We start from the raw sequence: 121,712 nt of genomic DNA, 5'->3' as shown, positions 1-121,712 counted from the left end.
GCATCATTAAATTACAAAGGTGGGCAAGAAATAGCTATTTATATCCAAAAAGGAATCAAGAGTCAAAAATGTATCATGGACAAAGTAGCAAATGTACAGTATCTGCTACATAGATTTCTGTTCTGATTCTTATGGTAAGGAATGCTTCTAAAATATTGAAGCAATTCAGTCTGCTTACTCCTTTGACCAGTTCTCTGATGTGTTTTATAAGCAGTACCACTATAACTGAGAAATACAGTACATATATGTCAGAAAATTGTAATTCATATCTATAGTAATGTACCTTATTGTTAGGATATTAGGTAATTCAAAATCACATGTTAACACAGAACGTAGCTGTGGAAAACAAAGTAGTACAATAAGAAACAGCAAACTTTAATATTATTTGGAATTTATTTTACAAAAAATAAAAAAGGTTTATTTGGAGATACTTATTGCTAGATATTCTTCGAAACAGAATGGCAGATATTTCAAGTAGAAAAACCTGTAACTGTCTCAGTTGGGATGAACATCTTGACAAGGCTGAAGATTTTGTTCAAATATATTCCTACAAGAAACTGGAAAAAAATACTAAATTACTGGCAGAGATGAGCAACTGATTTTATATAATCTGATAATATACTGAGGACTAAAATTAAAAATTTTACAACCTTTGAAATAATGTATTGGATAGGCAGCCAGTTGTGTTACCAGATTAGAAGTTTAACTGGGATGAGATTGATTAGAACACTGTATTGTCAGGTTGAATAGCCTGACAGCTCAGATGAATTAGCCTTTCTTTAAAAGGCTAGGTTGAATAGCCTTCCCTTAAAGGGGATTTTTTTTAGTTGAATAAAAGAAAGGAGACATGTTTTGTGCCTTCAACAGACACATATTGGAAGCATTGATGTCAATCTGTTAAATGTAAATAATCTCTATCAAAAATGTATGGCCTTAAATAGATTGAAAAAAAGTGGAGTAGCTATATGAACTTTTATCATGACTTCTAGAGAAAAAAATCCCAGATCAGGATGGAAAATGCATAATATTAAGCTTTTAGACTGAATCTGGAAAATAACAGTTGTTTTGATTTATGAGCAGAATATCAAAATAAAGTTCTGTGAAATATTTTTATAGTTTTTTTCTACTTCAATTTTTCTTGAAAATGCAAAGGAAAATACAATATCTTAATCATTTTAGATATGATTATGATTGTTCCCTCCCCTCTTATATGGTTAAAATGATTTTATCCCAAAGAAGCTTTGGCAAACTCCTGAAAATGTTTCTGCATATATGTCATTGCTATATCTCTGGGATGTGTCCTACAGAGTGAAGTCAGTTCATAAAACTTATTTAAGGCTAGATACATGTTCAATTTCTACTTTACTGTTAACCAACCTTATAGATGTGGAGGTAGCAGATGGTGCTTATGTGGATAATAACCCAATATTTGTAATGTTTGTCATTTGGAAGAGTCATAGGCAGTGAAAGCAGTTATTGTTGGCCTCATAAGACCAAATGAGAGAGCTTACATTCCCCCCCCCCTGCCCCGTTCAAGGACCAGTCAGATGAAGAGGTGGGTTGAACAAAGGCCTTCAGCAAAATTATTGGTCAGAAAAAATTCCACCCATCAAAGAAAATAATCAGGTTCACACTACCCCTATATAAGGGAAGCTGCATGCCTCACAGATCCTCTGAAGACAAGTCTCCCTTTACTTCACCACCATGTTGTGTTCTGAAAGAAAATGGCTTGGACTGGACTTGTTTTATTAGTATTACTATCCATTCTTTCAGTTATATTCCTTTTCAAAATGGGTAGTTCCCAGAGTAACAGCTCTCAACATCTTCCACCTGGACCCAGAACAATATCCATTTTGGGAAATCTGCACATGATGAATTTGAAAAGGCTTTATAAGGCAATGCTAAAGGTAAAGCCAATAATTAACAACTATGAATGTTCTTTGTCAAAATATATTGATGCTAATATAAATTTTAGCAATTTATCAGGTTATCCAGTTAACTGGAATAAGACTGATATGCTCCTTGCTAGTACTAAGGAATCTATGAAAATCTATAAAATGCCACAAGGATTATTCAAATAAAAATCTTTGTTAGCAGGATGCTCATTTTTCTTTCTCTCAAGCTTGAACAGATGGTTGAAATTGCCTATGTAAAGGAAGAAAATGTAAAAATCACTGCATTTATATATGTATTAAGAAGGATTCCTAGGTTAACATATTTTAAGAAGATATATTTTTAGCATTTAAATCTCTAAGAATGTAATTATTCCTTTGGGACAATGTGACATTGGGAAGCTATACTTTAAAATATTTTAAGAAAGCAATAAACCCAACTATTTTGTCATGTATGTTTTCTTCCAGGTCAGAGAGTACGTGTTAGGGAGAACCTTGCCAAAATGGAGCTCTTCTTCTTTACCAATCTCCTTCAGAGATTTACCTTCCAGCCACCCCCAGGAACATCTAAAGATGATCTGGACTTCATTCCTTGTTTTCGACTCCCCCCCCCCCCAATGCCTTACAAAACCTGTGCTTTGTTACATTGATCTGACAGAAAGAAATCATATGGTGTTTCCTCAGCCTTTGAAATGATTTTATTTTGACAGAGAGGCAAAATCTAACAACAGAATTCCACATTTATTTTTTATTTATTTGTCTTCCATCTTTATTATTTTTACAAACAACCCAAGGTGGTGAACATATCTAACACATCTTCCTCCTATTTTCCTACAACAACCCTGTGAGGTAGTTTGCCTGAGAGTGTGTGACTGGCCCAAGTCACCCATGTGGTATTCAGGGCTAAGATGAAACTTGAACTCATGATATCCAGCTTTCTAGCCTAGTACCTTGATCGCTAGACCAAACTGGGTCTCTATATTATTTAGGTTTCATATGTTGTTTAAAACCTGAATTGTAAAAATCTACACAAAATCTTACCAGACTGAGCACTCTACTACTAAAGAATATACTCTGCAAAGGGAAAAGCTTTCTTCACCCTATTTCTCACACACATAAAATCTGAATTGAATTGCCTTTTACTCTTCTAAAATGCACCTCCCTCTCTCCTTACTATATTCATCACATCTACTGGTATTTCAGGGTAGTAATATGGAAAAGATTAAATGATTTGAGTTGGTAAATTTAAAAAGTCTTTGCATTCTATGAAAACAATTATCCATAAGTGCTTCCAATCAAGCATGAGGACAGCACTACCCCGTGGTGGGATTCAGCCAGTTTGCACCACTTCGGCAGAACAGGTAGCTAATTTTTTGTTGCCTAAGCCCAGAATGGACTTCTGGAAACAGCATCCCCACACACAGAACTGATTCTTCACATATTTGAGTCCCACCACTGACACTACCCTATTATTTGTTAAAGCAGTCAGATCTCTTATCAGGCGTCTGTCTACAGTTGAAAACAACTGTTGTTCCTTTAAAAGTTGTATTAACTTTAAGGTGGAATAGCATTGCCATTTCATAAATGGACTTCAAGGTTTGTCTAAATATATCGTAACATGTTCAGAAATGTATAACATCAAATACAAGGTTTGATTCCCCAAATTAGGTAGCTACATTTTCCAACCATCATAGATTTTTTTAAAAATCCACCAGGTCACTCAGGTTTAGCTAAAAGGCAAAAAGGGGTGTGGATAAGTCTGACAAACTGACAAGGTAAGAATATGGCATTCATGCTTTTTAGCAGAGTTAATGATGCAAGGTTATCCTCCAAAACATTTCCTTGAGCTGGAAACCCCTTGCTGTGTAACATCTTAGCTAGAATAGTTGCAATGAGACGGTTGTACCCTTTCCTACGATGCTCGGGCAATGTATAGCCATGGATCATAGTAGCAAACTGGTCTGTCAGACCCCAGGAGATGGGGCATCTATGTTCATCCAAAATGCATATGCTGGGGAAACAGCAAATGAGGTTGATGAGGTATTTCTGACATTGGTCACTGCCTCCTCTGGACCAGGTGTTATTCAGCAGACTTGCATGAGACGCATCAAGAGAAGTCAGTTTCAATGCAGGAACTAACCTAAAAAAAGAATTATTTGCTTAACATTTACTGTTAATAAATAAATGAATATAGGAGCACAAGGGGAGATTTAATCTTTTTATGTTCACAGAGAAATATCCAAAAGTAGGACTTTTAAGACATACTTTGCTCAATGGGGCAAATAGGGAGAAAAATGTTCAGTTCTGGGGTCTTCCTTCTTCCCCACCCAAATAGATAATTACAACTTTCAGAGTAAGTTTATTAAACTTAAAAATTCTCCTGAGAATTTCAGAAATCACTGGAGTAATAGGAGCAGGAAGCATCAGACTGCTGGGAATGCTTGATTTAACTGAAACTTTTATATCCATTCTCATAAATTAAAATTTTACTATGACATTTACCAAAAAGGACCATTACTATAAAAAAAACCCTGTAATAATAGTTAAACATACAGAAGCTGGACATCTGGAAGTGCATCTGGGTCTGGGTAGATTACCATTTTGAAAGAAGACAGCTTCACCTTTACATGCTTGGCATCAGCAACAATCTTGGAAATTTTGTATAAGCCGTCCTGTAAACCTATGTTCAGAAAAAAGAATTATATTTTAAATAAAACATGTAAACAAAACACCATCTTTAAATCTAACCAAAACTATTAATGATCTATAAAGCTACAAATATTGAAATCTTGCTTAAAATACTTTGATGTTTCTGGAAACCAGTGCTTTTTTTGTAAGAAAAAAGGTGCTGGAACTCACCTTTCGCACGTAGTCAATCACTGTACACACACCCATGCATATCAGTTGTGTAATGAAACATAACAGTTGCGGCCCGCAGTAAGCACTCAGCATGCAACCATATGACCAATCACAAACTGAGCAGTGCCACAAGCCAAGCAGCGCCATCACACGATGTACACATGCATTGGACTCGACACATAAGCATCCCGCATGCACTGTTTTAATGATTTCACCGCCGACCTGCTAAATTCGACAGGACGATTCAAGTCCACATGGACCAAACATCAAATTTTCAAAAGTTACAATGTTTCCCTGAAAATAAGCCCCATCCCTAAACTAAGACCTACCCTGATTTTTTTGGGGGGGTAATATATGCCCTACCCCCAAAATAAGCCCTAGTTAGGACCCTGCCTACTCCAACCCATCTCATTGCCACAATGGGGCAGGTGGCCACGCAGCACATCACACCACTGCCGCCACAATAAGGCGAGGAAGGTGGGTGAGGGGGTGGAGCTGCCCAATGTGCCCCACACCCGCTTACTGGTATTTCAGGCCCCCCCACTAGGCCATTCCTTGATTGGCGACCTTTCACTCCCCTCCTGAGCTGGACTGCCGTGCTACGGCAGATGGGATGGGATGTCTTCCAGAGAACGAAGAATGCAGTGGCTGAAAAGGAGGTTAGCAAAGAAATGCTTTTGGGAAGAGGGAGGAGCTGTGCCAGGAGGAGAAGTGGCAGGAAATAGGGCTACCATTTCCAGAAGGGAGAAGGGAGACATGGGGCAATGCAGGGCAGCAAGCAAGTGCTGTTCTCTGCTCTGCATCCCTGTGCAGAGTCGCTGCATTCTCTGTTCTCCAAGAGACAGGCAACAAATGGCTAGTGGAGGGAGGCAACGGAGGAGGCTTGTGCCGCCCGGTCACAGCACAATCCATGGGAGAGTTGATGGAGGACAAGGAGGAGGCAGCTGTACCCAGGCAGGTGGTCTGCGGGGTGAAGCTTAAAGAAAGCCCCTCCAGCGGTGCACAGCAGCAGTGGAGCCGTTTGCTGTCACTGCCCCCTGGCTCCAAAACAGCAGAGGGAGACCAGGCCTACCCCACCCATGCCATGTATCGTAGCATGGCAGTCCAGCTTGGGAGGGGAATGAAAGGTCACCAATCAAAGAATGGTCTGGCTGGGGGGGGGCTGAAGTACCAGTAAGTGGGTGCAGGGTGCATGGGGCAGCTCCACCCCCTCCCCCACCTGCCTTGCCTCATTGTGGCAGCAGCGGTGTGATGTGCCGCACGGCCTCCTGACGCGAGCGGTCATAGCAGAAATGGGCCGGCAGCCATGCAAGCTGCTGGATGGGGCTGTTAGTGCTGCTGCTGCGAGGTGAGGCAGTTGTCATGAAAAATATCAGACATCCCCCAAAATTAAGACCTAATACCTCTTTTGGAGGCAAAAATAATATACTTAATATTACTTTCAGGGAAACGTGGTACTTTTAAAACTTGGAAATCTGTTGAAAAAAGGTGCCGGATGCCGTTCCGGTGCATTCTATGACCAAAAAAACATTGCTGGAAACTATTTTGAAATGAATAAAAACCAAAAGAACTCAATTTTTAGGTGACATTATGAAACCAAATCTACAATCAAATTGGTATCACATGCTGTGTTACTCAAATAATAAATTCATTCTTATTTGCCAGAAACATCTTAGGGGCACCTAACAGTTGATTAAAAAATATCCAACAAAATAGTCATTCACAAGAACATTTGATTGATTATTTGCCAAGTCAATATCAACTCTTAAAGATCACAGATAGATTTTGTCCATGATAATCTATCCTTAATCTAGTGCTTCAGTCTTCCAACAGTGCGCCCATTATCACAAGTCCATTCATTTTGCTGCTGTTTATTCTTTTTCTCTTTCCTTTGGTATTGCTATGTAGACTTTTTTCAATCTGTTAGCCACCTCCATTATCCTTCTATCTAGCTGCTGCCCAATAAAAGTGCCTGTTTAGCCGGGCAGTTGCAACAACCTTTACACCTGTGGGCACCCTGCTGGGATTAAATGCACTTGGAATACAAATAACTTCATGATCCCTGGAATGTTTGTACTGGAGATAGACTCTCCAGCTAAATAAGAAAACTGCTGTGGAAAACTATCCAGTTGGATTGTTTCACATTTATTTTTTTATCATCATGTGCACCTATCTGCTAACAGAAACAGTCAGATTTGCAAAAGATAACTGGAAGTACAAAAGAGAATATAAGGTGATCGGATCTTAAAGAAAGTAAACTGAATTCTTTAACATTTAGATGGAAGCTAGAATAGCTTGTCAGAAATAGGCAGGACGATATCATATCCCATAACTTGGCCGATCACCGGAAAAGGGACAAACAATGATATTGAAGCCTACCCACAAATACTCCATATATTATTGGGGGGGCGAGTTTCTGAGGAAACTCTTGTTTGATAAAAATGAAGGTATTAGTCTTGATAGTACATGGCATTGTCCAGGAAGTACTGTATAGAAAGATGGTGGTTCAATCAGTCCAGAACAGAACATGCCTTTGATGTCAATGTGTTATATAATTATGAGTGGAAAGATGCTTAAGCTTGTTATTTACACAGGGAATTGAAGTAGAGAAAAGAACTGAATTTCAAACAGGGTCAGAAGGACCTTTCTTTTAATTATTTGTACTCAAAGTTAAATATCAATTAGGAATAAAGGCAATAATAACTGGAAGCAAAGATAAAAAACTACTATATTAATACAAAATTAAATCTATCGATAAAAATAAACACAAACTTATTGGAGCTCAGTTTTCTTTTATCACATTTACTATTGCTTAAAACTAATAACTCACCTAGGTTTAAGGGTTACCTTGTAAATGTATGTTTTGTCACCCTGCGAAGAATTTGTGACATAGGCTACTACCTATTAGTACAAGTTGTTTGTAAACAGCCCAGATATCATGATATTGTTGCCATAATGGACAAAACCCACAAATGGAACACACAGCTAGAGGGATTTAAATTATTTAAAAGAAACAGACCAAATAAAAGAGGAGGTAGAGTTGCTCTCTCTATAAGAAATAATTACATCTCTACAGAAATAGAGCACAACAATGATGAAAACTGTCCTGAATGCATATGGGTCAATATAAAAGGGGGGGGGGAACGACATTGCCATAGGTATATACTATAGGCCACCCAACCAAACACAGGAAATAGATGAACTTTTTGCTAATCAGCTAACTAAGGTATGTAGGAACCATATCACAATAGTAATGGGGGACTTTAACTACCCTGATATCAACTGGGAGACAAACTCTGCACCAAGAGGAAGATCAAACAGATTCCTGACAAACCTAGCAGACAACTTTGTCTCCCAAAAAGTAGAGAAGGGAACTAGGGGATTAGCCATATTGGATCTAATCCTCACTAACAGAGCTGAAATGATAGAAGGTGTTGAAGCCATAGGAACCTTGGGAGGAAGTTATCATGCAATATTGGAATTCAACGTTATGAAAGCACAAGCAATAGAACACAGTCAAACTAGAGTCTTGGACTTCAAGAGAGCTAATTTCAATAAACTTAGAGAGGGTTTGGGAAGGATTCCATGGATGAGAATCCTCCAGGGGAAAACAACTCAAGAGGCTTGGGAAATTTTGAAAAGTGAGATAATAAAGGCCCAGTCTGGCACAATACCAACAAAGAGGAAAAATAACAGCTCTCAAAAGAAACCAGCATGGCTGCATAAAGAATTCTCTGATCAATTGAAAGATAAAAAGGACAAGTATAGAAAGTGGAAAGAGGGACACATAACTAAGTCAGAATATCAGCAAATAGCCCGAGCCTGCAAAGACGAAGTGAGGAAAGCTAAGGCTCAAAATGAACTAAGGCTTGCAACCAAAGTCAAAAATAACAAAAAAAGCTTCTTTCAACATATAAAGAACAAGAAAAAAGTGAAGGAAATGATTGGTCCATTAGTGGGTGAAAGTGGCAAGAAGGTGACAAGCAACAGGGGAAAAGCAGAACTATTTAACTCCTTTTTTGCATCTGTCTTTACACAAAAGGAAAAAACAGACCAACCTATCAAAAATAGTGCCATAAAAAACAAAATAGAAACACAAGTTAAGATAGGCAAGAAAATGGTAAGTGAACACCTGTCCAGCCTAGACGAATTCAAATCACCAGGACCAGATGGATTATACCCCAAGGTTCTTAAGGAACTGGCAGATGCGATCTCAGAACCACTGAACTATATTTTTCAAAGACCCTGGAACACTGGGGAACTACCATAGGACTGGAAAAAAGCTGATGTAGTTCCCATCTTCAAAAAAGGGGAAAAAAAGGACCCAGGAAATTACAGACCTATCAGCCTGACCGCAATACCTGGGAAGATTCTGGAAAAGATAATCAAACAACGAATCAGCGAACACCTACAGGCAAACAAAGTCATTACTAAAAGCCAACACGGGTTTGTCAAAAACAGATCATGCCAGACAAATCTTATTGCATTCTTTGACCAAGTGACAAAATTAGTGGACCAGAGGAATGCTGTGGATATAATTTACTTAGACTTCAGTAAGGCATTTGACAAAGTAGACCATAACCTACTACTTGATAAGATAGAAAAATGTGGGTTAGACAGTGTTAAGTCCTTCGCGAAATGGCAATGACACGAGAAGCAGTTGTAGTTCTCAGGAACCTCTTTATTTCTGTTCAGCATACTGGTTACAAGACGCCGACAACGCCCAAATCTCCCTGCCCCTTTTATAGGTGATTCCCGGGCCAATCTGCAACATTTGGCGCGCTTGCACTCGAGTGCTGGCGACAGCCAGTCTGGTCCCGGGCAGCTTGCACCTGCCCGGGGCCGTTGCAATGCCCCAAGCCTGCTTTCACAAGCTCAGGACATAACACCCCTTCCCCCCGGCTAAGACTATGATCATACAATTAATAATATACAACCCAATACGAGTGTGGTACCCATACTAGCTTTGTACCAGTTATCCCTTTTGCTTCTATGGTTTCCTGGTATTCTATTTCCTATGTGTACAGGAATACTCTCTGTTAACTCTGTTTGCCAGTAGGGTTACAAAATCTTCTAAATACTTAGGAGATCTTTTAGCTCTCTGTGACCTCCTGACTTCTGGGTACCTTCCAAGTACCCCTTGACTGAGGGGTGATGTATGCTTGTCCCCCTTGCTAGGCCCTGGTGATCCCCAAGGACTGTGCTCCAATGCCTGGCCTGCTTGCTTGCCCACCGGGCTCGTCAGGCCAGGGCTTCTTTCTCTGTTTGACCTGGTTGTCCTGCCTGGCTGCAGGCTCTCTGGCCCTCTTAAGTGACTGTCACTATTAGGCAACTCTGTAGAACCTCCCAGGTCTGTCCTAGACCTGTCAAGAGGTTGTCTTTCCCCGTGTTCCCGTTCTGTACCCAGGCTTGCTGGGGTTTCAGTACTGTCCCAAAACTCAGTTGTCCCCTGAGTAATGCCAGAGGTGTTGTAGTTGGGATTCGGTTCCTCGACCACCTCCCTGTGTGCTTGCCCCCTTCTAGGGACAGGGGCAGTGTTGGGCCAACTAGACGGAATGTGTGCCAGCTCTCTTGCAGGGTGTGGGTTGTTTGGACGCTCCCGGATATCCTCCCTGACTGGAGTACTGAGTGATGCGGGTGAGTAGTGATTATGCCCCCGGGGTGACTCCCTGGCTGGAGTAGGCACTGGTGCCTGAGTTCTAGTTGGGCTCCATGAATTCCTGTTTGGAGCACTCGCGGAATCTCGGAATGAGCTGTCTGTAGTTCCCTTGTTAATGATAGGTGGCAGCCCGCACTCTTCCCTTTGCCCAAAGGGGTCCCCCTCCCCCCCGGAAAAGAACCAGGAGTCTCAGTGGGAAGGTCCCGTCTAGGGCGGAGCTGGTCGATATGTCGTCGCAGGACACAACCGTCGTCCAGGGAAACCTCGTAGGACAAAGGACCTGTGACCCTGGACACAGTGGCAGGGACCCATGAATGACCAGGCCCGTAGTTACGAGTCCAAACCGGGGCACCCACAAGCAGTTGTCTAGGTGCCCTGGGGTGTGTGATTGTGGAAGGTAGTCTGTCCGGGTGCAACCAGTCAAGCTTGGTGGTCAGTTTGCGCCCCCAACGAAGTTCAGCTGGGCTCCTCCCAGTAGAAGTGGAAGGTGTAGTGCGATAAGAAAGGAGGAAGTCAGCCAACCTGTGATGCCAGTCTCCATAGGTAATTTTCTTCAAAGCGTCCTTGGTGATGCGAACCATGCGTTCAGCCATACCGTTGGTGGACGGGTGGAAAGGCGCAGAGGTGGCATGAAGAATCATGTTGGCCTGTAAGAAAGCTTGGAATTCGGAAGAAGTGAATTGAGGGCCATTGTCAGATACGAGGACATCAGGAAGCCCGTGTGCAGCAAAAATCCCCCTCAGTACTTGAATAGTCTTTGCAGTGGTGGTGGAAGAGACAGGTACAACCTCAAGCCATTTTGAATGGCTGTCAACCAGGACCAAGAAGAATTGACCCTGAAAGGTCCCAGCGTAGTCAATGTGCACCCTAGACCATGGAGACTGTGTTTCCTCCCATCTATGTACAGGAGCTTGGGGCATTTCAGGGCGTGAGCGCTGACAACGGTGGCATGCATGCACCTTAGCCTCAATGTCTCTGTCTAACCCAGGCCACCACAAGTGGCTGCGCGCAAGCGCCTTCATACATACAATGCCAGGATGACCCTCGTGGAGGGAACCTAAGACCCTAGTCCTCATTGAGGCAGGAATGACAACTCTGCTCCCCCAAAGCAGACAACCCTGGAAAGTGGATAACTCGTTCCTTTTGGACCAGAAACTCTGAAACTCAGTGCCTGGACAGCTCTCTGGCCATCCAGATAAAACCCAAGATAGGACACGAGAAAGTGTGAGATCTATGGCTGATTCAGCAGCCACATCCCTGGCATCTAAAGGGGACTCAGGCAAGGCCTGAATGGAGAGGATATTGATTGTTGGTGCAGGGTCAGCCTCTATTACTGGCAGGGGTAATCTACTGAGGCCGTCAGCATGGCCCATTTCTTTCCCAGGTTTGTGAAATAAGGAAAAATCGTAGGCAGACAGAAAGATAGACCATCTCAGCATTCTGGGGGAGATGATTTGGGGAGTTTGTTTATGTGTGGTAAACAGCCCCAACAAAGGCTTATGGTCAGTGAAGACCGTGAAATGCATGCCATATAGGAAATCATGGAACTTTTTGATTCCAGCGACAACAGCTAAAGCCTCCCTGTCAATTTGAGCATAATTTCGCTCTGCTGAAGACAAGGTTCTGGAGTAATATGCAACAGGAACCTGAGTTCCATCCGGTCTGAGGTGGCTTAGTACAGCTCCCACCCCATAAGAAGAAGCATCACAAGAGATGCACACAGGAAGGGATTCATTGAAATGTGCAAGCACACTGTTAGAAGTGAGTAAGGCCTTAACCTCATTGAAACTTGCTTCATGTGTTTGTGACCACTGCCACACTGCCTGTTTGTCCAGGAGCCTATGAAGAGGCTCGGCTACACTAGCCTTGTTTGGAAGGAAGGAGTTGTAAAAGTTCAGAAGGCCCAGAAAGGCCTGTAGTTCGGCCTTGGACTTTGGCCTAGGAGCATCCATAATAGCTTTCAATTTGGATTCAGCAGGGTGAATCCCGGTAGCATCAATTTTGAATCCCAGAAAATCTGTAGAAGGCACCCCAATTTTACATTTGTCCTTCTTAAGTTTGAGGCCCGTTTTCCTGAACCTCAGCAGGACAGCCCTTAATCTCTCAGCTAAGTTGTGTGTAAAGTCTCCAGCAATTAAGACATCATCAAAATAGGGGCAAACCCCTGGTATACCCTGTAGTGTGTTTTCCATTATGCTTTGGAAAATTCCAGGAGCAACATTAACTCCAAATTGTAACCTCTTTACCTTGAATGCCCCCCTGTGGGTCACAATGGTTTGAGCTACAGCAGCAGCAGCATCAACAGGCAACTGTTGATACGCCTGAGCTAGGTCAAGCTTTGCAAAAACACACCCCCCCCCCTTGAGGGAGGCCAGAATATGACTGACCACGGGAACAGGATAGACATGTTGCTGCAATGCCTTATTCAGAGTGCATTTGTAATCTGCACAGATGCGAATGTCCCCATTTGCCTTAAGAGGCGTGACAATGGGGGTCTCCCAAGGACTGGAGTCGACAGGTTCTAAAACTCCTTGCTGAATCAATTTGTCCAATTTGGTGTCAATTTTACCTTTCAAGGCAAAAGGAACCCTTCTTGCTTTAATTCTAATAGGGGTGACAGTGGGGTCTAATTTCAGTGACACAGGGGGTCCTTTGTACGTGCCCAGCGAAAAGCCTCTGCTGCAATTCTCTATGCCTCAGTCCGCATACAAATCTGTCTCTCAGCCGTTCTTCTAGATCCTTGAACTCGCAGTGTTTAGCGGCTTTTCTCAGCGCAGCAATGTATTCTTTGGGTGATTCTCCGGGTCGCTGATCCCTCTGTTCGAAGGTGTGGCGCCAAGCGATGACGGACAACTTGGGCTGGAAGTGTTCCTTTAGTAGTTTTTTGAGATCTGTGTAGTTAACAGATTCTAGAGGTACAGGTGCTGCTATGTTTTCAGCGATTTCGAATGCGTCTTGACCGCAAACGCACAGCAGGGTGGCGGCTTTTAAACTATCTTCTCTTATTTGATTGACCTTAAGATAGTTTTCCACCCTGGCTACGTAGGACTCCCATTTTTCCGGATGCGAGACGTTGAATTCTGAAAGTCTTCCAACTTTTGCCATTTTTGTAGAAAAGGAAGGGTCTATCAGCCAGCTTACCCCTGATGTTCGCTGGATTGGTGGGCAGCTGCTGAGTTGACGCCGTTCCTACTGCTCAGGACTCTAGGGTAAGCTTACACCTGTCTTCAGTCGATGTAAGGCAATCCCACCTTCGTCGCCAGTGTTAGGTCCTTCGCGAAATGGCAATGACACGAGAAGCAGTTGTAGTTCTCAGGAACCTCTTTATTTCTGTTCAGCATACTGGTTACAAGACGCCGACAACGCCCAAATCTCCCTGCCCCTTTTATAGGCGATTCCCGGGCCAATCTGCAATATTTGGCGCGCTTGCACTCGCGCATGCGCGCGAGTGCTGGCGACAACCAGTCTGGTCCCGGGCAGCTTGCACCTGCCCGGGGCCGTTGCAATGCCCCGAGCCTGCTTTCACAGGCTCAGGACATAACAGACAGCATCACCACCAGATGGATCCATAGCTGGCTGACCGGCCGTACTCAGCATGTGGTCCTCAATGGAGGAAAGTGTGTAGTGGGGTGCCCTAGGGCTCTGTTCTGGGCCCAGTGCTCTTCAACATCTTCATCAACAATCTGGACGAGGAGATAGATGGGGAACTCATCAAATTTGCAAACGCCACCAAGCTGGCAGGAATAGCCAACACTCCAGAAGACAGGCTTAGGATACAGGAGGATCTGGAAATACTTGAACACTGGGCGCTATCTAACAAAATGAAATTCAATGGTGAAAAAAGTAAGGTACTACATTTAGGCAAGAAAAACCAAATGCACAGGTATAGTATGGGGGGTACCTTGCTCAATAGTAGTAACTGTAAAAGGGATCTTGGAGGCCTAGTGGACAATCACTTAAATATGAGCCAGCAGTATGCTGCAGCTGCTAAAAAAGCCAACACAGTTCTAGGTTCCATTAACAGAGGAATTGAATCAAGATCAAATAATAATGATGGCAGTGGAAGACAAGAACAATAAAGGAAAAGATCCTCCATGATAAGGAAGCATACTATTGGCCCTCACAAGCTTCCTTCCTGTTTAGAATCAAAACAATATGAGTTCAAAGTTATGTAAAGTAATTTAAAGAAGAAAATGGTGCTGTTAAGGAGTTCCAATCCACTCACATTATTCTGTTTGCTAAACAAGATTCATATGGGGAATGATATGGCTCCTGCATCTGGAAAATAAAAAAAAAAAGTTGGATTCTGCTTAGTTGTTCCAGTTACCTGGTCAGACCAACTTTTGGGGAAGCTCAGGAGAAACATCCCATCACAAAAAAGTGATGAAAAAAACAGCATCCTGTTAGAGTTTGGTTTACCTGCATTATCATTTTTATTAATCTTTTATTTGAAGCAGCTTTTCTCACTTGGTAAACTCTGGGATAGTCTCTGTTAATAAATGGTATAATTAAGCATATTGGTGTGAAAATTGAGTGGAGAAAGAATTCGACATCATCTATGATTTATGACTCACTGTTGAAATTCTCTGTACCATCAGAATTTTTCAGTCTCTCATTTTAATTTTTTTTTTAAAATTCAGGATAATCAGTAATGTGTGTTTTTTTTTCATAGCAAAGAATAACCTTTACCTTGTATCTGGAAGGCTTGCTCCCAGTTTATAGTTTCTGGGTTCTCCAGCAATGCCTGGTAAGCTTGCAGATTTTTGTAGAAAACAGCACAGGCATTTGTAAAGTAGTCTAGGGCATCACTTTTGGCCTATGTGTGAAAAACATCTTAATTCAATTCATAGTATTAAGTATGCAGATATGCATCTAGTTTGTTGCTATAGGTAAGGGTCATAAAAATGAATGAGGAAGTCGCAGATTAGGGCACCGACTAGCTGCAGATCAGTAGGAGAACCTACAAGGAACTGGAGTTAGGATACCAGTTGGGAATTTTCTTGGCTCAGGAAGCAAGAACAGGCTACTTTCAATCTGGAAACTGAAAGACAGTAGGCTATTTTAAACCTGGGAAATGGTTAAGAAAGCGAGTGCAATCTTTATTCTATGCTGCCTATATATACACACACATATACATACATACATACATACATACATATATATATATTGTTGTTGTTGTTGTTAATTGCGAAGTCGTGTCCGACCCATCGCGACCCCATGGACAATGTTCCTCCAGGTCTTCCTGTCTTCTACCATCTTCTGGAGTCCATTTAAGTTCACACCTACTGCTTCAGTGACTCCATCCAGCCATCTCATTCTCTGTCGTCCCTTTCTTCTATTGCCCTCAATCTTTTCCAGCATTAGGCCCTTCTCCAGTGAGTCCTTCCTTCTCATTAGGTGGCCAAAGTATTTGAGTTTCAACTTCAGGATCTGTCCTTCTAAAGAGCAGTCGGGGTTGATCTCTTCTAGGACTGACCGGTTTGAACGCCTTGCAGTCCAAGGGACTCGCAGGAGTCTTCTCCATCACCATAGTTCAAAGGCCTCAATTCTTTGGTGCTCAGCCTTTCTTATGGTCCAACTTTCGCAGCTGGGAAAACCATGGCCTGAACTATATGCACTTTTGTTGGCAGGGTGATGTCTCTGCTTTTTAGAATGCTGTCTAGATTTGCCATAGCTTTCCTCCCCAGGAGCAAGCGTCTTTTAATTTCTTGGCTGCAGTCCCTGTTGAGTCCTTGGCGGGAAGCAGACACGAGAAGCAGTTGAAGTTCTCAGTTTCCTTTATTCAGCATTCAGCTTACAAGTAGATGGCTTCAGCAACTCCCCAAACCTCCCAGCTTCTTATATAGACGCTTCCCGGGTAAATGTGTTACTTTTCCCGCGCCAGCACCCACGCATGCGCACGGCGCTGGCGACAGCCTGTCTGGTCCCGGGCAGCTTTGCATCTGCCCGGGACTGCCTGCAAACGCCCGAGCCGTTTGCAAGGCTCGGGACATAACAGTCCCCATCTGAGGTGATCTGGGAGCCCAGAAAAATAAAATCTGTCACTACCTCCATTTCCTCCCCATCTATTTGCCAGGAATTGAGAGGGCCGGATGCCATGATTTTGGTTTTCTTAATGTTGAGTTTCAAGCCAACTTTTGCACTCTCCTTCTTCACCCGCATCAAGAGGCTCTTTAGTTCCTCTTCACTTTCTGCCATTAGAGTGATATCATCTGCATATCTTAGGTTGTTGATATTTCTTCCGGCAATCCTAATTCCAACTTTTGATTCATCTAGCCCTGCCTTTCTCATGATGTGCTCTGCATATAAGTTAAATAGGCAGGGTGACAGTATACAGCCTTGCCGGACTCCTTTTCCAATTTTGAACCAATCAGTGGTTCCGTGTCCAGTTCTCACTGTTGCTTCTTGACCCACATATAGGTTTCTCAAGAGACAAATGAGATGGTCTGGTACTCCCATCTCTTTAAGAACTTGCCACAATTTGTTGTGATCCATACAATCAAAGGCTTTTGCATAGTCAATGAAGCAGAAGTAGATGTTTTTCTGGAACTCCCTAGCTTTCTCCATGATCCAGCGTATGTTGGCAATTTGATCTCTAGTTCCTCTGCCTCTTCGAAATCCTGCCTGTACTTCTGGTAGTTCTCGATCCACATACTGCTGAAGTCTAGCTTGTAGGATTTTAAGCATAACTTTACTAGCATGTGAAATGAGTGCAATGGTGCGATAGTTTGAACATTCTTTGGCATTGCCTTTCTTTGGAATTGGAATGTAAACTGACCTTTCCCAATCCTGTGGCCACTGTTGAGTTTTCCAAATTTGCTGGCAAATTGAGTGTAGCACTTCTACTGCATCATCTTTTAAGATTTTGAATAGCTCAGCTGGAATACTGTCACCTCCACTAGCTTTGTTGTTGCTCAGATTTTCTAAGGCCCATTTCACTTCACATTCTAGGATGTCTGGTTCGAGGTCAGTGACCATCTCTTTGTGGTTATCTGGGATGTTAAGCTCATTCTTGTATAGTTCTTCTGTGTAGTTTTGCCATCTCTTCTTTATCTCTTCTGCCTCTGTTAGGTCGCTGCCATTTTGGTCCTTTATCATGCCCATCTTTGCATAAAACGTTCCCTTCATGTCTCCAATTTTCTTGAAGAGATCTCCGGTCCTTCCTATTCTGTTGTTTTCTTCTATTTCTTTGCACTGTTCATTTAAGAAGGCATTCTTATCTCTTCCAGCTACTCTCTGGAATTCTGCATTCAATTGGGTGTATCTTTCTCTTTCTCCTTTGCCTTTCGCTTCCCTTCTTTCCTCAGCTATTTGCAAAGCTTCCTCAGACAGCCATTTTGCTTTCTTGCATTTCTTTTTCTTTGGGATGGTTTTAGTTGCTACCTCTTGTACAATGTTGCGAACTTCCATCCATAGTTCTTCAGGCACTCTGTCTATCAGATCTAATTCCTTAAATCTATTTGTCACCTCTACTGTATATTCATTAGGAATATGATTTAGTTCATACCTGAGTGGCCTAGTGCTTTTCCCTACTTTTTTCAATTTAAGCCTAAATTTTGCAACGAGAAGTTCATGATCTGAGCCACAGTCAGCTCCTGGTCTTGTTTTTACTGACTGTATAGAGCTTCTCCATCTTTGGCTGCAGAGCACATAGTCAATCTGATTTCTATGTTGACCGTCTGGTGATGTCCATGTGTAGAGCCGTCTCTTGGGTTGTTGGAAAAGAGTGTTTGTTATGACCATCGTATTCTCTTGACAAAATTCTATTAGCCTGTGCCCTGCTTCATTTTGTACTCCAAGGCCAAACTTGCCTGTTATTCCAGTTATCTTTTGGCTTCCTACCTTAGCATTCCAATCCCCCATGATGATAAGAACATCATTTTTTGGTGTTAATTCTATAAGGTGCTGTAGGGCTTCATAGACAGAGTGCCTGAAGAACTATGGATGGAAGTTCACAACATTGTACAAGAGGTAGCAACTAAAACCATCCCAAAGAAAAAGAAATGCAAGAAAGCAAAATGGCTGTCTGAGGAAGCTTTGCAAATAGCTGAGGAAAGAAGGGAAGTGAAAGGCAAAGGAGAAAGAGAAAGATACACCCAATTGAATGCAGAAGTCCAGAGAGTAGCTAGAAGAGATAAGAATGCCTTCTTAAATGAACAGTGCAAAGAAATAGAAGAAAACAACAGAATAGGGAGGACCGGAGATCTCTTCAAGAAAATTGGAGATATGAAGGGAACGTTTCATGCAAAGATGGGCATGATAAAGGACCAAAATAGCAGCGACCTAACAGAGGCAGAAGAGATTAAGAAGAGATGGCAAAACTACACATAAGAACTATACAAGAATGAGCTTAACATCCCAGATAACCACAATGAGATGGTCACTGACCTCGAACCAGACATCCTAGAATGTGAAGTGAAATGGGCCTTAGAAAATCTGAGCAACAACAAGCTAGTGGAGGTGACAGTATTCCAGCTGAGCTATTCAAAATCTTAAAAGACGATGCAGTAGAAGTGCTACACTCAATTTGCCAGCAAATTTGGAAAACTCAACAGTGGCCACAGGATTGGGAAAGGTCAGTTTACATTCCAATTCCAAAGAAAGGCAATGCCAAAGAATGTTCAAACTATCGCACCCTTGCACTCATTTCACATGCTAGTAAAGTTATGCTTAAAATCCTACAAGCTAGACTCCAGCAGTATGTGGATCGAGAACTATCAGAAGTACAGGCAGGATTTCGAAGAGGCAGAGGAACTAGAGATCAAATTGCGTACGCTGGATCATGGAGAAAGCTAGGGAGTTCCAGAAAAACATCTACTTCTGCTTCATTGACTATGCTAAAGCCTTTGATTGTATGGATCATAACAAATTGTGGCAAGTTCTTAAAGAGATGGGAATACCAGACCATCTCATTTGTCTCTTGAGAAACCTATATGAGGGTCAAGAAGCAACAGTGAGAACCGAACACGGAACCATTGATTGGTTCAAAATTGGAAAAGGAGTCTGGCAAGGCTGTATACTGTTGCCCTGCATATTTAACTTATATGCAGAGCACATCATGAGAAAAGCAGGGCTAGATGAATCAAAAGTTGGAATTAAGATTGCCGGGAGAAATATCAACAACCTAAGATATGCAGATGATACCACTCTAATGGCAGAAAGTGAAGAGGAACTAAAGAGCCTCTTGCTGCGGGTGAAGAAGGAGAGTGCAAAAGTAGGCTTGAAACTCAACATTAAGAAAACCAAAATCATGGCATCCGGCCCTCTCAATTCCTGGCAAATAGATGGGGAAGAAATGGAGGGAGTGACAGATTTTATTTTTCTGGGCTCAAAGATCACCTCAGATGGGGACTGCAGCCAAGAAATTAAAAGACGCTTGCTCCTGGGGAGGAAAGCTATGGCAAATCTAGACAGCATTCTAAAAAGCAGAGACATCACCCTGCCAACAAAAGTGCATATAGTTCAGGCCATGGTTTTCCCAGTTGCAATGTATGGCTGTGAAAGTTGGACCATAAGAAAGGCTGAGTGCAAAAGAATTGAGGCCTTTGAACTATGGTGGTGGAGAAGACTCCTGCGAGTCCCTTGGCCTGCAAGGCATTCAAACCGGTCAGTCCTAGAAGAGATCAACCTCGACTGCTCTTTAGAAGGCCAGATCCTGAAGTTGAAACTGAAGTACTTTGGCCACCTAATGAGAAGGAAGGATTCACTGGAGAAGAGCCTAATGCTGGGAAAGATTGAGGGCAATAGAAGGACAACAGAGAATGAGGTGGCTGGATGGAGTCACTGAAGCAGTAGGTGTGAATTTAAATGGACTCCAGAAGATGGTAGAGGACAGGAAGACCTGGAGGAACGTTGTCCATGGGGTTGCGATGGGTCGGACACGACTTTGCAGTTAACAACAACAACAACAGGGCTTCATAGAACCGGTCAATTTCAACCTCTTCAGCGCCAGTGGTTGGGGCATAGATTTGGATTATTGTGATATTAAATGGTTTGCCTTGGATTCGAATTGAGATCATTCTGTCATTTTGGGGATTGTATCCCAGTATTGCTTTTCCTATTCTTTTATTGACTATGAAGGCTACTCCATTTCTTCTGAGGGATTCTTGCCCACAGTAGTATATCTGATGGTCATCTGAGTTAAATTCACCCATTCCTGTCCATTTTAGTTCGCTGATTCCTAAGATGTCGATGTTCAGTCTTGTCATCTCTTTTTTGACTACGTCTAGCTTGCCTTGATTCATGGATCTTATATTCCAGGTTCCTATGGAGAAAAAATCTTTACAGCATCGGACTTTCCTTTCACCACCAGATATATCCACAGATGAGCATCCTTTCAGCTTTGGCCCAGTTGCTTCATTCTTTCTGGCGCTACTAGTACTAGCCCTCTGCTCTTCCCCAATATCATATTGGACACCTTCCGACCTGAGGGGCTCATCTTCCAGCGTCATATCTTTTTTCCTTTTAGTACTGTCCATGGGGTTTTCATGGCAAAGATACTGGAGTGGTTTGCCATTTCCTTCTCCAGTGGATCACATTTTGTCAGAACTCTCTGCTATGACCTGTCCGTCTTGAGTGGCCCTACACGGCATAGCTTATAGCTTCATTGAGTTACGCAAGCCCCTTCGCCACGACAAGGCAGTAATCCATAAAGGGGATATACATGAAACCACTTTGCGGGCTGCATCCGGCCCCCGGGCCTTGTGTTTGACATGTCTGGGCTATGGGTTCTTTCAATTCAATTGTTTTGTTTTGTAACATGATATATTATACAAAACAAAACAATTGAATTGGAAGAGCCCATAGCCCAGACATGTCAAACACAAGGCCCGGGGGCCGGATGCAGCCCGCAAAGTGGTTTCATGTGGCCCGCAAAGCCATCCTGGAAACAGTGAGGGAATGGCCCCCTCTGCCTTGGCCCTGGCCCAGGCCAGCCGTGAGCCAATGTACAATTTTGTGGTGGCCATCTTGGCACTTGCCCCGGTGGATCATGCCTTGGCACTTGCCCCAGTCCCACCCCCTTCTGCCAGAGACCCTCAGATCTGTCCCACTCCTGCCCAGGCCCCCACAGGCACCCTTGATGCGAATGATGTAGAACTGGCCATGCCCACCCAGTAGGCCACACCCACTCCATCCACGCCCACCCAGTAGGCTGCACCCATTCCGGCCACACCTACCTGCCCCCCCCAAGGGCAACCTCAATGCTGATGCAGCCCTCAATGAAATTGAGTTTGACACCCCTGCCCTAGCCACTGAGTTCAACCCTACTCTATGTGACATAACAGAATTTTAGAATAAAAATGAAAGCAAGAGTAGCCAGGACATTGAATTTTGGAATTCTACATGTTAATAAAGTACACATCCACATTTTTGGAGGACATCAGCTCAGGAAAATCTGTATAAATTTTAGATTAATGCTCACAACATTCATTGTGCATTTCAGGGTATTTAGGGTAGATCCATTACAAGTACTGTTTTACCTCTTTTTGTCGGCGAGTAATCACAGCTTTAAATTCTGGCCATGAATCCACAACCACTTCCTTTTTGAATGGATTTCCCCTATTTATATTTAACACTGCTCCATAAACCTTCAAAAAAAAGTGGGTTTATAAAGTTTTATTAAACAAAAACACTTTTAAAAATCTATTTCTTTGAATTTTGTTATATTTTCAAAGCATTCACCAATAGACACTATTTGCAGCTTCAATATTTATTGACATTTTTATTCAGACTAGCAGCATTTTCAGCTTTAGATACCTAACTTATTAGAAACAACTATTAAGCGTTACAAGACAAAGATGAATGAATGGGAAAAGGAATTAGAGATTTTCATTTTGTTTAAAATGAATTAATGGAAAATTGTCCTAACATTGATGTCAATAATTTTAATAGATCTTAAATTACGGCTTATTCAACAAAAAAGAATAGTTTATATTTACAGGTCTTAATTGTATTTGTATAGAAAAGGATTAAGTAAATCATTCTGCTGGAGAGGTAACAAAAGCAATATTTCATCAAAACATTGAAACAATGGTCTAAGGCAGTGGTTCTTAATCTGGGCGATATTGTCCCCCAGGGGGCGATTTCATTTTTCAGGGGGGCAATGGAACGAAAAGGGGCGACGCGGGGGTGAAGGAATGAAAAGGGGGTGATATGGGGGTGATGGAGCGAGACTTTTGGGGACACTTTTGAGACTTTTTTGTACAGTGAATCGCCGTATATTTGATGGAGGGGGGAGCACTTCTTTCGAAACATCGCATGCTGAGTGGCTCTGTAAAACATTTTGTATTGTACTTTTTTAGCGTGCACTCCAGTTCGATATTATATTTTCTTTGTGTCTTTTTAATCCGTTTTACAGTGTGCATGACTATATATATATACTTTCCTCGAATCTTAATTTAGTTTCAGAGTTTTCGTCTTGAAATTCTTAGTTCCTGCATTGCGGTTTGCTCTTATGCCCTTTTTATATTTCTTTTTGCATCTTAAATTTCACTTGTAATTCAATCATTAAATGTTACTGTTTTTCTTTTCGGGCATTTCACTTTCTTGCCATTGAATTTTGTTTTCAGTGGTCATTGCATTTAAGTGTCTTGAATAAATAAGATAATAATGAAATACATGGATCACGAAGTTTGGGAATAAAGTGATGGGTGGCACCAAATATTTTTTTCACACAGCTGAGATATGGGGAAAAGACTGGAAATAAAGTATTTGCATCGATATGTCCTGATGACAATTTTAAAGAAAACAAAAAAAGTGTTTCGATAAGTTGAAGAATTATCTCCTATGTTGTGATTGAGAGGTTATGTTGAGAGAGGGGGGCGATGACAACTTCCTCATTGGCTCAAGGGGGGGATTCGTTCAAAAAGGTTAAGAACCACTGGTCTAAGGTTTTATGTTGTAGAAAAACAATACTGACTTTACGATAGTTTAACATTTTCCGACATCCATATTCTTTTTAATTATGTACCTATTGAATGGAAATGGGCAGCCGCACAACAGAAATGAATTCTGAAAGCCATTCTTGCTGTCAAGGGACTAGTCTTTCAACATCAGGAAAATAAATTTATACTCTCCCTCTCCTCAATAGTACTCCCCAAAAAGCATCAGGGAAGCCCCACTGCTATTTGCGACTTATGAATGAATTGCTTACAGACTTATTTAGGGATGTTTGCTATGAAATATAGTCCTTTTACTAGAACTCCTATGTAAAACCTTCTATACATCCAGGTAGTCATCAACTTACAACAGCAACTGGACTGGATTTCCAATTGTAAGTCATTACAATGGTAAGTTGAGGAATCCATGCAAACAGACCCAATTTTACAACATTTTTTGCAGCTGTCATTATGCAAATCACACGGTCATTAAATCTGTGACTGGTAAATGAACGCTGCTGTCGAAAGGGCAAATGTTTGTTGCCAGAAAATGCCAGAAACCGGCAAAAAAAAAATTGCAAATCATGTTCACATGAGCACAGGATATTGCAACTTGTTGTGAAGGTGAGCTGGTTGCCAAGCACCCAAAATGCAGACAGGGGACAATAGGAAAAAGACGGGGAGTGGCACAACATTTTATGACAGCCAGAAGTGCTTTACAAGCAATAAAGTACTCATTCAGGGTTTGTCATAATTTCAAATGGTCATTAAGCAACTGGTCGCAAGTTGAAGACTACCTGTATGTACATGCATCAGAAGGCCTTATATATAGGTAATCCTCACTTAATGAACATTTATTTAGTGACCGAAGTTACAACAGTGCTGAAGAAATGATACTTACACTCAGTCCTTGAAGTTATGGTCATTGTAGCAATTATAGTTACATGATCAAAATTCAAGCACTTAGCAATTGACACATATTTATGACTATATAATATGCTTCGACTTGCTCTGTCTGCCTAGGTTTCCCTGTCTCTATAATTTGCCATCCCCCACTGCGTGCACTGACTCTGCTGCCCTGCAGTCCAACACCACAAAAATTCCTGCTTCTGGCCCCTGCTATGTTAGATGCTGAAGTGTTCCTCTCTATCTCTTATTTAAGATGTACAAGAAGCTGCTGGGTTAAATCATCCTTTGCCATGGGATGTGGTATCACCACACCAACTGCTTATCTTCATCTCCACTGTTAACTGATACTGTTGATGTCCTATTTTGATTTCTGGAAGCTGTTAAGGACTGATGGAGAACAACAGATGTCAATTAAACCCCCAGAAGACTGAGAGACTTTGGGTTTTAGAGCCTTCAACATCTGAGGACTTATCAATTTATCATCTTTAAATGAGCTTGCACAGCCAGTTCTTCTGGATTCATGTGTCCTGCTCAAAGAGCAAGTGGCAGTTATAACCAGAAGAGTTATTGCACAGCTTTGTGTTGCACCCGTTACACTTTCCTGGACTGGGAGATTCTACCGTTATTCATGCCACAGTCTCCTTCCAGATGGGCTACTGTAACATGATGTACATGGGGCTACTCTTGAAGAATATCTGGAAGCTTCTGCTGCTACAAAATGCAACAGCATAGGCAGTTGTGTGTGCTCCAAGAACTGCAAACATCATACCTCTATTTTATAAGCTGTGTTTCTAGGCCCAATTTAAAGCTTTACACTGTGTGTAGCTGAGTTATTTGAGGGACTGCCTGCCCTGTTACATCTATCATCTCATCAGTTCCGGGGATACAGATATATTATGCCCCATCAGCTTGGGTTTTATTGGGCAGACCTAGGAGGAAAGACTTTTCTGTTCTGACCACTGTCCTGTGGATCATTTCTCCTGAGGTAAGCCTGGCCTCAATCATATTGGCCTTCTGGAAGGCCCCCAAAACTTGGTTTTGCCAACAAGCTTGGGGATCCCATGATAGAGCCTTTTGAATGCCTGTATGCTAGGGATGTTTTGTTTATTGTTTTAAATTTAAATTGTGATTTTTAAGGTTATTATGTATGCTGCCCAGAATCACTGTTAGATGAGTGGCTATATAAATATGATAAATAAATAAAGTTTGATTTGCTCTTTCTTCTTTTCATGTATTTTAATAGCTAATCTTAAATTATCTACGTTACCTTGAGGGATTCAGGAAAATTCTTCCTTAACATTTGTTCTAGAGTCTGCAGTTTTGTGGAACAGTTAAGCACCAACATCTTCACTTGCCTATTTAACAGCCACCTAGTACAAAAGGTGATGTCTGGAAACAAAGAGAACTTTGATGGATTGGACAAACGGCATTCTGAAACATGTTCCTAGATTTTACTCAATGCTTTGTAAGATTAGTAATGCCTGTAATAAGATGATGAATTTTATCTTAAATTCTCTGTAAAGATGTTTCTAATTTACTAATATTATAAAGTGGGCTCTGAATATCCAATACCAACTCAAATTGTACCATAGACACAAATTCTCTTATGAAGCTTGGTGGCCTCAAGAATGATTTCTGTAGAATTTGTTACTTTGAAACAGGGTCATATATAATTTTTTTGGGGGGGAGGGGGTATGTTGTAGCTTTGAATGGTCATTAAATAATCTGTCATATCTCAAGGATTGCAAATCAGAATTTTAATTCCCAGGGGACATTACATCATTGGTTTTCTACTAGTACTTATTTATTAGATAATTGCCTTATGTCCTTTTTTCCATCCATTAATCAATTCTGTATAATTCCGAGTTTACGTATTGAATATATTAGTTCCTTCACTAAAGGCAACCCAAAGCAATACACAATGAACAAAAATTAGGCATTATTTCTGAAAAAAAAAATATTACCCGGTACAGTACAGCAAAATGTTAAATCTTATTGCCTTTCAAATTCAATGACATTATATACTAAGAAAATATATAGAAGCTTTGAATTGAGATGGTGGAAAAGTACATGTAAAAACCAGTTCCAAGCTAGCAACAGAGAAATTTTGCTGCCTGGATGCAGAACTTATAGAGGAAAAAGCAATTCATTTGAAGTTTTGCATTTCAAAATTAAGTACTTTTAAAAAGATTTATCCATTTAAATAAATTATTCCTAAATTAGAGAATCCTGAACATTTAAAGCATTCATCTGTTTAGACAACCATTTCAAAGGCCATAATTCTAATCCTTAGATAGCTGGAGCTGATCTCACATACCTGGAGTTGACTCTAGTGTCATTACTCAGATGCAGAACACACCCAAAAGGAAGCTGAACTTTAAATTATATATAAACCTTCTAGGATGAGTCACTAGGTGGATGGAAACAAATTCCACTTGTGGAGGAGGGATTTGAAACCAGATACATTTTGCATGTATTTCATTACACATGTCCTCCTCTGCAAATGCAATTACTCTTGCATTTATTGCAACAAAAGATGTTTTGACTTACTTTCAATTAGAACTGCTATTAAGCAATACAATCAAATCATTCTTAGGTCTAAACATTATTGTAGAATTCTGTAAATTGTGCACAATTGTGAAAAGTAGGCAGCTTCTCTGCCTTCAAAACATTCAGCTTCCGATATTTGACACCCATTTTCTTTTATATGTTTGGCAAGGAAAAGTTCTGTGTCTCTTCACAATCTTATTTGCCTGACTGAATCTTTTGTAGATTGTGGTTTACGAGAGTATTGTCTACAACAAGAATGAGGACATTTTTTTGCAGCTAGTGGTACTTTTACAGGAATGTTTAGGAGGCAGTGTGAGATAGGGATGTCAATGAATGTAAATACATTAAGCCTATCAGAGACTTAAGTGTATTTTATCCCTTAAGCCATGCCCCCCAGCTACAAATTCATTGTGCCCCAGATTTCAGTAGAATGATTCTGAAGGAAAGGACATATGGACTAAAGAAAGGAAACAAGGATCACATAGCTCTCTCTTATAGAGTGATTAAAAAGGAAAAAGAAACTTCAAAGAAAAACTCATAAAACACCTGTAAGAATATATCCCATAGAAATACAGGTAATTGTTTCTAGATTCATTTATTCTGGAATATAGAATTATTGTTGTGGTCTATCTAAAGTAAATTGCATGTCTATAGAAATTTTTTATAGATAAAACATTTATATTTAAACTCAAGCTGAAATTTAAAAAAAAGCAGTACAAGTTTTACAGCGCTTCCTGATTAGGCAATAAACACCTTTTTGATTATTTTAAAGCAATATTACTTTGCTTCTTATAAACAGCTACAACAGCTAAATTGTCCTTCACAATCCCAAGTCTACATACTTCAGTGACTTAAATCTTTATCCCAGAAAGCTACAAAACCATTGCAGAATAAAAAAAAAATCAGATTGAAAAATTAAGATGCAGTATTCTATTATAGAAAATGTAGATTTACAATCTGATGGGTTTACACATTTTAGCTAAAATTTGTCTCTCTCATACTTCCTTTACTTAAGCTTCTGATGTATGGTTCTATAGTAACCATATATCTGGGGATCAGGCTACTGTGTTTTCTTCATAGCAACATGTAAATAAATTATAAAGATATCTCACTGACAACACAATATTCTTTAGGTTTACATCAAAAAGCATGTGTTTATTTTTAAAATATACAACTTTTTCAAAAAAATGGAAAAAAAAGACTTCTAGGCCAAGGTGATAACTACAGTAATTTCTGTCTTATTTTCCAAAAGTGAATATCCCTTGAAAATTAACAGAGAGGAGCATAACCCCGAGAAAGAAAATTATCCTTTATAGTAATTTCTGTCTTATTTTCCAAAAGTGAATATCCCTTGAAAATTAACAGAGAGGAGCATAACCCCGAGAAAGAAAATTATCCTTTAAACTTGTTATTAAATCCAAGGAGAATCAGGTATTATTTTCTTTCAATAGTAATCTGAGTGAAGAATGATATCCTATAATTAAGATAGGGGTTTAGGCTTCTCCTATTTTTAAGTATTAATTTCAATATCCATGAGAACCAATTATACTTGAAGGAACAGGGCAACAGTCAGTAATAGGTCTGTTGCTTGATTACATATAAGATTGGTCTCTTTTTAAATATACAAATAAAATTAACATTCCCATTAGATGTGATTGGACATCTTAATGTTCAGCACTAAACTAGGCTACTTCAAGCAACCATTGATACTGCCTGAGATCTAAAGGGAGAACAAAGATAATTAAGCACAGTCCACTTTAAAAATTTTCTCCCACCCAGCGTTTAGAAGGAGCAGACTTACCATTGGTGGCCAAGTGGAAAGCTCATTCAGCAACAAGTTAGAGAATGGCATAAGGATTAATCTTTCCTGAAATTAATGTCACCTCCCCCCCAAGACCTATTTCTAAAGACAGAAATGGAAGAAGCAATTGCTTCTTTCATTTAAGATCTAGAAATTGAAGGACTATAGGTTCCCTTGTCCAAAACTAATGCTGGTCGAGCTTAGTGTTGTTTTGACACTCATTCTTTCTCTCTCAGATACAATTCAAAGTGAAAAAAGATACCTGAACCTGCTATATAAACACTCTCTAAAGGACCAGAGTAAAAGACAGAAACCATATTTTAGTTTAAGAATCCTGGAGCATTAATCTCCCAAGGAAGCATGTTATATTCTTCACTCAGATCCACAAAAATTTGCAGATGAACAAATATTCAGTTCCAGAAGGAAGGAAAAATAAACTCCTACTCTCTGATTTTTCAGAGCTAGAAACTTGTTGCTCATTAGCTCTAAGTTTAACTGAGTCTCCAGTGAAAACTTGTTTACGCTTAAATCAGCTAGCCAATGAGGTAATTAAATGTTATCTGTATTTGTACAGGTTTCTCAAGCAGCGGGCCTGCTTGCATCTAAATTACAGCAGCATATTCAGAAAAAGACTACAACTCAAAACCAGGAGAAATTTTTTATGATTGGTACTATATAGTAGTAAGTAGCCTAACATGGAATACTGGTCAAAAGGCTTAAAAATCTTGTTTTGTCATCTAATCAACATGAAGAGTTGAATCTTAATGGTAGCAACATTCAAAATAGGACTAGTTTATTACTGAGAAATCTATCTGTTGATATCTTTACTCCAATAAAACCATAATTATATTTTGTTAATGACATCCAAAATTTCCACAATGCCCCTTGCAGAATGCAAATCACATTAGGAAAACTATTGCTTTCAAAGATTTCCTTGGAAGACGAAAGGAACTAAAGGTACAGGCATATTTGTTCTTCTGTACATCTATTGTCTGACTTCACTTGGTCGTCTGCCTTTTCATATAATTGTTCTAGAAATGCCATCATATTCTTCATCTCATCTGATTGCTGAATGATATTCATGTCATCAAGAAGAGCTTGTGGGTTTCCAATCTTCAAAACCTCATTCTATAAAATAGAAAGTGTAACGGTACAAAATGAAATGAAAATGAATGGAATATTGTTTATTCAATCAGTAACATACATTCAAAACAAGCTAAGACTTCTTACTGTCGGGAAGTACTTGAAACATACTGCCGCTATTTCTACTCACCTGAAGAGGAGGTAGTTTAAAATACTCCATTGGAAGACCAGGAAGAGCTAGGTCATCTTTAAAATCCTGATTAATTAACTGGAAAGAATGGAGAAAACAATTAATGCAGACATAGAACATCAAATGTTTAATACTTTGCCCATACAAAGAGTCAATCATTAAGTCAAAGTACCCACATGGCCATACCCAATTTTATAATCAGGTTAATGGCAATCATTAAGTGAATCACATGGTTATCTGAATCCATTCTCCCAAATGGGTGCCGAAAACTAACAAAAAATGCAGATAGTCCTTGGCTTACAACCACAATTGTGCCCAAAATTTCCACTGCTAACCAAGAGGGTTGTTAAGCGACTTTTGCTCCATTTTACACTTCTTGCCAAAGTTGTTAAGTGAATCACTGCAGTTGTTAATTGTTAAGTGAATTTGGCTTCCCCATTTAGTTTTGCTTGTCAGAAGATAACAAAAGATGATCATATGACCCCACGATACTGCAACTGTCATAAATACATGCCAAGCATCCAAATTTTGATTATGTGACTACAGGGATGCTGCAATCGCCATAAGTGTGAAAAACAGTTGTAAGTCATTTTTTTCAGTGGCATTGTAACTTCAAATGGTTACTAAATGTAAGTCGAGGACTACCTGTATTACAAATTGTGGTCATGTGATTGTGGGATGCTGCAATCAGTCATAAATGTGAATTGGTTACTAAGAGCCGTAAAAAACAATTCCAAGCCTGATGTAACATCAAATGGTCACTAAACAAATATTTATAAATTGAAGATAACCTGAATCTGATTCTGAAAAAAAAAGACTAATATTATTTTCACTTCTCAGATTGCTTTGTCAAGGAAAAAGTAGATCTTGTATAATTCTTGCTGCCCAGAAATAAACCCAGTACTGGCTCCAAAATACCGTATCTGCTTTTAATGTTCTCAGTTCATGTTTTAATGCTTTTATTTTCTTCTGAAGTGTTTGCATTTCTTCATCCATTGTATTTAATGTTAATCCATCTTTAGTTATTTCTCCCTATGGTTAAAAAGAAAGAAAATGACAACAAATGTATTTAAAGTAAGGTTGTACTGCATTTGTGTTAGAATTAAGACAAATTTGATGTAGATCACAAAGTTTATGTACTATATTTCTTCTCTCTTTTTAATTATTGTATGGAATCTATTGAAAAAAATATTCCTATTAGTTAAATAGATATTAAAAATATAATATATAATTTGTAATTATATAATTTGTAATTATGCAGTTTGTAAACTGGAATAAAAAAGATCATTTAATATTCACATATGAAGCACCTTGGTTTCAGAATTTAGTTTTCTATTTTACTTTGGGAAGGGGGAGCTATGATGGAACAGTACAAAACTTTTTATATAAACTTTATTAAAAGTTTTAAGAGACCATAAAAACTAGCAGAAACTAATAGAAAGGAAACAAGTGAAACTTCCAATTTGCACCAAATACAATTATGATTACAAAGTTATCTTACTCTGATTACAAAAAGCTCACTTTTTTCTATTATGCAATCATGAGTCAAAATCATAAGTGCATTTTATTTATTTATTTATGAGACTTATATACCGCTTGTTTTATGTAAAAAGCCTACAAGTTTCCAGTTAGCCATAAATGTAGACATTGTCTTTATTCAAGGAAGTGAAATCAGCCATGTCTGCAAGTTTTATCATCTTCACCAACCATTCCTCCATTGGGAGTAGTGTTGAGGCTTGCCCTTGTGAACACATAATAATCATCTCATTGTAATTGTCATATGTAAAAATAAAGTTTCCTGACGTTTTTCCAGTTGCCTGTCCATTAGTCCCAAAAGAGAAGCTTCTGGTTTTAATTATACTTCAGTTTTTAAAAACTTCAGCATTAATGATTGAAGGAGATGCTCCAACATGGGGGAAAGAGGTGGAGCAAGAGAAGAACTGAAGTTCGGGCAAAGTTAGGTGGGGGTTAAAGATGATAAATTTGAAATAAAGGAAGAAGAGGAAGAGGGAGCAGGAAAAGAGGCAGAACAGGAGAAGAAAAGAGGAGGAGGATGGGGGAAGTGACAGCAATGGCAATAAGGCAATCAGTGATGGCCGGCGCAATTATTGAGCAGCCGCAACTGCTGGTGAACTGGCAGGCATTAACCATGAGTTGCACAGCTATGCAACAAAATGCATAGCAGCGGATGCAATTGGTGAGTGCAACCGGCAAGCAGCAGTGCAGGCACAAATGGCAAGTGCAACCAGCGGCAGTGGCAGACGCAAATGACACATGTTTTTCAAGGACAGCAGTAGCGCAGCATTGGGTGCAACAAGGAGCTTAGCTTGGAGAAGGTGAAGAACAAGGAGGAAAAGTAATACTGTATATATGTCTAAAAAAAATTAAAGAAGTTAAAGAAGCAAAAAAAGAGAAAGAGGTGGAAAGGGAGAGGGCATGGTGTCAGAACAGAATGATGTTGGAATGGAAGGGCAGCAGGATGTACAGTGCAACAGATGAGAATGGTAGAAAGACAGCATGCAATATGGAGGTAAAGTGGTGCAACACATAGTATTTCAGCATTAACCGCAAAAGTTCAAACGGATAAATAAATAAAACCTTGCATAAATCCAACCAGGGCACAGAGGATTTAATGGATAGTGCTGTCGAGAGAACTTTGTATTCCTAGACCAGTCTACATTACTTTAACGAGGGCTTTCTGGCAGGGAACAGGCTACACATCACAACAACCAGGAAGAACAGCTGGAAAACAGTTGGCTTGGCTTATCCAAAGGGTTTTAAACTAAAACTGGAAGGGGAGGGAGACAAGGCTTTAGGATCTAATCCCAAGCATTAACCTCAAGACATCCAATCAAATGGTGAAGAAGAAGGGAAACTCAGATACAAAACAGACGATGTAGAAAGCAAAGGCAGAATCAGTCAAAAAGAATCCAGATGCCTATATACCATGTTTCCCCGAAAATAAGACCCAGTCTTATTTTTTGTTGGCCTCCAAAAGAGGCACCAGGTTTTATTTTCGGGGGGGGGGGGATTTTTTCCACTCACCTCCGGCACTGACAGCCCCGCCCAGCTGGCCTACTTCTTCTGTGGCCGAAGGAGCAATTTCATTCTGCAGCTGAGAATGGAGCTCCGGCCTGCATTTCGCAGTCAAAGGCCTTTCTGGAAGGCCACTGCAGCCGAGAACCGAGCTATGGATCAATCCATAGCTCGGTTCTCGGCTGCAGAGGCCTTGCAGAACCAAGCTAGGGATTAAATCCATAGCTCGGTTCTCGGCTGCAGTGTTCTTCCAGAAAGGCCTCTGACTACGAAATGCAGGCCTGGGGACCCCGCAGGATAAATGGGTCAGCAAGGAGAGGCCTGGCTGCAAGGTAAGTGGTGCGTGGGACAACTCCATATCCCCACCCCAGCTTGATTTTTGGCTATGTGCTTCACTCCAAAACTAGGGCTTATCTTTGGGGTAGGACTTATATTAGGCCCACCCCCAAAAATCAAGCTAGGGTGGGAGTGGGGGGGGGTAGAGCTGCCCCATGCACCCTGCACCTGCTTACCATTGCAGCCAGGCCTCCCATGAATTGACACCTGCCTTGCCTCACCAGCCCACTTCTTCTACAGCTGCTTGGAAAGGCCTCTGACGGAGAAATGGAGGCCGGGAGTGACGCATGTGAGTAGCTGCAAAAGTGGGCCTGCTGGGCGCAGTTGTCAGTGCTGTTGCCGCGAGGTGAGACTGTGGAAAAGACACCCCTCCGCCGAAAATAAGAACTGATGCCTCTTTTGGAAGAAAAAAAAAAAAGTCCTGGTCTTATTTTCGGGGAAACATGTTATTCTTATTCAAAATTAGTCTTACATCGTTCAAAGTCATAAAATCTTTTATGCATTTTAAACTTTTCTGATATAAGAAAAACATTGATAAATATATCCTTTACCATCAAATATTTTGATTTTATTTTACTGTTGCTTATTTTGGTTCACATGATTTAGTTATATCTTCACTAACGTTTATTTGTGCCTTTTGAGAAGTATAAATCAATTTCACTCATTTTATAAAATTCTGCCCAAACTTCATGAGTTCCAAAACCTTAAAAAAAAGTCCAGTGCACATTGTCAAAACCTTTTTTGCATCAAAAAAGATCAGTGTGGCTTGCTTTTCTTTATGTTATTCCAAATATTCCAAAATTTCAAACTTAGTTCTAACATCATCCTTCAACAACTGTCTTTTATGAAAAAACCATGAATTCTTACAAAATAATTATCTGTCTTTCAGCTAAAATTGTTGTAAACAATTTGTAGTCATCATTCAATAATATTGGTTTGTAATTTAATTAATAACCCTTTTACATTTTTTTTAAACAAAGTCTCTCTTGTTTTTGTTTGGCAGAGGAAATCTCTCTTCATCTGTATATTATTTCTCAAGGTGATTAAAAGGTGGGGAAGACAAAGCTTAACGTCCATGTTGGCGCCCTTGCAAATAAGAGCACAGAAGGAACCCTAGAACTCTAGAGGCTCAACTCCCAAGCCCACTGCGAAATTTTTTCCATTGTGTTGTAATTTATTCAGAAGAAACCATCAATCAAAATCCACCTCCAGTGTTTCAAACTGTAGTTGTTCTCTGCACCTTTGAAGAGTATCAGCCCACTGTTAGTCCCCACCAGAAGCTTGATTGGCTGTGTAACACTTCTAATTCAATTAAAAAACTTCCCTTTAACAGCTGTCAAGTTTCTGGAGAATACCATGAACCCAAGTCTGAATTGTCAACATTGCTGAATCAGTTGGACTGGAACTGAATCCATCAATGGACTTTATGCATAGTAGCATAAGTCAAAAAAATTAATTGATTTGCCCATTCAAAATGCAAATTTGAATAAAGCTAATTATTTGAATCAAACCACAAGTGATAATCAGAGCTAATCTGCATATTTATATATTGCAACAATAGTATAATGGTTGATTAGCAGCAACTGATTTATTTCATAATTCTTCTTAAAGAAAAATAAAAAATAGGTTAAAAGGGGGAACAATAATGTGATACTCCTTTTTATAAGCATCAGAGTATTTTGGAATGTATGAAAAATTCATAGATTTATTGTGAAATGTTAAAAGATGCTTGGAGTAGTAATAATATATGGATGGACATAATAAACAAAGTCAGGCAAGATTGTTAATTGATGTTGTAGCAACATTCTAATACAGCCATGGGAAAATTTCATTCGTAGAACATTGTTTAGTATATCATATTAATTATTTATTCACACAATGTTACTATATAAATTCTTAAGCTCCATCCTTTCTTCGTTATTTACCTCCAGATACTCCAATTCTTCTTCCATTAAAATATACTTTTTCTCTTCTTCTTTTAAAATCTTTTGCACTCTGGTCAGACAATTCAGCTCATCCACAGGAACTTCCAAAGTTTCAATGCATTTTAGAAACCTTCAGTAAAGTATTAAATAACATTATCATGTTATGCTAATACTATGACGATTATCTGTAATATACAAAATTATGCAATGAACATATCAAACCAGTTAGAAATAATTTGATACTAGTTAGTCTGCTAAAAATGTTTCCCTGTTGAAGATTAATGAAGTTCTTAAATTTGTAATGTATTTGCTCCCCACCATCTCTGCACTGATCTTTGGCATCAACAAAAGAAATGTACCAAGCACTTGGCCCATAATTGAGAAAACTGTTAAAGTTCAAATCTGTCTATATAGTTCAGAGGTCTCCAACCTTTCCAGGCTCGCAGACTGGAGGGAAGGAGAGCAGCTTCAAAATTGGTGCGCACATGCGCACAGGGCCATGCACACTGGCACGGCACTAGCAGCCCCATTCGCACATGCAGCATGTGCTGGTGCCATGTGCATGCGCGAAGGGCTGCACACACCCCACAGTGGCTAGTGGCCTGTTTGTGCATGCACAAACGACTAGCCCCATTTGTGGCCATTTGTAGCCTCCCTCAGTCACGTAACTGCAATTTACTTTTTTTTGCCAAAAAAAAAAAAAAAAACCAGGTATTTCCGCAAAACCCCTAGCAAACAATGAATTTGCTTACCTGCCACAGTGTTTGTCTAATGACTGCTGGAAAAATCGGGGTAGTCATATGATGATCTGACTGTTACAACTTATAACCATAATTACCAGGCTAAATTACAGTTGTAAGTCGAGGACTACCTATATATCATTTAATGCAACATGTCTTTATCTGGATAGTGGTAATGCACAGTTAAATGTTTGAACTCAACACATAACTTAGGCCTTTGTCTTAGTAATATAGCTATATTCTACTAGGGTAAAGCAATGTAACCCTAAGTTATAAACCACAGTTATTTGGTTCAAACATCTACTTAAAGCAAAACTAAAGAAACCACACAGTGGCTTAAGATAACATATGTCGTTTTCCCCTCAAAATGCCTATATGGATCTTGCAAGGTTTAGAATATTCTTATAACTAAGAGTGGTACTATTTAATGAAAGAAATATTTTTAAAAAAAGTAAAGCCACACATATTGGCATCACAGAAGAATATCAAAGAAATAGTGGGGTGGATGCTTTAATACATATTGTATTATATAGAAATAGAAAAGGTTATTTAGCCTGCTGAAGCAATTTGCATAAAATTCAGCAAGCTCTGTAACTTAGCAAATTTAAATATCCATCTTTCTCACAAAAAGCCTCTTTGGGCAGTTTATAATATTCTTTCTCACATATGCTTAGAAGTTTACAAATAATTCAAACAGGAAAAATGTCCAGATGAATTAATTTTTCTTTATTGTAAGGTTACTTTAAAAGAATTTTGCATGTCTGAAAGTATATTTTCCCCCTTTACAGTTCAAGAAACTAGGAAAGGTCCCTTCTGAAGTGTATGACCATATTCCTTCCATGGATTAAATTGCCTCTTATCCAATTTCCCCTGGCAGTGGCTCTTCACCCTGTGAATCATCCAAGGGCATTCACACATACCATTATAGTTACTGAGCAAGGTTTATAGATTGTTGGTGCTGCTAGTTCTTATCTTATAACCATTTGTTTAGCATGGGTTTGAAATTACAACACTGGAAAAAGTAACTTACAAGTCCTCATGCGTACAACCTCACACTTTAAAGTATGCCCAGTCACATGCTCTAAATTCAGGCGCTTGGCAACCAGCATTTATTTATAATGGTTGCAGCGTCCCAGGTCATGTGACCCCCCCCCACTTGCAACCTTCCCAGCTAGCTTCCAACAAGCAAAATCAATGGGGGATGCTGGATTTGCTTAATAACCATATGATTCACTTAGAAACTGCAGTGATTTGGTTAATTTCTGGCATGATTCACTTAACAACTGCCTTGCTTAGCAACAGAAATTCTGGTTGCAACTTGAGACTAACCTGTAAACCATATTTTCCTACATCTGCAAAAGGAAGTAGAGGTGCAGAAGAGAACAGCTGCATACTAGAATGTCATTTCAACACACACATGCACTAACGTGCACTAACATACAACTCAGATAAATATGCTCTTTTTCTTTATCATTTCATCTTTTAATAAGGTGAATGTATTTTATTAGGTTCTAATTGGGCAATAATTCTGACTCTATGGGCAGAAATATTAAAATTCAGGAAAGAAACAAACCAATGCCATTCTAATGTGTTTTTTTCCTTAAAAAAGGAGAAAAAAATAAGAAATGATTTCTAAAAAGCCTAATGCCATTAGGTGCTGTCAGTGACAAGCTAAACGTGACCCACCATATGGTATAGTTGCTCCAAAATAGCTAATACAGTTGCAGACTACATTAGAAGAAGCACTGTATAAATAACACGTGAAGTCCTAATTCTGAGGAGTTTCAGAAACACCGTTTCTTGGCTATTAATTACATAAGGAAAGAAACCCCTTTCTCACTATTATACTATCGTTTGATGTATATAGGTAGTCTTCACTTATTGACCACTTATACAGTGACCGTTTGAAATTGCAATGGCCCTGAACCTTAGAACTTACTAGTTATATTTACAACTAATCCTTAATGTTCCAGATGTCATAGCTCCCATCTAGTCATGTGATTGAGATTCAGGTACTTGGCAACCAACTTACATTTATAATGTGCAACCCACATGGTCACATTATGGAGACTTACAACCCTTCCTGCTGGCTTCTCACAAGCAATGTCAATGAGGAAGCTGACAGGAAGGTCACAAATTGTTCCATCTACTCTCCAACCTTCCTGCACTGCAGCACCTCGATCTCCAAACTTGCATGTTGTACCTAGCCTTCCAAGCCCTCCCCCATTCCTGCATGTTCTTATGCCGCCTCCCAGGGCCTATCCCATGCTCCTTATCTGGGACACCCATCACTTTCTGGTTAATGACCTGCATATCTTGGGATTAAAATGGCAATCATGACTTTCAGGATTGTCTAAGCCAGGGCTTTTCATCCTTTTCACCCATTGTACCACTTTTAGGATAAGGCAATATCCGAGTACCATCAGTTGCCCAACAAGGTGTCAAAAACTTGAGGAAAAAAAAAAAGGAAAAAAATGATAAAGTACAGGTAGTCCTCGACTTACAACAATTTGCTTACTGACTGTTCAAAGTTACAATGGCACTGAAAAAAGTGACTTATGACCATTTTTCACTCTTATGACTGTTGCAGCATCCCCAGGGTCATATGATTTACATTTGGATGCTTAGCAACTGATTCATACTTATGTTCAGTGTCCCAGGTTATGTGGTCAATGGCTGGGGGGGCATGGTCAGCTCATCACTCAAGTTGTGGGGTGCCTGTGGGGGGGAATCTGTGGGTCTCTGGTGGAGGGGGGTGGGACTGGGGTGGGTGCCTTCCTTCCCTTCCTTTGTCCCTTCCTCCTTCTCTCCCTCCCTTTCATTGTCCTTTCCTTCCTTCCCTCTTTGTCCCTTTGTTTTCCGCAAGCAAGCTGGGCAGGAGCCGTTCACTTGCTAGCCCTTCCCCCCCCCAAACACGCCACTTGCTCACTCACCCTTCCTCGCTCGCTGTTCCTCCGAAAACAGGCCAGTCTGCCCCTTTTATACCTTTTCTTCTCTCCGCCCTCCTCATCTCTTCCGAGCGCACCAGAAGCTCCAATTAGTATGTCGCCACAGATCCTGGGGATTCTGGCAAGCTCTGCAGCTCCAGCTGATCTCCTCCAGGTCTGTGTGGCTCCATTTTAATTGGTTCCCTCCCCCACTCCAATTAACTAGGGCTCGCGTACCACCAGCCAGGTGCTCGTGTACCACTGGTAGTATGGGTACCACGGGTTGAAAAGCCCTGGCAATGAAGTCATGTGATGTACTTTCCCACCACATTGCTTAGTGAAGGCAACCCTGGCCCCCGTTGCTGTCGTAATCTGAAGACTAGCTGTCTCTCAATTTCATGGCAGTACATTTCAGTATCTGACTCCTGGTCTAGAAAAAGAGACCCTAGTTGAACTGCAACCACACCCAGCTAGCCAAGGTGCAGCTGATTAATGCAAAAGCAATGGTATTACACTGCTAACAGCAGACAACTTATTTTAAATATCACCTTTCCTTGAGGATATTCAAGAGCTTTTCATTTTCATTGTAATCTTCTGTAACTTCATAGAGAACAGATCTGTAAAGAGAGATGATATATTAACATTTTTCACCCATATACACATTATGTGATATTTTTATGTCCTTGCTTGGAAAAAGTGTTAATACTAGACACAAAATCATTTGCACAACAAGATATCCTCAGTGTAAACAGGTTTGATTTGTACCTTGCTTTCACTTTTTGAACATTTCCTGTGAAATTGTTAGCATTTATATAATGGGATGATGTTATATAACATCAGATGTGTTCGTTTATATACAATTAGTGCAATCAAAACTATTGTGCAAAAATTCAGCTAGCAATCGATATCAATTTCTTTTCATCACAGAAGTATCTGTTTACATGCACACTGTGCAACTGAAATTACTCTGCAAGTGAAGAAATTGTTCGTTATTCCAGATGTGTCCATTTGGGTGAAATCAGTGCAATCAAAATTATTGTGCAATTAAACAATCATTCAAATTGGCAAAAATCCAGCTAGTAATCAAAATCAATATCATTTTTCATTCCCCAAATTATCTTAATTCAAAGTTATCATTATTGATGACAACTGGATTTATTAATATAGGTGAAACATCCCAAATGGGAGGAGATATATGGAGAAAAAATTACTACTTACATCATTGTCCAATGGATGTTGGATTTTAGACTCTTTTTAATGCTCTTTGGGAGTCGTTGATATTTCACTTCTTTTTTTATTTTTTTTCTTTTTGAAGGTTTTGTTTGAACTGCAAAAAATAAGAAATGCTGAAAAACCTCCACCTAAATTTGGTTAGACTGCTGTACTCTATAACACATACTTGTATTATACAATTCAAATGAGATACATGCAGTATCTTCTCAGTAAAATATTTCCTTTATAAACAGTAGAGAAATTACAACAAAAAAAAAATTGAACCAATGTGACAAAATTCTGGACTGATTCTCAAAATCTTAGGGTTAGTTGTTCAATAAAACTGATTTTTATATCAGACTTATTGAAGTATAATTCCACCAAGAAGACAACCAACAAAGGGTAGAATGACATAAAACAAAATCTAAAATATTTCCATGTGATTTTAATTAAGGAATTATAGTTCCATCTGGCATCCAGTTTTAAGTTTTCTGATTTAAAGTTCAATAGTTTGCTTAGACATTCATACAAGCTTCTCAATATGCATCTCAAATAACAGACCTAACTGACCCTTACATATTGAATACATTTAATATTTCATCTATTTCAGGTTCTTTTCTTTGCCTGCTAAATAAGAGCCCAGAAATAATTATAACCTTGTGGGGTTCTTCTATACCTGTCAGTTGCAGTTACATGGTGTCTATCTCAAAAAATCTTGGTACATTCTTGCAGATACCCTCCAGGAGATCTTATTTTTTTAAAAAAAACATTACAAAATAAATAAATGTACAGATTTTATTTCCTTGTTAAGCAAGATCATGCAATTCAATATTTGTCATTTAAAAACTAACTTTGACAAAGGGAGTAGCAGCATTGAAAGATCAGAAATGAGGAGGTGATAAGCCGCCTTGGAAAGCCAAGGGAAATCATCAAAACAATTAAAAAACGAAAATTAGAATATTTCGGACATGTGACGCGACACCCAGAAAAATACGGCATACTCCATTTAATCATCCAGGGAAAGATTGAAGGCAAACGAGGTCCAGGCAGAAGAAGAACATCGTGGCTTCAAAATCTAAGGGATTGGTTTGGACAAAACTCAGCAGCACTTTTTCGTGCGGCTGCTGAGAAAAACAAGATCGCCAATACAATCGCCAACGTCAGATAACGGATATGACACAAGAAGAAGAAGATTGAAATAATTATTTTCTGCATGGAAAATTACTATTAAATGGATTTTTGCTACAATAGTAATAGTTTTATAATCATATTGGGTATACAGTTATATTTCTGATTTATTTCCTATGTGGTGATAAAATAAAAAGCTTCAAAAAATTATCTATGATTAATGAAAACTTCGATAATTGTGGATTACTAAGAAAAGGTCTTGGCTAGTTAATATGTTTGAAAGTTAAATGATTTCTTTTTTGGTCTCCAAAGAATAAAAATAACACAAAACTCTTAAGTTTTGTTAGTTTATGAGATATATATATCTCATAAAGGTAAAAAAGGATATATGCAGTGTTATCTTCATTTTAGATGTCAAAAGGGTCTCTAAGTCTCTCTCTCCCTCCCTCTCTCTTTCTGCCCTTGATCTGCCAGTCCTCTTCCCCCACTCTCTTTCTTTCTTTCTTTCTTTCTCTCTCTTTCCTCTCTTTCTCTCCCTCTTTCTCTCCCCCCCCCCTCTCTCCCTGTCTCCGATCTTCTGCTCACCTGGCAAGTTGGCTTCAAGCTGTTCTCCAACAAGCTCAGGGGTAGACAACCTCAGCTCTTTTATGACTCATGGACTTCAACTCCCAGAATTCCTGAGTCCGCGTAGGTGGGCTAGCTAGCTCTCTCCTGCCCTTCCTGCTTCCTGCAGAGACGCAGCAAAGGGAGGAGCCCCGCCCAAAAAGTTTTTCAGCTTGTTGGAGAACACCATGAGTCTACTTTCTTTTATACACACACACACACAGAGAGAGAGAGAGAGAGAGAGAGAGAGAGAGAGAGAGAGAGGAGAGAGAGAGAGAGAGAGAGAGAGAGAGAGAGAGAGAGAGAGAGAGAGAGAGAGAGAGAGAGGTGCAAGTGCCTCTCTCTGTAAATGGCAGAGGAGGCTGGGAGCCACAGGGGAAAACTCAGAGCCACATGCGGCTCCGGAGCAGCAGGTTGCTGACCTGTGGATTTACTTGTTCTGTCAAATTTGGTGGGATGAACCCACAAATGGAACATACAGCTAGAGGGATTTAAATTGTTTAAAAGAATAGACCAAATAAAAGAGGAAGTGGAGTTGCACTATATATAAGAAATAACTACATCCCAACAGAAATAGAGCTCAATAATGATGGAAACTATCTTGAATGCATTGGGTCAATATAAAAGGGGAAACAAATGACATTTTCATAGGTTTATACGATAAGCCACAAAACCCAGAGAAAATAAACTTGTTGCTAGTCAGTTAACTAAGGTATGTAGGAAGCACATCATAATAGTAATGGGGGACTTTAATTACCCTGACATCAACTGGGAGACAAACTCAGCACCAAGTAGAAGATCAAACAGATTCTTGACAAATCTAGCAGAAAACTTTGTCTCCCAAAAGGTAGAGAAGGGAACTAGGGGATCAGCCATAGTGGACTTAATTCTCACGAGCAGAGATGAAATGATAGGTGTTGAAGCTATAGGAATCGGGGGGGGGGGGGAGGCGATCATGCAATATTGGAATTCAACATTATGAAAACACAAGCAATAGAACATAGTTCAAACTAGAGTCTTGGACTTTAAGAGAGCTAATTTCAATAAACTTAGAGAGAGCTTGGGAAGGATTCCATGGATGATTTGGATGAGGGGATAGATGGGGAACTCATCAAATTTGCAGACAGCACCAAGTTGGCAGGAATAGCCAACACTCCAGAAGATAGGCTTAAGATACAGGATTAACAGAGGGATAGAATCAAGATCACGTGAAATGTTAATACCACAACGCCTTGGTAAGACCACTTGGTAAGAATGCACTTGGAACACTGCATCCAGTTTTGGTCACCACAATATAAAAAAAATGTTGAGATGCAAGAAAGAGTACAGAGAAGAGCAGCAAAGATGATCAGTGGACTGGAGGCTAAAACATAAAGAACAATTGCTGGAATTGGGTATGTCTAGTTTAATGAAGAGAAGGACTAGGGGTGACATGATAGCAGTGTTCCAATATCTCAAGGGTTGCCACAAAGAAGAGGGAGTCAAGCTATTCTCCAAAAGACCTGAAGGTAGTGACAAGAAGCAATGGATGGAAACTAGTCAAGCAACCTAGAACTAAGGAGAAATTTTATGACAGTTAGAACAATTAATCAGTGGAACAACCTGCCTCCAACACTGGAAGCTTTTAAGAAGAGACTGGACAACTATTTTTCTGAAATACTACAGGGTTTCCTGCCTGAGCACGTAGGACTAGAAGACCTCCAAGATCCCTGGGTGTTGTTTTTAATTATTATTGTTGTTGTTAAAATATTTTTACAAAATTAACATTATCTTCTATCATTTGATTTTAAGTTTGAAATGTTTTAAACATTTCTTTTGCTATGTATGATTACACATTTTCATTTTATGTAGTTATTTGATGCAAAGAACCCTGAGATTTTTAAATAACAATATATTTGAATGAGTATTTTCTTTTTATTGTCCAGCCTATGTGTAAGTTGCTTACATTTATAAAATTGTTTATATATGTCCATCCCATCCCACATTCTGAGCTCTGTAAGTATCTGGACTTGAATTATAGTTCAGCAAACAGCTGGAAAACATTGAAATGGAAAGGAAAAATTCATAAAATATGCAAGTATAAATAAGGAAAAAAGGAATCAACATGACAAACATTTTCTTTTGTTGATCACTGCCCAAGTTCTGTCTGAGATAAAGATAATCAAGAGACAAGAGTAATTTCCATTTCCTACCCCAAGTGAATACAGAGTCAAAGGCAAGATTCATAATTCAAAACAACTGCATTACAAATATGTCTTAGTCACTCATTTTCAGGGTTCTCATAAAAAATAAGTGCAAAATACCTTTAGGAAACTGTGTTCCCTCCTCCATCGTCGGAAACACCGGTATTACTAATTCTTGCTGTGGAAAAACATGCAGGAACAGGACATTCATATTTTAAAAATTGGTAACAGATTTTTAAAAATGTATGCTATATACAAGTTGGCTTATCAACCTGCATGTTAACCTTTTTTATGTTAACCTTTTTATGCATTTTATTATATCCATTCACAATCTTTTGTCAATCCTGTGTATATTTCACTGGAATCAAGTCCCATCAAATAGCGGAGCTTGCTTCTGTCTGAACCCTTGTTCCTTAAAATACCCCAAAAGTTTCTTCTTTATAAATAAGCAATATTTTCTGTTGCATTTATGAGATATTTGAATTTTGTATCTTACTTCTAAGATAATCATTGTACTCATCATTCTCATACTGGATCTAAAAATGTTTTTTCTCCCCAATCCTATCTTTATGTTGTCCCACAGAATTTAATTTTATTTCCTTACTGCATGTTATTGCATAATAATGAACAGCTTTAAAGGCAAAGGATAATTCAAGTTACTGAATAGTCCTCACCCTATGGTCTCTAAATGTCATCTAATTCATTGGAATATATTTCTAACTAGATAAGCTTAGAATTATGCAGTATTGTAAATTATTATTAGAGCTTGCAAAGGATCTGAAGGACACTTCTCAAACCATGTGGTACAAGAAAAGCATCCACCCCCAAACAACCATGCCCTCTGAAAAATCTGGTCCAGCTGTTTCCAGTCTTTTTTAGAATAGAATAGAATTCTTTATTGACCAAGTGTGATTGGACACACAAGGAATTTGTCTCTGGTGCATAAGCTCTCAGTGTACATGCAAGCAAGGTGATAAATTATGAACCTAATCATAAAATATCATAACATAATAATAAAATATTTCCTATATCACTTATGTACATATGCTGGACCCAACAGATAACTTTTCCAGCAAAATAAAACAACTCTTCATTTGCAAAACCCTAGAACAGTGATGGCGAAACTTTTAGAGACCGAGTGCCCAAACTGCAACCCAAAACCCACTTATGCATCATCAGGTGCCGGGTGGTACGGGTGGTGTGGCCCATTGGCTGGGTGTGGCCCATTGGGTGGGCATGGCTGTGGTGGTAACGGCAGACTGGGTGGGACTAAAAAGTTCAATCAATCAATTGCAAAATCTTTTTTTCCCTGCGAGAAGTTCAAATTGACTAATTGAACCTTCTTATTTTTTTGCACATGGCGGCAGAGGCCTAAAGAGAAAAGATTTTATAAAACCCAGGTGAAGGCCTAGGACTGGGGCGACGGCTTACGTGCACACAGAGAGGGCTCTGAGTGCCGCCTCTGGCACCCGTGCCATAGGTTTGCCATCACTGCCCTAGAAGGAGCTATGTTGAACATTTGGAAAAAGCATGTGCCTCAAATGACCAAGTGCCACGCTTCCTTTGTGCCAATGCATTGAAAATTTGTTGTAAAGCTCCAGCAATGATCAACAGCATTTACTTTACATTAGGACATATTCCCATGATAGCTGCTGATACAACATACTTTCATCTTTAGAAACTGCTCAGCAACATATAATTTTCTGGAATACAATACAAATTCATTAATTTTTCCTGGACATTTAGCTCCAAAGGACCCATTAAAAGATGAGGTTACTCTACTTCATTGCAACAGTACATAAGATAATTGTTATATTTTTATTTATAAAGACCAGTAACCAGAACTAAAATTCTCATATAAAGTTCATACTCATGCAATGGCTTCAACTTGTGTTTTACCACTTTATGTCCAATAAAAGATTTTAATAGCTTACTAAATGATGTAAAAATAGATACTTACAGGTAGTCTTCATTTTATGACTGGTTGCTTAGCATCTGTGGTGTTTGCTTTACAACCACAGAGTTTTAAAAGGTCAGGGCAGAAAATATTTATGTGTCCACGCCAGAAAAATATACAGACATAGCACCAATCTTTTTACCAACACTTCAAAACTGCTGAACTTTATTCTCCCTTTATATAATAACTATTCAGTCTGCTTATTGCAGAGCATCTATACCTCCTAGTGGCCAATCCACTTTAATTACACATAATAATGTCTAGTGCTTTTCCAATAGATGTATTTATGCAAAAAATTGAAAATCAACGCTTTGCATATATTCACTATATTTTGAAAATATACTTTTTTATCATCAACACGTATGCTATGCTCAGAAATGAATGGTATATTGAAAAAGTAGGATTTTACACCTTTCATTTGATCTTGCTGAAATCAATGGCACTTTCTTCTGAGCAAACACATACAGCAGAACTGGATATTAGAATAAAATTCTAGTCCTTTAGATAAAAATCAACCTATCTAACAACGACATAGAGCTGTATTAGCAAAAAAAGTAGGCAAGAATGTACTCTGCCTTCAGTTATATATAAAAAGGTGACATAAAAATCTAATAATAGTAATATTAGCTCACTTAAAGCATGAGAGCCAGATAGAAGCAAAGCTAAAGATATTGAGCTAGAAATTATGAGTTGCAGTTCAAGTCCTGTCTTAGATAGCTTGGGTTATTTTGTAGCAATTATTCTCAGTCTTAAGAATGGCAAATCAGAAAAAAGCCGCATGGACTTGTCCATGTAGTCACCAGGAGTCAAGACTGACTAAAAGGCATAAAAAATAAAATTCCCAATAAAATCAAACATTCTCAACTGAAGGTGTAAAATTTAAACTAAACTTGTAGCCAATGACATTTTAACTGATACTTGGGGGACAATTTTAGATTGCAACATGAATGGTATGAAATTTTAACAACCTAGATTCCTGTTGTGCAGAAAAGATTTTAGGCTTTGGACATTTGCCCAAATAGTCTCAAAATTAATCTAGATAGAAGTGGCGTTGTCTTTTCTCAGCATGATGATGGATAATCCACGGATTAGGTTTCCTGAAGTCCCTTCTACCCAATAGACTAAGTCTGAGAGTTAGCCACGCCTCCCACTGGGCCGTGCTGCCCCAGTTCCGATGAAGGCGAAGCAGCAGACAAAGTCTGACGCGTTGGTTCCCCTACCCGACACAGGACCTGACAGGCACCAAAGGGAAGGAAGTGGATTATCCATCCTCATGCTGAGAAAAGGCGTTCAAGTAAGACAACGCCTCTTCTCCAGCATGAGGATGGATAATCCACGGATTGGGACATACCAAAGCCTACACTGTCCCTATGGGGGGGAAACAGTCAGGCATGTGTCCCTCCGGACGGCACCATACATTGTAGCACCTTCCAGCCAAAAGAGGCATCAGCGGAGGCAAACTGATTGATCTTGTAATGTCTAATAAACGGGGAGGGAGACGACCAAGTCACTGCCCTACAAATCTCCCCAATGGGCGCTTGAGTCGCCCAAGCCGCTCATGTTGCCGCACTGCGGGTGGAATGAGCAGCGGTATGGCGAGGAATGGACAAGGACTGGGATTGGTAAACCTTGGCTATACAGGCCTTCATCCACCTACCAATGGTTGTCGAAGAGACCTGCCCCAAGGAAGAGGGCTGGAAGGAAATGAAAAGCGTCTCTGATTTGCGGAAGGTAGAAGCCTGCTTGATATATCATCTCAACGCCCTGCGCACATCCAAGGTGTGCCACTGGCGCTCCAGGTCATGAGTTGGACGGGGACAAAAACTCAGTAGTATGAGTTCTTGTGATCGATGGAACAAGGAGTTCACCTTAGGAATGAACATTGGGTCCATTCTAAGAATTACACAGTCGCCACGAAAAACACACAGGTCCTCCCTGAGAGTGCTGCCAGCTCAGAAATGCATCTGGCTGATGTTACTGCCACCAAAAAAAGCTACTTTCATTGACAAAAAAATCATTTCACAAGACTTAAGTGGCTCGAATGGTGACTTGGTAAGAGCCTATAAAACACATGAAAGATCCCACGAGGGGTATCGATGGACCGTGGATGGCTTTGTGTTGGTCGCCCCCTTGATGAAGGAGTGAATCACCGGGTGATGTGCTAGAGAGGAAGAATCGTCAGCATCGTAGCTAGAGCCACTACTTGTCTCTTGATGGTATTTGGCGAAAGACCTTTGTCAAGCCTCTCCAGCAAATATCCCAAAATGTTTGGGACAGTGACCAATGACATGCCAATATTATTCCTGTTACACCAGGCGGAAAAATTCCTCCAAGTAGAATCATAAATTCTGTTGGTAGACTGGCACCCGGAGGCCTCAATCATGGTGATCACCCTCAGTGGGTAAGACAGCTGAGTCAGGCGTTGCTGCTCAAGTGCCAGGCGGCTAGCTGGAGCCATTGCGGATCTGGGTGTTGAAGAGCCCCCTGGCTGAGCACAATGCGATCCGGAGGGATCCTCCACGGGGACGAGATAGAAAGACTCACGAGGTTGGCAAACGACGGACGCCCCGGCCAGTATGGAGCAATGAGGATGACCTCCGCCCTCTCCTGCAATATTATGCGTATTACCGCCGGCATTAGCGGAAGAGGGGGAAAGGCGTATAGTAGACCCCCGGGCCAAGGACTGCAAAGTGCGTCCACTCCTTCCGCCTCTGGAGATGGGAAACGGGAGAAGAACCATGGGAGTTGTGAATTCTCCGGAGACGCGAACAGGTCCAGAGCTGGGTGACCGTACCTCTCCGCTATCTCTGCAAATAAAACTGGAAGCAGACGCCACTCTGAGTGGTCTATCGTTACCCTGCTCAAGGCATCCGCCTGTCTGTTTGTCTCCCCGGAAATGGAAGCTGCCTTGATGGAAGAGAGGTTGGTCTCTGCCCAGGAGCATAGTAGCCTGGCCTCTGTCATGAGCGACTGGGACCGGGTGCCTCCCTGCCAGTTCACGTGGGCTTTTGCTGCTATGTTGTCCGTGAGGACTAGAACGTGCTGCCCCTTCACCCTGTGTCTGAAGTGCCGTAAAGCTAGATGTATGGCTCTGAGCTCCAGCCAGTTTATGCTGTGCTTCAGGTCTCGTGGGGACCACCGTCCCTGAGCCAACTGGGATTGGAGATGAGCCCCCCAGCCAAAGAGGCTGGCATCGGTGGTGAGAGTGAGTCATGCCGGTTCCTTGAAATGCGCACCTCCAGCTATCGTCTGGGAAGTCCACTTGCTGTCTGAACTGACAAAGACTGTATGAGAATGTCGTCCAGATAGCACTGGATCCGTATTGGAACCAGTCTCAGGTGTGCGGCCAGAACCGTCAAGATCTTTGTGAACACCCTCGAAGCGGATGACAGACCAAATGGTAGAGCTCCGTACTGATAATGACAGGAGTTGTAACAAAATCTGAGAAACCTGCAATGTTGGAGAAGGATTGGTACGTATAGGTACGCCTCTGTGAGGTCTATAGATGTCAGGAAGTTATGCCTCCTGATGCTGGCCGGGATGGATTGTAGAATCTGCATCTTGAACTTTTTGTACAGTAGGTAAGTATTTAGCCTTTTTAGATCAAGAATGGCTCTCCATCCTCCCGAGGCCTTCGGCACTACAAAGAGGATGGAGTAAAAACCTTTCCCTATCTGTTCGGTCGGGACTGGCTCTACGGCCTTGATGTCCAAAAGATGAGTTATCGCCTTGTTCATGAGGCTCCTCTTGGTTGGGTTTAAGGAAACTGGGCACTGGGTGAACCGATCTGGTGGTCTGGATAGGAACTCCAATGACAGACCGTGTTCTATGGTGGATAAAATCCAAATATCTGTGGTGGTGGCTTCCCAGCTGTGAATGAAGAGGGAAAGCCTGCCACCTATGGGGGGTGTCCCTCCCTGGAGTCATTTATTCCTCCTAAAGGGACGGAACCCGCGCCTCGAAAGGGCCGCTTTGATTGAACCTGCTGCCTGGGCCTGGCCCCAAAGCGGTTCGATTGATGCTCGCCTCTGGGGGGGGGGGAAAGAGCGGGGTGGTTGTGACCACTCCATCCCTAAAGTAGCGCGAAAGGTTTGCTTCCGATAATACGGAGTAGCTTTCCTGTCCGCCCGTCTAGCCTGGTGTACTAACACCTTCTTCTTGTCCCGATTCTCCACCAAATAGGGATCGAGACTTCCCCAAATAGATGACCCCCAGTGTAAGGTGCAGTGGCCAAACGCCATTTGGACTTTATGTCCGCACGCCATTGTTTCAGCCAGAGCAACCTGCGAGTTGATACGTTTGCGGCAATTGACCTGGCCAAAAATCTGGCTGCGTGAAGGTGGCATCCGCCATGTACTCTGCCTTAGCAAATAACTTACCCAAGGTTTGGTGGGCCCGCACCTGTTCCTGGCGAATCATGGCTTGAAGCTTCCAAAGCCAAATGATAGAAGACCTGGAAAAGAAGGACGCTGAAGTGGAAGCCTTCACTGCCCATCCGGATGCCTGATGTGACCTGCGCAAAGAAAATTCCGATTTCCTTTCCTCCGGCTTCAATGCCTCTGCCATATCACCTGGTATGGTGGAGGGAGAGAAGATAGGGGTCAATGATGTGTCTACCGCCGGTAACTCTAATAAATGCAACAGTGACGGGGCCACATTGAAAAGTTTTTTATCAGTGGCCCCTGGAGCAGGGGGAGCACTAAGACTAGCCCATTGCTTCTTTACCGTATGGATGAAAAAAAGGGACACAGTATATGTTTTTGGGTCACGGTAGGCTCAGGAAACAGTGGGTCAGGTGAATGACTGGTGGAAGGGGTAGATTGTGGTTCTTGCTTGGGCGCAACCTTAGATGCTGCAGAGTCCTTAGCTAGAATGGACTTGAACAATGTGCGATCAAATAATCCCACGAAGGGAGTGGGTTCCTGATGCGTTTCTTCATCCTCCGGCAAAGGCGGATCCCATGTGTCCTCAAGATCTGAATATGACCCTCTGTCCGGAGATGAATGCTAAGAGGCGGTAGAGTAGGCATATTCCAGAGGCTCAGAATAAGACTGGGTGGAGGATAAAGGCTTAGGCCTCTGTAAGGAGGCAATACTCTGTGCCAAGACCTGAGTGAGCATTGATTGAAGCTGTTCTGGCCAGACAGTTTGAGGAATTTTGGGACGGAGACCAGCTGCAGTGGGTGTGAATGTGACAGAGGGCCCTGGTTGAGTACTGGGTGGTGGGGCTGCCCAGCTGACACTTGGATCTGGAATCATAGGACTGATGGACCTCTGCTGGGCCTCCACATCAGGGGAAAATGGTCTGTGGACCTGAACAGCCGTGGTTAGTTGTGGGCCAAACAGGGCGCCCTCAGACGTGGTAGTGGAAACTGGGGGAACCTCCCTCGGAGTCTCCCTCTGGGCCTTTGAGAATTGCCTCTCTAGGGCCAAATGTCTCCTGATGGCTTCCTTTTCAGCTGCTTTGGAAGAGCTTTGCTAGCCAAAGTTTTGTCCCTTGCTCTCAGCTTCCCTGCTGCCTCCAATTTGGAGGATTTACATTTCTTTTTGCTTGGAGAGCTGGTAGGAGACAGGACAACCTGAGGTTGTTTATCTTTTGCCATTACGATGGAGATCCTTCAGTACAGGACTGAGGATGGATCTCAAGGAGAAATAGGAGCAAAGAAAGGTTTGATTGGAGACTGTTGAAACAAGACTGGTAAAAACATTCTCTCCTGAGAATGCTACTGTGAACTACAGTGTAAGGCCTGATTTGATGACTGCTGGAAACTGGTAAAACCAGTGTAAGCTCCTGATAATGCTGTTGCGGGAGGCCAGCAATCCTTTAGAGTATTAATTGTGGAGCAACAATCTCAAGCGAGGAAGTGGTGAAACTTCCAAGGGGCCAAAAATATTGCCAGAGGCAATGTCAATTAGATGCGGCTGGATAAATAATGGGAAGGCCCCAGGGCGCCAGCAGCACAAACGGACTGTTTCCCAAAATGGCGACCGTCCACATGTGAAGTCACTACAATGTAGGCTGAAGGCACACTAGATTGGATCTTGTAAAGAATTATATTCTCTCCCACAGTTACACCACCAGAATACAACTAATCATCTAGGACAGGGGTAGGCAACCTCGGCTCTTTTATGACTCATGGACTTCAACTCCCAGAATTCCTGAGTCAGCTATGCTCAGCTATGCTGGCTCAGGAATTCTGGGAATTGAAGTCCATGAGTCATAAAAGAGCCGAGATTGCCTACCCCTGATCTAGGAGAACAATTCTGGATACAGAGAACCCGTGGAAAATCTATTCAAAATGGCGGCCGCCAGCCACGTGGCAAGCCAGGGAGTCCGGTAACCAGCAGGCCAGAGCCCAGCCAATCAACAGACAATCGCAGCTTTAGCTGCACAATCTAGACAAAAATGTCACAGAGATTTTAGCAAGAGGAAAAACTGCTCGAGAAAGGAAATAAGCCTCTTGAATTACACAGCCGGTTGCCGGCCCCAAAAGAGCGGTCACCGATCGTGCGGCGGACCAGGGAAGCTGTAAATCTTCTGGCTGAATCCCAGCCAACCAGCTGCAATTTTAAGAGGCTCCGGAGGTCCACCGATCATAAATAACGATTGGCGGAGTCGCGCTCGGCTGGCTGCAGGAGAAATGCCTCGTGAGCTCAAAAGCTCAGAAGGCAAGGGGGGGAGGAGAGAAAGAGTTTTGAAAAAGAAAGGACAGAATGAAAGAAATAGCACAAACTCCAACTACTCCAGAAAGAGAAAGGATAATACACGGATTGAAAAGGCAAAACCTGATATGATCTGAGAGGGAACCAACGCGTCCTGCTGGGTATAAGACTAAGTCGGAACTGGGGCAGCACGGCCTAGTGGGAGGCATGGCTAACTCAGACTTAGTCTATTGGGTAGAAGGGACTTCAGGAAACCCAATCCTGAATGGGTTGGATTATGGATTATCCATCCTCATGCTGGAGAAATAGCATCTTCTCTGAACCCTTGAAGATATTCTGTCTCTAGACATAAAACACCAAATTGGATAGTCCATTGCCATTAAAGATATAAAGAGAAAAACACAGCATATTAATAAGCTGGGAGAGGATTGTGGGGATTAATGTTTGAAGCTATTTCTTCAAAAATCTCCTATTTTCCTCTCTCCAAATATGTGAACAGGTATTGATTAATCGAGGATTTGAATGAGCAGCAGTGCACACACAAAGGAAAGTTAGACCAAGTTTGCTCCATGCAGGATTATAAAGTGCCATAAGCAATTAAGCTTTTTGTTATTGTATAACTCAGAAGAATAACAATTTCTGTTGTTGTCTTCTTTCTATTCTAAGACACACTGCTTTATGATTTTAAGTTGTTTGACAGACAATTATATCCAACATGTGTGTTAGGAAACACAAAGTTGATATGCTGCCTATTATATAACTTTCCAAAGCAGTAGAATCCTGTTTGAAGCAACTCTGGAAACTTTTTCAGCATTTCTTGTTCTGTCCCATATAATAAATCCTTTTTCTACTTTTCACAACTGCTTCACTTAACTCATTTTTATTATCCATGGTAAATTGTGAACTATGCTTGCTAATTCAGGATTAATTCCAACAGGATTCTGGGTTTGCATTTTCTTTTATGTTCTTCTTCCACAAAAGTTAAGGAGATAACCTTTTTAATTCTTTGGCTCCTATTCCTGTGACAATGTATGCAACAGAATAAGGTTTGCAGACAATTTTCAAATTCTATCAAGATATAGTATTCAATTACTGTCCCAGAGTTTAAGCAAATATATTCTTTCCTTGGGGTAATCTATTAAAACATCATTGGTCAAAATGGGGATAATAACAACAATAAAGTTGGAAGGGACCTTGGAAGTCATCTAGTCCAGGGGTCCCCAACCCCCAGTCCGTGAACTAGTACTGGATGTGGCATGCCAGCAACCGGTCTGCACAAACAAGCAAAGCCCCATCCGTGGGATACAGGCAGCACACAAAGCCACATATCCTCCAGTCCGCGGAAAAATCTCTCTCCATGAAACCAGTTTCTGGTGCCCAAAAGGTTGGGGACCTCTGATCTAGTCCAACCCCCTGCTCAAGCAGGAAACCCTATACCATTTCAGACAAATGGCTGTCCAGTTTCTTCTTAAAAACTTCCAGTGTTGGAGCATTCACCGCTTCTGGAGGCAGGTTGTTCCACTGCTTAATTGTTCTGTCAAGAAATTTCTCCTTAGTTCTAGGTTGCTTCTCTCTTTGGTTACTTTCCATCCACTGGTTCTTGTCCTGCCTTCAGGTGCTTTGGACAGTAGCTTGACTCCCTCTTCTTTGTGGCAGCCCCTGAGGTATTGGAACATTGCTATCATGTCACCCCTCGTCCTTCTCTTCATTAAACTAGACATACCCAATTCTAGCAACTGTTCCTTATATATTTTAGCCTCCAGTCCCCTAATCATCTTTGTTGCTCTTCTCTGTACTCTTTCTAGAGTCTCAACATCTTTTTTACATCGTGGTGACCAAACTGGATGCAGTATTCCAAGTGTAGTCTTACTAAGGCAGTGGTTCTCAACCTGTCGGTCGGGACCCCATTTGGGGTCGAATGACCATTTCACGGGGGTCGCCAAACAAGGCTGTCCGCCATTTTTTCCCCCTTTTCTTTGGCCACGCCCCTGGCACCCGGTGATGTATAAGTGGTTGGGGGTCACCACAACATGGGGAACTGTATTATGGGGTCGCGGCATTGGAAAGGTTGAGAACCACTGTACTAAGGCATTGTAGAGTGGTATTAATACTTCACGTGATCTTGATTCTATCCCTCTGTTAATGCAGCCTAGCACTGTGTTGGCCTTTCTGGCAGCTGCAGCACACTGCTGGCTCATATTTAAGTGATTGTCCACTAGGACTCCGAGGTCCCTCTCACAGTTACTACTATTGAGCAAGGTACCCCCTATACCATACCTATACATTTGGTTTTTCTTGCCTAAATGTAGAACCTTACTTTTTTCACCATTGAATTTCATTTTGTTAGATAGTGCCCAGTGTTCAAGTCTGTCCAGATCCTCCTGTATCTTAAGCCTGTCTTCTGGAGTGTTGGCTATTCCTGCCAGCTTGGTGTCGTTTGCAAATTTGATAAGTTCCCTATTTATCCCCTTGTCCAAATCGTTCATGAAGATGTTGAAGAGCACTGGGCCCAGAGCAGAGTCCTGGGGCACCCCACTACACACTTCCCTCCATATAGATGTGGTTCTATTGAGGACCACACGCTGAGTACAGCCAGTCAGCCAGCTAGGGATCCATCTGGTGGTGATGCTGTCTAACCCACATTTTTCTATCTTATCAAGTAGTAGGTTGTAATCTACTTTATCAAATGCCTTACTAAAGTCCAAGTAAATTATATTCACAGCATTCCTCTGATCCACTAATTTTGTCACGTGGTCAAAGAATGCAATAAGATTTGTCTGGCATGATCTGTTTTTGACAAACCCATGTTGGTTTTTAGTAATGACTTTGTTTGCCTCTAGGTGCTTGTTGATTCGTTGTTTGATTATCTTTTCCAGAATCTTCCCAGATAGTATAGTATGTAATGTGAATCGCACCCAAATGCCCCTGATTGAAGCAAGTATTACCCTAGGCCAAGGTCCCCAATCTTTTGTTGGACACCAGGGACCAGTTTCACGGATAAAGGTTTTTCCGCAGCCTGGAAGGGGCATGGTTTTGCCTGTTGCCTGCATCCCGCAGATGGGGCTTCGCTTGTTTGTAAGGCTAGTTGCTGGCATGCAGCGGCCCGGTATCAGTCCATGGATAGGGGTTGGGGACCTCTGCCCTAGATTGTATGTTTGGCATTTCACTGCCCTCTGTCCTCACTACTTCTAATGATATTAATGGGGTTGCTAGGAAGGAATAGGATCCCCCCCACTTAGGGGGTCCAGAAACATAGTCAGCTCTATAAAGGAAAGACCCCGGAGTCTTGTGTAGCCTTGTTAACTATGGGTTATCTTTGACAATATTCTGAAAGGGCTTGAAAATCTGGCTGTACCAATTTTGCCCAGGCTACGGTAGGATTGCTGGAGGTGGCTAACAGACTAAAAGATTCTACTTCCATCCAGTGCATACCTTGCTCTCTTTCTCTCTATCTTTGTCATTTTTGAGATTAATTTTAATGTTAATATTTGTTATTTTAATGTTTTATTCTGTTGGCTTTTAATTATTATAAGTCACCTGGAGTCGGCTCTTGGTGAGATGGGCGGTATATATATTTCATAATACAATAAAATATTAGAAACCCTTTTGCTTTATTCAGCCAAACATGGCAAAGCACACTTTGGCTTAACATATCCTGTCCATACGGTCATCCAAGACTAAGATTTCAATGTCCACATAAACCCGTTAGTTTTTCAGACACCACACGACTCTCTTCTCGTGAACGTGTGAAAATGCTAAAGGGAGTACCGTATATTGCAACTCATCCTACAGAAGTAACCCGCGTCGGCTGAAAGCGTGGGCTCTTCTTCCTCCAGAACTCCCTACTGAAATGCCGGTTGTTACAATACAGGCTACCTACGTATTTTGGAACTCACCGTTTTTATTCCTACGATCACTCCCTCTCCAGATTGACCGCTCGTACAAATTCAAAAACCGCGGGCTGAGTTTCCCCGTAGACGTCGTGCGCAGGCGTTAAGGAAGGCAATTGCGCTTGCGTGTTTTCAACGCAAGGGCGCAAGCGCAGAGAAGCCGATCTTCCTGCCCCAGCGGAAGGTGGTGGCGTCGCTTAGTTAGTAGGTATTGTTTGGGAAGCCACAAGTACTGATTGATGTAGCTTAGCCGGTTTGTTGTTTTTTTTAACCTAACACACGGAGTCGCAAACCAGTTAGGCCAATTTGAGTTTTGCGGATTGCGGGAACCCAGCTTGTACGGTGCTTTATTGTATCGCGCTACCCGAGAATAGTAGGTTAATTCTAGAAATTATAGATAGGTTTCTATGGGTCAGTGTGCCGTCTGAATACAGCTTGTGATTTGGTGTTAGTTCACTTTGACGTATCAGTCGGTTCTCCTATCTCGGAGCTACCACCACTCTTGCCCGTCTTCCTCTTTTGCAAGGAAGTGTCTTTGGGCATATATATATAGGTCTGCATCGTATAGTCTGCATCGTTTGATTGTCTACTATTATTTCCAAAACATACATACATACATACATACATACATACATACATACATATGTTTTGGAAATAATAGTAGACAATCAAACGATGCAGACGTGTCTTTGGGCATATATATATATGTATGTATGTATGTATGTATGTATGTATATATGTATGTATGTTTTGGAAATAATAGTAGACAATCAAACGATGCAGACCTATACGTTTGCCCTGTCAGGGATTGGGAGATTACTAATGCAAGTCTCTTAAGCGCCAAAACTCCTCATTTACCTTATAAAATATGAGGTACCCTTTATACTCAAAATTCACACATTCTACTTTTTTTTGATGTTTGTTCAAAAGTTTGATGCCTTTTTTTAAAGTCATCATGAGTTTATTACTGTTTTACTGTTTTATTACTAACTTACTATATATTTCTCTCACCACAGGGAGCCTAAGACAATTCTTTCCTATGGCGTTTTACTGAGGTCACCTGTTAAGGTGAACAGTTTTAAATGAAACCTGACACTTTTTTTCTTTCTTTGTTCCCTCCATATTCTGATAGGCGGAGATAATCAAGTAGCTTGCTTGATCGCTCTGAATGCTTGCTAGTTCCTGGTTCTTCCTGGTCCTTTTGTGCTCACAGTCTGTTAAGATTATTTGTAGCCATGCTACAACTGAATTGCATTTAGGTTCTGAATTGTCAACATGAGAAAACAGACAGTCTGTGCAAAAACAAATTTGAAAGTTGTTTTTTGAAATTAGAATTTCAGAAGCCTGTAAATCACAACTTGTTTTCTTCCCATTAAACAAAATGGATGCATCTAATTTTACATGGGAGTTATAAAAGGAAGAACTATTTCTTTGGGCTTCTTAAAAGTAACTAATTGCGTCATTAATTTTATCCAGTTCTTGGAACACAGGTGCATCTTCACGACCATTTCAGTAGAAAATGTTACGGGTGAAGAATGGACTTCTGCATCATTGGCCCTTATGTTGCAGGAAAGAAGCAAGTTTCCCTCCCCTCCGACCGAATTGGCGTTTGCTACATCAGCATGTATTCCACCCTGAATGGGCTGCTATGGCTAAAAAGCAGCTAAAGGGCAAAAGCCCTGAAGAGTTGATATGGCACACTCCAGAGGGAATTGCCATCAAACCACTGTATTCTACACGTGATACAGCAGGTTTTCCTGAAGAATTACCTGGAGTAAAGCCCTTCACTAGAGGTCCTTATCCTACCATGTATACGTACAGGCCTTGGACCATCCGCCAATATGCTGGCTTCAGTACTGTGGAGGAAAGCAACAAGTTTTATAAAGATAACATCAAGGGTGAGATGTGTTCCTTAGGGATTGGGCATTAAGGACAATGCTGTGATTGTAATCGGATATTTTTGTATCTGTAAGTCAGTCTTAACTTCTAGATGAATCCCTGCAGTTTTTGTGGCCATGTTTTTAGAAGTGAGTTTCTGTACCTTTTTTCTAGAGCTGAAAGTGGCTGGCCCAAAGTCACCTAGCTCTCTTCATGCCTAAGCAGGACTATAACTCATGGTCTCCCAATTGCTAGCCAGATGCCCCTAAACACTAAATCAAATTGGCTTTCAATTGTAATTAGGTTTACTTAATTTGTTTACATATATTTATATGTAATTAATATCAGAAATAAGTTGCTTAGGAATTAATAGCGTCCTGTCAGGATGATCATATACAGCATTCAGTTTACATTTGTTTTGGTAAGTACTTGCTTAGAAGAGGAGGACTGAGAAGTATTGAATATTTTCTCTGCTCAATAATAAGTTGCTCAACTGCAGTCCTGTAAATACATAATATGAAATCTATTTAAATTTTTAGGATAGATTACTTTCATTAATAAAATTGCTTACAAGAATAGAAACAGCAAGAGTAGTTCTGCTACAACACATAGCCCTCTGTGCTTACTCAGAATATGCACTGGAGAATTGGGGATCCTTTGATGAAAATTGAGGGGCTGCAAGGTGAAAGAAAGCCATGTGCAATTGGACCCTTGCTTATGCAACACTGAATTTTTTCCTACATTTTAAGGTGATTCCTTTGTATTGTTTTGAACAACTAATATCCCTTTTTCAGTCAAATTCCATCCAACAAAGATGAAAATACAGTTGTATACGTCATATTTTATATTTTTACTAAATTATTAATTTCATTTTCAAGCTGGTCAGCAGGGTTTATCCGTCGCATTTGATTTAGCAACTCATCGTGGTTATGACTCAGATAATCCTCGAGTTCGGGGTGATGTTGGAATGGCTGGAGTTGCCATTGACACAGTAGAAGATACTAAGATTCTTTTTGATGGAATTCCCTTGGAGAAAATGTCTGTTTCAATGACAATGAACGGGGCGGTAATTCCTATCCTAGCTACGTTCATTGTTACTGGAGAAGAACAAGGAGTACCTCAATCCAAGCTGACAGGGACAATACAAAATGATATACTGAAGGAATTCATGGTTCGAAATACATACATTTTCCCACCAGAACCATCAATGCGAATAATTGCTGACATCTTCCAATACACATCAAAGGTATTGTTTAGTTTTATTTGCTTTAGTTACCACATGGTTATGTGTATAAGAATCAGTGTTTGTTACAGAACAAATTTGTACATATTTTCTTACAGCACATGCCAAAATTTAATTCTATTTCTATCAGTGGATACCATATGCAAGAGGCTGGCGCTGATGCCATTTTGGAGTTAGCATATACAATAGCTGATGGCTTGGAGTACTGCAGAACTGGACTTAAAGCTGGTCTCACCATTGATGAATTTGCACCAAGGTACATGAATTCAGATTGGGGGGAGGAGGGGCAATGGCTTCTTCTCTATCCTCAGGATCAAGGCATATATTGTGAATTGAGCTGTTACATTCCATAGTTTTACAATGGCTTGCTCTTATAGTTGCGGGATTTTCTTGCCTTTTAGATAAGTTAGGTAAATGATCAAGAGTGTTTTTGAATCATTCTTTTTTAGTATTAATACAGTCCAGTCAGTTCTTGAAGGTAGAGTTCTAACAGTTGCATTCAATTTAATTCTAGTTATCATCTTGATTTGTGCCCATTTAGAACAAAAGAATGATGTAACAGAATATTTATTCATCTGGTTTGGAGGTATGCTTGGTTACTAGGTTAGTAAATAGAGGAACAAGAGGTACTTCGGACATTTGAAATTCTAGTGAGTAGTCTTGTGTTTTGAGTGCATTGCTGGATGAGGGAACAGACCTTTGTGAGTTTGAAGCCATTTTATCTGTGTGGAAACATATCACCCTTTTCAATCCATCTTTCTATGAGTAAAAAAGAACCTTGTTTCAAATCTGGTATGTTTATGTAGTTTTGGTTGAGTAGTGGGGGGGGGAGATAAACAAGGTACGTTTTTTCTCTTTTTGCTTATCTGGATTAAAATAAAACAAAACAATCACATTAGAAGGTACTATTTTCTATTCTATTAAGAATGCTATAGGTCACAGGTGTCACGTGACATATTGTGATATATCACGTGACATATTGTGATATATCACGTGACATATTGTGATATATCAACGTTTTTTGCCTTTGCAGAGCCAGGGTGGACATGGCCTGCATATGGCCACCAGTCTTACACCTGCTGTAGGTTGATATTTTTTTTTAATTTGGCATCTTACTAAAATACTTCCTGTCAGGATTCTCAGTGCATGAATAGCCCAATAAGATATAAGTATTAACTTTAAAAGAAAATATATATTTGTTCATGGCTTAATGACATTTGTAGGTGAGAGAGTTTGGAATACTATACTACAAGTTTAAATTAAGACATTAATCAAATCTCTGCTTTCACTATGGACTATATATAATTTCCATCTCTCTGAAAATATAATATTTCTTGTTCTTACATAGAAATTACATAGAAAAAGGCTGGTTTATAGGTCATGATTCAGTGACCTTTTAGTAAATTGTCTGTGGTTTTATTAGCTTAAAGAAATGAGGGTTCTTTTTAAAATTTTAAATTGAACTATGTTGTTTATTTAAAATATAGGTTTTATATTACTATTCTAGATATGATCCTAAGTTATTTTATTGCAGGCTTTCTTTCTTCTGGGGAATTGGTATGAACTTCTATATGGAAATAGCTAAATTAAGAGCTGGGAGACGGCTTTGGGCTCAGTTAATAGAGAAAATGTTTCAGCCCAAGGACACCAAATCACTTCTCCTTCGAGCTCATTGTCAGACTTCAGGATGGTCACTAACTGAGCAGGTAAAAGTCAGAGTATCAGTTATGATGCAGTGCAATTTTTAAAGAAGTAAATTTGTTTGAGTGTGTGTATGTATATGTGTATGTATGTATGTATGTATACATATTTTTAGATTGCTAACAAGGAATAAAGGGAGAACTGGAATAGCTTGGCGCTTTTTAATTAAACTTTTATAGTTTTTACTACCCTGGTGTTCATTTTATTCTTTACCATGAATACCCCCAGGGTTCATATTTTTAACTTTCTTAATCGTGAATACAGTAGAGCAGTTCTGCTCAGAGCCAGAAAGTGGGAGAAGTTTGCACGGCAAGTCTCAGCTAACTACTGCAAACTAGCATTTCTTCATAGTTGTATCAAGGAGAATTTAACGCCGAACTCATTAAGAAGAAAACCAACGGTGGACTCCTTGGAGTGCCGGCAAGCAGTTCGCCAATTCCAACGGCGCACGTTGTATGCGCTGGTCAATGACCAGCATAGGAGAATACGGAACCTAAAGAGGTGGATCCAAGATCATCGGGACTTTTGCAATACAGAACTGAGTAACCAACATTTTAGGAACAAACCAGCTGTATGCAATTGAACCAATTAGGCCCGATGACGAGATCGAGGAGCCGGGCGCAGACTTTGACATACCTATAAAAGACTCTCTCACTCTCTGGCGCACTAGCCCTGAGGATGCCGGCAGGTGACGGCGAAAGCTTGGCGCTTTTTAATTAAACTTTTATAGTTTTTACTACCCTGGTGTTCATTTTATTCTTTACCATATATGTATGTATGTATGTATGTATGTATGTACGTACGTACGTACGTACGTATGTATGTATATGTATATATTTGTTTTCTGAGGTTTTTGTGGGTGTTTGTATGTAGGTCTTTGGTTATTCGGGTTTTCTCCCATGTCAAATTGGAAGTGTCTTGGCGACGTTTCGACGAAGTCTCATTCGTCATCTTCAGGCTGGTGCTTCCTAGAAGCACGAAGCCGAAAGCACCAGCCTGAAGATGACGAATGAGACTTCGTCGAAACGTCGCCAAGACACTTCCAGTTTGACATGGGAGAAAACCCAAATAACCAAAGACCTACATATGTATGTATGTATGTATGTATGTATGTATACACCATAATAATGATATGATTTTTGTGATAGGATCCTTACAATAACATTATCCGCACCACAGTTGAAGCAATGGCAGCTGTGTTTGGTGGTACCCAGTCCTTGCATACAAATTCATTTGATGAAGCTTTAGGACTGCCAACTGTGAAAAGTGCACGAATTGCAAGGAATACACAGATAATAATACAAGAAGAATCCGGCATACCCAAAGTTGCTGATCCGTGGGGTGGTTCATTTTTAATGGAATCTCTTACCAATGATGTTTATGAAGCTGCTTTAAAGGTCAGTTTGTTTAGTATAGAGAATGGGGAATAAAAAGATGCTGGTAATCTTTTATATGAACTCAGAAAAAAAATACTAGGTCGCTTGTATTATAAATACTAGGTCGCTTGTATTATAAATATTGATTTATTGCCTCTTTAACAGCTAAGTAGATTCCTATTTAGCCAACAAAACAAAACAAAAAACTAGTATTACTTTTTCAGTGATGAGTCAGCAGATAGCTATGTACAAATCCACGTAGTTTTCTTGGCAACATTTTCAGGAGTGGTTTGCTATTTTCTTCCTAGAACTGAAAAGGAGTGCAACTGGGCCAAGTTACTCCAACTGGCTTCATGCCTAAGGTGGTACTATAACTCATGGTCTCCCAAGCTTTAGGCCAAATAGAAGACAGGTTTGTGGATTAAGAGAGAAACCAGTTAAGTCAAAGTTAAGAACATAAACTTTATAATAAGGAATACTCAGTATGTTGAATTTGGGAGTTTGTAGCTTAGGTCTAAGGAAAACAATTATATGATGTAAAGGTATTGAAAATAGGTTAGGTGTGTACCATTTGTAGAAAAACTTAAGTTCTTTCATTTTGAGTTTGAGCTAATTTTAAACTATAACATGGGACATCAGTCCTTTTAAAAGTTAGGAAATGCGTTTTCTTATATTAACTACTTGTTTATAAAGAGGGTTCTTATTTATTCCTTTTGGGTAACTAATTTTTCTGTAGTAGGGAGCCTAAATATTTTATTAAATAAATATTATATTAGACAACAAGCACACTCATAGTCATTAACAACTTTTCTTTGTTAGCTCATCAATGAGATTGAGGAGATGGGTGGAATGGCCAAAGCTGTAGCTGAAGGAATACCAAAACTTCACATTGAAGAATGTGCTGCTCGAAGACAAGCCAGGATTGATTCTGGTAAGGAAACCAGAATTATTTATTCTTCAAACCTGTAAGCATTTAAAAAGTCTTCTCTTATCTCACTGAAGTTGAGATATGAATAATAAGTTGTACATAAATAATAAGAATTTGATTCCAATTTTCTGTAAGTTTTTAAATTCTGTTCTAGAATAAGTTTAAAACAATAAAGAAGTTGAAGCTTTTTAGCAACATTGCCAATAAAAGAAAGCATTGGAACGTTGCCTTGGTTTGGCATGACGTTTTGCGTGACCAAGGAGACTATTCATGTTTCTCAAGCAGTGTTCCGTATTGCGTAACTTTTAAAACAGAATAATAAAAAGATTACTATCTCCCACCTCTATCCTCAAATCTCTTGGACAGACCAAAGCCTTTAAGTTCACTTAAGTAATTATTTGGATCCTTTTATGCTCAACAGTTTATTAAGACATAAGTGTAAAAAACAATCGTCACTTTTTTCATGCTTTGTAACTTTAAACAGACACTAAATAAATGGTAATAAATTGAAGATATCTGTAATTGTTAAATTACTTCACACTCATTTTTTTATTATAAACTTATAATTCAATTTCAGAGTAAAGCTAGTTGCTCTTAAAAATGAACTCTGAAATCCAAAAACAAAAAATGAACAAATTCATGAATTGCATTTATTATTATTATTAAATTATTATTGAGTTGCAGATATTATATATGACATTCATTTTGATTTAAGAAATTTCAGGCTTCCTGATAAACCATTGAAAAATTTCAGTTTTACAGAACAGTTTTAGAAAGCCAAGCGTATGTGTGGCAAAATCTGCCCACCCAGTCATAATATAGCCAATGGAAATGCAACATATACTGTAGATTCTTCCATCCGTGCATAAACTCTGAGAATTCTGAATCCACAATTAATTATTTCAATAGGGACATAGTAACCGCATAAATGTGTGTATATTTTAAAAAAAGATTCTATTACTTTCATCTTTAATATATAATTTGTAAAGTTTATTTTATATAAAGAAAGTGCAAAATAATGTTGCTTTAGTACAGCGGTTCTCAACCTTTGTGTGACGGCGACCCCCGTCACACGGACGCACCGCGCATGCGTGGTGCAGTGCGCATGTGCGGCGGCGCCCCCATGCGCAGTGCGCATGCGCAGCGCCACCCCGAGGGGGGAAAATGGCGGATCGCGTTTGGCGACCCCCGTAAAATGGTCGTTCAACTCCAAATGGGTCGCGACCCATAGGTTGAGAACCGCTGCTTTAGTACATAAAGAAATGAAAAGATAATTCAATTTATAATATTGTATACATACAGTATTGGAGAAAAAAGGAGTACTATTGATCTAGGTTATAAAAAAGCAGGAACTCTATACTTTACCGTATCAAAGACATTTTCTGCAATTTTTCTCTAAATGTCTATTCAATATAATAGGCATTTTTTTTATAAAACCAGATTGTGCAAGATTGTTGATCAAAGGTAATATCATCTGCAGTTTACAGTATATGCTAGGAACATAGTCAATACTTTTGCATCAGCTTTTAACTAGGAAACTAGATATTAACTTGCACAATGAATCAAATCTTTTCCAGCCTTCAAAATCACATTTTTATAGGCATCAGTGAGAACAGCCAGAAAAATACTTATTTAAAAGGCATCATTATAAACTTTTAGTAGATTAGTGCAAAAAACTAATTATGCATCTTATATGGCAGCTTGTGCTTATAGATTTAATAGTCTCTATTATTTCTTGGTGGTAATAGTTCTTTATGATTTGTAATTAATTTCAAAAGGAAAATTTATAAAATTGCAATAGAATTTCTCCTTAACTGCGTACACAGTATAGTTTCAGTTTAACAAATCAAAATATTATGCATTGAGAGATTAATGGAGCAAAGCGAAGAGTCATGAATAAGGTTTGCTTTCGCTGCAAAAAATATTCTCAGGTACTGCTATTCACATGAACTGAGTAGTGACTGATCAGGGTCCTATTTCTAATTAACCATTGCAATGCAACCTTCAATTATCATTAAATGTTACATGTTTTATACTTCAAGCATAGATGTCTGAAAGTTTATTATAAAGGGATGTACGGTACATTGGAATATCTCAGCTTCTCTACGTATGTCTGTGTAAAAGCTATTTTATATTGAATATGTACAATTTGAACTTATTTCACTTTATGAGTTGATTTCAGTTGACTTCAGATACAAGATAACAAAAATTATTTTTTAAAAAATATTTGGAAACTAATAGGATCAGAAGTCATTGTTGGAGTAAACAAGTACCAGTTAGAAAAAGAAGAGACTGTTGAAGTTTTGGCAATTGATAATACATCAGTCCGTAACAAACAGATTGAGAAGCTGATAAAGGTAAATGCTGTGCAGATTTTTTAAGAAAAGAAGAAAAAAAAGATGTTTTATTTTCATTTTCTTAACAAGAACTGAGTAGTGCTTAGGAATTGGGTTATGGTCAAATTACCCAGCAACAGATGAGGTTTTTTTAAGAATGCTTCATAGCCCTTTTAAAGAGTGCTTTATTTGAGCTATCTTAATCTCTTCCAAATTTATGGCTGAGGTTTGTGTCTCTTAGCCCCAGCTATTACAGCTCTGGTCTTTTCTACAGAAGTTTCCAAATGTTCAAATCCTAGGAAGACTGTAAATGTTTGGAATTTGGAATTTTACAGTGCAGGTTTACAGTAAATACATTCAAAAATCTGGTTCCCCTTCCCCATAGCTCCAAGACTGTTGTTTATACATATTTCATGTTATTCCTATATATAATAATCACATATAAAACTTGAAATAAGCAACTTTTCAGTAATGATGTTTGTTTGTTCCTTGTTTTGCTGAAGGCTTCCATATGAACATCTTAAAGCACTACATTTTCTAGTTTTAAAATCAATTTTATAAATATTGGAAATGTTTGTAAATATCCTATAACACTTTAGCAGATGAACTAATGAATAATTGTGGGAGACTGGCTTATTTTGGACCACTTAAATCTGAGTTCAAAGTTATAAACCTTTGAGACATTTTATCTGCTTTGGGTTTTTTTCCCCATTTTATTTATCTTGACCCTACGAGGCAACTAAAACTGATCTTCAAGAACCTGGTATAGGGAATGACTCAAATAGCTTAATAAATTATTGTGCAAGGACTGAACTATGTTTTGGATGTTTGAACTTATTCTAAAGAATAGAAGTTCACTTTGAAGAATATGGCTGCATAATTCATGAAATAAAGCTTAACCTTTAGCCATTGAAGAGCTGTGGTGACACAGTGGTTAGAATGCAGTATTGCAGGTTAATTCTGCTGACTGCCGGCTGCTGGGAGTTCCATTCTCACCAGCTCAAGTTTGACTCAGCCTTTCATCCTTCTGAGGTCAATAAAATGAGGAGCCTGATTGTTAGGGCGCAATATGCTGATTCTGTAAACCACTTAGAGAGGACTGCGAAGCGGTATATGTCTAAATGCTATCTGTAACATGGCTTTATAGTAAGGTACAAAAGCATAGCTTAGTTTAAAAGCAGTGGTTCTCAACCTTTTTAATGCCGCGACCCCCAACCGGTCATAAGTTGAGGACTACCCAACCGGTCGTAAGTCGAGGACTACCCAACCGGTCATAAGTCAAGGACTTTCCCTGCCCAGGAGCGCTGCGCATGCATGGTGCCGCCCCCTGCGCTGGCCGAGGCATAGCTGGCAAGTGGCTGAGACGGCGCAGGCCGACCACTGGCTGGGCCACCAGTTGGCCCAGACCAAGGGAGGTAAGGCACCTGCCGGGCCCCACGCGTGCCAGCAACCCTCCCTGCGCCCGCCGACCTCCCACCCCTGGCCCTCTTTTACTTACATTTTTAGTAGTTGCTCAGCAGGGAGGGGTGGAAACTTCCAGACAGCTCGCCTTCGCTGCAGACAACTTGCAGCACCGTTTGCAGAATGGGACTTTTGGCGGGCTCAGCAGGGCAGAGACAGCCTGGACAATTCCTATTGGCTTTTGAAAGCCAATAGAATTAGACTCTATTCAAGAGAGTCTATTCTATTGGCTTTCAAAAGCCAATAGAATAAAAGGGAGTAGCACAGCTAAGGAAAAGGAGGAAAAAATGGCAGACTGCGTTGTTTGGCGATCCCTGTGAAATGGTCGTTTGACCTCAAATGGGGTCCCGACCCACCGGTTGAGAACCACTGGTTTAAAGCAACAACTTAGAACAACTCTAATAATTTACTTTCATTAACCATAGAAACTATGGGAATTGCCTGTTTACTATACCCAGATTTGGAAATATATATCTCAGCCCATTTCATGGGAGCTTGTTATTTTTTGTGAAAAGTGTATAGTTGATAGGTAGCGGTCAGGATTCACAATACACATCACATATAATATTTTACAAAGTTAAAATGAATGAATATAAGTGCTGGGAAATCATGTGATTTGTTTTTTTAAAATTGATAAAAATTAGACATGCTACAAATTATTTTAATGCACTATATACAAAGAAAATTAATATTCTGAAGATGGATGGCTTTGATTTTAAAAATAGTAAAATTTGTACATTTTATTATTTAATGGGCCTTAAAATGAGGCAGGTTAAGAATCTCAGAATTTATAGCTGATTTGCAACCATTAATTTAGTAACCATTCAAAATTACAATGGCCCTGAAAAAAGTGACTTATGACTATTTTTCACACTTAAGACCATTGCAGCATCCCCATGGTCACATGATTAAAATTCAATTGCCTGGCAACTGGTTCATACTTATGACAGTTGTAGCGTCCTAAGGTCATGTAATCACATTTTGCAAATTTCTGACAAGCAGAGTCAATAGGGCAGCCAAATTCATTTAACACCTATGTTACTAATTTAACAACTGCAGTGATTCACTTAACAATTGTGGCAAACACGATCATAAAATGGGACAAAACTCACTTAATAAGTATCTTGGTTAGCAGTGGAAATTTTGAGCACAATTGTGGTTGTAAGTCAAGGACTACCAATATTTAGCAGTTTAAGAGCAGCCAATTTGCAAACTTATCAATCTTCCTTTAGTCTGTGATTGCAACTGAATTGCTTGGTTTCAAACCCCAGTTTCAGACATACGCATTTTGTAACTGAGTTGGCTCAATATATGTCTTTTTTCATCAACATAGTTTGTGAGGAAAGTCAGGATGGAATGTGCTGTGATTAGTAGTGTACAATATTACTTTTCTTTCATGCTTCTCCTTAAAGGTGAAAGCTTGCAGAGATGAAGTAGCAGCCCAAAAGTGTCTCACTGCTTTAACTGAATGTGCGACTACAAGCCAAGGTAACTTGCTGGCCCTGGCAGTAGAAGCAGCACGTGCAAGGTAGGTGGAAAGGATTGTGCACATTTATCAAATAACTAAATGGACTTTAGAGCTACTCTTTTGGTTCATAGTGGAGTTGTGTACTTGACAAGCACAGTGCCTCCCTGCACTCAATCTGCAAAGAAACATTTGAGGCTCACCTAAGGTTTTCATGGTATAAAAGACCTTGGGGAAAAATTACTAGAATACCTTGGAATGCCCAGCATGTCCATTGCTTCCAGAAATATATACAGAAAAGATTACTATAGAACTGAAGAAGCTTCTTGGATGAGAAGTGAAACATCTTCAAGAAAAACCAAAGACCAGTTGCCTTTTAGGGGAAAAACATCTTTGGAATAAGCATTACTTGGATGACTGAGAATCTCCATAGACAGAAGAGATTATATACAAAAGAATTTGGTCTAGTGGTTAAGGCACGAAGCTAGATTTGGTAGCTGGATGTGCTAAAACCTAGCTTTAATTTATTCACCTGTAATTCTAAGTGCCTGCCGCTGTAAAAGTCTATTCTGAGTTGAAAAAATGATATAATCACATAGCCCAATCATACTATTCATTGTAATACATTCCACTGAAAACAGTATATTTCTGTTAATCACTTCAAAAACAGTTCTCCCTGAGGGGTATTTAATGCCGTACAACTGAACTAGGAGCCAATGTGGTTTAGCAATTAAGATGTGGATTAACAGCAGAAATCAGTTCTAATCCAAAACTCACTGAGTGACCTTAGGCCAATCATCCATTAGTCCAACCTACCTCATGGGTTTGTTTTTTTTTCAGGAGGGGGAGATGGGAGCACAGTATATATTACTCTGCATTTTTGAACAAAAATCTTTATCTTAAAAGATTATGCATACACATGTAAACTATTATAATTTTAAATATTGAACTGGAGAACATATAGATAAGTATGCTATTCCTACAGCATACTGCTATAGTACAAGAACACAGCTTTTGCTAATGTTGGTGTTATATTTTGATAGTTTATACCTCTTCAAAAGAAATAAACCTAATGTTTTGATTGCATACTTGCTTCAGATGTACAGTTGGCGAAATAACAGATGCAATGAAAAAGGTGTTTGGTGAGCACAGAGCCAGCGATCGCATGGTGAGTGGCGCATATCGTCAGGAATTTGGAGAGAGTGACGAGATTACTCAAGCCATCAGCAGGTAAGACGTGTACTCTTTTCCTATGTGTTTGTATGTCTTATTTTCCAAGAGTTCAAATTCTCTGCAGGTAGTCCTTGACTTACGACTGGTTGCTTAGGGAAACAAAGACAGATCCCAAAAGGAACTTATAATCTGGTTTCAAACTTCCAATGGCCACTCCCCATGATCTCTTGATTGCATTTTGGTGGTTGGCAACCTGCCCATATATATGGCTGCTTGGCAGCATGACAATAATTTATGACTTTTTAAACTTGAAAATAGTGTTTAATTCCAGTTTCCAACAAAAAATGGCTAAAATGGGCTTACTTAACAATCTTCACATTTGATTAGCAATCATGGAATTTGCTTAATGACCACTGCAAGAAGTCATAAAATAGAGCACCGTCATATGGTAACTCACTTAATGATTGGCAGAACTTATGGTTGTATGTTGAGTCTTACATACCGTAAATGCCGGCGTACAAGGCGACCCGGCGTATAAGACGACCCCCGTCTTTATAGCCGGGCCGCATTCGTAGAACGTCGTCTTATACGCCGGAAACTACCAGTATTTCCGGCGTATAAGACGACTCGGCGTATAAGATGACCCCCGTCTTTGGCGCCGATTTCAGCGCTCGCGGAAGTCGCCTTATACGCCGGCATTTACGGTATTTTCTCTTCATTGTTAAATTAGAAGGTTGCTTTCTCTGTTTTCCATTCTTTAAGCCAGTTATATTTCTTTAATAAATGTAATTCTTTCAAATATTTTAAGATCCACTAATACCTTTAAAGCCTTTTATCTTTCCGCATATCTAAAGATTTTTAATGTTTCTATGTAGGGATTCCACATTAGTTTTTTTTTTAGTTTAATTGTTTAATAATTCAAGTTCATTTAACCTATCATTTCCCTAATGAGATTTGACAATATTTTGAAATTAAAATTTAGCAAATAAGTATATCTTGAATATGATTTTAAAAAAATGTTTTCTTAATTTTCAGTTTCAAAACTAAACTTATGTGCACATGTAATTTTATGCTTATAGTGTTTACACAAATCAAAGTTATGTCTATACATTGGAAATGATAACTCTGGCTTCAGAATGTGTGCAACATGATCTGCTCTGTCTCTATTTCCTTAAAGCCTTCTTTTTTCTGCTTACATATTCTTCACTAGATTTCCTTTATCAGCTTTCTTTCTCTGCCTTTCATCTATTTCCCTCAATTTTTGTCCTATTCTTTTTCCACTTTTCCGTATTGTCTATACCCAATCCTTTATCCCTCCCCTTTCCTTTTGCTTTATCATTTATTTATATTCCACCTTTATTACTTTCATAAGTAACTTAAGGCAGTGAACAAGACCTAATACTCCTTCCTCATCCTACATTCCCCACAAGTGAAGTATATTGAGCTGAGATACTGACTGCCCTAAAGTCACCCAGCCAGCTTTCAGGCCTAAAGTGGGATTAGAACTCAGTCTCCAGATTTCAAGCTTGGTACCTTAACAACTAGAGCAGTGGTTCTCAACCTGTGGGTCGGGACCCCATTTGGGGTCCAATGACCATTTCACGGGGGTCGCCAAACAACACAGTCCGCCATTTTTTCCTCCTTTTCCTTAGCTGTGCTACTCCCTTTTATTCTATTGGCTTTTGAAAGCCAATAGAATAGACTCTCTTGAATAGAGTCTAATTCTATTGGCTTTCAAAAGCCAATAGGAATTGTCCAGGCTGTCTCTGTCCTGCTGAGCCCACCAGAAGTCCCATTCTGCAAACGGTGCTGCAAGTTGTCTGCAGCGAAGGCGAGCTGTCTGGAAGTTTCCACCCCTCCCTGCTGAGCAACTACTAAAAATGTAAGTAAAAGAGCGCCAGGGGTGGGAGGCTGGCGGGCGCAGGGAGGGTTGCTGGCATGCGTGGGGCCCGGCGGGTGCCTTACCTCCCTTGGGCTGGGCCAGCTGGTGGCCCAGCCAGTGGTTGGCCTGCGCCATCTCTGCCGCTTGCCAGCTACACCTCGGCTGGTGCAGGGGACGGCACCACGCATGCGCGGCGCTCCCGGGCAGGAAAAGTCCTCGACTTACGACCGGTTGGGGGTCGCGGCATTAAAAAGGTTGAGAACCACTGGACTAGAGCAAACTGGCTTTATTTCTTTGTTCCATAAGAAAATAAACCCTCAACAATTTTTATATTCATTAGTTGAAAAATCTGTTGCATTAAGTGCTGCCTTAATAGTGACACAATTCCGCACTATTTATAAAATGCACAGGGCTGCCCAACAATAACTCTGGGTGGGAAATATCAGTAAAAAACAAATAATGAAAACCTAACCAATATAAAATCAATACAACAAATTATATAATGCACACATAGCTGGAGCTAGAAATAACAAACCCTTTTTTCTTAAGAGGGGATCTACAGATAGTCTTTGACTTAAAATGGTTCATTTAGTGACCATTACAATAGCCCTGAAAAAAGTGATTTATGACTGTTTTTCATTCTTACAACTATTGCAGCATATTCATGGTCACATGATCAAAATTCAGATCCTTGGTAACTGACTCATTTATGATGATTATAGTATCCCAGAGTGATGTAATAAGTTTGCGATCTTCTGACAAGCAAATCAATGGGAAAGCTTAGCCATGTTACTAACTGAACTGCAATGATTCATTTCACAACAAAGTTTGTAAAATGGGGCTAAATTCACTTACCAATTGTCTCGCTTAAAACAGAAATTGGGCTCAATTATGGTAGTAAGTTGAGGTCTACCTGCACTTATGTTGGGAGATATGTGTACGAAGAAGAAAATAATCATAAAAAATTCAAAAATATATCATTTAAAATTTTGTCATCTTTTGCAATGCAGCATATGTGGTCCTTGCAATAGTGCACCCCCAATTTGCATCCTGATTTTTTTTCCCCTTGGACTAACAGTGAAAATGTTTAGTGGTTCTGTAGTACTCCATCTGCTATTTATTTTTTTAGAGTTAACAATTTTCTGGAACGGGAAGGTCGTAGACCACGTCTTTTGGTTGCTAAAATGGGCCAGGATGGTCATGACAGAGGAGCCAAAGTAATTGCTACAGGATTTGCTGACCTTGGTTTTGATGTAGATATAGGTCCACTGTTCCAGGTATTCAGCCTTTTAATTGTTTCCATGCTTGCTTTCTGATTGAATCAATCTATTTTCTCTCCCACCCAAGTGACTCGAAAATGTTAAAGAAATAAATTTTAAAAAGTAATTTTGAAAAAAAAGATCCAGTTTACTGCAGTAGTTCATACAATGTTTTATTCCTGTTACTATATATGAAAAATACACAAATTGTTAATTTTTACATATTCTTTATCTGCTATTTCTTGCTTAGACACCCCTTGAAGTGGCCCAACAGGCTGTAGATGCTGATGTGCACTGTGTAGGCGTGAGCACACTAGCTGCCGGTCACAAAACTCTTGTTCCTGAACTCATTAAACAGCTAAATAGCCTTGGCCGTCCAGATATTCTTGTTATGTGTGGAGGTGTCATCCCTCCTCAGGTATTGAATACCATACATTGCACATCTAAGGACACAACTAATTGTGAGATTATTCAGTTCCTTTTGTTATTATAAACTTTACATCTGGGGTGGTTTGTTTGTGGTGGGTTGGTGGTTGTTTTTATATTTTTCTATCTTTTTCATTTCTTAAAATATGTTAACATCATTCAAGGATTTTTTCCACGTATCTTGTAAAACAATCAACATTAAGAATCTGATGTTAAATATTTTCAAAATACTAAACGTACAAAATAGATCCAGCTACAAAACAACCTCTCAAATTAATTAAATTACTTAGAAAAATATTTTGCAGTTACATAGTTGGGAAAACATATCTTTGAGTACAAAATCTTCTAAGTCAACAGTGTACCCATAGATCATGTTTAAATATGTATGAACAAAGAAACTAATTTAAAACTGTTCTGAATACAAAGCCTTTTTTTTTCCTTTGAGCATTTTTGACTTTAATAGCTGTGGACCTTCTAATCATGTTGGCATCCTTGTGGAGGAGGTAATATGCACTTTTCTGAGGGTTTTTAATTTTAGTTTAGATTAGTACTTGCTTAGAGATTGCAGATTTCTCAAGCAGTGCACACTCAACTATGGCTATGCAGAGTGAGTGAATTTGAAATAAGAGCATCAATGTTCTAGCCCATAGATAGTGTATTATTGATGTTTTCCCACTTGCTGCCATCTGAGCAGGCCACCATGAAACTCAGCTTGCAGTACATCTTCTACAGAATTTTACTAGCAAAATCTTATTTATATATGTTGATCTGTCTTTTTCTCTGCCTTAATAGGATTATGATTACCTGTATGACTCTGGTGTTTCCAATATATTCGGCCCAGGAACTCGAATCCCTAAAGCAGCTGTCCAGGTTCTTGATGATATTGAAAAATGTCTGGATAAGAGGCAGCAATTGCTATAAACCACTATCATTTAATAATTCATTCTGCATATTATATATATGTACAGATTTATCATATGAATATGATATGACTAATTGCAAGGAAAATAATCAATTTAAATCAGCTTCAATGCCTGATATTGTGTTGTGCTTTCTAAGAAAGTAGAAAATGCATGTGGGGTTAAACATAAAAAAAGTTTATGAATGGGTATGTATAAAAATTTATCAATAAAATCAAAATGGCTCAATAAAACTTCAAGTGAATGTTTAAATAGCTTTTGCACAGAAGATGTTTCAGATTTATATTCTAGCAGCTTTATTTTACAAATCAAGCATTTAAACAATAAATTGTAAAATAAAGCTGCTAGAATTGAATAGAAAGGCAACATTTCAAATATATTCAAATTTAGCTGTTAAACTTTTGGCACAAATATGTCATTGGGAATAGTTTATACAATGTGATGGAAACTTTTTTGATGTAACATGAGCAATATCACAGAAATATTCATGTGGATGTTAGTCCTTATATGTTAATGAGACACAGCCCCATAGAGACATTATTTTTAAAAGTTATTAGTGTTTAATTGTACTATAGTTTTTCAATTGTAAGCCGCCCAGAGTTATTGATTGAAATGGGCAGCTATAGAGAATGAATGAATGAATGAATGAATGAATGAATGAATGAATGAAGGAGTTAACTACGATACCACAATCTGTAAGAAACCAGTTACCGGAAGTCTTCAGGAGTTCAACACAGAAGAGATGTATTGCCTAACACAGTGTTTCTCAACCTTGACAATTTTAAGGCATGTGGACTTTAACTCCCAGAATTCCACAGCCAGCATTGCTGGCTGTGGAATTCTGGGAGTTGAAGTCCACATGCCTTAAAATTGTCAAGGTTGAGAAACACTGGGCCCTAACAAATATTATAATATAAAAAAATTAATCATGATTTATTGAATAGGTCTCAGTTGTCTTAAGTTTACATTAATTCATGAATAATGGCTTAAAAAACCTCTGCTCAGATGTATACATATGCAAAATAAAATGGAAGAAACTGCATGATTTAAGAATATATCACAGAATATTTGTAAGAAACTTTTTGTTGCTGCAACACGAAAGATATTTTAGCATGTTCATAATTTTGGACATCATAAGCTTTCACACAGAAAGGCTTATAGAGTTGTTCTTACTATAATTAGTTTAATTTTCAAATATGTTTCTGTTCTTAAGTAACCTATCAGTGCTTTGTATTTATTTTCAAACGAAGTTTAAAATAAGACTATAAAAATAAATACAATAGTTCTCTCTTAAGACATCTATATATTTGTCTCTCGGGGTTAGAAGTACACATTCCTCATAGTTCATTTTACAGGTAAATAAAACAATGAAAAAAATGCAATACGTGATACAAAATTCACTTCTAGTTTTCTATTTGTCATGTTATTTGCTATTTCTTTGGGTTCCACAGACAGTCTTCTATAGCAAACGTTCCTTGTGAATATGTGATTCTCCAGGCCTCAAACATGAAATGGATAGCTTTAACAGATAAAGAGAGTTATGAAATGTTCTGTGATCTCATATTTTGGGAAGTAAGAAAATCCTAATATGTAACCTTACTTTGATTAGTTGAAAATAAACATTGGAAACATATTTTGCATGATATAATAGGATTTACATTTGCACTGATGACAAAGGAAAGGCAGGTTCAATACTTCAATACTCAAGCATTTCAATACTCCAATTGAATAACAGAAAATCACTTCTATCTTGCCATCTCTTAAACAAGTAGACTTCTAAACATTAAGGCTTATATGAAACGTACAACTGTTTTAAATTTCTGATAAAAGACAAGGAGTAGGCTTCCAGTTCCATTACAGGTAGTCTTCAATAGGCAACAATTGTGACCAGCAGCTCTGTTGTTAAGTGAAGCAGTTGCTAAATGGGAAATTACATGACTGTGCCTGTACTTCCCTTTTCCTGCTATCCTGCCCTTTGGAATGTTCATCCCAGTGCCAGGATAATTTTTAAAAAAGGGAATTAATGTTTGTACAGGTGGTCCTTGATTACCAATTGCCTCAACCAGCAATTGTTTGAAATTACCATGGTGCTGGAAAGCAGATTTATGACCAATGCCTGCATTTACAATCTTTGAAGTTCCCCTCAGTCTTGTGATTGCCATTAGAGTCACTTATCCTCTACCTGGCCTGTTTTCTTTTTTTTCCTCCCTTGCAGACTGGATGGATAGGAGAGGAAGGGATTACAAGAGAGTGACTAGACACAGTGGCAAATACACAGTGGGGACTACATATTGAAAGGAATGCACTTGCACTATACAAACATCCTGATGTATTTCCAATTGTTTCTTGCATATCCTATTGTAATTCCTTCCGTGAGGATGGGAAGAGAACACCGCCTCAGTCAAATAATTCCTGAAGCAGAAGCGAGGAGCCACTCTGAAGCAACTAACTGAACTACGGTAGTGGCTGTGAAACAATTCATTGCCCCTTGTAGTAATGTACTGATCTGATGGCTTCTGCTCCTCTGGGGCTACTTATTGCAACTTCATTTCCATCTATGAATTTGCCAAGTGGAAGTTATGTGCCAATTGCCTCCTTCAAGCTCTTTTTCCTGTTTGAGGAGTATCTGGCTAAGTTGGCATTGGGTTTTAATACCATATTTGGTATTACAAAGTCCCCTTGACAGAGAGCCGCTGCAATTCTCATCCTAAGGGAATGATTACTTTAATGTCTTTTCTGGTTGATGAAGCCTCTCCCCTTGGAAGTGGAGAGTCAGAGGGTGCAATGTTTTATTTATTCATTTTTGGCTTTTTTGCATTGCTATATAAGACACATTTTAACAACCCCCTCCTTGTTAAATTGTGCTTTGTCCATTTGGGTACCACTTACCCTCTAGAGGGGGGTCCCTACAAGCTGAAGGCAAACAGGAGGAATGAAGGCGCCAAGCCCTTTCCACCCCTTCGCCACTTACCTTCCTGAGACAGGAGTGCCAGCTTCTCCGTTGCCATGACTCAATCAGGCGAACTAGAACAGTGGTGGCAAACCTATGGCACGGGTGCCAGAGGCGGCACTCAGAGCCCTCTCTGTGGGCACGCACACCTTCACCCCAGTCCTAGGCCTTCAGGTGGGTTTTATAAAACCTTTTTGCTTTATGCCTCCGTCGCAGTGTGAAATAAAAAAAAAGGTTCAATCAGTCAACTTCAACTTCTCCCGGAAAAAAAAGATCTTGCAAAGTTGGAATTGATTGATTGAACTTTTTAGTCCCACCCAGTCTACCATTACCACCGTAGCCACGCCCAGCCAATGGGCCACACTTACCCGGCACTCGATGCATAAGTGGGTTTTGGGTTGCAGTTTAGGCACTCGGTCTCTAAAAGGTTCGCCATCACTGAACTAGAGGCATGAAAGAGAGCCGCCAACTGCACCCACTCACTTTTCAAACTTTGGACGGTCTTGGGATAATCTTCCCCAAATAGTCACGTGGCCACCGCCCGCGCTTCTATAGCTTCCCCGTCGGCGCTGGATGCGGTTGAGGAGCTCGGTCCGCGATGGGGGCCTCTGAGCAGACCAGAGCGCTTTTCTTTGAAGTTGGAGGGACCCGAAGAGACTTGGCGCTGCCGGGAAGGGCTGCGGGGGATTCCTGCGGGGGACGTTGGGCTATTTTCACTTTTGATTCGGATTTTATGGGATGCACGAAGTGTTTTCCGCGTATAGACAAGACAGAAATGGGGACAGACTTGAAAAAAAGAAATCTATAGAGCAGAAGTGATGGGGTTGGGCTCCCACATCGCAGTAATGCATATCCAAACAAGTTAAATTCCGATTCATAAACCAGTACTGAGAGGATTATGTTTTGGAGAAAAAGAATCAGCACCGTGGAATTAGTAAATTAACTGACATTGTAGTGTGAAAAGCCATCATCCAGCTCCAGTTAAGTTTTCAGTACAAAATGAAACTATCCTGACTTAAAGGAAAAACGAGCACGCACGCGCAAAGAACCAACACTGTCCCTGCCCATAAGTGGGCGGGGCTTCCTCTTGTCCAATCCCGAGCCTTTCTGAGAATCCTCGCAGGAGACGTTCACTTGGCAAGAGTGCGCCTGTGCGATTATCTAAGCTCCTCTCGGGTCGTCGGGGGCTTGCTTGTTCCGCCGTTGTTTGTTTCCCTTTGCAGGACTTTACTCATCTATCGTCACGATGCCGCGGATCATGATAAAAGGGGGCGTGTGGAGGAATACAGAGGTAATATTCTCACGGTTTCCCAACCTTTTTCAGAGCAGAGTTGCTCTTTCTCCGTAGGGCCTCTGCAGTTATGGCGACGGCGGCGACAAGCGCATGCGCAAGGGGCCCAGACGCATGCGTGGAAGAGAAAATGGTTCTGGCTAGCGGTTCTGTTTTTTTTATTGCGTCGGGATGGAAGCTTACATCTTGCTTCCCCATGACGCCAAATAAGTATCTAAAGAGTACTAACAAGCAAAGCTAAATTCAGTGTATTTCCTTCTCTGTATTGGGGACTGGAGCTTCCCGATCTCAATGAGAGCTAGTGTACCATAAGTGTATACTATAAGTTGGGACAAGGAGTAGGAAGCGCTGGTCCTGGTCCACTGAAGCTTCCTGCCTGACATTGGCCACTCTCGCCCTCACCTTCTTCAGAGGATTTATGTTGTAGGGGAAAAAAACAGGAGAAAGGAGGACGATCCACGCTGCTTTTAACTGCTGTGTAGGATCCAATCTGGGTCTGTCATCGAGACCAGATATTTAGTCTTCCGAGCTTTCGGACTCGTGCTGGAACCCATTTTCAAGGGAACTCCTCTCTCTTGCCGATAAGAGAGATTGCACACCATTTTTGATGGTTGTTTCCAAATGGTTGTCTTGTATCTTCTAATTGTTGGCCAGACCTTAAGACGTAGTAGGAAACCTGTGGCTCTTCACTTCAGTTTCATGAAACATAACCAGTACCTTAAGAAAGACGAGCCAATTCCATGATAGATCTTTTTTGAAAGTGGGAAAATGTGAGCCTGAAATAAAAATTCATATGGATGTTCTGCTAGGGATATTGAGTCTGGGCTGCAAAAATCTAGAAGCCTGTTTGATGTGGCAGAGAATTTTCTGAATGTGTTTGCTGCCATCTAGCCATCATTTGAATTTTTGTATCCTTAGTTTAATAGTACATTCTTACTGTTGCATTTATATTTACACTTAATATGTGATTGAACATTAGAAAATTGTATAATTTTGAATGAAAACTTGGTTATATCAGTTCTATGCATGCCTTTCCAGATATTTGTTTTAAATATACATAGTTCTTATCGCCATAAGGGAGCCCAAAATTTCCGTTGCTAAGACAGACAGTTAAATAATTTCTACCCCATTTTATGAACATTTTTGCCACAGTTGAGCAAATACTGCAGTTATTAAGTGAATCCTGGTTTTTAAATGAGTCTGTCTTCCCCCATTGACTTTGCCTTTTTGGAAGCTAGGTGGGAAGGTTACAAATGGTGATCACATGACTTTGGGACAGTGCAACGGCCATAAATACATGCCATTGGCCAAATGCCTGAATAGCATTGGGCTAGTTATATATTCGTTTGTTTTGGACAGTCATAGAGAAACATATCTATTAAGAGATTGACCCATAACAGTACTTGAACGTTCTAATAAAGCTCCATCATAGACGTCTGTTCCATCAGTTTGATCTACTGGAACATGGTGGTCCATACAATCTAGCTCACCTTCCTGATATTTCTTAGTAAACAGTCCCAAATCTTTTCTTTTAATTTCATTTAATCTTTTGTTCTTATGTTAAGGGAGGAAGAGGGGAAAGGGGTGGATTATGAAAGGGGACAAAATTGACTTTTCATGCAAACCTGGCCCCTTTTTTATAAGAAGTTTTAATTAGAACTGAAACAAAATCCTGTTAAATATATACTATAATAAACAAAACTCTCTCTTTTTTTAAGGATGAAATTCTTAAAGCAGCTGTAATGAAATATGGCAAAAACCAGTGGTCTCGTATTGCCTCTTTGTTGCACAGAAAATCAGCAAAGCAATGTAAAGCCAGATGGTAATCTAATTTCATATAATTTTAAAATAGATTTGGTTATGTTAGTGAAAAAGATTTTTTATTTCACCTAGTAGGCAGAAGCCTTCTAAAAGTTCTACGAAAAAAAAAATAGTTTTGGGATTAAACTAATGTCAGAAATATTTGTGTAAAAAAATTACACAAAAGAAATCCAAGAAATTTATTTATTAAAACTGAAGGTCAATGCTGATATTTAATGTATTCTTATATTTAATAGAAATTTTCTGTTAAGCAACAAAATTTTCATTTTGCATAAGGTATGAATGGCTAGACCCAAGTATTAAGAAGACAGAATGGTCACGAGAGGAAGAAGAGAAATTGCTCCATTTGGCCAAACTTATGCCAACTCAGTGGAGAACTATTGCACCAATTATTGGACGAACAGCTGCCCAGTGCTTGGAGCATTATGAATTTTTGTTGTAAGTAATTTTTCATTGTAATGGGAGCATAGATTCTTAGATGTTGGCATACTTCCTGTTATAGAAATGCCTAAACGTTTTGAAGAAAACTTTGAGGTGCTTAATAATAGAACAGGACTTTTTGCTTTGATTCTTATGGCATTCTGGAATTGCAGTGATTACTAAATTGTGTAATTTTCTTAGAAATGTTGTTTTCTTATCTTTGTGTTGTTTTTTTGTATCATCTTGATAGAGATAAAGCTGCTCAAAGGGACAATGAAGAAGAAACTGCCGATGATCCTAGAAAACTTAAACCTGGAGAAATTGATCCAAACCCAGAAACTAAGCCAGCCAGGCCAGATCCTATTGATATGGATGAGGGTATGCTTGATTTTTTTTTTTTTTTTCAAATTATGTCTCCCTTTGGTCGAAGCAGTCCCTGAGTATTTTCCCTTTTGTGTTTTATGTTTTTAAATTAATGTTTGTCCTATTCATTTTCTTCATTAAATCAATAGTATGATAGTCTTATCTCAAGAGGGAGGGAGGGAAGAAAAAGAAAGAAAGAAAAAGTTGAGCTAGATTTGAGGGAGCCTCATAAACACAGAATGTGTTGATAATAATGGCCTTAGGCTGGGTTGCCCCTAAATGTGCCTTTCTTCCTATCATATCCTGGTGTTTTCATTGTTTTCCGAGGATCTCCAGGAAATACAGTTTAGGGAGAGATACCTGGAACACTCTTTAGAGAAAGATAAAGAGCGAATTAATAGCATGACTAAGAATCTATATTAAGGATTACATCATGGTGATATGATGGCAAAACATTTTTCTGCTTTTTTGTGTCTGTAGATAGCTACCCTGTTTAAAGCTTTCTGGGCCCTATTAGAGAAGAATGGGTCACAAGACAATCTACCAGGCCATTGTGAGGACTTGGACTTGTGACTAGACAGATCCGATTGAAATGGCAGGGCCTTATGAAATAATCTGGAGTGAGTTTGATTTTCTGATTCTCAAAGTCCCATAATGAAAGAAATGAATGGGTTTCTCCAGTCACCAAATTAACAGAGTGTTAGCTTGGTCAGCTTCACTTTAGACCCAGCCAGTTTCACTCAGTGTTGACAGATAAGGAGAGATCATGCCTGTCATCCTTGACTTGCGAAATGCTACAGGGTTTGATGCTCACTTCCCTTCTATTTAACACTGCATAAAACTACTAGGTAAGTTCATCCATCAGTTCCTGGTTACCTATATATCATGACTCTGAGGTGGCTTAATGAGAGCATCAGAGTCTTGGAATCTCCAGTTCTTATTCAAAAAGCAGGTGGCAGCTGTGACCAAAAAAGCTTTTTGCAAAGGAATATCTAGTGTGCCAGTTGTGCCTTTCCTGGACTGGGGGCCCTTCAGACAATCAAGTCACTCAAGCCCTTCAATCATGAGATGATTGAATTACTATATTTGCTGTATATAAGGGCTATCCTGCAGACTATTCAGAAGCTAAACTGGTCCAGAATGCCACACACGCAGTATTCGTTCATTATGCTCACACAATCTCACTACTTCAACAGTTGCTCTAGTTACCAGTCAGCTTCCAGGAGCACTTCAGGTGACTAATTATTACTTTTAAAGCTGTTCATTGCAGAGCATCTGGCTATATTTAAAGAATTGCTTATCTTCATTTGTTTCTGCCCATCCAGTAAGATCAAGCAGGGTGGCATTGTTGTAGTTCCCATTCAAACAATGTCACCTTGTGGTACCTAGGAAGTATGCCAATTCTTTTGCAGTGCTGATCCTCTGGAACAGTATCCTCCCAGAGACACATTTAGGAAAACTGTTGAAAACATGGTTGTTCTTCCAGGCTATGTGATAAGGTGGTCATAGAGTCCCCATTAGTTACGTCTGCCTATGGTAGATATATTGCTTTTCTGGTTGGCCAGGATTTAAATCTATTGCAGTACAGTTTTCTGAATATTGTCAAAATATTATGATAACAAATCAGAAAAGAGAAACTGAATGTAGACTGTTCTAGAAAATGCTGTTTTTATTCCTAAGATGTTTCAGTCTGAGATTCTAGCCTCAGTAATATAAAAGCAAGCTTAGATTATTCTTTAATCTAAAGAATAGAGCTGAATATAGAGCTATAATGGATATAAGTTAAGAATTCTATCAAGCTAAATGAGTTCAAAGAAGATTTAAGTGATGTAGAATTTGTAGGTTTTAGAATTTGTAGCTGATGTAGAATCTATAGGGTTTTTTTTTTCAACTTTTGAAAGGCTGTTCTGATCTCATGTTGCCACTTGTAAATGAATGAATGGACTTTGTATATTTGTTTTGCAGATGAACTTGAGATGCTTTCTGAAGCTAGAGCTCGTTTGGCTAACACTCAGGGAAAGAAAGCTAAAAGGAAAGCAAGAGAGAAGCAGTTAGAAGAAGCCAGGTAGATAACAGCCTACACCTCAAGTACTTTTTGATTCAACTTAGTTGCTTCTAATTAGATTTAAGATTTAACAATGTTTTCATGCTCCCAGTTTGACATAGATAGCTTGGGTTTTTCAAGATTTGCTTTGTATGCATGGCAGATCTCTGGGATGGGTTCTAAGGTTCACTCCTTGCAGCTCCTAATACATTTGGATCTAGATGAATGGACTCCATCCCCTTCCTTGATCTGATTCACTTTCTGCTGTGCACTTCAGAATTTGACAAATTGATGTTAAATCATTAAAGAAAAGTTAAAATTGGGATGAGATTATGGATTTCAATTCAGCAGTATTACATTCCTTTCACATTTATTAGTGGTAAAGCCAAATTGCTGATTTAATGTGGTAAAGAGCCATAAGATTGAACATTATGTAGTTCATTACATTTAATGGCTGAAATGTTCAGTTTGGATTTGAGAAACCAGTACTGAGGTCTGATACTGGATCCCACTAAGTGATTAGGTTCACATAAGACATCATCCTAAACCAGGAGTTTTAAATAATTACTTAGTTATAGCGACCTAGCTCGCATCCAACGTTTAGGCAGCCTTGTACATTTATGAGAAAAGTCTGGAATATGTTGAAAACAGTGTTAATTGTAATGAAAGAGTTAATTTGATTTTAATTATCTGCAACTCTTGAACTTGTCTTACTGGTTTCTTATATTTTCAGACTGCACAGGAAAGTCATTGTAGTTTATCGTTCTACATAGAAGATGTGAGGGACTTTAGTTTGAAATTACAAGATTCTGGATATAAAATAAAATGCATCTACTGAATCTTGCCATTAAGGTTGAATAATGTGTATTTCAAGACTTCATAATTGTGATAAAGCTAGTAGGACCAATTACATATTTGAACCACTGCATTTAAACCTGGAAATTTTTTTGTCTTTCGAAATTCAACGATTGAATGGAGATTTGGGGTTTTTTTTAAAGCATGGATATTTTATGTATCAATGCCTTCAACAAAAGTGTTCTTTATGTTATAGCCTTTAACATTTACTTCAAATTTGATTTTACTCCTCAGGCGTCTTGCTGCTCTACAAAAAAGGAGAGAACTCCGAGCTGCAGGAATTGAGATCCAGAAAAAAAGAAAAAAGAAAAGAGGAGTAGATTACAATGCTGAAATCCCATTTGAGAAGAAACCTGCTCTTGGTTTTTATGATACATCAGAAGAAAACTATCAGGCACTGGATGCAGATTTTAGGAAACTAAGACAACAAGATTTGGATGGGGAATTGAGATCGTAAGTAGAATTTGGATTAAAGTATTACGTGGAGTAAAGTCTTATGATATATCAAATTCTGTTTGTGGCCCTCACAAAACTTAAATATTGATGTTGTTCAAGTTGTACATGTTTCTCTTCACATATAGCAAGGGCAGCCATTAATCTCCTGTTTCTAATTGTGAGGGGTCTTTGGGAAAACATGCGGATTCCAGAAGAATGTGAATGTCATTCTTTTTGCATACAGATATTGAATAAAACCTTTTCTCTAACTATTTTAAAACTATTTCTAGCCCTTTGCATTTAGAATAGAATAGAGCTGGAGGGAACCTTGGAGGTCTTCTAGTCTAGCCCCCTGCTTAAGCAAGAGAACCTATACCATCTCAAACACGTGACTGTCTAGCCCACAGGTCGGCAACTTGCGGCTCCGGAGCCACATGTGGCTCTTTGAGCCTTCCCCTGCGGCTCCCAGCCTCCTCTGCCATTTGCAGAGACAGAGACAGAGAGAGGCATTTGCGCTCCCCCCCTCTCTCTCTGTGTGTGTGTGTGTGTGTGTGTGTGTGTGTGTGTGTGTGTGTGTGTAAAAAAGAGAGAGTGGACTCACAGTGTTCTCCAAGAGCTGAAAAGCTTTTTGGGCAGAGCTCCTCCCTTTGCCGCGTCTAAGCAGGAAGCAGGAAGGACAGGAGAGAGCTAGCTAGCCCAGCTATGCTGACTCAGGAATTCTGGGAGTTGAAGTCCATGAGTCATAAAAGAGCCGAGGTTGCCTCCCCCCCCCAGCTTGTTGGAGAACAGCTTGAAGCCAGCTTGCCAGGTGAGTAGAAGATTGGAGAGGGGGAGGGGGAAGAGAAAGAGGGGGGGAGAAAGAGAGAGAGAGAAAAAAGGAGAGTGGGGGAAGAGGACTGGCAGACCAAGTGCAGAGAGAGAGAGAGAGAGAGAGAGAGAGAGAGAGAGAGAGAGAGAGAGAGGAAAAGAGAGAGAGAGAAAGAGAGAGGGAGAGGAAAGAGAGAAAGAGAGGGAGAGAGAGGCGGGCAGAGACAGAGAGAGAGACCCTTTTGACATCTAAAATGAAGATAACTGCATATACCCTTTTTTACCTTTATGATATATATATATGTATGTATGTATGTGTATGTATGTATATGTATATGTATGGAATGAATAAAGCGCATTCACCAGGAGACTTTAAAGTTAAAATACTTTAATTAAAGTATTTTACTATATTAAAAGGTTGCCAAGCTTTCGTTGGGAAAACTCCCCAACATCTTCAGGGCTGAGAGATCGTTTCTAATAAGGTGGTTTAAACGGGTTCCATAGACGTCTGTGCGTAGCTCCTAGACTGTGCTAGCGTTCCCCGCTGGACAGCTGATAGGTGGGAGGGGGAATCGGAGTAAAGATTTCTTCCGTCGTTCTCTCGAGCACTTTTGCTCACATCTCCGTCGATCTCGGGGTATTGTTAAAGCTATGTTCCGCCCTCTCCTGGCAGCACTGGCTCTCGTTGCAGCAGGGGGATTTAGTTCGATGTCATTGTGTATCCTACCATGGAGGCAGGGCTTCATCGGCTGCAATTTAACATCTTTCCTCTGCTGCGTGCTCCCATATTTATCTTCGTCGCATGTACAAGCATCAATTGGATGTGGTATTTTTCAATGTTTGAATCATCCTCCTCCGTCATGGTGTCCTCCATGCTCATCTTCCCTCATAGGTCAATATTCAAGTTAAATCCCCCCCGTTTCTGTGAGCAAAAGTCGGATGGTATTTGGGCAGATTCCCTGCTCATGTTACTTTCCCTTTTTATCAAGCGAACGGGTCGTCATCACATGTTTTTTCTCCCCTCTCTGTATGGGATATTCACCTTTATTATTATTATGGGTAGTGCTAAATTTAGTGGTTCTATCCTCAAATTTCTTAAGCGCTCCAATGTCATTATTGTTGTTTCCTCCAATCAAAGGGGTGTGGGTTCCCCTTGATGTTATTGGGAGGTGTCTGGGTAGTCTATATCAGATTGTTTCTGGTAGGGAGGAGGTGTAGCTCCTGGTTTAGAATGTTGTGGATGTTGATTGTAAGGTTTGTGATATAAAGGATGATGGTTTGAGTTCCATTTTCATAGCGCTTGTTGTGCTGGATGCAAGTCAATGTGACGATTGATTGAGTTGTTATTCGAGAACCAGGCTTCTTTTAGCAGCCGACCTCCCTTCGTGGCATCACTGGCTACGATAAGGGTGTTATTGAAGTCAAACTGATGGCCTTGTTGTGAGTGTGGTTCGCCTCGTTTTATGGCCAGTTTGTGTTCGTGGAGGCGAGTTTTCAAGCGTTTGGCTGTTTCTCCCACATAGTTGCCTTCGCAGTTTTTGCAGTTGATCTTATAAAGAATAGCAGATTTCTCCATGGTAGGTAGGGGGTCCTTTGAACACATAATTTTAGATCGTAGGGTTTGGTTAGGTTTGTGAGCTACTTCTATACCATGGGGTGCTAGTAGTCTGGCTATGGCCTCTGAGATGTTACTTATGTATGGGAGGGAGATGCGTGTTTTTTGTAGGGGGGAATCCCTTCTTCGTTGGGTGGTCTGGTGCTGGAAAGTTGTACAATGTCGTTTGATAAATTTTAATGGATAACCGTTATATATGCACGTACGGAAGAGGTGTCTCCTCTCTTCTTTCTTATATTCATCCGTGCTGCAGTGGGAGTCAACGTGTTTAAATAACGTTTTAATGCAGCTGATTTTATGGGAAACTGGATGATTACTCTGGTAATGGAGGATTCTATCCGTGTGGGTTGGTTTACAGAATACCTTTGTATGTAGGTATCCATCTGGTTGACGGTGGATGGAAACATCTAAGAAGGCAAGAGAATTGTGTTTTTCTTCCTCTACAGTAAACTTTATGTCAGAGTAGATGGAATTTAATATTCCCATAAATGTAGTTACATGTTGTCTTTTGACAATAGCAAATGTATCATCCACGTATCGAACCCAAAATTTGGGTTGGTATAAAGTCATAGCCTTATGTTCAAGCTGTTGAAGGACTACCTCAGCTATAATACTGGAGATGGGGGAGCCCATCGAGGTTCCTTTTATCTGTTCATAGATGGTACCTTGGAATGTGAAATAAGTCTGGAGACATGTTTCTAATAATTTCACGAGGTCTTCCGTCTGAAGGGAATCTTGGTGATGACCTTCTCTCATAGATGTCAAACGTTTTTTCAGGACAGAGATGGCTAAGTCCTGGGGAATGGAGGTGAAGAGAGAGGTGACGTCGAACGACACCATCATCTCATCCTCCTCCACCCTAAGGGTCTTAATTCTAGTTAAAAATTCTTCTGCAGATCTGACCATGGTGTTACTGCCATCTACGAGGTGGTTGATGCGGGTACTAAGCCGTTTAGCTAGTCCTGAGATGGGGGTGCCCCTGAATGATACAATGGGGCGAAGGGGGATACCTTCCTTGTGGATCTTTGGTAGACCATAAAAACGGGCAAGGGCCGTGTCACAGGGACGTATCCTCTTTAGGGTGTCATCTCCGATCTTCTTACAACGCTTAAAGTTGTCTAGCAGTTTGTTGATTTTATTTTTGAGCGTTATTGAGGGGTCTTTTTTAATTACTCTATAGGCCAACTTATCATTCAAGAGTTCAAGTGCTTTAGCTGTATACAGAGTTCTATCCATAATGACAGTCACCCTACCTTTATCTGTGGGAAGTATGACAATAGTATCATCTCTTTTAAGTTGTGTAAGAGCTCCAGCTTCCAGATAGGGTGTGATGGTACCTGTGGTTAGTAAGTAGCCCTGTGATCTGTTGTCTAATGGAATTTCTGGTGTCTTCATCTGTCCCCATATGATGCATAGCAGGCTCCAGTGCAGATACAAAATCTAAAGGGTAGGCATCCATAAGGTTATGATTAGTATCACGTTGCAGTAGGGTGAGTTGCAGGTTGGTCAGAAGTTTGGAAGAAAGGTTACAAACCACTCTATTGGTAAAATTACTATATTGGGACTTACGCATGGCATTCATCTTACGTTGGAGGTGTGCTGTTGTTTCTTGGTTCGTTTTTCTAGCTACCATTTGGATGTGATGACTCAGTGCTTGGAAGTGGTGTTCTAATAAAGTCGAGTTACAATGTCTTTGAAGTTCAAGAGCCCATTTTTTAAAATTTTCTACACGTCTGTGCTGGTCGTTAATAAGGGCTTTCACCGTCTGGCGTTGAAACCGATAGAGGGCTTGTATGCATTCATTTGTATCAATAACGGGTTTCCTTCTTAACATCTTGGGTGGGAGGTCCTCTCGAGCGCAGGTGTGTAGGAACGCTATTCTGCGGTAAGCTGCTGAGATGCGTCTTCTCAATTTCTCCCATTTTCTGGCTGTGAGCAGCACTGCTCGATCATAAAATTCAATAATGATGCTGAAAATGCGACTCCCGGGCATAATTATAAATGGAATGAATAAAGCGCGTTCACCAGGAGAGTTTAAAGTTAAAATACTTTAATTAAAGTATTTTACTATATTAAAAGGTTGCCAAGCTTTCGTTGGGAAAACTCCCCAACATCTTCAGGGCTGAGAGATCGTTTCTAATAAGGTGGTTTAAACGGGTTCCATAGACGTCTGCGTGTAGCTCCTAGACCGTGCTAGCGTTCCCCACTGGACAGCTGATAGGTGGGAGGGGGAATCGGAGTAAAGATTTCTTCCGTCATTCTCTTGAGCACTTTTGCTCACATCTCCATCGATCTTAGGGGGTATTGTTAAAGCTATGTTCCGCCCTCTCCTGGCAGCACTGGCTCTCGTTGCAGCGGGAGGATTTAGTTCGATGTCATTGTGTATCCTACCATGGAGGCAGGGCTTCATCGGCTGCAATTTAACATCTTTCCTCTGCTGCGTGCTCCCGTATTTATCTTCGCTCGCATGTACAAGCATCAACTGGATGTGGTATTTTTCAATGTTTGAATCATCCTCCTCCGTCATGGTGTCCTCCATGCTCACCTTCCCTCGTAGGTCAATATTCAAGTTAAATCCCCCCCGTTTCTGTGAGCAAAAGTCTGATGGTATTTGGGTATATATATGTATATGTGTATGTATGTGTGTGTGTGTGTGTGTATATATGTATGTATGTATATAGGTGTAAGGACCCACCCCACTTTGCATCTTAAGAAGACAGAACTCTTGGAATAATTCTTCCAACAGGAATCCTTTATTAAGAGAAAATGGTTGCAGGCATGCTAGACAGGACTTGGGGTTCAAGCTCTTCCATTCAAGGTTTTAAGGGGTTCCCCAGTAGTCCCACCCAATCAACCCCCCTTCCAGTGATAGTTTCAAGTATCACAATTCCACCCCCTTTCTTCTTTCTTCCGTCTGCATGGGGACTTCAGATAACTACATGAAAGGCAACTACCCTCCTTTGGTATGTTAACGCTTCGAGGTTACAATAAACACACATTCAGCATTCAGCTCTTTGAAGTGTAAAGAAGGAAGTGAGGGCCATAAAGCCCCTTTGTTCTCCCCCTTCTCTCCCTCTTATGGCAGAATCCAGAGAAGGCAGAATTGGGAGTTTCTATATTTGATAATTAAAGATGAAATATAATTGGATTCTGACATCCGGCCCCTCTTAACAATAAGAGAGATCCACCTGAAAGAAAACACAAGTATAAAATTTAGTCAGGCTTGTTAGGATACTCTGTGTGAAACTTCTTCAATAGCTTCGGGGCTCTGACATGACGTTTATGGACCCACTCATTTTGTGAGGGAGGTAGGTGTTTCCAGGCAACTAGGTACTGAGTTGCCCCATGATATCTCCTAGAATCAAGGATTTCCTTTATTTCGAAGTGTTGTTCACCCTCCACCATGAGTGGAGGTGGTGGTGGGGGGATTTTTGGCCGTAGATGTGACTGATGCTCTCTTTTCAGCAAGCTGCAATGAAAAATTGGGTGTATTTGCCTGAGGTTTTTGGGTAATTCTAATTCTACTGTTACTGGATTTATGATTCTTTTAATTGGAAAAGGTCCTATATATTTTGGTCCAAGTTTTTTACAGGGCTGTAGGGACTTTAGGTATTTTGTAGATAAGTACACCATTTCTCCTATAATGAATGGTGTAGGCTCAACCCTTTTTTTATCGGCTTGTGCTTTGTATGCCCGCCTAGCTTCATCTAGTGATTTTCTGACTATTGGCCAGGTGTTTTGTAGGTTTTCCATCCATTCTTTCAGTGAAGGGATCGTTGGTTCTTTTGGGGTTAACTCTGGCATAGGGTTGAAACTTTGACCGTTGGCTATTTGAAAAGGAGTGTAGCCTGTGCTGGAGTGGACTGCATTATTGTAGGCAACTTCTGCAAAAGGAAGTAAGTCCGTCCAATCACTCTGTTGGAAATTTAAAAAACATCTCAAATATTGCTCAAGTACCGACTGGCAGCGTTCCGCTTGTCCATCTCCTTGAGGGTGGTGGCTAGATGTCAATCCCTGAGTGGTCCCTAAGAGGGATAAAAATTCCTTCCAAAATGCAGACGTAAATTGCACTCCCCTATCAGAGATGATGCGTTGGGGTGCCCCGTGCAATCTGTAAATGTGCTGGATGAAAAGTTTTGCTAAGGCCTTTGCAGTGGGAATTTTTTGGCAAGGGATAAAGTGCACCTGTTTGGAAAATAGGTCCGTGACTGTCCAGATAACAGTATTCCCATTGCTTTCTGGCAATTCCACTATAAAATCCATGGCTATTTCCCTCCAGGGGGCTGAGGGACTTGCCACTGGTTGTAATAGCCCTGGCGATTTCCCTTGCAACCTCTTTGCTGATGCACAGGTTGGGCAGCTGGCAACATAACTTTCTATGTCCTTTTTTATTGATGGCCACCAAAATTGCCGTTTAATTAAGTGTAAAGTTTTTACAAATCCAAAATGCCCTGCTGATTTTGTGTCATGGCAAAGTTGCATGAAAGTTAGTCTTTGAGTTGTTGGTATATATAACTTTTCCCCTACCCAAGGCAATCCGTCTCTCATTGTGCACACATGTTTGTTTTTCTGGAACCAATCATCTGTTTCCAAACTTTTTCTGAATTCAATCCCAGTTTGGCTGTCCAGTTGTGGTTTTATTTTGGCTTGGGTTCTTGTGGTTACTGGCGCTGCCAGTTGTGACTCTGCCATTATTGGTCTAGAGTCTGTGGTTCGTGCGCTGTTATATTGGGGCATGCGAGATAGTGCATCTGCCAGGAAGTTCTTTCTTCCTGGTAAATGTTTGAGCTTAAATTGGAATTGGTGAAAATGCTGGGACCAGCGGGCTTGTTTGGGATTGAGTTTCCTGGAAGTTTTCAGGGCTTCTAAATTTTTGTGATCAGTCCACACCTGGAAGGGGATTTTGTTGCCTTCCAGGAACTGTCGCCACGTGAGTAATGCCCAACGTATCCCATAAGCCTCCTTCTCCCATACGGGCCAGCGCTGTTCTGTTTCCGTGAGTTTCTTGGATGTATATGCACAGGGTTGCAATACTGCATCATCATTTTCTTGTAATAGCACAGCCCCCACTGCCACATCACTTGCATCTGCCTGTATTATGAAGGGCTTGTCCATGTCTGGGTGCCTTAGTACTGGTTCGGTAGAAAAAAGTCTCTTTAGTCTCTCAAACGCTGCTTGGCACTCCATTGTCCATGTTAGTGGCTGGCTAGGTTTTACTGAGGATGTTCCCTTTGTTTTTAGTAAGTTAGTGAGGGGCAAGGCTATTTGTGCAAATGAGGGGATGAATTGGCGGTAAAAATTTGCAAAGCCCAGGAAACTTTGTAGTTGCTTTCTTGTGTGGGGTGGTGCCCAATTTAGTACTGCTTTGACCTTCTCCGGGTCCATTTCAATGCCCTGTGGGGATATGCGATAGCCTAGGTAGTCTATCCTTTCCTGGTGGAATTCGCATTTTGAGAGTTTGGCATATAGGTGAGCGGCTCGCAGCTTCTTTAAAACCGCTCTGACAAGTTTGACGTGTTCTTCTTTTGTTTCAGTAAAGATAAGAATGTCGTCCAAGTAAACAAGGACCCCCTTAAACAGGTGCTCCCTTAGAACGTCATTGATTAATTGCATAAAGACTGCAGGGCCCCCTTGTAATCCAAATGGCAAGACTTTGAATTGATAGCACCCCATGGGGCAGTTAAATGCAGTCTTCCATTCGTCCCCTTCCTTGATTCTCACGCGATAGTAAGCTTCCCTTAGGTCTAGTTTAGAAAAAAATTTCCCTTTCGATAGGTGTGACAGCATGTCTTTCATGAGGGGCAGCGGGTATAGGTTGCTTTCACTGATTGTATTCAGGGCCCTATAATCCACGCATAAACGTAAAGAGCCATCCTTCTTCTCTCTAAAAAGGACCGGGGCAGCCACTTTAGGCTTGGCTGGCTCAATGAAACCTCTCTCCAGGTTTTTTTTTATAAATCTTTCCATTTCCTCCTTCTCCTTTGGGCTCATGGAGTATAATCTGGGCTTCGGGAGTTTTGCCCCAGGCTTGAATTCAATGGTACAGTCTGTGGGTCGGTGGGGGGGAAGCTCATTCGCCCTCTCCTCACTGAAGACTTCAGCAAGGTCCCTATATTCCTCTGGTATTTCTGTTAATCTTTTTTCCTCTCCTATGGATGCTTTTTCTATTCTTGATTCTGGTAGCCTCCCTTGGGGTTTTAAGTCCATAGGGTCCCCCTTCGGGAATTTGATTTCTGTCGTCCTCCAATTTACCCAGGGGTTCCATTTTTTCAACCATTCCATCCCTAGAATCATTGGGCATTCCATACCTGGGGTCACCACAAACGTTAAGTCCTCTTCATGGTTGCCCAGGGAGAGATGTATTGGCAGAGTGGCTAGGGTAGCTGGCACCCCCCCTGCTATGGATCCATCTAGCTGGCCAAATGAGATTGGTTGTTCCAGTCTCCTGGATGGGATGCCCAGATTCCCCACTAGTGTTGGGCTAATGAGGCAGCGGGTGCAGCCAGAGTCTATTAAGGCTTTCACCTTCACAGCTTCGGGCATGGGGGGGATTAATATAGTCACTGTTTTGAAGATGGGTGTGATGCATCCACTTACCAGGGGTTCGCCCTCCGAGCTGTCATCTGAGGCATCCACCGTCCCTGTGGTGTAGGCTGAGTTCTTTCCCCTTGGTGAGCAGAGGTGGGGGTTTCTGCAATTTCCATCATTTTCATGGCTGTTTCTTTTGGCTTAGCTGAATACCCCTGGGTTTGTTGATTGGGGATCTGTCTGGGTTGTGCTGGGGGGCCTTTGAGCGGCATTCTACAGCTCGATGCCCTTCTCTTCCGCACTTGAAACACCCCATTTGCTTCTTGGCTGTATCCGATGATTTCACCGGTTGGTGTGTCAGCTCAGGCGGGGGCGGCTCCATTGTTTTCTTCGGCGGTGCCTCTTCAATATGTCGATCTCTGCTTCCTCTGCCAAGACGTACCATTCCTCAAGTCGATGTGGGTCCCCTCGGGGCAGGCAAGCATCATATAGATCATAGTTTAGTCCGTCTTTGAAATGGCCAAGGAGGATGTCTTCTGGCCAATTCAGTTTGCTGGCAATGGCCCGGAATTCTTGTGTATACTCGGCCACTGGGCGTTTGCCCTGCCTCATCGTTGTTATTCTTTCACGGGCTTTGCGATCAGCCAGGGGGTCTTCAAATCGTCTTCTCAAAGAGGACATGAAACGGTTGAAGTTACTGAGTTCTGGGGCATTGGAGTCATGCAAGTTCACTACCCAATCCGCAGCTGGTCCATCCAGGGCAGATTGCACGATCCGGATGCGGGCTTTGGTCGCTGGGAATGTCCTACCCATATTCCTCCATGTAGCTGAGTACTTGGGTTAGGAAAAACCCCAAGCGTGTTGGCTCCCCTTTGAATTTCACCTCCAACGGTGGACGTCTTGGATGGATCGGTGCCCTCTGTTGTGGGTGGTAGTGTCTTCCGTCCAGATTGCCATCTGTGGTCCGGTAGGGGGTGGGGGCTCCTGGATCAGTAGATGTCCCTGGGGTTGCAGGTTCCACGTCCCCCTCAGTGTCTCTCCCTTTGTGGCTCCAGGAACTGGGGCGGCCGTAGGGCTCAGTATTCTCCTCTCCTAGGGAGCTGAGAGTTCTCTTCATCAGGTCAATAGCTTTCTCTAGGATCCAGTCTGAGTACGGTACCCAGCTTCCTCCCTCTTCACTTGCGTGCAGGGATTTCTCCATCTCCTGCTTCCATTCTGGTTGCTTGGTCCCCCGTCTCAGGGTCACCTTTCTTGATTCCTTTCTCCACTCACTTTTCTTTCCAACGTTCATCGACCAGCGAGGCTTGTGGTCCTGTGTCTCCACCACTTCTTCTCCCGAGGAATCTGACCTCTCAGATCCCAACATCTGGCAAGGTTCCAACTGGGTCAGCGGCTCTCTTTCCAGGGAGTTTTCCCCCTCTCTTTCTCCATTGTCTGACATGGTAAATTTTTTGCAAAATCCCCCGGCAAGGGTCTCCCTTCCAGGTGGATTAATTTTGCAAGTCCTGTCTAATGTAAGGACCCACCCCACTTTGCATCTTAAGAAGACAGAACTCTTGGAATAATTCTTCCAACAGGAATCCTTTATTAAGAGAAAATGGTTGCAGGCATGCTAGACAGGACTTGGGGTTCAAGCTCTTCCATTCAAGGTTTTAAGGGGTTCCCCAGTAGTCCCACCCAATCAACCCCCCTTCCAGTGATAGTTTCAAGTATCACAATTCCACCCCCTTTCTTCTTTCTTCCGTCTGCATGGGGACTTCAGATAACTACATGAAAGGCAACTACCCTCCTTTGGTATGTTAACGCTTCGAGGTTACAATAAACACACATTCAGCATTCAGCTCTTTGAAGTGTAAAGAAGGAAGTGAGGGCCATAAAGCCCCTTTGTTCTCCCCCTTCTCTCCCTCTTATGGCAGAATCCAGAGAAGGCAGAATTTGGAGTTTCTGTATTTGATAATTTAAAGATGAAATATAATTGGATTCTGACAATAGGTCTTTGGTTGTTCGGGTTTTCTCCCGCGTAAAATTGGAAGTGTCTTGGCGACGTTTCGACGAAGTCCCATTCGTCATCTTCAGGCTGGTGTTTTCAGCTTCGTGGTTCGAGCAGCAGTGAAAACACCAGCCTGAAGATGACGAATGGGACTTTGTCGAAACGTCGCCAAGACACTTCCAATTTTACGCGGGAGAAAACCCGAACAACCAAAGACCTACATACAAACACCCGCGAAAACCTCAGAAAACATGTATGTGTGTGTGTGTGTGTGTGTGTGTGTGTGTGTGTATACAATATATAATGGTAAAAAAGGATATATGCAGTGTTATCTTCATTTTAGATATCAAAAGGGTTTTGTAGCTCCCAGTGTTTTGTTTTCGGTAGGAAATGGGCCCAAGTGGCTCTTTGAGTGTTTTGAGTTGCCTACCCCTGGTCTAACCTCTTCTTAAAAATCTCCAGTGATGGAGCCCACAATTTCTGGAGGCAAGCTGTTCCACTGGTTAATTGTCCTCACTGTCAGGAATTTTCTCCTTAATTCCAGGTTGCTTCTCTCTTTGATCAGTTTCCAATCATTGTTTCTTATCCTGCCCTCTGGTGCTTTGGTGAATAACGTGACCCCTTCTTCTTTGTGGCAGCCTGTCAAATACTGGAATACCGCTATCATGTCTCCCCTACTTCTTCTTTTCTTTAGACTAGCCAAACCCAAGCCCTGCAGCCATTCTTCGTATGTTTTAGTCTCCAGGCCTTTAATCATCTTAGTTGCTCTTCTCTGAATTTTTTCCAAACTCTCAACATCTTTTTTGTGATATGGTGACCAAAATTGGCTGCAGTATTCCAGGTGTGATCTTACTAGGCGTTTATAAAGCGGTACTAATCTCGCATGATCTTGATTCTATGTCTCTGTTTATACAACCTAGGACTGTACTAGCTTTTTTAGCTGCTGCTGCTGCACACTGCTGGCTCATAGTCAAGTGATCGTCCACTAGGACTCCAAGGTCCCTCTCACAGTTACTGTTTTTAAGCCAGGTCTCGCCCAATCTGTACTTGTACCTTTGATTTTTTTTCTGCCTAAATGTAAGACTTTGCTTTTCTCCACATTTTGTTGGCTAGGGCCCATTGTTCAAGTTTGTCAAGATCTTTTGGTATCCTGAGCTTGTCTTCTGGAGTGTTGGCTACTCATCTGCAAATTGGATGAGTTCCCTTTCAGTTCCCTCATCTAAGTCATTTACTAAATCATTTACTAATCCCTGTAGTTTAAAAACAATAATAAAGCACTTAGGCTGGAATTTCTTAGGGTTAATCACTCATTTTTATCTTGTAAATATAGCGTAAGCATATTTTGTACAGCTTCCTCAAAAGATATCTGGAAGAGCTACCCTCTGTTTGTGTTCCCATCTATGGCAGCTCTAAAATGATAAATTACATTCCTCTGAAAAAACAGTTTTGAAATTATAATTTTAATCATCTTAATATTTAACAGTGCTAACTTTCCATGGGAAAAAATGACAACAACATATTTCAGATGCCAATTATAAATAAAATAATAATATACAGGGGGTCCTTGGCAGAGCAGGAGGGAGCCCAAGAGGAAAAGAGCAACAAAGCGTGTTTCCTCCCCTTTCCTTTTCCTCCACTGTCTTTTTCTCTGCCCTTTTTCTGGTCTCCCTCTCTCTCTCTCCCCCCCCCCCATTTTTTTCTGCTCTTCTCATTCTCAAACTCACCCCTCCTCTCACTTCTACACACTTCTACACTGCTTAGGTACCCAGTGCAGATTTGCTTTCCCTTCTCCCTCTTTTTCTACTCTCTTCCTTCTTTGGAGCAGCACCAGCAGTGAACAGCATGTCAAAGTTACAGTGGTAGTGAACAAGGGGGGCTTACAACCAGAGTTCCAGTTGTTGCAGCATTCTCACAGTCATGTGATTGCAGTCCAGGTGCTTGCAATTACACTCTTAAACAGTGAGCTTCAGGCACATGATTGCACATGATTGCAATTTCCAATATTTCTTGCTTGCTTCCCACAAACAAAGTTAAGAGGGAAGCCAACAGAAAGTTGGAAGTTGCTCCTGCTCCCACTCCCATTGCTTTCTTGCTCATTTGCGCTCAGTAATGCCTTCCCATGGCACCTGCACACCCACCCATGTGCCATCATGCCTGCACTCAGTAGTGCCTGGCCACTTCTTCTGCCAGCTTGCTTGGCTGAGACTCCCATCTCCTCCCCCTTGACCCCCATGGTCCTGAAATTACAAAAGTAACTGGGACATCTAGGATTGCTGTCACTGGGGTCATGTGATATTGCTTTCGTTCCATTTTTTCCCGGTTAAATCATTTTTATTAGCTTATAGTATACAATACAAAGAAAACACAAAAGCAAATAATGGGAAAGATAGGCAAGGGGAAAGAGAATAAAAAAGTGAGGAAAGGGAAGGGAAAAAAAGAAGAAAGAGGCATTGACTTCCAACTTCTTTTGGTTCAGTAAAATAGAATATCAACATCAAACATCAACTTTTTACTTTTACAAAATAGTGTAAACTACCCATTTCAGTAACAACAAGCTTTCATTCCATTCTGATGAAAAATAAAATATACAATATCTGCTAATAACCTAGACTGTAAGAGAATTTGCATTGAAATTTGGAATATGATAGCTCCTATGAACAATAACCTTTCTATAAATTTCATCTCTTTCCTATCCAGTTCTGAAGCATGTTAGATGATTTTTTTTTGTAAAAAACCTTGTAATGAATTAATTTATTTTATTTATTAGTGAAAAGGAAGGAAGAGAGCGAAAGAAAGATAAGCAACAGCTGAAACGGAAAAAAGAATCTGATTTACCATCAGCAATTCTTCAGACTAGTGGGGTTTCAGAATTTACTAAAAAACGAAGTAAGCTAGTGCTTCCAGCTCCTCAGGTACGTTTCTTGTTATTATTGCTAGTAGTTCTTCTGTTGGTGTGAAAGAGAAATGTCTTACAGGTTTGTTTAATAATGGAAACAGAACACTCATCAGTAGAAGCACAAATTGTGTTTCATTTAGGCTGCAATAACAAACATGTAAGTTGTGATGCATAAACTATATCAGTTTACGCAAATCGGTCTGGTCCTCCCTTATTGTCTCCAGGTGGAATATGCAGCACAAGCATTCTCTTCTTTCATAATATACCACTTTTTTTGAGGTTAAAGTTGGGATTTTTACTGGCTGTTGCCAATGCCTGTATATTACAATCCTGCAATATTGTTTCTTATTTTATTTGCTCCTTATTTAAGATTTCAGATACAGAACTTGAGGAAGTAGTTAAAGTTGGTCAAGCAAGTGAGATTGCCCGTCAAACAGCAGAAGAATCTGGAATTACAAATTCTGCTTCCAGCACGCTCTTATCAGAATACAGTGTAACCAACAACAGCATTGCCCTTAGAACACCTAAAACACCTGCAGCACAGGACAGAATCCTACAGGTAATGTCTAAAAAAACAAATTGTCTTTGCAACTTCCATTACTACATTTCTGCCTGCCATGGAGTAAAAATATTGGGAAAGGCTAAATACCAGCAGATATTTATTCGGTTCTGTCTCTCTAGATAGATAGATAGATAGATAGATGGATGGATGGATGGATGGATGGATATGGATATGGATAGATAGTTGTGTTATATATATGTAACTATTGTGGCTTGGTGGAAACAGGCTCCGTATGTCCTTTTTTTAAAGGAGTGGAAATATTCCAAACCTATCCAGAGGGTGGGGGGGGGGAAATAAATGCAAGTATAAGTATAAGGCTTAAAAAGAGACTTTTGTAACCAAAATGAACTCTAATTTAAAACATTCAGATAGTGGTAAACACTAATTCCTTGTTCAGAGACATTAGATATCTGTTGGTAATTTTGTATATGTGCTTGTATATGGTGATTCATAATTTGTATATTATTGTGACTTCAACTAAATTATATTTTTTTTAATTATGATTTGACTAGTGATTTTGAAAAATGTTGATTATGCACTTCGTATGTCTTCCCTACAGGAAGCTCAGAATTTAATGGCACTTACAAATGTTGACACCCCCTTGAAAGGGGGTCTTAATACACCTCTCCATGAAAGTGATTTCTCTGGAATAACACCTCAAAGACAAGTTGTTCAGACACCAAATACTGTGCTTTCTACTCCCTTCAGGTAACTTAGACTACTTTAGTTGTTGAGAAGGGTATTTTAGATTTCCTTGCAAAGAATGAGGGACAGTTTCTGCTTGGTTGATTCCTAAGACAATTCCCAGGAGCCTCCTGCCACTTAGGGATCCTTTATACACAAGAAATTTGAATGTTCAGTATATTGAACAACATCACTGAAGCATCCTGCAGTAAGAATGAAGTTATACTTTTCATATATAGAATTGTACTCTTAAGGATCTTTGCAAAGAAAATAAAGCTACAGTTATATAGACATGTGTTAAACACAAAAGTGTCCTCAATTTAGGTAAGAACAGAATAACCTTCCTGCAACACTTCTTTAGAAAGTTTTAAATGGCTGCATTATGCTAGAACAAAATTTAAGCTCTAATATTTTGAATTCTGTTCAAAACAGAATTGAAGTTTGCCTACATAGATTTGGTGTTCCTTGTTCCCCTGGTTGTTTTTTTTTTTACCTCAAAGCTACAAGAATGAATTGTTCATAGATTTTTTTTTAATGTTTTCAAAAATATTTTAAAATTTCAAGAACTATGCTCTGGCAATTTTTTATACTGTTTTTGACTCCTAGTGATAATTTGAATATAATGTAATGTATATATTAGGCAAGTTCGAAAAAGAATAGGAAGCCTCTTTATCTTTCAGTACAACTCCTGCTTTATAATTATATACACCACAATGTGAAGTAACAGCTGCCAGTTCTTTAGCTGGTATTGGCTTTCATACATATCAAGTAAGAAGTCACAGTTTACCAGTATAGTATGTGTGTGAATCCAAGCAGTGTGGCCTTTTGATAGACAGAAATTTTGTCAATGCATAGTCGTGTCCAAAAAATTTTGGTATGGCGTCTAATGTGCCAGAAATCATTGGAACTACCATGGCTGGTTTATTATTACTCCAAAACGTTGTTGTTATTAGTTATTTTTGCTTGCCTTATAGCCAAAGAAAAGAAAAAAATGTTTCTGCTTAGTTGTTATACGAATAATTATATCTCAGTAGCAAAAACAGACCACATTTACATTCTAATTCTCAGCAGTCTCTAAGTGGAATTTTCCTCCAATGCGATTTTCCCATGTATTTTACCAGGAAACATAGATAGGGTAGGCTAGAAAAGTCAGTGCCTTTCTAACCATACCCAAGCACTCCAAATTTGTTGGCAATGTCCAATTTGCTCTCCGAGTTCCTGGTGACTTAACCCTAATCCTAAGTCTGTGGTGGCAAACCTATGGCACGCGTGGGGATGGGCGCCGTCGTCCCAGTCCTAGGCCTTCAGCTGGGTTTCATAAAAGCTTTTCGCTTTAGGCCTCTGCCGTTGTGTGCCAAAAAAAAAAAAAAAAAAGTTCAATCAATCAATTTCAACTTTTCGCGGGAAAAAAAAAGATCTCACAAAGTTGGAATTGATTGATTGAACTTTTTAGTCCCACCTAGTCTGCTGTTACCATCGCAGCAACACACAATTGGCCACACCCACCCATTTGGCCACACTCACCCAATGGTCCACACCCACCCCTCATTCGACAATACATAAGTGGGTTCTGGGTTGCAGTTTGGGCACTCAGTCTCTAAAAGGTTCGTCATCACTGCTCTATAAAATAGCAAAATCTGCATTTAAGTGCACTCTGAAAATCACTGGCAGCCAAGTTCAAAAAAATACAGTATGCATGCACAGAAAACTCTTTTAATGCAAAACAAAATTGAAGTCTTTTTTTTTTTCAAATCCAGTCTGAAAACTCAAGATCAACAAGTCACACAAATATGCAAAGCCCATAGGAATATCAAACTGAAGATACAAGGGCCTGTATTCAACCGAATAAGAGTTATCGGAGATTTTTTTAAAAAATAAATAAATAAATCTGTACATTGATTTCTTGTGTTTCAGAACTTTTTCAAAAGTGAAGATTGTGATCCTGACTGCTCCCTAGGAAAGAATGACCCTTGACTCCATAAATGTTAAAGAAACTTTTACTAGAGATGTTGAGTGTAGTGTGAGCAAGGCAAGCTCTGAAGAAGAACCATGCAAAAATCATATTGAAAGCAATTCTCAATGTCCAAAACCCTCCCCCTGGAGAGCAGTCAAATCAGGTCTTGTTCCAATATTTTGGGAATGTGGGGCCTCTAGCACCACAGCAAATTCCTTTCCCAGAGCTGGTTTCCTTGAAGGCAGGAAGATGACTCGGTTTAGCACCTGTTTCCTATCAATTTGCATACTCCCCAGTTTCCCACAAGAGTCCACACTTCCAGCACTCTGCCCCTCCCAAGTGCCCCCCCCATTATGGCAGTTCAAAGAAGACAACATAGGCAGCTGACAACAGGCTTATTGAGTAGTTAACAGGGGACTGCCTGTGATATAGATAGAACTGCTGGTTTTTTCATCCCAAATCTTATAGTTCACTATGTCTCTAATCTCATCTACTTTGTTCATCAAACAAAATTCCTTTTTTTCTACCTCTTTGTTATGCCCTTATAATTTTGTTACCTGCTAATTCAAAACTTAAAACACAGTCATATTAGTAAGTGCTCTGATAAATATATTTAAGTGGTTCAGATGTTGCCTGAGAACTGACACCTATATTGTATTTTTCTAGGACTCCTACTCATGGAGCTGAAAGCCTGACTCCTCATAGTGGAATGACTCCCAAGCCAGTGATAGGAGTGACACCAGGCAGAACTCCATTGCGTGATAAGCTAAATATTAATCCTGAGGAGGGGATGGCAGATTACAGTGATCCATCCTATACAAAACATATGGTAGGTAAGAAAATACCTTAATATGCATAAAATACAATTTTTTAATTCTAATGTAATACTGTATTTCACTAGATCAGGGGTAGGCAACCTTGGCTTTTTTGTGACCTGTGGACTTCAACTCCCAGAATTCCTGAATCAGCATGGCTGGTTCAGGAATTCTGGGTATTGAAGCCCACAAGTCATAAAAGAGCCAAGGTTGCCTACCCCTGCACCAGATAAAGCTCACAAAATTGTAAATCAAACAGGAATTAGTTTGAAACTTCATAGGGAGACAGATGCAGTGCATATTGTTTTCTTTTAAAGCAGTAGTATTAAACACCAACAAGCAGTACATGATCAAATTAATTCTCATTAGGAATGTCCAGACATACATAGTCAGATCCTATTCTGTGGAGTTCAAAACCTCTCCTGGAAATTGAATTCATGGACCTTTGTGCATTAGATGACTCTATACAAGGCATTAGCTTTAGGAGCTATCCAAAACCTGGCACTTAGTAGTATTGCAGGAAAGAAGATATAGAATGCTATATATACAGTCCATCATCTCTTTGTTTTTATTAAAATAGTGGTATTGGGAGAATGTATATTCTACTTGTCTTCCTCACTAAAGATAAAATATAGATATTTTCAGCAAGCTCAATTACCTAATGAAATAATTGCATTGGGGAGCTAAACTGCACGGGGAATATTAAAACGCTTCCACCTCCAGCATCACTACTTATGTGCTTTTATATTGGAAATTTGGAGGAGAGTTTTAACATTTTTATATATAACATCTGATGTGTACATATAATGAGATTCTGCTTTTCCTATCTCTTGGGAGAAAAAAGCAAAAGCAAATCATGGAAGGATTTGAGGTTTTATTAACAACTTAGAGCAGGGCTTTTCAACCAGTGGTACGGGTACCACCTGTGGTACATTGGCACCAGGCAGGTGGTACACAACCATCCTAGAAAAGTGGTAGCGGGGGAAGGGAATGAGCTGAACCAGCACAGCACTGCACAAGCTTGAGCGAGAGATGGCTGGAGCTGCAGGGCTGTCAGGGCTGAGCAGAAGTGCCAGGATCAGCATCAGACTCCAGCTGGAAAGCAGCGCTGATCCTGGCGTTTCTGCTGAGCCCAGAAGAAGCGCCAATCAGCTGGAATATTGCAGCATCTCCAGGATCTTGTGATTTACATTCAGATGCTTGGCAACTGATTCATATTTATGACGGTCACAGTGTCCCAGGGTCATGTGAAGTGACCAAAACCTGCTGCAATCACCCAGCAGACGGGGGGAATAAAAACCAAATACCCCACTCCCACTGCCAATCCTCAACAGAAATGCTCACAACAATGAAAACCTTGGACAGGAGGAAGAGCGCCGCCCGGTGGGCAGGCAGGTGTCTTGCTCGCCTGTGGCTTGGGGAGCACTTTTTCCAGTGCCATTGTAACTTCGAACAGTCACTAAGTGAACTGTTGTAAGTTGAGGACTACCTGTACTTCATCATTTTTTTCCTTTTTGGGGGGGTCATCAAGTTTTTGACACCTTGCTAGACGACTGGTGGTACTCGGATGTTGCCATATCCTAAAAGTGGTACAATGGGTGAAAAGGTTGAAAAGCCCTGACTTAGAGGATCGATTGATAAATTTCCTATTGGTTGAACTTTAACTTCCTTACGGAAATCTATGTCAGCTTGAGAGGCTGGCTTAAAAACTATGCTTGTGATCAAGTGACAAGGAATTTCTGAAGGCTACAAAATAAATTATACAGAGGATAAAAGCTATAGAAAAAAGATAATTTAGTACATTGTTGAAATAGTTTTCAAAACTATTGAAGACTCCTGTGTAAGTAATAGAGTGCTAGTGACATTGCAGAGTTGGAAAGCTTTTTCTGTAATCACATCTGCTTTAAAAAAATGGTCCCCAAAATAGAGTACTTGAACATCATCTGAGGATTTTCTTCTATAAATAAAGCTTAATTTTAATTTTTAGAATTCTTTTTTCAACTTTGGACTGCTGTATTTGAAGTACAAATTTGAAACTTCACAGTCTGACTTCTTCTGGATGATGTGTTTCTGAAAAATTGCAAGCCTAGTCCCAGAATGGCCACATTGTATGTCAGTATGTTCTAGAGGAAGAACAGAACATGCTTTGAGTTTTCCTCTGTCTAATGAAGATCATCCTGTGGATTCATAGCTGGTTGGAAGCCTGTGCCCAAGAATTCACAATTTTGCATGGAGACGTCAGTGTCTCATTTTTGCTTTGCTATGCTGCAAATTTTTATGAATTACTGTATTTAATTAGTCTGTGGAATGGATTCTTAACAGATGTTGGCAAGATAATTTGCAAATGACATTTTTGGTGGGATAATTTAACTGTCCAGAAAATGAGAATAAAATTTGAAGTCCCCTTCAGAAGAGGGGAAAAGACTAATTCAGAGAGAGAGAGAGAGAGAGAGAGAGAGATTGTAAAATGTGGTTTGTTTAGGTTAGAAATGAATTGTATTCATAATTATTTGTATTTTTATATAGATGTTGCCTGATACCTGAAAATGATTTCAACCACTCTTCCAGAGAAAAAAGCATATTTGATTTTTGGAAAGCAATTTTTTTCTTACATTGCATTTATTAAACTCTTTTAACATTTTGTAGGAAAGAGAATCCCGTGAAAATTTGCGTCTAGGACTGATGGGCCTTCCTGCGCCAAAGAATGACTTTGAAATTGTTCTACCAGAAAATGCAGAGAAGGAGCTTGAGGATCATAATGCAGATGACACGTACATTGAAGATGCAGCTGATGCAGATGCTCGCAAACAGGTAAAATGTGTAAAAGAGGAATTGGCAGCTATTAATTTGTCAGTATAGAACAAAAGGATGTTTATAATATACCTTCCCATGTATTATAATAATTTAGATTACATGTTTTGCTTCTAATGAATATACTCTCACAGAGCTACTGATAAATAAATGTAAAGTCTGTTAAAATGGTAAATTGCAAAAAAAAACAACAACCCACAATTAAAAATATGAGAGATCAGAATATAGTTGATCTCTGCCTGGGGCATGGAAATATAAGAATGATCCTTCAGAAAAATTCAACAGGCAAGATGCAGCAGACTACTGATTGTCAGACTGATCTGTTAGAACAGGGGTATCAAACTTGCGGCCCATGGGTCGGATGCATCACGCGCAGGCCAGGCCCACCCCAGCTCCACAAAGGCAAAAAAAGTCGCAATGCATCATGTGACGTGATCAAATTTGACACCCGTGTGTTAGAAGAACAAGCAGTTTATAGTTCTTCAGTCGTTAGGTTTAAAATTATCATTTGAGTTATTATCCTGTGGTTAAATTAAGATTCTTGGCTTGTGTTCAGGCATCTCTATGGCATTATTTGAAAGCTTATATATTTTAATCTTGCACACTGCATGAATTCCACCATTGACTTTGACTTTGACTCACTATATTATAGTGAGTCAAAGTCAATGGTGGAATTCATGCAGTGTGCAAGGTTAAAATATATAAGCTTTCAAATAATGCCATAGAGATGCCTGAACACAAGCCAAGAATCTTGATATTATGATTATGATTGCATATATTATGCAATCCCAGGAAACCTTTGAATAAATCATGGATAGGTAATTGTGACTAAGATAATGATCACTTCCTAAACCAATAAATATTTAGGAGACAGTTATGTAAATCACCATATATACTCCTTCATTGTCAGTGAAAAAAACCTGCTAAATTGCTGGTTCACAGGCAGTTAAAAAAATGCGACGGACTTCCAGTTTACCATCACGGCGCCTGCGGACACAGGAGGGCGAGCTCCATCTTCCGCATCCTAATTCGTTCCACTGGGGGACCCTGGAAAGAGTCAAAAGTCACCCTGTATGGGCGATGAGCAAGGAGGGGATCCCATTTGATCGCGGGAGGGCGGCAGCCCTTCCGTTTGATTCAGGGAAGCCCTCCAAACCAGTGGGGGAAAGACTGGCCATAGCACTATGGCTCGTCACTAAGCTGTTGACAGCCGAAGTCAAAATTACCACCAAGCAACTTTAAAGCAACGTGGATAAAACTGGGTGAGACCTCATCTCTCTTTAAGACTTTAAGTATTTTTTTTCTGTAAAAGCTGCCCAAAGTATTTTTCCCCCTGTAAGGAGAGAGGGAAGGAAATTTTTATCCCACCCTCTAAGAAAAGCGGTGACTAATTACGCAGGGGAAACAGAGCAACTATAAGAACAATTTTAATCTAATTGGATGTATATGCTTTTGAAACTTGGAGACTAAAAGTGTTCCTTTTCTCATTGGAGACGTTTGTTTTTTTTTAAAAAAAAAAGACTTGAAAAATCACCATATAAATTTTGGATTTAAAAAGCTTAAAACGGTGTCAGAGACATCTTGTGGCAAAGTATGGTATTACAATTTGTTATTGCTTAAAAGAAATGGCTTGAAGCCCAGACTTAGATAAAATTTCTTTGACCTTGACAACTACCACCTGGGAAATACCCAGCTACAAAGAAGGAACTTCTGGGCGGCATATCTAGCCTGCTGGAACTATGAATGTAAACTTTTACTGATTCTCAGAGCTATACTTGGGGAATTGCTTCCCTATTTCTTTTTTTAAAAAATATATTTTATTGATTTTTTTAAAAAAAACATAAATCACTCAATAATTGGTGAACAGTGTGTTGTCTGGGTTACATTTATAAAACAATCATTAACAATTAATTTCTATAATGCATATTCCACATATTAATTTTAGTTGATTTCCTCTTTCCCCAAAGTAACTTCTTTTGCAAACATTGAGTTAATACAATTCTTATTGTTTTGATAAATAACAATTGAATATATATTTTTTTTCAATATTCCTAAAAATAATAATCATATTTAGTATAACATTTCTTTTATATTCAATCATTCTGGTTGCCTTATCATAGATCCTGTTACAATCCTTATTTTAGTTTATTTCTCCCATTAAATTCTAGATATTTTTACTGGTGAAGATTTTCTCAAAAATTAATTACATTTACATTTACAAATTTAACTCTATTTTTTCCATATAAGCCATCTGACACTTATACATTTCTTAAGAAATAGATAAAACAATGAAAAGGAAAAAAAAGAAACGAAAAAAGAGAAGAGAAAAAGAAAGGAAAGCAAGAGTAAAGAAACATAAGAAATAACCTACTACTTAAAATATATATCTCTCCTAGGCTAATATATATTTATTTCCTTAATTTCTTATTCTTTTTAACCATAATTAAGAATATATTTAATCTTTAATCTTTAAACATTCTGTTCAATACATCTAGTCATCTAGTCCTTTAACTCTTATTCAAAACATTTTTTAATAATTTTCTTAAATTCAGTCATATTTAAGTATCTAAAACTTTTCCTTTATTTAAATCATTTCAACTTTTTTATATTACTCATATCCAGAAAAAGAACACAAAAGAGGAAAAAGCATACTATATTGTTTAGAGAGTTCATCCCTCTTAGAATAGTATATTCCAATTTTTTTCTATTTCTTTAACCATATTCAAACAAATATTTCTTTTTTAAGTATTCTCTCTGATAAGTCTCATCATCTATTTTCTTGGTTTCCACCTTAATCTTTTTCCTTTGCCCAGTATCTTTCTTAATCAGTGTATTTTGTTGAATCAAAAGATTTTTTGTATGTTCACAAATGTTGCTGTAGATATAAAAAGTAAATCAGTATCTTTGTTAGGGGCATTTGCCTACTCCTTTTTATTGGGAATCTTTTTCCTTCTTTTTCTTTCTGCTTTTCTTGTTGCTTTTTGTCTCTTCAGTTCTGGAGTTTTCCCTGATGTCTCTGTGGAACATTTTATCCAGTCTTTTTTCTTGTCCTCGAGTTTATTTTATAGTGTTGAAATATAAGTTGTCTTTTCTAAATCTAGTATTTCTTGTAAATTTTTTTCCACTTGGATTAGATCGTACTCCTTTGTTTTGTAGAATTCCATCTTCAAGTCTCTATCCTCGAATTTATGTTCAGTCATCTGTTTTGTCTGTCCCTTCTCTGCTGTATTTTCCTGTAATTATTTTTGTATAAAATTGAATTGGAGATGAGTTGATTTATGTTTTCAAAGTTATTCTGAGTTTATTTGTGATTTAAGATGAGACTGAATGGAAGATAAATCTATCAGGACAATTGTGGGAAATTGGAGTAATAGAGAGGCGATCTAATGAATACAAATGGGCTCGTTCTTCCAAAAAAAACTTCAATCAAATGGTCTTTCTTACTCCAAATAATATATATAATAATAAAGGGAGAACTATTTGATGATTCAAAGGCACTGACATGGACGGTTAGCTGGCAAAGGAAGAAAGCCAGAGTAAGGCTAAAGAAAATAATGGCTTTGATTTATTAGAGAGGATATGTTACTAATTAGAGGGTTGAATATGGTGAAAAATAGATAACTTTTAGAAAATAAAGTAACATTATAATTGAATAGCTAAGATGTGTAACAAGACTGTTAGGCTTTGGTATGAAAAGGGAAAAAGGGAGAAGTTGAGATAAGGGAAATTTTGATCACCTAACAGAAAATATCTGAAAATCATAAATAACTGTGTTTTTGTTTTTTTGTTTTTTGGTTGTTTTTTGTTTTTCTTTGAATATTGATGGGAAAATAAAGTTTATGTATGTTAAAAAATATTGTTAAATGTAACAAAAATGTTTTTACTTAGTTGAAAATAAGAATCTTGTTTGCTCAATATGAGATATTTATGTATATTACTGAATTATTGGTTAACCCAGATAGCACTTATAATGCTTTTGACTTATTAGAGGGGATATGTTATTAATTAGACGGTTTAACATGGGGGAAAATAGATAACTTTTAGAAAACAGAACAAGACTGTAAACAAATAGATAAGATGTATATTTAGAATATTAGACTTTGTTATGAAAAGGGAAAAAGGAAGAAGTTGAGATAAGGGAAACTTTGGTCACCTAAATATAAAACACTTGGAAATCATAAATAATAAATGTTAATTTGAATATTGATGAGAAATTAAAGCTTGGGGGGGAAAGCAATAACAGGACATTGATTGTATATAAGGATCAAATGCAAATGCAATTAAGATATATATAAACTAAACACTATTGATAATTGTAACAAAGATGTTTTTATTCAGTTGATAATAAGATAATATTAGCTTAATATGAGATAGTAGATGTTAAGGGAAAAAGAGAGGAAATATCTGATGTTGTAACATGAGGTTTATATTAAAGATTTATGTATGCTATTGAACTATTGATTAACCCAGTCATCACGTTGCTTTTTAAAATACTCAATTGTAAAATGAGAAAATTAATAAAATATTATTTAAAAAGTGACAGTGCTTGGAGATATATTCATTTTAGAATGGGAAACAGTTCACTTACTGAATTACTGCACCCTATCCTCCCTTCCTTTCTCAATAAGCATCACTCAAGACTAAGAATCACTTTTGGGATTAGGACAATACAAAGACTGATACCAACTATTGTGTATAAACACAGACAGTATAGGTAGTGGGGCTGTTTCTCCTCCTGTGGCCTGTCAGTTGCAATTTGGATTTGGCAATGAAGATTTCCTATAATGGCTTTTATTTGGTGGCCTAGAAACCAGGAGACTGAGTTGTAATCCTGCCTCAAGCATGAAAAACCAGCTGGGTGACTAGGCCACTCTCTTAACACAACCAACCTCATAGGGTTGCTGCTATGGAGAAGGAAATACTCTTTTAAATTATATTTCAAAAAAAGGCAGGTTTTTTTTTAAAGCCTGGGACAAGTTGTTCCTCTTTATGGAAGAATGATTTTATATTGTGGAATGGGATTTCTTTTTTAAAAAAATTATTTGCAGCATTACACTTCTCTGCTCTTTATTTGATTTAGGACAGTATTTTCTGTAACAGATTTTGTTGGCTTTTCATTGTGCTCTGTGTTGCTGAGAAGTCTTACAAAAACTCACCCTAATTGCTGAAATCTCTTTCCAGACCATTCGAGAAATGGAACGTCTAAAAGCTTTAAAGCGAATGCACAAAGCTGTTCAGAAAGATCTACCAAGACCTTCTGAAGTAAGTTATTTCCTTATTCTAACAAATATGTGCTTCTCTACAAAAGAAGCTAAAAGAATAAATGTTGGCTAAGTTGTATTATAGGAGTTAGTCAGAGGTGGTTCTATGAAGCCCTACGGTTCTATGAAGCCCTACAGCACCTTATAGAATCAACACCAAAAAATGATGTCCTTATCATCATGGGGGATTGGAATACTAAAGTAGGAAGCCAAAAGATAACTGGAATAACAGACAAGTTTGGCCCTGGAGTACAAAATGAAGCAAGAGAAATTTTGTCAAGAGAATACGATGATCATAGCAAACACTCTTTTCCAACAACCCAAGAGATGGCTCTACACCTGGACATCACCAAACGGTCAACACAGATTGACCATGTGCTCTGCAGCCAAAGATGGAGAAGCTCTATACAATCAGTAAAGACAAGACCAGGAGCTGACTGTGGCTCAGATCATGAGCTTCTCGTTGCAAAATTTAGGCTTAAATTGAAGAAAATAGGGAAAAACACTAGGCCACTCAGGTATGAACTAAATCATATCCCTGATGAATATACAGTAGAGATGACAAATAGATTTGAGGAATTAGATCTGATAATCTAAGACAAAACTATGGACAGAGGTTCGCAACATTGTACAAGAGGTAGCAACTAAAACCATCCCAAAGAAAAAGAAATGCAAGAAAGCAAAATGGCAGTCTGTGGAAGCTTTGCAAATAGCTGAGGAAAGAAGGGCAGTGAAAGGCAAGGGAGAAAGAGAAAGATACACCTAATTGAATGCAGAATTCCAGAGAATAGCTAGAATAGATGAGAATGCCCTCTTAAATGAACAGTGCAAAGAAATAGAAGAAAACAATAGAATAGGGAGAACCAGAGATCTCTTCAAGAAAATTGGAGATATGAAAGGAACATTTCATGCAAAGATGGGCATGATAAAAGATCAGAATGGCAGGGATCTAACAGAGGCAGAAGAGATTAAGAAGAGGTGGCAAAATTACACAGAGGAACTATACAAGAACGAGCGTGGCGTCCCCGATAACCACGATGGGGTGGTCACTGACCTCGAGTCAGACATGCTTGAATGTGAAGTGAAATGGGCCTTAGGAAAGTTGAGCAACAACAGAGTTAGTGGAGGTGACAGTATTCCAGCTGAGCTATTCAAAATCTTAAAAGACGATGCAGTAAAAGTGATAGACTCAATTTGCCAGTAAATTTGGAAAACTCAACAGTGGCCACAGGATTGGAAAAGGTCAGTTTACATTCCAATTCCAAAGAAAGGCAATGCCAAAGAATGTTCAAACTATCACACCATTGCACTCATTTCACATGCAAGTAAAGTTATGCTTAAAATCTTACAAGCTAGACTCCAGCAATATGTGGATCGAGAACTTCCAGAAGTACAGGCAGGATTTCGAAGAAGCAGAGGAACTAGAGATCAAATTGCTAACATACACTGAATCATGGAGAAAGCTAGGGAGTTCCAGGAAAACATCTACTTCTGCTTCATTGACTATGCTAAAGCCTTTGATTGTGTGAATCATAACAAATTGTGGCAAGTTCTTAAAGAGATGGGAGTACCAGACCATCTTATTTGTCTCTTGAGAAACCTATATGCGGGTCAAGAAGCAACAGTGAGAACTGGACACGGAACCACTGATTGGTTCAAAATTGGGAAAGGAGTCTGGCAAGGCTGTATTCTATTGCCCTGCTTATTTAACTTATATGCAGAGAACATCATGAGAAAAGCAGGGTAGATGAATCAAAAGTTGGAGTTAAGATTGCCGGGAGAAATATCAACAACCTAAGATGTGCAGATGATACCACTCTAATGGCAGAAAGTGAAAAGGAACTAAAGAGCCTCTTGATGCAGGTGAAGAAGGAGAGTGCAAAAGTTGGCTTTAAACTCAACATTAAGAAAACCAAGATTATGGCATCCGACCCTCTCAATTCCTGGCAAATAGATGGGGAACAAATAGAGGTAGTGACAGATTTTATCTTCCTGGGCTCCAAGATCACTCTGCAGCCAAGAAATTAAAAGATGCTTGCTCCTGGGGAGGAAAGCTATGGCAAATCTAGACAGCATGTTAAAAAGCAGAGATATCACCCTGCCAACAAAACTACATACTGTATAGTCAAGGCCATGGTTTTCCCAGTTGCAATGTATGGCTATGAAAGTTGGATCATAAGAAAGGCTGAGCGCAAAAGAATTGAGGCCTTTGAACTATGGTGCTGGAGAAGACTCCTGCGAGTCCCTTGGACTGCAAGGCAGTCAAACCGGTCAGTCCTAGAAGAGATCAACCCCGACTGCTCTTTAGAAGGCCAGATCCTGAAGTTGAAACTCAAGTACTTTGGCCACCTAATGAGAAGGAAGGACTCACTGGAGAAGAGCCTAATGCTGGGAAAGATTGAGGGCAATAGAGAAGGCGACGACAGAGAATGAGGTGGCTGGATGGAGTCACTGAATGGACTCCAGAAGATGGTAGAGGATAGGAAGGGCTGGAGGAACGTGCGTGAGGTCGCAATGGGTTGGACACGACTTCGCAACTAACAACAAGTCAGAGGTATGAGATGGAGAAAGGACACATTAGGCTCATCCTTTCTTTTTAAAGCAGCCCTTTCAGAAAACCCACTGATGTAGCTTTGATTGATTAAAAATATTTTTAAAAACAGTAAAATATTTCTATTTTTTGTAAGCTTAAAATGTCTGTATCTGTGTTCTATACATGAATCTAATAAAAGTAGAATTTATATTATAAGAGGTTGCTCCCCAGTGACTATGTGAATGATTTTTTATTGGTTTGTTTTAGGTAAATGAAACAATCCTGAGACCTTTAAATGTAGAGCCACCTCTGACTGATTTACAGAAGAGTGAAGAACAGATTAAGAAAGAGATGATCACTATGCTTCATTTTGATCTTGTACATCATCCTTATGGGGAGGTCCCCGGCAGCAAGAAGATGAAAGTTCCAGGAATGGGAACCAGTAGCACAGAACATATAGCATATCTTGAACACAATCCGTATGAGAAATTTTCGAAAGACGAGCTCAAGAAGGTCACATAATATTTACTGGTATCATTTTGGTCCCTGTTTTGTCTGCTTACAATAATGTATTTCACAAGAAAAGTACTTTAAAAGCCTTATTCTTGCAAGTTGAGAACATCTATACAGCATGGGTTGGGCAATTCTTTTGGCACTAGGGTATTAAATATATATAGATGATGAGTTTTGGGCTGAATATGCATATTTGTGTTTATAAGTATGGCCTCCTCAGCGGTGCTAGAAAAGATAATTTATTAATCCCCTGCCACAACCAAGCAGTTGATTAGCGGGCTATCAGGATACACTGTGATGTTAGTTATGTTAGTTAGTTGAAGATTCTCCCAATATTCTGCTTTCATCTCACCTGTACCTTATCCAAAGAGGAATGGCATGAAGTAGCCAGAATTAGCAGAAACTACATTTCACTTCACCCCAACTGTTGTCCTCATTGTTTTGCAGCTGCTCTTTCCCATTGTCCCTGGGACACATACTGTACTAAGGGACTGGAGCACAGTTTGGATTTTTAAGTTAGTCCTGTTCCTCATTTCTGGTGTAAAATATTTTTGAACTTGTACTGAAGATTCATTATATACCTAGTTTATATTAAGAAGTTGCTGCTTGATAATTTGGATTTTTTTCTTCTTAGAGAGACATTTTAACCAGTTTAATATTAATACAACACATTTGATAATGGCTCATCATAAATCGAGTCAACTTACTTGTGAGTCGCAAACATTTTGTATTTCATCTTCCAATTTCATTATCTTGCAATTTTGGAAATTAAGAATAAGCAATTTAAGGCTTTTAGATTTTTATTTGGTGCTGTATTTGAGTGCCTGGTTTGAAGGAAAAATAATAAAGAAAGAAAATTAAAGCTTATGTTTCAGTTTCTCAGATCAATTTTTTTGGTTATCTCAAATAAAGTCTTCCCTTAAAATATTTATTCTTTCAGATTTTTATCTAAGTTGTTATGTTAAGCAGTACCCCAGCTAGGCCTGATAGATCCAGCTGTCAATTTCATGACTTTGTAATCCCATAATGTGAATACAGTGGGGCCACCTCTCATTGTTCTTTTTTGTAGTTCCATGTAGATCCTGATACCTTGACAAAAGGCTTATACTCAACTTGCTCATGTTGATCTATCATGCCAAAATGTATAGAACTGTAAAGAATCGATTTTTAGTAGTGATTAGATCTGTTGCCACTGAAAATTGATTCCAAAATGTTAAGACAGGAAACTTGAAAGGGAATTTGAATTTTATTTTTTATTTATTGACCATGTATTGGGCCATATAAAGTAGAGGTAATCCTCCACTTACAACAGTTCATTTAGTGACCAAAGCTACAATAGCACTGAAAAACGTGACTTATGACCATTTTTCACACTCACGACCGTTGCAGCATCCCCAGGGTCATGTGATTTACATTTGGATGCTTGACTCTGACTTACATTTATGAAAATTGCAGTGTCCCAGAGTCCTGTGATCCCCTTTTGCAATCTTCAGAAAAGCAAAGTCAATGGGGAAACCAGATTCATTTAACAACTATGTTACTAATTTAAGAACTGCAGTGATTCATTTAACAAATGTGGCAAGAAAAGTCATAAAATGGGACAAAACTCATTTAACAAATTTCTCACTTAGCAACATAAATTTTGGGCTCAATTGTGGTCATAAGCTGAGGACTACCTGTATGTTTGTCATATAGCAAAAATGCCCCGGTGAACTTTATATGTATGTATATACTTAATTACATTTAAATCCTAACATTTCTTTCAGGAGCTCAGGATGACGACCATGGCACTGTCTCTGTTTTTTTCCCTACCACCACTCTGTGAGGAAGTTGATCTCAGAGTGACTGGCTCAAAGTCATAGATGAAGTGCAGCAAAAGGTTTACAACAACTTTCTTATTGCAAACAGGCTGAAGACCTTCTGGTCCAAGAGATGGAAGTTGTGAAGCAAGGGATGAGCCACGGAGAGCTTTCAAGTGAAGCTTATAATCAGGTGTGGGAAGAATGTTACAGCCAGGTACTGTTCCTGCCTGGGCAGAGTCGCTACACACGAGCCAATTTGGCCAGTAAAAAGGACAGGATTGAGTCACTTGAGAAGAGATTAGAGGTTGGTATAATCTTTTTTTGTCCTGATTCTGTGGCAGTTTTTATTAGTTAAAAGGATTATAATTTAGGTCCTGGATGAAGGCAATGGTAAACTTTTTCTGCACTGTTACTAAGAAAAAAGAAAAGTTCCAAAGAGAGAGAGAGAGAGAGAAACAGAATTAAAAAAGTAAAACTTACATACTGATAAGCAACCAAATACTTTATAGTTTTACCCAAAATCCTTTTGGCTTATATATTAATTAGGGGGAAAAGATCGATAAGATGTGTTTTTAAATTTTCTGCAATGTAATGACAATTTATCACCACTTTCCTGCTCATAGGAGGACATTTCTGAATGCCAACACCAGGGTTAGCTTAGTTATTACTCTTCTGCTAGAGACAGTTAACTCACCATTGATACATGAGTCCAGAAATATTATCTAGAATGTATAAAGGTGCTTCAAATTTACGTTGGATGTGAAATGGTGGAAAATATGAACGGTCACTTTATCATGTCTGGTGAACGTGCAAAAAATCTCACCTTTGCACGGAACAAGTTCCTTTGTATTCCATAACCTTAAACCTCGACACAATTATTGAATTGGATTCCATAAAGTTGAATAGTTGAGGAAAAGAGACTGGTAAATACATTAGCCTCTGAATTGGGGTTAAATCATGAATAATATTAATAAGTTATGTTTAAACTAAAAACCAAAAGCACTGTTTTTTGCTAGTCTGTCATTCTCTCAATTTGCAAAGACGATTGACTACGCATGATACTTGAGGGTTTGTATAAAGTATTCAAGCTTATGATGCTTATGATCTGGAAAGTCAAGATTTTAAATGTATGTTATGCTCTTTCAAAACTATGCTCAAGTCTAGCAAATTTGCAAAAGAATTGCCAATGTGTAGTAGTGTTATTGTATGATAGATTAATTACATTTGTATAAAATTAGTATTTCTGTCATCTAAATGAGTATGTGTGGATTAAAGATTGTACAGGGGTGACAGATATAACTTATTTATTTATGAATATTGCATTGAAATGTATTCTATGTGGAAGGTGTAGCTGAAATTAACACAATTGCCTTGTAAAACATGAAAATAGTCTCAGTTTTATTTTTCAGAGAACTTGCAATAAAGAGAACGTACATATGTTTGTCCAGCAGAGGGCACTAATGCTCTTCAGTGTCTTTCATTACGCTGTCATATAAATATGGAAGATGAACTGCTTTCTTAAATATTCCAGCATAGTGTTTTTCTCACGAAATGAAAATTATGTAGTGTCTTAAATATGAATATTAAATATTCACTCAGATTTGTGACCATATAGATTAAGGCTCCAATTTTGTTGAAAGAAAACTTCAAGTTCAATAAGGTTTATTTCTTAATACACAAACATACATATCGGATTGCAATCTAAAAATGTGCTACAAATGAAATATTTTTTAAAAAGCTATTGTCTTCACATGTCTTCATGTGCATTGTTTGTTAGTCGTGTCTAGAATTTAGAGAATGATCTTTAATCTTTGATTTCCTACATGCCCTTTAGATATTTTGCTTTCACTAAATAATAGCACACAAACGGAATTATTTATTGTACTATTTTATTAAAGTATACATAAATGTAAAGTGAGATCTCTGTTTTTACATAAGTATATGGATTATTTTTTATTTATTTAAAATTGTATTGGCCTCCCAAGTCCATTATACACTGAGGTACATGAATGTGTTTCCTTGAAGTTGTTAGAAAATATAGTCACTATGTTTTTTTGCTGAAATCTGTTAAAACCTACTTTGTGGGATGTCACTGCGGGGTTTCATGCTCATATATAGACAGATTGGGAAGGTACAAACCAATTTTCTGTGATTGTCCTTCATTTCCATCTGCTACAAAGAAAGAAGATGAATCCATTATTCTGGCTTTTGCTGTTTAGTTAGTACATTTATATGAAATAGTGGGGACCTCTGCTTTAGAATATGCTTGTTAGAGTTGCAATAGGAATTGTCAAAAAAGGTTTCCATTTGTTTAAGAAATGGCTTTTTAACATGGTACTTGCCATTTTGAATTTTCCACAAGATTTTGTGCTATGATGTGATAAAGAGTGGGATTAACCAGTTATTTTAAGCAAATTGCCTTTTTAGATTGTAACCAACATCCTTAATTACTAACATTTATTTCAGTCTAAAAGCTCATGCTTTTAAAATTCCAGAATTTATCTTGAAGTGATCCTTTAGGTCATGAAATGGTTTTCAGAATCTTTATTTGGCTTAATGAAAAGACTGTTCAAAATTCAACCAGAGAGAACGTAGGCATAGACTACATATAGAACACTGGATCCGATCAGATTCTTCAACTACTGTAGTGTTGTTTTTGCCCAGAATTTTCCCAAGAATGTATGTGAAAAAAGACAAATGCTTTAATTCCACAAGCATTAATTTATTGTTATCTTTATGGACTTCCCTGTCTGTTCTGTTTTCTTATTTCATACTTCCAGAATCCCAGGTTTGCTCTGTTGAACAGTGTTGAAGATAAGTTACATATGTAAGCACTTAAAGTTCTCCTATATAATATCTGTATGTACTATCTTAGGAAAGAAGATAAATATAAGATATAACATCTCTTCTTTTACAGCTCAGTGCTGTGTGTGTGTGTGTGTCAGATATGTAATCATTAGATAATCATGCCATATTCTTGATTGCATTTGTCAACAGATTAACCGAGGTCACATGACTACTGAAGCGAAGAGAGCTGCCAAGATGGAAAAAAAGCTAAAGATATTGCTTGGTGGTTATCAGTCTCGAGCAATGGGACTCATAAAGCAATTAAATGACTTGTGGGATCAAATTGAACAAGCTCATCTTGAACTGTGCACATTTGAAGAATTAAAGAAACATGAAGATGCAGCTATCCCAAGGCGACTGGAGGTAAAATTGTGTTAATCTACAGGCCATCTCTAAAAAGAATGACAGTGTAAAAGAAATAAGCAATGCAATGTTAGTAAAATCATTTTTTTAAAATTTGTATATTATAGAATCATTATATTTAGATTTCCTTTTAGATTTGCCTTTGCTATACAGTGCCAGCCACTTTATTCTTCCTAAATTTTTGAATGTTTTATAAAGTCTATTAGAAATTAGCTCTGTCTACATAGTAATGCTGAACTACTTACCTCCAGATTTATGTTGTCACTTCCCATTGAAAACAAAGACTTGTCTTTGTGGCTTATTAGGAAAGTTTTATTTTATTATTTATTTATTATTTTTAAAATTTATAAGCCACCCCACTCCCGAAAGACTCTGGGCTGCTAACAATAAAAAACACATAAAACATAACAAAACAACAATACAAAAACAATCATCCAGGGGTAAGGTTTTATAAACCCCAGGCCTGCCGGAAAAGCCAGGTCTTAAGTAGCTTACGGAAGACCAACAGGGTGGGAGCGGTCCTAATCTCCGGGGGGAGCTGATTCCAAAGCGTGGGCGCCATCACAGAGAAGGCCCTCCTCCGCGGCCCCGCCAAATGGCACTGCTTGGCCGACGGGGCCTGAAGGAGGCCCAGCCTGTGGGATCTAACCGGACGTAGGGAACTATGAGGTAGTAGGCGGTCTCGCAAATAGCCTGGCCCTGAGCCATATAGGGCTTTAAAGGTAATGACCAACACCTTGAATTGGACCTGAAGATCAATAGGCAACCAGTGCAGCTCACGGAGGATAGGTGTAACGTGGGTGTATCGAGGAGCACCCACTATCACTCGCGTGGCTGCATTCTGGACCAACTGTAGTCTCCGAATACTTTTCAAGGGTAGCCCCATGTAGAGCGCGTTGCAGTAGTCCAAATGTGAGGTGACAAGGGCGTGAGTGACTGTAAGGAGAGCCTCCCGGTCCAGGTAGGGTCGCAACTGGTGCAACAGGCGAACTTGTGCAAAGGTCCTCCCAGCCACAGCCGTCAATTGATGTTCCAAATTCAGCTGTGGATCAAGGAGGACACCCAAGTTGCGAACCCGCTCCGAAGGAGGTATATTTTCCCCCGCAAGAGTCAACACTGGACAGTCGACATGATCCTTGGGAGGCAACATCCAAAGCCACTCGGTCTTGTCAGGATGAGCCTGAGTCTGTTAACCCCCATCCAGACCCTCACGGCTTCGAGGCAACGGCCCATCACACCGGCCGCTTCACTGAGAGAGCTCGGGGAGGAGATATATAACTGGGTATCATCAGCATACTGATGAAACCTCACCCCGTGCTGTCTGATGATCTCACCCAGCGGCTTCATATAAATGTTAAATAGGAGGGGAGAGAGGACCGACCCCTGTGGCACACCGCATTCAAGGGGCCTCGGGGTTTACCTCTGCCCTCCCACCAATACCGATTGCGACCGGCCAGAGAGGTAGGAGGAGAACCACCGTAAAACGGTGCCTCCCACTCCCACCCCTTCGAGTCGTCGCAAAAGGATACCATGATCGATGGTATCGAAAGCCGCTGAGAGGTCAAGTAGCACCAAGACAGAGGATTATTATAATTCTTCCCTTCCATACTGAGTATAGCATCCTATTCTTTCCAGGTTATTTCATGCTAACTTTATTATATTTGTTCTTGCAGTGCCTAAAAGAAGATGTTCAACGGCAACAGGAAAGAGAAAAAGAACTTCAGCAGAGATTTGCAGAATTCATGCTGGACAAAGAAACATTTCAGTCAAAATATTAAGCCTAGTTTGCTTATACCGTGACACCATTGTTTGTAACATTTTTCAGATGCAGCTGATAAATTATGATACATCTCTCCCATCAAAATTAAGCACAAGCAAATGTGCTAGTCAATTTATATCTTATTTTAAGAAAATGCTTTGTACCACACAGTCATGTACCTTTTCCTTCAGAAGAAAGAAGCAGAAATAAAATGCTGGTTCTGATCCTGATCTAACGAGCATTATTTGCATGCTGTAAAAATGCTATACAGGGTAAACATTCCACACCCACCTTTTAATTCATACAACCATTTTGTTAAAGTTACTGTTTTCTTGTCCTTTTAGTATTTCACCTTTATTGAGATCAAGGAAACGTATATATTTAAAACAGTCTTTGTGCCATTAATTACTGTGAATATAGAATGTAAAGCAGTGTATTAAACTGTATTTGTCTTAAACGCCTTGAAATTTGTTTGCAAATTAAATTTTTAAATATCATTTTAAATTGAAACTAGGCAACAGCATTATGATCATTCATATAATGTTCATATGACTACTATGGATTTTATGTATTTCATGTTTCATTTTGTGGCTATTTTGTTGATCATAAAATAAAAATTACAAGTTCATAAAACGTGATGTGTATATGACGTGAAGGTTGACTGTGAGAATATCGTGAAGATTACCTCAGACTTCAAACATGGAACTTGAAGTATGTGTTCACATAGTCTTGGTAGATAAAACTTTCTGTGTCTCTCCCCCCCCCCCCATTCCTCTCTGAGATATCTGGGAACTACTGTTGCTGCTACTTTTAGTTGCGTGGAAGCAGTTTATCTGCAGCTAGGAAACTACTTGAGTACCTCCACAGCACTTCTTCATGAGTTGGACATCTTGGGATGGACTCCTCTGGCATGGCCCATTCTCACTTTAAGAGCCCAAACTTGAGTTTTGTAGTCCCTCATTCCCTTCCTTTCTGCACTCCTTGTCTCCTTACCATTCTTCACCTGCCTGTTCTGAGCGAGGAGCTAGAACTGACGTGCACTTGAAGGGCAAGAGACATGGAATACAGAACTGGGTGTGATTTTCAGAGGCTTTTTGCTGGTTTAAAAGCTCTATTCTGATCACTCTACAAGTCAGTAGGATTTAGATCAAGGATTGCAGCCTTATATTACTACTACTGAACCTTGCCTTGTATTTTGTCCCCAACTTTATACTGTATTTTATATGTACTGCCTGTACAATTTCACTAGCAAGTGGATTGAGGATATCATTCTGTATTATTTACAAAGATATTTCAAATAATGTAATTCAAAGCAACTGTGAAAT

The 121,712-nt window shown here is 39.7% G+C and overlaps 4 protein-coding genes and 1 long non-coding RNA gene across 10 annotated transcripts; 2 read left to right on the top strand and 3 right to left on the bottom strand.

Moving 5' to 3' along the window:
- Positions 1-2,574: 2,574 nt before the first annotated feature.
- On the bottom strand, positions 2,575-28,679 carry GLYATL3 (glycine-N-acyltransferase like 3). 3 transcript variants are annotated; one of them, XM_039326364.1, is made up of 6 exons: positions 28,549-28,626; positions 25,465-25,586; positions 21,891-21,998; positions 15,100-15,226; positions 4,446-4,572; positions 2,575-4,032 (listed from the first exon to the last, which is right to left on the bottom strand). In XM_039326364.1, the coding sequence occupies exons 2-6, from the start codon at positions 25,540-25,542 to the stop codon at positions 3,609-3,611; spliced, it is 864 nt and encodes a 287-aa protein (XP_039182298.1). In that variant the 5' UTR covers positions 25,543-25,586; positions 28,549-28,626; the 3' UTR covers positions 2,575-3,608. The 3 variants fall into 3 exon arrangements, with proteins under 3 accessions (XP_039182298.1, XP_039182297.1, XP_039182299.1); XM_039326363.1 differs by lacking the exon at positions 28,549-28,626 and adding an exon at positions 26,515-26,561; XM_039326365.1 differs by lacking the exon at positions 25,465-25,586 and having other exon boundaries at positions 28,549-28,679.
- On the bottom strand, positions 27,876-56,523 carry LOC120300404 (centromere protein Q-like). Of its 2 annotated transcripts, XM_039326367.1 has the most exons (9): positions 56,427-56,503; positions 50,248-50,439; positions 44,032-44,089; positions 40,004-40,112; positions 39,334-39,402; positions 35,119-35,248; positions 30,740-30,853; positions 29,822-29,899; positions 27,876-29,676 (listed from the first exon to the last, which is right to left on the bottom strand). In XM_039326367.1, the coding sequence occupies exons 3-9, from the start codon at positions 44,057-44,059 to the stop codon at positions 29,500-29,502; spliced, it is 705 nt and encodes a 234-aa protein (XP_039182301.1). In that variant the 5' UTR covers positions 44,060-44,089; positions 50,248-50,439; positions 56,427-56,503; the 3' UTR covers positions 27,876-29,499. The 2 variants fall into 2 exon arrangements, with proteins under 2 accessions (XP_039182301.1, XP_039182300.1); XM_039326366.1 differs by lacking the exon at positions 50,248-50,439 and having other exon boundaries at positions 56,427-56,523.
- Positions 56,524-56,564: 41 nt separating this feature from the next.
- MMUT (methylmalonyl-CoA mutase) lies at positions 56,565-74,722 on the top strand. 3 transcript variants are annotated; one of them, XM_039326449.1, is made up of 13 exons: positions 56,565-56,624; positions 57,897-58,318; positions 59,177-59,544; positions 59,640-59,797; positions 61,076-61,247; positions 62,391-62,639; positions 63,438-63,549; positions 65,788-65,903; positions 68,756-68,871; positions 69,907-70,038; positions 72,993-73,140; positions 73,373-73,540; positions 74,341-74,722. In XM_039326449.1, exons 2-13 carry the CDS (start codon positions 57,940-57,942, stop codon positions 74,467-74,469), a joined length of 2,247 nt encoding a protein of 748 aa, XP_039182383.1. In that variant the 5' UTR covers positions 56,565-56,624; positions 57,897-57,939; the 3' UTR covers positions 74,470-74,722. The 3 variants fall into 3 exon arrangements, with proteins under 3 accessions (XP_039182383.1, XP_039182384.1, XP_039182385.1); XM_039326450.1 differs by having other exon boundaries at positions 56,589-56,628; XM_039326451.1 differs by lacking the exon at positions 56,565-56,624 and adding an exon at positions 56,645-56,793.
- Positions 74,723-75,756: 1,034 nt separating this feature from the next.
- LOC120300440 lies at positions 75,757-78,400 on the bottom strand. The gene is made up of 2 exons (XR_005554658.1): positions 77,787-78,400; positions 75,757-75,987 (listed from the first exon to the last, which is right to left on the bottom strand). It is a non-coding gene; the product is annotated as an uncharacterized LOC120300440 (long non-coding RNA).
- A 132-nt stretch (positions 78,401-78,532) lies between these two features.
- On the top strand, positions 78,533-121,020 carry CDC5L (cell division cycle 5 like). Its single transcript, XM_039326448.1, has 16 exons — positions 78,533-78,709; positions 80,428-80,531; positions 80,807-80,968; positions 81,201-81,328; positions 83,279-83,378; positions 84,447-84,665; positions 98,355-98,499; positions 98,854-99,042; positions 99,605-99,753; positions 102,350-102,512; positions 105,145-105,309; positions 110,491-110,571; positions 113,371-113,616; positions 115,525-115,722; positions 118,416-118,628; positions 120,302-121,020. Exons 1-16 carry the CDS (start codon positions 78,665-78,667, stop codon positions 120,404-120,406), a joined length of 2,412 nt encoding a protein of 803 aa, XP_039182382.1. The 5' UTR covers positions 78,533-78,664; the 3' UTR covers positions 120,407-121,020.
- The last annotated feature ends 692 nt before the right edge of the window (positions 121,021-121,712 follow it).

Source organism: Crotalus tigris, unplaced genomic scaffold (assembly GCF_016545835.1).
Source record: "Crotalus tigris isolate CLP2741 ecotype Arizona unplaced genomic scaffold, ASM1654583v1 scf7180000024340.7048381, whole genome shotgun sequence".
NCBI lineage: Eukaryota > Metazoa > Chordata > Lepidosauria > Squamata > Viperidae > Crotalus > Crotalus tigris.
Note: the sequence above shows the minus strand (reverse complement) of the source record. Positions and strands in the feature narration are given on the sequence as shown.

Coding starts and splice junctions, on each gene's coding strand:
- GLYATL3 (XM_039326363.1), bottom strand. CDS start 26,536: ATGACACTAGAGTCAACTCCAG. Junction 21,999..25,464: donor ATTTTCCTGAATCCCTCAAG/GTAACGTAGATA, acceptor TTTTTTTTGAAG/GTTTATGGAGCAGTGTTAAA. Junction 4,033..4,445: donor CTTCCAGATGTCCAGCTTCT/GTATGTTTAACT, acceptor TTCTTTTTTTAG/GTTAGTTCCTGCATTGAAAC.
- LOC120300404 (XM_039326366.1), bottom strand. CDS start 44,059: ATGGAGGAGGGAACACAGTTTCCTAAAG. Junction 39,403..40,003: donor AACATCCATTGGACAATGAT/GTAAGTAGTAAT, acceptor CTCTCTTTACAG/ATCTGTTCTCTATGAAGTTA. Junction 29,900..30,739: donor GAACATTAAAAGCAGATACG/GTATTTTGGAGC, acceptor CATTCTTTCCAG/TTAATTAATCAGGATTTTAA.
- MMUT (XM_039326449.1), top strand. CDS start 57,940: ATGTTACGGGTGAAGAATGGACTTCTGCATCATTGGCCCTTATGTTGC. Junction 61,248..62,390: donor GATGGTCACTAACTGAGCAG/GTAAAAGTCAGA, acceptor TTTTTGTGATAG/GATCCTTACAATAACATTAT. Junction 63,550..65,787: donor ACAAGCCAGGATTGATTCTG/GTAAGGAAACCA, acceptor GGAAACTAATAG/GATCAGAAGTCATTGTTGGA.
- CDC5L (XM_039326448.1), top strand. CDS start 78,665: ATGCCGCGGATCATGATAAAAGGGGGCGTGTGGAGGAATACAGAG. Junction 99,043..99,604: donor CACAGGACAGAATCCTACAG/GTAATGTCTAAA, acceptor TCTTCCCTACAG/GAAGCTCAGAATTTAATGGC. Junction 110,572..113,370: donor ATCTACCAAGACCTTCTGAA/GTAAGTTATTTC, acceptor GGTTTGTTTTAG/GTAAATGAAACAATCCTGAG.